We start from the raw sequence: 123,057 nt of genomic DNA on the forward strand, positions 1-123,057 counted from the left end.
GCAGGCACATGGACATCTTCCTGGGCATCCTCCTGTTCCTGCTCTGCTGCCCGCTCATGGTGCTTCCCTGCCTGGCCCTCATCCTGCACGTGGAGTGCCGGGCCCGACGGCGCCAGCGCTCTGCCAAGCTCAACCACGTCATCCTGGCCATGGTCTCCGTCTTCCTGGTGTCCTCCATCTACTTAGGGATCGATTGGTTCCTCTTCTGGGTCTTCCAGATCCCGGCCCCCTTCCCCGAGTACGTCACTGACCTGTGCATCTGCATCAACAGCAGCGCCAAGCCCATCGTCTACTTCCTGGCCGGGAGGGACAAGTCGCAGCGGCTGTGGGAGCCGCTCAGGGTGGTCTTCCAGCGGGCCCTGCGGGACGGCGCTGAGCTGGGGGAGGCCGGGGGCAGCACGCCCAACACAGTCACCATGGAGATGCAGTGTCCCCCCGGGAACGCCTCCTGAGACTCCAGCGCCTGGAGGAGGCAGGGGCAGGAAGCGGCCTCCAAGACCCTTCGCCTTGGGACAGGAATGGGCACCTGCTTCTGAGTCCATACAGGAGAAGAAAGATCTGTTTCCTCTCCTCGGGCCTCCTTCTCCCTGGGCTGGGGGCTGCAGGGGTGGCTGGGAGACTGGGCAGCCACCTGCAAATAGACCCTGTGGCCCCTGCCCGGCTCCCCCACCCATTCTGCTCCCCTAGAGACCTCTTGTACAGAAGTTGCCCCCAAGTGGTGCGGCCCCTCCTTGCCCCAGGCTGGTCGGTAAAAGAGAGGAGGTCGTCACCCAGCCCAGCCACCTCTGCCTCTTGTGCCAGCCCTCCTTGACCGTGTCCCAGCCAGCACCAGGCCAGCAGCCTCATTCCTGCCATTCAGGGCTGTTCTGGAGATTCGATCCTCTCAAGGCATTATCAGTGAGCAAATTTGAAGGAAATGGTGTCTGGAAAAAGGTTCTGGTTCACATGCCTTGTAGTTAAGTCTTCCTGCAAACAACTTCCCTTCCCCCCGTCGAGTCATTTGGTGACTTTGATGGGGGGATTTCTGGTTATGTCAAGGCTCTGGAAACAGGAAGGGCCTTTGGCCACCTTGGGTAGTTGACCTGCCTTTTCTGACTCTGGGACGAGCCAGTCCTAGGCTGCCTCCAGGAGCACTCGAGGTATCCCGCAGGCCATGAGGACCTGCTGGGCAGCTCCTGGACAGCCTCTTGGCTCCAGCCCCCACCCGAAAGTGGACACTGGCTCTGCCCTGGCCACCTGGGGACTGGCACTGTGGTGCACAGTGGCCCAATGTAGCCAACGGAAGTTTTATAAAAGACAAAATGTATATCAATAAACATTTTATAGCTTGCAGCCAGGAAGGCTTCATGCCCACAGTCCCACCCTGAGTCTCTGTTTCCCACAATGAGGACGCCCAAGGGCACAGAGTCCTGGGACGGGTGGCACCCCCCGCCAGCTCTCCCGCACACTTTGCTCTTTGCCTCTGCTCTCAGGCCTCCTCCTGGGGCTGGGTCTGCACACACCCGTGTTCCCGCTCCTGTGGCTTGTCCACCCCCTGCCAGAGGGAGCCGTGGTCAGCTGGGCTGTCCTGTGCCGGCGTATCCCAGTGCCCCTTCTCAGCTCAGAGGCCCCCACGGCCTCTGGGAGCCTCAGCTCTCACCTCCTCCATGCCAGGCCCTGGGCCGGCCACCATGGTCCTGCCTGTGTCCACCAGAGGCTCCGTGGAGTGGGTTGCTGCCTCTCCTCCTGTTGCCCCCATTCAGGATGCCCTCTCTGTCTTGAGATCCCTGAGCCAGCCTCCCAGTGCCCAGACATCTCTCTACAACCCAGCGATAGGCTGGGAGCCCTCCCAAGATGACAGCCCAGCCAGGGCCATGCTAGAAGGGTTCCTGCCTGGCCCTTTTGCCTCTGGTCAGCCCCCAGAAGGGCCCCATCCTGGGTTCCTGGTGTGCAGCCTAGGACCCTGGCTCCTCTGAGACAAGCCTTAAGGCAAGCCTGCTCACCCCATGGTCCCACGGAAAGAGATCAGGGCAGAGGTGTTGGTGCCCCCAGTCAGGAAACGTGGCTGACAGAGCTGGGCCCTTCCTCTGCAGAGCAGAGCCAGGAGCAGGCAGGCGGGCAGCACTCCGAGCTCCAGGTGGGAATGGGTAGAGGCATGGGCAGTACCACCAGGTTCACCCACCCAGCCGCCTGGAACCTGGCCTTCTAACTGCAGGCCCTGGAGCCTGCTCGGCCTGCCCCTGGTGAAGTGGTCCCACCCTCGGTGGGCTGACCCCCCAGTTCTGTGTCCCTGATGATCCACTGCCCAGCCAACCTGACCTCCACTGCCCTCCTGCCCACCGAGCCACTGCTCCTCCATCCTCCCCTTTCCAACAATCCTGGTCGGGTCCTCTCAGCAAGGCCACCGCTCTAGGAAAAGAGGGGATCTCATGTGGCCCAGATGTCATGGTTCCAGGACCTCTAGGTGATGAAGGTTGCATGTCCCCACCCGCTCCCTCCCAGTGCCCAGAACGAGCCCTGCTATCCTCCAAGTCCCGCCCTCCCCAGCGCTGGTCAGAGGATCCCAGAAGAGCAGAGCTGGAGACCACCACGTCCAACAGGTCATTTCCAGCGACTCAGAGAAGCCAGGTGGGGCCTTGAGCAGACACACCAGGAGGCAGGGCTGGGACCTCGTCCAGTGGCGAAAGCTCCCACCAGCATGGGCATCCTAGCTACACAAGTGGGCAGAAGCACGTCCCTGTCCTGAAGGCAGCCGGGGGTTCCATCTGGGGTCCTGGCTCCTCCTCAGGGCCCAGAGCATCCCAGTTCCTGGGAATTCATCTCTTCCTTAGGAGTCCCCACCCCAGGACTCCAGCCCTGAACGCTTGTGGGGAGCTGCTGACCTAGAAGGAAGGGGCCTCCCTGCCTGGGTGCAGCTGCAACAGCTCAGAGCCAGGGCTGGTGAGGGGGCGGACAGCCTCACGCAGTAGCAGGGCCTGGAGGTCAGGAATAGGCTGGGTCCGACTCTAGGAGGAGGCATCTGCCCTGATGGATCCTAAGGGGGGAGGGGCAGAGGTGAACCCCAGGAACTAGGCCTCCCCCAACCCGTGGCCCTTCTCAGGTGCAGGTCTTTGCAGTCTTGCTAGGGAACAAGCTTTCTTCCCCTCCATTCCCCCGCAAAGCCCCAGGAGGATTCCCGCGCCTCCCTGGACCACCTCGCTCTCTGTGCTAATGGAGGGAGACTGCACAGATGATAAGATGAGCGGGAACTGCCAGCTCTCCACCACTTTCCTCCTCCTTCCTTTGGTATTTAATTATTAAAGTGGGCTTGGGAGGAGCTGAGGGCTGCGGGGGAGATTTCCATCCCACAGCTCTGGGAAAAGGATCCACAGCAGGTCATAGAATGGAGAGTGGGGCGTGAGACCAGAGCGTCTGGGCTGCCCTGGTTGTTCCAAAGCCGACTTAGTAACAACCATGTGGTATGTGGAAAGGGTGGGGTGAAGGGGCAGGGGTGGGGGCATCAGGCAGGGCAGAACTCTCCACTTTTCCATGCTTACTGCCACCCACTATTTCTATAAAAATAAGCTGCTCTTTTAGATTATGCAAGGGATAAGCAAGGCCAAATTTGGAAAGTCAAGAGCAAGCCTCAGGGAGGCAGAGGGCTGCCACCTATAAGCCATGGGACCTCAGTCTTGCTGTGCCTCAGTTTCCTTGGATAAGTCAGCTATAGCACTGACCTCCTGGAGTTGGTGCAGTGGCCTGGGGTGGCGGCCAGTGTGCCTGATTGCCCTGGTCAGGCGTTCGGGGCAGGGAGCAGAGTGGCCACTGCAGAAGGGATGTGCCTGTGAGTGGTTTGTCCCCAGCACCGATCCGCTGTTCGCAGACATACTATGGGCAGTGGGTGCTGGCCAAGAGCTGCACATAGGTTTTCTGTTGACTGTCCATGCAGGGCTACACGGCCCACACTGTCAGCCCCAGCTGTGGAAGTGGAGGTTCATGAATGGAGTTTCTCATCCAAGGTCAGTCGCACTGGTGGACGGCCCTGGCTGGAGGCCTACATCGCCATCCAGGGACTCCCCACAGTGGCCTTCCTGTTGCCCTGGAGGCTCAGGTCTCTGACCTTCCATCTGGCATCTGCAAAGCACTGGAAGCTGGGATTCCAGGGAGATGCATGGAGTGGCCTGGACATGCCCATCACAGCCCTAGGATAACCCAGATGGGCCATCGAGACCTGTCCACACTCTGTGGAGACCAATGGAGGAAACAGCTCAGTTTCAGGCTGTGGGCGTCTGATTCAAAGTGGGGACTGGGAACAAGGTGCTCAGCGGACAGTCAAGAAATGGCCTGAACGCTGACGCCTCTCCAGTCTCTGTCTCCCGTCTTCACAAAAGGAAATGGAACGCCTCTCTGGCATCCACCCAGCTTTCCCGGATCCCCTGCCAGTTGTCGTTTTCAGATAATTTGAATTTTATATTTTATGCCAGGATTTTTAAGCCCCCAGGATCTTTTCACATCTGCACAGCTTGGCTCGGAATCCTCAGCCAGGACCATGCTTCCTCCCCAAGAACCAGGGCCTCATCTAGAAGGTAGGGAAGGGAAATGAGGGTCCACTTATGGTCTGGCCCCTCGGCATACAGGGAGATGACCAGGCCTGGGAAATGTGCCCTTCAACGGGCTGGTGACAAGGCCAAAAAGCTGGGCAAACACATTGCAGAGATCCTCCCAAACCAAAACCACTGAGAGTACAAGTGCAAAACATTCCCTTTTAAGCCAGTAGGGGCTTGACAGCTGGAGAACTTGAAAACAACAGGGCACAGTTCACAAAACCAAAACTCATGGAAAACTCTGCGCGGGTGAGTCAGAGTGCCAGCGCCAAGTTTCCTGGCATGCAAGAGGAGGCTCCCCCGCTCAGGCAGATTTTTTTAAACATCTTTTTAATTAATTGAATTGAGGCCTACTTTACATAAAATAAAACTGACCCATTTAATATACAGTTTAATTATCTTGGACAAATGTTTATGTGCCCATGTCATCAGAATGTTTCCATCCCTGCAGAAGAAACGCTTCCATCATCCCCCCGAAGTTCCCTGGCACCACTGGGCAGTCAGTCCAGCCTCGGGCACAGCCCTGCCCCCACCTGGGTGGACCATCCATCTCTGCTTTTATGCCGCTGTAGATGAGTGTCCCAGGCAGACTTTTACACCGTTATCAGACAGGGTGCTGGGTGGCAAGTAACAGAAACCCCAAGTTAATCTAGCTTTAGCATGTGGGGTAGGTGGGAGGTATGTGTGTATTTAAGGGAGTTTACTGACTCACATACCCAGAAAGTTCCAGAAGTGATTCTGGCCTCAGACACAGCTGGATCCAGGGCCACAGATGATGTTCGCTAGGCCACTTCTCTTTTCCCTGTTTTCATCCCGCTTTGGTCTGTGTTCCATTTATTCTCAATGGAAAAACTAAATGGCAGGTAAGCAGCAGTTCTCGGTTTAACTTCTACAAATTCTGCAATCCCAGCAGAAAGAGCACGCCCTTCCTGGGATTCCAGCTGAAGTCCTCATATCAAGCCCACTGGCCAGGCCAGGGGCACGTATCCTCCCAGGAGTTGGAGGCAGGGACGGGGGACAGGGGGTGACAGTCGCCCCACCTAACCCCAGTGGACTGAAAACAGGGAAGAGGTGCGCCCAAGGTAAAACGCAGGCATGGCCAGGCATGGTGGCTCACGTCTGTAATCCCAGTATTCTGGGAGGCCAAGGTGGGTGGATCACTTAAGGTCAGGAGTTCGAGACCAGCCTGGCCAATATGGCGAAACCCTGTCTCTACTAAAAATACAAAAATTAGCCAGGCGTGGTGGCAGGTGCCTGTAATCCCCACTACTCGGGAGGCTGAGGCAGGAGAATCACTTGAACCCGGGAGATGGAGGTTACACTGAGCTGAGATCACGCCACTGCACTCCAGCCTGGGCGACAGAGTGAGACTCTGTCTCAGTGAATAAATAAATAAATAAATAAATAAATAAATAAACAAACAAACAAACTGGCAGGCAAACAGCAGGTGTTGGCCACGTTCCTCCCCTCAGTCCACCTTCTATGTGCCCACTTCTTTCCTACGTATGATTTTTAAATGCTCCCACCCAAAATCTGTAGCTGTGTAATTTACAACATAAAATGCCTTCCTTCCCCACAGAAGAGAGATGACCAAAGTCAACCGCAGGGCCTGCCTCCCCAGCTCCGAGCCCACGCCCTGGGTGTTATTCACGCCACCCTCTGTCAGAGCCACAAGCATCTCCTCTTTGAAAGGTACTTGTAGTACTTTCTGGGGATGCTATCACCCATTCACCAATACCACAGACTGGCGGGAGCACTTAAACAACAGAAATTTACTTCCTCTCAGTCCTGGAGTCCAGAAATCCAAAATCAAGGTGTGGCAGGGCCAGTTCCTCCTGAGGCCTCTCTCCTTGGCTTGCAGACAGCCGCCTTCTCCCTGTGTCCTCACAGGGTGGTCCCTCTGTGCCTGTCTGTGTCCTCACCTCCTCTTATCAGGACTCCAATCAGATTGGATTCGGGGCCCATCCTAGTGACGTCATCTTAACTTCATTAACCCTTTAAAGACCCTTTCTCCAAATATGGTTACATTCTAAGGTACAAGGGGTTTGGGGGTTCAACATACAAATTTTGAGGAGACCCCGTTCAGGCCACAATAGTGCCCTTTGGCCAAATGATGGTCACTCTCCAGACACACAACACACAATGGAAAAGAAAAAGGAAATAACAATAATTTTTTTTAGAATTCCCACTTGGAAAGGAAAAGGAAAGAACAAAAACACACGATGGTTGTTGGTCTGCGGCATATTCTGTGCTAGGCAGGAAACCAGCAGCGCAAGGGGGTCTTGGTCAGCCCACCGGTGTGGCGGCCAGAATCCAAGACAGCCCCCAGCGATGCCGTCTCATCCTCGTGTCATCCCCTCCCTGTGCGTATGGGCTGTACCAAGTGGCTTGCTTCTAACCGATGGAACACAGCAAAGCTGATTAGGTTGCATGGCACTTTGACTTCCATCTTGCTAGCAGACTTTCTCCCTTGCTGGCTTCAATGAAGCCAGCTGCCATGTTGTGAGCTGCCATATTAGAGAGGCCCCTGTGGCAAGCCATTGAAGGCAGCTTTTGGCCAACAGCCAGCAATAAACAGAGGTTCCCAGCCTGGCAGCCGGCAAGGAACCGAGCCCTGTCAACAACCTCATGAGCTTGAAAACAGATTCTTCCCAGAGGGAGCCTTCAGATGATAAGACATCTGCAGGGACCACTCCTGATGCCACATGTTCTTTAAAGGCCTGGGGAAGCAGAGCTGAGCTGCCTCCTGACACGCGTGGCCCAACGCAGAAAGTGGGGCTTTACCAACCTCACGGTGTCATCCCAGCAGGACCCAGCCAATTGCACATGTAAAGGCAGGTATTTGCAACAAGCCTCTTTTGCCTCTTTCAGGTATTAGTTTCTCCACTGGTCAGGAATCTTTGTTGCAAATGACAAAAACCCCACTGAAACACACACGCGTGTATGCGCGTGCACACACACACACACACACACACAGAATGCACTGGCTCCTATTACTAAAAAGTCCAGGCAAAGATGGGTTTCAAGAACAGCTGGATCCAGGTGCCTGGATCTGGGGACTCTGTCAATCAACTAGCAATTAGTCAAGGAATGTGAGCATCTCTACATGCCAGGCAATGTTTTAGGCACAGAAGGTACAAAAATGTGAGAACTGCCACCTTCTGGAAGCTTATGTCTTTCTGAGCAGCCTGTCTCTCAGGCAGGATCTCCCCTCCTGGGGAAGAGACAGGCACCATAGCTCCAGCACAGCAAACACAGAATAAAGAGGCCAGGGAAGTCCTCACTGTCACTGCAGAGTCAGCACAGCCCACGCCCCTAAGACTGTCCCCAAGTCAGTTGCCTAGAGTCACTTCTGTGATCAGCCTCAACATCTGGAGTCCCCGCTTTTTCTTTCCTCATGCACATTTTTTCAAAGCAGATGCCCAGCATCTCCCATGCCTATACCTCCTTCCGCTGCAGGGCGGGGCAGTGAGAATGAACACCATGCCAGCTTGGGGACCCTCCTAGAGACTCAGCCATCCGCTGCACCATCCATACGGCCCACCCAGCACCTGCTCCAGGCCAGCACCCTCACAGGCCAGGTGACATGGGTAAGATGCCGGCCTCCATCCTGCCCTTGAGGGGCCTGACACATCAGAACTCTTCACTCGCCAGGCAGGAAAGGGTCCTCGGCCGGTGTGGGGAAAGGCCTGCTCTACCATCTGCCTGTGTGGCATGTGTGTGAGCTCTCCTTCTTTCTAGGAATTGAGGGAGGCCCTGAGGGACTACAGGCATTTTGGTGAGGACTTTGAGACTCAGGTCACCTGAATGGTGTGGTTCCCCAACTCACAAACAGTGGAACTCAGACTGGAAATAAGATCCTGGGCTCCGGGCCCAGCTCTCCTTCCTCCCCATCCCTCCGTAGGCAGCATCCTTAGTGAGTCCATTAGCCAGAGCATCTCCCCAGGCAGGCAGTTGGGGGTGGCTGTAATAGCCTTTCCCAGCCCACAAGAACCCCCATTTCCTCCACGGCTTCACCTGAACCCCCCATGGTGGGTCTCACTAATGCTGTGAGGTCTCCTCGGCCATCCCTGGTGGCGTTCAGGAAGGGAGGTATCACCTTTCCTTGAAGGCCCCAGCCTCATCCTCCATTTCACTGCCGTCAAGCTGTCTCCTGCGGGAGCCAAGGCGGGGCGTGCTTAGGTCCATTAGACTTGAGCTGGCTCTTCTGGGCCAGCACCGTGGCACCCACGTGCAGAGGCCCTGGCAGGCGGGGCGGGCACCCATCCTGCATTTATACCTCAGGCCCGGCTTCCCACTGCTCAGAGGGAACCTAGCGAAGATCATCAGGGGATCCCGGGGACAGGCTCCTCCAAGCCTGGGGGCAGCCCTGCCCAGTGGGAGAGAAGCAGACAGCTCAGGCCAGAGCCAGAACAGGGCGAGCAGCTCAGGGGCCTGGGCCTAGGTGGCTGCTGAGGCCTCCAGCACTGGAGTGGGCAGGCACCAGCCGCCTTCACCGAGGGACCACACACTGCGTCCAGGACAGGTGAGAGGCCTGTTTTTTGCAATCTGGGTGAAGGCAGGAGAGCGTGGGGGACAGAAGCAATGCTTTGCACCCCGTGGGACCTGGGGGGAGTTCCTGCTTGGCCAGGGTAGCCGGGTAGCCCAGCAAGCGTCTCAGCTTCTCTGAGCCCAAATAAAGCAGAGATTATGAAACCCACCTCAAAAACATTCAAAGCGTGGATGAGCTCATGTCACCAACCCTGGGACCTGCCACCTCAGTGTGACAGCAGAGCGCGGAGAAGCGTCGGACAAGCTCAATTCAAGAAGACATAGTTTGTTGTTGAGAAAACAAGCTTATGAGACAACCAGGCCCTATGTTTTCATTTACGTAAAAAACATATATTGATAGGTAAATGCACAGAGAAAAAATCTTCAAGGATTTATAGTGATACCCGGGGGTGAAGACAAGGGTAGACCTTTCTTCTTTAGCATTGGAACCTTTCAAAATAAGAATCTTTGCATCTTATCTGTGTCATTTTTAAAGATGTTTAAGGCACAGGGAGAAAGGGACAACATCATAGTAGCCGTGGGAAAGAACACATTTCTGTGTCTTCAGTGGCATGGACAAAAAGGTCAAGCGAGGCCTTTGAGGACAGGAATCCTAAAAGTTAACATGAGAGATTCTCTGTTGGAAAACTTACTTGACATTGAATATGAGAGGACAGTTTCCAACCTAGTGCCTTCCCCAACACACACACACACACACACACACTCCTCAACACATTCTAAAAACCAGGCTCCATTATTGGCCATAAGGCAGTGGAAATAGAAAATACTTTTAAAGGCCGGGCATGGGGGCTCACGCCTGTAATCCCAGCACTTTGGGAAGCTGAGGTGGGCGGATCACCTGAGGTCAGGAGTTTGAGACCAGCCTGGCCAACATGGTGAAACTCCGTCTCTACTAAAAATACAAAAATTAGCCAGGTGGTGGCGGACGCCTGTAATCCCAGCTACTCGGGAGGCTGAGGCATGAGGATCACTTGAACCCAGGAGGCGGAGGCTGCAGTGAGCCGAGATCACCCCACTGCACTCTGGCCTGGGCAACAGGGCAAGACTCCATCTCAAAAAAGAAACAAGAAAATACTTTAAAAATCTGAAATATTGGCCGGGCACGGTGGCTCATGCCTGTAATCCCAGCACTTTGGGAGGCGGAGGCGGGCGGATCACGAAGTCAGGAGATCGAGACCATCCTGGCTAACACGGTGAAACCCCGTCTCTACTAAAAATACAAAAAAATTAGCCGGATGTGGTGGCGTGCGCCTGTAGTCCCAGCTACTTGGGAGGCTGAGGCAGGAGAATGGCATGAACCCGGGAGGCAGAGCTTGCAGTGAGCCAAGATCAAGCCACTGCACTCCAGCCTGGGCAACAGAGACAGACTCCATCACAAAAAAAAAAAAAAAAAAAAATCTGAAATATTTTAAACCCAACAACTAGGGAATCAAAGCATACCACGAACATACCCCAAAGTGTGAAAGCTTACACACAGGAAACGCTTGGAAGGACCCATTCCCAAAGGAATTATCTCTGGTAGTGAGAATATGAGCAATTTTTCTTTTTCAGTATTTTGAGTATCTATCCAGCGTCTCCAGTGTGCTCTATAGTAAACACAAATAACCTTGGTAATAAGAACAAGACCCCTAAATTTCAGGAGGTGCTCCGTCTCAGGGCGGTGCACGTTCACCTCCATGGGTCCTGACCCGGGGCGGTCGCTGCTATTAACGCCACTCCTCCCAGGGGTCTCCACGGTCTCTGATGTGTCCAGTGGCCAAGCAAAGCAGCGCTGAGCACACTAGAACATTGTAAACACCCCTTGACGCCGTGTGGCCGTCCCCGGCCTGAGCGATGATCACCTCCCCGCACTGCGGTACCTCCTTGAGGCCTCATTCAGCATTGATTAGTGCTGTGGGCAGGAGTTGGCATAAATCGGGGCTTCTCTTGGCTCTGATGGGGATCAGGAGCAAGCCTCAAGCTCAGAACCTCTAACAGAGCCCCAGAGCCACTCAGGGGAACCGTGGGACCCTGAGGAGGGTTGAGCAGTCTGGGGTCCCACTAGGGGTCCATCTGTCCATCAGTCCATCAGGCACTCAGCCAATAAACTCTGAGTGCTCATGATGTGCTGGGCACGGGGCCCCCTGGCTGGCCCTGGATACCCCCGCACCCTTCCTAGGAAGAGAAGGCTGAGAGCAGAGCCACCTGGGGCCGGGTCCCCGCTGTTCCTGCTGTGTCGGGCTCAGCTGGGAAGGCGTCTTGTGGGTGGGCTTCTACTTGCCCTCTCCCAAGTCCAGGATCAACCCCCCAATGAGCAGTGTGTGGCGATGGCACTCTGCTCTCTACGGTGGGCACACCCTCGCCAGGGGGCATAGGAGTTTCCTGTGGCTGCACAGACCAGGCAGCTTAAAGCACAAAGCTCCTCTCTCATAGTTGGGAGGCCAGAAGCCCAGAATCAGGGTCAGCGGGGCCGTGCGCCCCCTGAGGCTCTAGGGAGCCCCTCCTTGCTCTTCTGGCTTCTAGTGGCTCTAGGCGTTCCTGGGATGTGGCCGCATAAACCCAGTCCCTGCCTGTGTCTTCATGAGGCCCCCTCTCCTCCCTAGGCAACTCCTCTGCGTGTCTCTTATAAGAACTGGGATTAGGGGCCAACTGCATCATCCAGGATGGTCTCATCTCAAGATCCTTAACTCTATTATATCTGCAAAGACCTTACCTCCAAATAAGTCACATTCACGGGTTCTGGAACAGGGACCTATCTTTAGGGGCCACCATTCAGCCCCCTACAGGAAACAGCCAGTGTATAACCTGCTGGTCTGCACACTCATTCATCCATCAGCAAGTCTTTGTTGAACATTTACTACCTGCAGACATGGTACTACGTGTTAGGTTTTGTTTTGTTTTGTTTGTTTGTTTGAGACAGAGTCTCGGTCTGTTGCCCAGGCTGGAGTGCAATGGCGTGATCTGGGCTCACGGCAACCTCTGCCTCCTGGATTCAAATGGTTCTCCTGCCTCAGTCTCCCGAGTAGCTGGGATTACAGGCACCCACCACCACGCCTGGCTAATTTTTGTATTTTTTAGTAGAGACGGGGTTTCACCATATTGGCCAGGCTAGTCTCGAACTCCTGACCTCGTGATCCACCTGCCTCGGCCTCCCAAAGTGCTGGGATTACAGGTGTAAGCCACTGTGCCTGGCCTAGTGTTAAGTTTTTTAAAGGGAAGGTGAGGGTTAAGGAAAGACACACACACACACACAGAGAGTGGCGGTTCTACAGGAAACGCAGGTATATTGTAAAAACCTGCGGAGGTGGGGGACCAGCTTGATGCCAGAGCCCACCACCGCTTACAGGCTGGGGTACTTATAGGTATGGGCGGGAGGGCTCTGGGCAGTATGGCTTGCTGCCTGGCAGGATGTTGATAAGATCATGGGGGTGTTGCTTGCACTTTCTCCCAGCAGAATATGATAAGAGGCAGGCTGTTTCTCACGGCCCGAATCCCCGTGGAATGTTTCACTTTCACCAGGGTCTGCGCAGTGGCGGGGGGCTTACGAAACGGTGCAGTTGGACTCACACTAGGGACCGGGTGGACAGACAGAGGGATCAAGTCAGACGCGGTGCCAACCCATCCAGCCGACATGCTGGCTGAACTCACTCCATCTGCAGAGACGAGGGAAGAAGGGCCGGGAGTTCAGGAGTTCATTAAGCGCTGCGGAGCGCTTAATCCAGGGGCCAAGCCACAAACATTTATTGAGCACCACTGTATGCCAGCCCCTGATTCAGGGGTGGCAGAGACATGTACTCTCCCCCACCCTCCACCTCTCCACTCACCCCTGCGTCCTGAAGCTCACATCACTGCAGAGAAGCCAGACATCTCCACTGATGTGGGCAGTTTTCACGTATGTGTTGGCTTTTACTAGAAAATAGCCACAGCTCATTATTCTGCTTTGGCTGGGATAAGGGCTCCTGTCTCTCAACCCCTCCACCCCAAGTCCCTCTTCCTTTCTTCAGCCCCAATACTTGACACCCTCCTGCTATCAAGGAGCAAGAGGATGCCAGGAAGTGTCACCTTCCCCACTCAAGTCCCTGGCTGACCCATGCCTGGTTCTGCACCTCCTCCTGATGATGTCGATGTCTCAGCTCCTAGCTGGCCAAGCCCCCGACTGTGGGCTGGGTCCCCTCTCCTCTCGCCCCCTCCCCAGGAAATCATTCCTGCAGCTGCAGCCTCTCCCACACATCAGGAGTCCCCTCTCCACTGAATCACTATCCTCGAATACAGCACACAATCACATCGTTCCAGCAAATGGAGAGATCAGCCTCCCTGTCATTTCTCTGTTCCCCTACCCGACCCATGACCACACATTCCTTCGAATGTCACCTGCACTCTCTCAGGGGTCCCTGCAGCTGAGCATCTCCCCCGGGAGGGGTCCTCTGGGGCCATCTCCCTAATACACGCCCCACCCGCCAACCCTTATCCCTTTGTGATCCATCAGGGTTCTGCATAAAGGCCCCCATCAAGGCCGGGCGCGGTGGCTGACGCCTGTAATCCCAGCACTTTGGGAGGCCGAGGTGGGCGGATCACCTGAGGTCAGGAGTTCAAGACCAGCCGGGCCAACATACTGAAACCGTCTCTACTAAAAATACAAAAATTAGCTGGCTGTGGTGGCACGTACCTGTAATCCCAGCTACTCAGGAGGCTGAGGCAGGAGAATCACTTGAACCCAGGAGACGGAGGTTGCAGGGAGCTGAGATTGCACCACTGCACTCCAGCCTGGTGACGGAGCAAGACTCCGTCTCACAAAAAGAAAAAAGGCCTCCATCACAGCTCTCGCCAGCACCCTCACAGGTGCCGGGCTGAAGCCACCTTGCTATCCCTGCTCAGGGACCGTCTCTCCTGCAGAACGGCATCCACAGGTGCAAAGAGGGACCTGTCTCTTTCTCTCCAGCACCCCGGTACCTGGAATAGCCCCTGACACACTGCGGGCCCTTGGGAAATGTCTGCAAGGGGCTCCCTGGTGACCCCCAAGAGGAAGCCAGGCACCCTGAGGGCCTCTGAGCCCCACTGGACATCACCACCCTGTCCAGGCACCCAGAGCAGAGTGGGGGATGGGGAAGGTGGCAGGTGGGGGACAATGGCCTGGGAAGACCCATCAGAAGTATAAGTACAAGGACCGTGGGACAGCAGCATGCATCTGCACCCTCCCCTCTCAGAGCTGCGGAGCCTCTGGTCTCCCTTCCTGACAGAGCACTGCCCAAACACCCCTGAACCCGCATGGAGTAGACCCGCGTCATCCTGCAGCGGCCATGTGGGTGCACAGGCGACCCAGAGGCAGAGGCCAGGCTCCGTGGCATTAGAGGGAGGTTCCCCAACAAGCTGGAGAGGAATCAGGCAGCCGGTGCCCAAGCCCACCTGGGAAGGGCTTGACCCTGGGACCCAGCCACGTGCACGCACACTTCTCCTGCAGCCAGCACCCCGCTCCCTCACCTGGCTCCCCCCAGCTCCCCTTCCCACCTGAGTCCCTCACCTTGTTAGTTACACCCTGAGCTGTAGGGTGGGACTGCCTTTAACTGTGTGTTTCCTACCCACAACTGTGAGTTCATGGCCATTGTGATCATCGTTATGTATGTGCTCTGTGTGTCTGTGTACGTGGGTATACATATATGTAGGTGTTTACTGTGTATATGTGTATGTGCTGTGTATAGAGCTATGTGTTCTATGTGTATATATGTGCTACATATGTATATATGAATATATGCTATGTGTGATATGTATATATGTCTATGTGCATATGTGTGTGTGCACTATTATATATGTATATGTGTTTTTATATATATGGAATGTATGTATCTGGCACATAGTATGAGTTTGGTAAATGTTTAAATCTGTTTTGAACCTAAGGGGACATTTCCAATTATAGTGACCTATGGAGATTGGTAACTCTGGGACATGGTGCCGTGCTCCCACTGTGGAGACCAAAAAATGTTCGAGAAAACATAATTCCCCTCCCGCCCCACCCAAATAAAATACCGAGTAGAAAGATGACAGGAAGAGAAATCTTCAGGTGCCACAAATGAATCAGCAACCAGAGCTGACGCCGGGGGCCCAGGGTACACCAGATGAGACACAGGCTCCAGGGGGTAGGGGTGGCAGGGCTAGGGGTTAGGAGGTGGTCTTGGAGTGGCATAAAGTGGGGGAGGGAGTTTGAACGGAGGAACCTGCATGAGGCCAGGGCCCAGGGAGCTGCCCAGAGAAAGCAGCGTTCTGCCCAGGGTGCTGTTAGGAGCTCCACCCCACCTGTAACTGGGTGTGTGGATGTGTGGGTGTGTGGGTAGAGCTGTGCACCAATTTGAGTAGCTAGAGCCCCAGATTTGCGCCATTCACAGGTGTAGAATCTGAATTTACCACTGCTTGTATGATGCAAAATCTCCCAGCCAAGAAATCCATCAAAAACCTGGTCCCGGACCTGTGAAATCCTTTGAATATCCACAGAGGCCAATGCCAAATGCCTGGGTAGCAAAACCCTATGACAACGTGGGGCTCTCACAAGAAAAAGTAATGATATCCCTGTAGAAGGAAACCAGTAATTGCAAACTTAAAAATAAAAAAATAAAAAATAAAGAGCCAGTCACGATGGCTCACGCCTATAATCCAGCACTTTGGGAGGCTGAGGTGGGCAGATCACTTGAGGTCAGGAGTTCAAGACCAGCCTGGCCAACATGGCAAAACCCCATCTCTACTAAAAATACAAAGATTAGCCGAGCATGGTGGCACATGCTTGTAATCCCAGCTACTTGGGAGGCTGAGGCAGGAGAATCGCTTGAACCCAGGAGGCGAAGTTTGCAGTGAGCCAAGATCGTGGCCACTGCACTGGAGCCTGGGCAACACAGTGAGACTCTGTCTCAAAAAAAAAAAAAAAAATTAGTAAGGCTGAAGAGGACCACTACATAAAGGACACAATTCCCCAGTGTTATCAAATAATCTTGGATTTGTAGTCACTTAACAAAGTTTCAAAATAGGTGGAAGACAAAATGACAAGACCTCAGTCATAATGGGTTGATGTTTATAGAATACAAATTAATAAAGCTACAGATAATGTAAATAACATAATTTTTAAAACATAGTCAAATGGATATAGAAAGAAAATAGAAATTAACCATCCATTAGGCTTCAAAATGCATCTCAACAAATATCAAAAAACTGACCACATTATCTGACCTTCTTGCAAAATTAATAACAAAAGGATAGCTAGAATCATGCGTTATAAAATATATTTCTAAATAACTTATAGATATTTAAATTTCATATTTGCAATAGTTTTGAATTATAAGCTATTTAGACAATAATAACACTTGATATCAAAACTTATGAAACATCTAAAGAAATACTTAGTGGTCCATTTATAGCCCTAAATACCTGTTACCAAAGGGAGGTTTAAAAATTAATTACCTAAGCATTCAACAAAGGAAGCTGAAAAAGAATCACAGGGTAAATCCAAAGAAAATGGAAAAAAAATAAAAGCATAAATTAAGGAAACATGAAGCAAAGAAACAGTAGAGATGCTTTTATTTTTAAATAGTTCTCAAAAAACAACCCTCTGGCAAACTGATTAAGGAAAAACAGGAGTGAAGTCACAAATAAAGACTGGCAGATAGAAGTGAAGTTGTAAAAATTCTAAATGAATATAAGAAGCTACTCTAAGTGTTGTACTGATAAATGTGAAACCAAAAAGCAAGAACAATTTTCTAGAAAAACAATATTGCCTACTGTAACTCAGTAAGAAATTAAATGCCTGAGTAGACTTAAAACATTAAATAAATTGGATTTGTAGTTCTTTTTAAAGCCATGCACATCCACTCACACTTACATAAAAATTACCAGAACAGATGGTTTTACCTTCTGCCAAACCTTCAAAGAAAGATAATCCTAACATGACACAAATTGTTCTAGAAGACAGAGGAAAAGGGTAATCTCTCCAACTCATTTTATAAAGCCAGTATCACCTTTTAGCTTTGAAATAAAAAACAGGCAAGGACAGTACCAGAAAGGAAAATTATGGGCCAATTTCAGTTATAAACATGGATGAAAATGTTCTAAATAAAATCAGAGCAAAAACCCCTCAGAACTAACTAAATGGTTTATCTTAGAAATAGAAGGTTGAATAAATGCCAGAAAATCTATCAATGTATATTCACCACATACGTAGACAGGGGGAGAAAAAAAGAAAATTATTATCTTGGTAGATGCAGAAAAAAAGTTTACGACAAATTTCACCATGCATTTATGATAAAAACTCTCAGAAAACTAGGAAGGAAATCTTCTTACTTTGATAAAAGATAATATCAAAAACTGACAGTAAACATCATATCTAATGGAGAAACTTTAGACACATGCTCTTTAAAATTAGGCAGAAGATGGCTGGGCACGGTGGCTCACACCTGGAATCCCAGCACTTTGGGAGGCCGAGGCGGGCGGATCACAAAGTCAGGAGTTCGAGACCAGCCTGGCCAATGTGGTGAAACCCCGTCTCTACTAAAAATACAAAAATTAGCCAGGCGTGGTGGTGCATGCCTGTAATCCCAGCTAGTTGGGAGGCTGAGGCAGGAGAATCCCTTGAACCTAGGAGGCAGAGGTTGCAGTGACCCGAGATCACGCCAGTGCACTCCAGCCTGGGTGACAGAGTGAGACTCTGTCTCAAAAAAACATATAAATAAATAAAATAAAAAATAAAAAATTAGGCAGAAGATAAGCATACCTGATTCCAGGCATTGTTCAGTATAGTACTAGATGATCTGGACCATGCTCTAAGACATAAAAAAAAGTAAAGGTATAGGGATAGTTGCACAGAAAATAAAAATATTCAACAGATAAACTGATAGACATGGTAAAATAAATCATAACATTTACCTGATTGGTAAAAACTACAGAAATCAACAGTGCTCCTATACATCAGCAAAAATCAACAGGAAACATAACAGAGACACTTTTTTCTCTGGCCATGATGGACTAACTGGTATTGGACCAGCCCTACCACTGTAAACAACTAGAAAACTGGAGAAAACATATGAAACAACTGTTGGCATTATTGGACAAGAGGCAGCCCAGGACTAAGATCTTGAGAGAAGAGAAATGTAAGAGGCAAGTCCTATGATTACCCTGGCTTTCTGCCTACAGATACTTTCTGGACAGTGGCACAGCAGTGAGGGAAGCCAAGCAGACCATGGTGCTCTCTCTGAGTCAGAGCTCAGGAGAATTAAGTGGTTCGAATTTGTGAGATGGAGCACCAGAGAGAAAGAAGGGAACTACTCAAGGAAACAACTCCAAAATCCTGCATAGACCCTTTGAGTCTTTGGGTGAAAACTAAGTTGTGCATAAGATGAAACTAACTCTTTGAAACTGGGCAAAGAACAACTACTGATTATCTGTCCGCTGAACAATTCTCAGACTTCACACAGGGCTGAGAGGGGTTCAAGTTCTGATAAGCTAAAGTAGAATGACTTCGCTGGAAACTTGGGACGTTCAGTAGAAAGCCCAAAAAGGTCACTCCTATAGCTACTCTAGACCTGCTCTAACAAAGTTCAAAACAAGTCTTGAAAGGATCAAATTTATCTGTAAATTAAATGTCTGCCAGAAGAAGGCCTACCACTGTTTAACAAAAAATTAAAAATTCAGACATTCAACAATGTAAAACTTACAATGTCCAGCATCTAAAGAAGTATTACTAGACATGTGACAAAGCAGAAAAATGGGACCCCTAACCAGGAGTAAAATTAGTAAATTGAAAGAGACCAAGAAATGACAGAGATAAAATTAGCAGGCAAGGAATTTTAAACACCTGTCAGAAATGCTCAAAGATTTCAAGGAAAACATGAACACAATGAAAAGAAAAATGTGAGGTATAGATAAGAACCAAATGCAACTTCTAAAGCTGAAAATACAGTGTGTGGAACAAAAAAAATTTACTGAATGGGATTAAGAACAAGATTACACACTGCAGAAGAAAAAATCAGACAACTTGAAAGCAAGGCAATAGAAACTATTTAAAATTAAGCACAGAGAAAAAAAAAAACTCAGAGCTTTAGTAATCTGTGAGACAATATCAAGCAATATAACATGTGTCTAATTCGAATTCCAAGAAAGGGGGCAAAAAATATTTAAATAAAATGGCCAAAATTTTCCAGACTCATAATAAAATTATAAAATAAAAATTATAGGCCGGGCGCAGTGGCTCATTTCTGTAATCCCAGCACTTTGGGAGGCCGAGGCAAGCAGATCACGAGGTCAGGAGATTGAGACCATCCTGGCTAACACAGTGAAACACCAGGTTACTAAAAATACAAAAAATTAGCTGGGCATGGGGGTGCGAACTTATAGTCCCAGCTACTCGGGAGGCTGAGGCAGGAGAATTGCTTGAACCTGGGAGTCAGAGGTTGCAGTGAGCTGAGATGGTGCCACTGCACTCCAGCCTGGGCAGCAGAGCAAGACTCCATCTCATAAAATAAATAAATAAATAAATAAAAATTATAAACCCATAGATCCAAGAACCTCAATGAATATAATGAACACCAAAATAAACTATACCAAAGAATATCATATCTACACTTTTGAAAACCAATGATAAAGAGAAGACCTTAAAAACAGCCAGAGATGGCCAGGTGCAGTGGCTCACGCCTGTAATCCCAGCACTTTGGGAGGCTGTGGTAGGTGGATCGCTTGAGCTCATGAGTTTGAGACCAGCCTGGGCAACATGGTGAAATCCCATCTCTACAAAAAATACAAAAATTAGCCAGGCATGGTGGCATGCACCTGTAGTCCCAGCTACGTGGGAGGCTGAGGTGGGAGGATGATTTGAGCCCAGGAGATGAAGATTGCAGTGAGTCGAAATCATGCCATTGCATTCCAGCCTGGGTGACAGAGCCAGACCCTGTATCAAAAAAAAAAAAAAAAAAAAAAAGAGAGAGAGAAAAGGATGAGAATTATTACAGACCTCTTTTCAGAAGTTATGCAAGACAAAAGACCACAGAATGACATCTTTAAAATTTTAAAAGATAAATTTTAAAACTCTCAACCTAGAATTCTTTGTCCAGAGAAAATATCATTCAAAAATGAAGGTGACACATTACCCACAAAAATTAACTTAAAATGAATCAATGACTTAAATATAAGAGCTAAAGCCACCAAATCCTTAGAAAAGAACACAGAGGTAAATCTCCAATCTCCATGAACTTGGATTTGGCAGTGGATTCTTAGATATGACACCAGACACAAGCAACAAAAGAAAAAAATAGATAAACTGGACTTCATCAAAGTAAAAACTTTTGTGTCTCAAAGGACACTGTCAAGAGAGTGAAAAGGCAACCTACAGAGTGGGAGAAAATATTTGCAAATCATATCTCATAAGAGTCTAATATATACAATTTTTATTTTTAAAAAACTTTGGCTAGGCACAGTGGCTCACACCTGTAATCCCAGCACTTTGGGAGGCCAAGGCGGGCGGATCACCTGAGGTCAGGAGTTCGAGAGCAGCCTGGCCAACACAGTGAAACCCTGTCTCTACAAAAGTACAAAAATTAGCCAGGCATGATGGCAGGTGCCTATAATACCAGCTACTTGCGAGGCTGAGGCAGAAGAATCACTTGAATCTAGGAGGCAGAGATTGCAGTGAGCCAAGATTGTGCCATTGCACTACAGCCTGGGCAAGAGAGCGAGACTTCGTCTCAAAAAAAAAAAAAAAAACACCAACTTTAACAGTTCAACAGTAAAAAGACAAATAATCCACTTTTAAAGGAGAAAGAATCTGAATAGATATTTCCTCAAAGATATACAAATGACCAATAAGCATGTGAAAAAATGTAAAAATGTTCTACATCATTAGTCATTAGGGAAATGCAAATCAAAATCATAATGAGATGCCAATTCACACACCCACTAGGATGGCTACAGTAAAAAAGACAGCTAATAACAAATTTTGGTGAGGGTGTAGAGAAGTCAGAATCCTCATACGTTGTAGGTACCTACTTTATTCACGGAAAGGGCCTGGACAAAGGTAAGAACTCACTGGGTTACACTGAATGAATGAACTACTGAATTAATGATTGAATGCATAAACTAATGGAATCCCCCCAGTGTCCAATTCATCAGCAAGGCTTGTGAGCTCTACTTTTACATTTTATTCCAAACCCAGCTGTTTCTCATGACCTATACTCCACAGCCACCACGCCAGTTCAGCTCCCACTAGCACCTGCATCAGACTCCTTACTTGTCTCCCAGCCTCTCCTCTTATCCTTATCAGTCTATTCTCCATACAGCAGCTAAACAAACTGAAAAATTAAATAAGTTATTGTCAAAATCATGGTTTTCATGTTGGATGGTGGGTACCTACATTAATATGAACACAAACATATATACACTAAAAAATAAAAGAGGGCAACCAATGTTAACAGGATGTCATGAAACAAGAAGTATTATTATTAATCCAATTCCATTCATCAGCTGTCCAATAAAAATGTAAGTAGGCCAGGAGCGGTGGCTCAAGCCTGTAATCCCAGCACTTTGGGAGGCTGAGGTGGGTGGATCACGAGGTTAGGAGATAAAGACTAGCCTGGCCAACATGGTGAAACCCTGTCTCTATTGAAAATGCAAAAATTAACTGGACATGGTGGCGTGTGCCTATAATCCTAGCTACTTGGGAGGCTGAAGTAGGAGAATCGCTTGAACTAGGGAGTCGGAGGTTGCAGTGAGCCAAGATCCCAACACTGCACTCCAGCCTGGCAAGAGAGGGAGACTCCATCTCAAAAAAAAAAAAAGTAAGTAAAATTTTTTAGATGTAATAAAATACCATTTACAATGCCAGCAAAACCACTAAAACAATATCTAGAAATTAACACAATAAAGTGTACAGAACTTTTATGAGTAAAATTTCAATGTTATGGCCTGGTGCAGTGGCTCACACCTATAATCCCAGCCCTTTGGGAGGCCGAGGCAGGCTGGATCACCTGAGGTCAGGAGTTCGAGACCAGCCTGGCCAACATGGCAAAACCCCATCTCTACTAAAAATACAAAAATTAGCCAGGTGTGGTGGCGGGTGCTGGTAATCCCAGCTACTCTACTCAGGAAGCTGAGGCAGGAGTATCACTTAAAACCAGGAGTTGGAGGTTGCAGTGAGCCGAGATCATGCCACTGCACTCCAGCGTGGGCAAAAAGAGTGAGACTCCATCTCAAAAAAAAAAAAAAATTCAATGTTATTATTAATTATTTTACAGGATGTAAGAAAGGATTTGAGAACAGAGAGACATTTCAGGCTATGGACATAATGACTTAACATTGTGAATGTGACAATTCTCTAATACAATAATCTGCAAGTTCTATGAACTTCTACTGAAAACTTGAGAGTTTTTTTCTTTTATGAATTCCAAAAATTTGCTCTAAAATCTTAAGGAAGAATAAAGATTCACAAATAGCTAATTCAATTTTGGCAAACAAAGTTAAAGAAGGGAGATGCATCTTATAAAATAAAATGACATAGCAGAAAGACATATTTAAAAAAACAAAACACCGTGTCAATGTTGTAGGAACTGAGAGACAAACCAATGACACAGAATGAAGAATGAAATTAATAACCCAGTCCCATGTTTAAATGGGAACTTAATAAGTCAATAGGGAAAGGACAGACTGTTTAGGAGACAGTGTTAGGAAAGCTGATCCATACTGTGGAGGAAAAATCAAGCTCATAAAAAATAGATTCTCGTTGGATCCAAGAACCAAAATCTGAATGGGAAAAACTATAAAAGTAATAGAAGAAAATATAAAAGACTACATTTTTTATCCAGGGAGACAGAGTACTTTCAGATTTAGAAGGCACAAAATTTCAGAGGAAAAAATTCTGAAGAGTTGGTTATACCAAAATTTAGGATGTCTTCCAACAGAAATTCATAATAGATAAAGTTGCCATAAAAAACAGAGAGTTCTCAGAGAAAAGTATCTGCAATGTCTAAATCCAGGAAGGCATTAATACCTAGAAATACAAGCAACTCTTGCAAATCAGGAAGGAAAAGAAAAGAAACCCAGTTGAAAAATGGACAACAGGTGTGAACAGGCAATTTGAAGAAGGGGAACTCCAAATGGCTAACAGATATATGAATTGATGCTCAAACTCACTGTAATCACAGAAATGCAAGTTAAAACATCTACAGTATATCACTTTGCAACCATCAGGTTGGCAAAAGTTAGAAAAACAAATAGCACCAAGTGTTGATGAGAGAATGGGAAAACGTGAACATTCCTATTCTGCTGGTACAGGTGAAACCTGAAGCAGCCACTCAGAAAAAGAATTACCAGGCAATATTTAGTGAAACTACATGTGCATATGTTCTATAACCAAGCAATCCTCCTCCAAGAATGTATCCCGGAAAAATCCTAAGTCAAGTCCAATGGACACATGCATGAGGATGTTCAACACAGTGTTTTGGTGATAATGGGAATTTTGAAGCAAGCTGAGGATCCACAGTAAGGAATAGATAACAGATCAATGGGCATTATGACATTTTAAACCACAACTTTTGCATACAGCCACCTGGATATATCCTACAAACATATTGTCAAGTGAAAAATAAAAAACCCATCATTAATTCTAAATCACAACATTTATGTAAATTTAAAACACAAGGGGCAACCACTCCATCTCGAAAGATATTGAGGTGTCCAAGGACTTGTGTGAAACAGGTTGGATGGATGCAAGTGGCAGGGGGAAAAAGGCAGCTAAGATGGGATGGGGAAGGAAACTTGAATAAATGGAGGGTTTTTAATGGGCTGATGCTCATGGTGTGTCTTAAACTGAGTGTAGTTAATTCTGCTCTTTGCCCTGAGGTCTAATTTTTTTTTTTTTTAAGAGACAAGGTCTCGCTCTGTCTTCCAGGCTGGGGTGCAGTGGTGGGACCATGGCTCACTACAACCTCAATGTGCCAGGCTCAAGCGATCCTCCTGCCTCGGCCTTTCAAGTAGCTGGGACCACAGGTGTGTGCCACCATGCCCGGCTATTTAAAAAAAAAAAAATGTAGAGATGGGATCTTGCTATGTTGCCCAGGCTGGTCTCAAACTCCTGGCCTCAAGCAAGCCTCCCAAAGTGCTGGGGTTACAGGCATGCACCACCACGCCCAGCCCTAAGGTCTATTGTTTTTTAAATTAACTCACAGGGTTTGACAATTACAGGAGGAAAAAAAATGATTTCAAATGCTTCTATCAAATACTTTTTCTACATCTATTGATAATAATGATTTTTCTATAATAGACGTAGAAAAAGCATTTGATGAAAGTCAATACCTCTCCACGATTTAAAAAATAATTCAAAGCAAGATAGAAGAGAATTTTTTAACCCGATAAAGGGCATCTATAACAGCTTTGTAGCTATAAAGGTGACCCTGGAGGCAGATCTGGGCTGAGTGAATCACAGGAGCGGAGGAAGGTTAAGCCTCCCCGTCATGGTCTGTTGCATAAAGAACCTGGAGGGGAGAGCTCTGAAGCTGGAAATTCGAGGGGCACCCAGGGGTCCCCCGTGGTCCCAGCAACACAGAATTTCACACTGGTGCATCTTCCTCTCGTAGGGATGAACCAGACTTTGAATAGCAGTGGGACCGTGGAGTCGGCCCCAAACCATTCCAGAGGGAGCACAGTGCACACGGCCTACCTGGTGCTGAGCTGCCTGGCCATGTTCACCTGCCTGTGCGGGATGGCAGGCAACAGCATGGTGATCTGGCTGCTGGGCTTTCGAATGCGCAGGACCCCCTTCTGCATCTACATCCTCAACCTGGCAGCAGCCGACCTCCTCTTCCTCTTCAGCATGGCTTCCATGCTCAGCCTGGAAACCCAGCCCCTGGTCAACACCACTGACAAGGTCCACGAGCTGATGAAGAGACTGAAGTACTTTGCCTACACAGTGGGCCTGAGCCTGCTGACGGCCATCAGCACCCAGCGCTGTCTCTCCGTCCTCTTCCCTATCTGGTTCAAGTGTCACCGGCCCAGGCACCTGTCAGCCCGGGTGTGTGCCCTGCTCTGGACGCTGTGTCTCCTGATGAATGGGTTGACCTCCTCCTTCTGCAGCAAGTTCTTGAAATTCAATGAAGATCGGTGCTTCAGGGTGGACATGGTCCAGGCCGCCCTCATCATGGGGGTCTTAACCCCAGTGATGACTCTGTCCAGCCTGACCCTCTTTGTCCGGGTGCGGAGGAGCTCCCAGCAGTGGCGGCGGCAGCCCACTCAGCTGTTCGTGGTGGTCCTGGCCTCTGTCCTGGTGTTCCTCATCTTTTCCCTGCCTCTGAGCATCTACTGGTTTGTGCTGTACTGGTTGAGCCTGCCGCCCAAGATGCAGGTCCTGTGCTTCAGCTTGTCACGCCTCTCCTCGTCCATAAGCAGCAGCGCCAACCCCGTCATCTACTTCCTGGTGGGCAGCCAGAGGAGCCACAGGCTGCCCACCAGGTCCCTGGGGACTGTGCTCCAACGGGCGCTTCGCGAGGAGCCCGAGCTGGAAGGTGGGGAGACGCCCACCATGGGCACCAATGAGGTGGGGGCTTGAGAGCCGCCCACAGGTGCTTCCCATCTGTGCGAGCCCATGCCCTGGAGATTCCCGAGCCGTGAGCTGCCTCCCACCTCGTCCCTGCCAAGTGTCTGGCCGGCCTTCTTGGGGGAGCCCCAAGGACTTTGCAGCTGCATGTGGGGGTCACTTCCCTGCATGTTGAAGCTCCCCACACCACCTGTGTCCTGGATCTCACAATGCAACCCCGCTGGAAGATGCAATTTATTTGTTTATAGCAGATCATCTGGTTGGGGGAAAATATTAGCTTTTAGCCCTACCCTGCTTTAAGCTGGTTATCTATGGGTGGATAACAGGAATCTCATTTGAATATGAAAGCTTTCTCCCAACCACCTTCTCTGCCTAAGATGGCATCTTTGTGGAGGAGGCAGGTGACCTCGGGTGATCTTTGGCCCTATGCTGGTCCTTGGGTGGCACCAACTGGCCACCAAGGTGGTGCCCCCGTGCACCTTTCCCCAGGTGTGCCTGCAGTCTGCAAGTAAACGGTGTCGCCATCGCTGACCCAGATCTCGCTGGCTGTGGACCATGAGACTCTGCCCCACCATCCCTCTGACCCCTGGCCAGCCCTGGACCCCTGGCATTTGCTATGAGGTCGCCTTACCCTGTCACCCCTCACACCCAGGGCAGGCCTGTTCGCTTTCCTCCAGGCTGCACTGGGAAAGGAAGAGCCTCTGCCTGGCTTCACTGGCAGTCACTCCAGCAGACGCTGATAGGACAGTGCCCCAGGCAATGGAGGGCAGCCTTCCAGGCAGTGTCCCCCAGAGCCAGAGTCTCGTACCTCACTGACTGTCCCTCCCAGGGCCCCCTCACTTTGCCCAAAAGCCCAAAGACGGAACATCTGGGACACACATCAGCTGGCTCCACTCTCCTCCCTCCCCCTTTCCTTCCCACAGTCCCCTGGGGCCAGAACAAGGCAGATGTTCCCTGCACTTTCCATAAATCACAGCCCTTTCCTACCACCCAGCATCCAGCCTCGAGGCTCTCGGCTTGCATGGAGGGGGTGCAAGACAGGAGGTCCCTGCAGAGTCAGTCCCGGACTTAAAGAGGTGAGGGAGGAGGAAAGACAGAAGTGGAAAGATACCATCTCCAGACCACAGCCTGGCCTGCAAGCCTGGCACCTGGCTGCATCATCCTGTTTTTCAGGTCAGAAGGTGAAAATGATCTTGTTCTTTCTCTTGGCATCTTTCTGAAGCAATTCTCAGTCTCCTCCCAAAAGATGGAGCCTTTGAGCCAGCCAGGGCACAGGTCAGATCCTGAGACAGGAGAGGACAGCTCATCAGTAAGCTATAAAATACACCCCTGGAATCAACTCTCACAGCCTGCGGTTCTGTGCCGTGGCAGGTGATGGTGTCCTGGGGACTCGAAGACTGTGCACCTGGACAGGACTCCCCTTCCTGGGCTCCCCCTGGGTGTTCATTGCCCTGGGCTAGGGGCTGTGCAGCCCTCCCAGAAGGAGAAATTACCTCTGAGTGATTTCATTTCCTGAGTCACGTGCTTTCCCATCTAGGGCTCAGGCCCCCAGGTCTGTGTGTCCCGGGGGGGCACGTGAGGCAGAGTGGCGGCTCTTTATCAGTCATTCCAGCATTTAGCGGAGCGCTTGGTACCAGCACTGGCCTCAAATGCCAGATGCACTTAGCAAGTGCTCATTTGGCCAGTAAGAGTAACTGATGCCTGTACAGTGCTTTACAGCTCATGTTTTGTCCAGGATCCAACCCATGTCTTCTGACTACAAACTCCATATTTCATGACTTCTCCAACCTGGGCAGCCACAAGGTGGCCCAGTCTAAAGCCGACGGTTGGTAGGAGGACCTTCTCGTTTCTTAGCAGTCAGTGGCTACCACAGGGCCCCTCATTTGCAAGGGGAGGAGCCCTAGAAATTGTTCACATGATGATGTTATGTTTCGATAAAACTTATAAAATGATATATCCCTTAGACCTTCTACTCCGGTACCTCCATCACACTCCACTTTAGGTCAGGTGGCACTGGTGTGCCCACAGGTATTTGGGGGGTGGAGCTGAGTGGAAGAGGAGTTAGGGTGTTCCTGCAGTTTGGGCTTAGTGAGGTGCGTTTATGTGGTTTCCGATCACTTCTGTGTGTGGTTAGGCAATTGCTAGCGCCCCAGGGTAGGAACGGCTCCCAGGAACGTTCCCACTGCCTGCTGTGCCAGCTCCCCGGGCATCGTGGAAAGAGCTGCCTGAAAAAATGAACAGACGAAGGAACTATGTGGGGGAGTGGGTAACAGAGAAGAAATAAGATTTGAAATGTACCGAATCAGAAGCTAGCTTATAGAAGAATCCTTCGATCCCCAGATGTACAATTCTAAGTGGGGGGTTCTGTTCTCACGGGTGCCTGCTCAGAGCGGGTCTCACCTGTTAGCAAGATCTTTGCTAATGCAGCATGTGTAATCAGAACACATACCATAACTCTTTTCTCCCGGGAAATGTGAAAGTAACATTCATCAGACACCCTGTTTTTGTATCCAAAATGCTGGAGCAGGAATACACATGGCAAAAACGTCTCTGTGTGAAGTTGCACGTTTTATGTATCCAGCTATCAATCACTTAAAATAAATCCAATCAATGAGGAAAAACACAATTATCTTTCTCTTTTCTCCATAGAAAGTGTACAAAATTGATCTATGAAGAGGCAAGCAACAGTATGCAGCCAAAAATGTAGAACATATATTAGAAAGGTTAAGCAGCTAATTATGAAAAATATTATAAGGCTTTTAATATTTTATGAAGTTTGCGTTACCCGCTCTTGCTTAAAAAACAATGTTTGATTTACTTTCTCATTCTAAATAACTATTCATTTTCATATCTAATTTTGTATTTGTAACTTTCCTTCCTTCTTTTCTTCCCCCTTAAAAAGGGCCCCAAATCCTGTAGAAATTTTAGGTCCCATAAACCCTGGATCCAACCAGGAGCAGCGAGCCCTCTGGCCACACTAGAGCGCTGGAGATTTCCGTGTAAATAACCATAAAATTCCAGTAGCATAGTCCACACTGTCTGATAGTTCAATCCTTTGCTGAAACAAGTTTTCTTGTTGAGCCCCGATTTCCCCAATTCCACCCCAAGGTTCAGCCCTGTGGGGTCCCAGGTGGGAACCAGATATGGAGGGAGGATGAGGGTCCTCCCACCACTCACTGATGGGGACAGGGCCTGGCTCTGGGAGTGAGGAGACAGGGGTTCCCCTCTGCCTTCTGGGTTCCCTCAGGCCAGGTATTCCCCTCTGGCCTCTTCTTCCCCAGCTGTGTAATGGGAACAATCAACCTCACCCTGCACTCCTCCTGAAGCCCCTGTGGGCTGCCTCAGGGAACTGGATCAAGAACACATGTTCTAAACAATCAAAAGTGATTCCAGAAAGGAATTCCTGACAAGAACAGCTTGATCAGGCCAACAAACACAGCTTGGTTTGGTTTGGAAATAGGTGGCTTCCAGATTGCTTGTTTAATAGAGATGAACCAAACATACATAAATTCTGCAGACCACAGTGTCAGGAGGCAAACAGTACCAAGTTCTTTATTTTCTGTCATGGTACTTTCCTTTCTCTGGAGCCCCCAGTAGGACTCTCGGCAGAGACTTGGGTGCAGTCAGTTCAGGAAGGGCCCAGTCAACTCCAGGCTCCCCACTCCTCATCCCAGGAGTTGCCTCTCAGTCGTGGCCTCCCACGGACTGGACACTATCTCCTCCGTCCTTGTGGTTATCTACTTCCTGTGGCAGCCATTGTCAGGTCACCTGATTTTTGCTCCCAGAGTCCCAAATTTATCTGCAACTTCCATCACGTCCACTGGCTAATTGCTGTAATAAAGCATTCTCAAATCTCATGGCGCAGCATAATGAAAGTTTTCTTGCTTATGCCATTGACCAATGCAGGTGGATGGGAGGCTCTGCTCCACTCTGTCACTCAGAGACCCAGGCTCCTGATGATGTAGGACAGGTGAGCCCCCAAACTGGGGCTTAGCCAGGAGAGTTCTTGGCTTTGCCCAGGAAAGAATTCAAGGTGAGCCAGTGGTGCTGGGTGCAGTGGCTCACACCTGTAATCCCAGCACTTTGGGAGGCCGAGATGGGCGGATCACCCGAGGTCAGGAGTTCGAGACCAGCCTGACCAACATGGTGAAACCCTGTCTGTACTAAAAATGCAAAATTAGCCAGGCATGATGGTGCACGCTTGTAATCCCAGCTACTTGGGAGGCTGAGGCAGGAGAATCGCTTGAACCTGGGAGGCAGAGGTTGCGGTGAGCCAAGATCAGGCCATTGCACTCCAGCCTGGGCAAAACGAGCGAAACTCCGTCTCAAAAAAAAAAAAAAGGTGAGCCAGTGGTGTTAGACAGCAACTTTCATTGAAGTGGCAGAGGTACTGCTCCTTGCAGAGCACGCTACCCATAGGCAATGTGTCCAGAGCAGCAGCTCAGAGGTTGTGCTGCACTCATATTTACACCCACTTTAAAAAAAAAATTTTTTTTTGAGACAGATCTTGCTCTGTTGCCCAGGCTGGAGTGCAGTGGCGCAATCTCAATTCACTGCAACTTCTGCCTCCCAAGGTCAGGTATCCTCCCCACTAAGTCTCCATAGTAGCTGGGACTACAGGCGCACACCATCACGCCCAGCTAATTTTTGTATTTTTTATAGAAAGGAGGTCTCACTATGTTGCCCAGGCTGATCTTGAACTCCTAGGCTTAAGCAATCCACCTGTCTCAGCCTTCCAAAGTGCTGAGATTACAAGTGTGAGCCACCACACCTGGCCTATACCCACTTTTAATTATATGCAAGTTAAGGGGTAGATTATGCAGCAATTTCTAGAAATAAGGTGGTAACTTCTAGGTTATCAGATCCTGGTCATGGAAAAGGGGCGGTAACTTCCAGGTGTTGCCATGGCAATGGCAAACTGACGTGGCACTGGTGGGTGTGTCTTAAGGTCAGGTGCTTTCCCCTCTTCCCTGTCTTCAATCTGGCCAAAAGTTCAAACCCTGCCTCTGGAGTCGTGGTCCACCTCCTACCTCACTTCTACCTTATGGCTCCGCCCTCTGCCAGGTCCTCATGGCCTCTCATTCAGCCAAAGGATGGAAGGAAAGAGGAAAGATCAAACATGGCACGCCTCTACCATGAAGCATTCCACTGGCTGGAGTTCAGTCATGTGACCAATGCCACAAAGGAGTCTGGGAAATGTAGTCCAGCTGAGAGGTGACAGCGTGCTGGCAGTCCTCACAGCCCTCGCTCACTCTCCGCGCCTCCTGTGCCTGGGCTCCCACTTTGGCGGCACTTGAGGAGCCCTTCAGCCCACCGCTGCACTGTGGGAGCCCCTTTCTGGGCTGGCCAAGGCTGGAGCCAGCTCCCTCAGCTTGCAGGGAGGCGTGGAGGGAAAGGCGCGAGCAGGAACCGGGGCTGCCTGCGGTGCCTGCGGGCCAGCTGGAGTTCCGGGTGGGCGTGGGCTTGGCTGGCCCCACACTCGGAGCAGCGGGCCGGCCCGCCCTGCCAGCCCCGGGCAATGAGGGGCTTAGCACCCGGGCCAGCGGCTGCGGAGGGTGTACTGGGTACCCCAGCAGTGCCAGCCCACCGGCACTGCGCTCGATTTCCTGCCGGGCCTTAACTGCCTTCCCGTGGGGCAGGGCTCCGGACCTGCAGCCGGCCATGCCTGAGCCTCCCACGCCCTCCGTGGGCTCCTGTGGGGCTGGAGCCTCCTCGACCCAGCGCCACCTCCTGCTCCACTGCGCCCAGTCCCATCGGCCACCCAAGGGCTGAGGAGTGTGGGCGCACGGTGTGGGACTGGCAGGCAGCTCCATCTGCAGCCCCAGTGTGGGATCCACTGGGTGAAGCCAGCTGGGCTCCTGAGTCTGGTCGGGAGGTGGAGAACCTTTATGTCTAGCTCAGGGATTGTAAATACACCAGTCGGCACTCTGTATCTAGCTCAAGGTTTGTAAACATACCGATCAGCACCCTGTGTCTAGCACAGGGTTTGTGAATGCACCAATCCACACTCTGTATCTAGCTACTCTGGTGGGGCCTTAGAGAACCTTTATGTCTAGCTCAGGGATTGTAAATACACCAATCGACACTCTGTATCTAGCTCAAGGTTTGTAAACACACCAATCAGCACTCTGTCTAACTCAGGGTTTGTGAATGCACCAATCCACACTCTGTATCTAGCTACTCTGGTGGGGAGTTGGAGAACCTTTGTGTCCACACTCTGTATCTAGCTAATCTGGTGGGGACTGGAGAACCTTTGTGTCCAGCCCAGGGACTGTAAATGCACCAATCAGCGCCCTGTCAAAACAGACCACTTGGCTCTACCAATCAGCAGGATGTGGGTGGGGCCAGATAAGAGAATAAAAGCAGGCTGCCCGAGCCAGCAGTGGCAACCTGCTCCGGTCCCCTTCCACATTGGAAGCTTTGTTCTTTCGCTCTTTGCAATAAATCTTGCTACTGCTCCCTCTTTGGGTCCACACTGCCTTTATGAGCTGTAACACTCACTGTGAAGGTCTGCAGCTTCATTCCTGAAGCCAGCGAGACCATGAACTCACCGAGAGGAATGAACAACTCCAGACGTGCTGCCTTAAGAGCTGTAACACTCACCGCAAAGGTCTGCAGCTTCACTCCTGAGCCAGTGAGACCACGGACCCATCAGAAGGAAGAAACTCCGAACACATCCGAACATCAGAAGGAACAAACTCCAGACGCACCACCTTAAGAGCTGTAACACTCACTGCGAGAGTCCGCGGCTTCATTCTTGGAGTCAGTGAGACCAAGAACCCACCAATTCCGGACACACAGCCATGCACTATGGTGGACCAGGAGAGGTGGTATAGGCAAGTTCTCACTGTCTCAACCAGAGCAGCTCCTGCCTTGTTTGCAAGAAGGAAAGAAAGGGGCAGAAAAGGACTGCAGGAAAAGCAAGGCACAATCAATACGTCAAAGCATTGTCCCACGATGCAAATTCATGCTGTTTTCTTTTTCCCTAACTCTTCATGTTTGCCATTTGTGATACTGTCTAGGAACTGATGCTCTGAAATTAACAGGATGTTAACGTAACTTATTCATGTACTGAATAAACGTTTCTCAGACCCCTATTATGTGCCTGTCTCTGTTGTGGACCCCAGGTGAATGTCTGAGCTTTTACTTTCTGCCCAGTCTTTGGGGCACACTGGCCGGTTGTCACGACCTCAGGCCTCCTCTCCCTCATCCGTGCACATAAGACAGAACATTATGGTCTGATTTAACCTTCAGGTCACTCCCTGAGGTAGGTGGGAACATTGTCTCCCTTAAGATAGTGACAGCTGCCAAGTGGCAGAACCAGCCCTGGAATCAAATTCCTCTGGCCGCTCCTCGACTGTTGGCTCCACCTCCTTCTGATTGAAGCTGCCTTTGCAAAAATTATAACTGAGGAAATTATGACAGTGAAAGAAATCAGACCTAACCAACTCTGTCTTGCTTCGAACCTTTAAGCTGTTCATTGCTGGACATAGGCCCAACTAACTTTGAGAAGGAATTCAGTTCATGGTTTGACTCTGAAACAAAATTGATAACAGCCCTTTCCCAAAAAGACCCCCTTCTTGCCTGGGGACCAGTCTGCCTTTGCAGGACTAACAAATTAGCTACAAGATTAGAAATTACAGTTTAGGGGTCATGCAGTCTCTGGCTCCAAGAGTCTGAACCTCCCCAAATTGCTCCTGAGGATGACATCACTATTGTAACACCTAAGATCAGTGCTTGAGATATTTTGCAGACCCTACACTCAGTGGACCAGTTGATACCACTCAGACCGGTAATCTTGATCAACCAGTTCTGCCATCCCACCCAGGAACAAAAGACGGCAAGAAAAACTTACTTTGACCCCCTGTGATTCCATCTCCAGCCTGACCAATCAGCACTCCCCACTTCCCAAGCCCCTACCCACCAAATGATCTTTAAAAACTCTGATCCCCGAATGCTCAGAGAGACTGACTTGAGTAATAATAAAACTCCAGTCTCCTGCACAGCCAGCTCTGCATGAATTACTCTTTCTCCATTGCAATTCCCCTGTCTTGATAAATAGGCTCTGTCTAAATGGGCTCTGTCTAAATGGGCAAGGTGAACCCATTGGGCAGTTAGACTTCTACCATCTCAGGCTGAGAGGGTCAATAATAGGTGTCCACTATGTGCTTGGCGCATGGCACAGCACAAGTGTGTCTCAGAGGAGGCATTAAAATAAAGCCATCCAGCACATTCAACAGGTCATTGCTTCTTCTTTTTTTTTTTTTTAATTTTTTTTTATTTTTGAGATGGAGTGTTGCTCTGTCGCCCAGGCTGGAGTGCAGTGGAACAATCTCGGCTCACTGCAGCCTCCACCTCCTGGGTTAAAGTGATTCTCCTGCCTCAGCCTCCCCAGTAGCTGGGATTACAGGCACCCACCATCATGCCCGGGTAATTTTTGTAGTTTTAGTGGAGATGAGTTTTGCCATATTGGCCAGGCTGGTCTCGAACTCCTGACCTTAAGTGATCCGCCCATCTCGACCTCCCAGAGTGCTGGGATTACAGATGTGAGCCACCATGCCCAGCCATGCCTTCCAGTTTTAACTTGAGCGTGCCTCTTCCCTGTTTTCAGTCCACTGGGCTTAGGTGGGGTGGCTGTCACCCCTTGTTCCCTGTCCCTGCCTCCAGCTCTTACATTAAAAATATTTTTAATATGGGATTTTTAATGGAGATGTATTCTTAATGGAGATGTATTTTTAATGGAGATGGGGTTTCGCCATGTTGGCCAGGCTGGTTTCAAACTCCTGACCTCAAGTGATCTACCTGCCTCGGCCTCCCAAAGTGTTGGGATTACAGGCATGAGCTACCGCACCTGGCCAGGTCATTGCTTATTAAAGATGCACTGCATTTGCAGCAAAGGTGAAAAACAGAAACAGAAACCATGGTCCTAGTTGTCAAAGAACTCACTGACTAGTTGGGCAGACAAAACCAATCCACTTAAAAAGACAGAACAGAGCTGGGTGTGTCGGTGCAAGACTGTAGTTCCAGCTACCCTGAAGGCTGAGTCAGGAGGATCACTTGAGCCCGGGAGTTCAAGGCTCCAGTGAGCTATGAGTGTGCCAATGCACTCCAGCCTGGGTGACAGAGGTGGACTCCATTTCTTAAAAATTAAAAAAGAACAGTAAGGGCTGTAGATGTGATAAGGGGAATGGAAAGTCTCAGGAGAAGGAAGTGAGGGCTTGAAAGTATGGGGGACTTCCCGGAGAAGGCAGGCACTGCCTACGCCTTGAAGGATAATAAGGATACATTGGACAAAGAGGAAGGAGAAGGCATCCAGATCAGGGAATCAGATGTACCCCAAATGCCCCTCTCTCAGGGGTGGTCTGACTGCCACTCTTCCTCCAACAGAGTCAGCCTCCACCCTCCTGATCATGCTGTGGGTCCCTCTCCGGCCATCATCAAAGACCTGTATCTGATCTGGCCTACGAGACTGGGCACCAGGGCTCAGGGAGCTTGCCGATGAAATCAGGGAGCCCCAGGGCAGGTTGGCCACTGGGTCTCCCTCTGGAAGGCACCAGAACCTTCCAGAAATGGCAAAGGCTCAGGAACTCAGGACCGCTCTGCCCCCTGCTCTCACCACTTGCCTCTCTGTACATCGGCTCCATCCTTCTGTCTTGCACACGGGCCACCTCTGCCCCTGCATCCTGGAGGAGTAGCCGGTTCCAAAGCCTAAGTTCTTCTGCCTTGGGTCCAGTCCCACAGAAGCTGCATTTGCCCCTCAGGTCCAATTCTGGATTTCAAGGAGAGAGAATTAGAGTGACAAGTTTAGAAATGAAGAGGACCTTATTTTGTTATCTTTGAATTTATTGATTTCTTAAAGAACTGAGAGAAAGTTCAGGTAAAAATTAATGGGATATGAAACAGATGGGATAAAAGATGAATACTGAAATCAACAGAAATCAGTTTGAAACTGAGAACTGAATTGTAACCAAAAGCAATTCATTAAGAAGAAAAGATCAATTTGGAATAGAAGAAATCAGTAGGCTCCTGGATTTTTGATCGTCCAATTAATGATGAGGAGTACATTTTATGAACATATTGGGAAATATTTAAATGTCTTGCTGGCTTGACATCAAGGAAGACAACTTAAAATCTTGAAAAACCACTGCAGCACGGACACTGACAACAAATGAATTAACGAGTGTCATCGGTTCAAAGACTATTTCAGATTAATCACTGCACAAGAAAAGTTGAAATACCCTGAAATCTCACCAATCATGTATGAAAAAAAACTTGACGGGGTCTTCACAAATTTGACAACAATCCTAAACATGTACAGGACATTATCAATAATAAGTTGTGAAGTTAAGAAACCTAAAAACAATACAAACACATTTTGATCAACCATGCTAAAACAAGATTGAATTAGCTTTTGATTCTCACTGTGGAAAATATTCAATACCATTGACATCTGAAAAGGATATCAAAGAGTGCCAGCCAAAAAAGGTAAAAAAATTATCACGACTGTTTTTCTGTATTATGTATTACTTGTGATATTTGTCAGCTTTTTAAAATCTGTAATTTGCCGTGATTTCTTTTCTCATTTTAAGTAAGTGTTCCATGTTGTCCCTAATTTTGTATTTATAATTTCACATTCTTTTTTTTTTTTTTTTTTTTTTTTGAAATGGGGTCTCACTCTGTCACCCAGGCTGGAGTACAGTGACACGATTACGGCTCTCACTGCAGCCTTGACCTCCTGGGTTCTAGTGTTCCTTCCACCTCAAGCCTCCTGAGTAGCTGGGACTACCGACGTGTGCCAGCATGCCAGGCTAATTTTTGTATTTTTTGTAGAGATAGGGTTTTGCCATGTTGCCCAGGCTGGTCTTGAACTCCTGGACTCAAGCAATCCTCCCGCCTCAGACTCCCAAAGTACTGGGATTACAGGCGTGAGTCACTATGCCCAGCCTGTATTCTTTTTCTTAATAAGCGCCACTCTTTGGATGGATAAGCTTTGGGCCCCACAAAATAATGTGCCCCCTGGATGGAAGGCGGAGGAGTTCCCTTCCAATGCCAGATGGTCAGGGGTTAACCGGGGACAGCTTGAGGGTCGACACTGGGCTTGCAGCTGCTGCCATACACGTTCATGAAAAGCAGGAGAATCCCCAGGCCCTGGTGGCGGCTTCTGACAGCCCTGCATACCTTACTCAACATAGTGACAAGTCAGCCTCTACCTTCTTATTTTGAGATTTAGACTGAAACTGAAGACTCTTTTTTTTTTTTTTTTTTGAGAGAAAGAGAGAGAGTCTCGTTCTGTTGCCCAGGCTGGAGTGCAATGGTGTGATCTCGGCTCACTGCAACCTCCGCCTCCCAGGTTCAAGCAATTCTCTGCCTCAGCCTCCCGAGTAGCTGGGATTACAGGCATGTGCCACCACGCCCGGCTATTTTTTTTTTTATTTTTAGTAGAGACGGGGTTTCACCATTTTGGCCAGGCTGGTTCTTAAACTCCTGACTTCTTGATCCACCCGCCTCGGCCTCCTGAAGTGCTAGGATTACAGGCGTGAGCCACCACGCCCGGCCGAAACTGAAGACTTTCTATGCAATGCTGGAAGAACCACCTCCTCTGCCTGTTTTTGTAGCCTGGGCGCTGATTGATTTAGGAAAAGCAACTCTGATGATGCGCTTCTGCAGTTTGCTAGATCAGACGCCCATGGAATTCACAGCTTCATGGGTCTGTTATTCATTCCACAAACATTTCTGAACGCCCACCATGAGCCAGGCATTCCTTGTAAGAGGCTGCACATCCATCCATGGAAAAGGAGATATTCTGAAATTCCCGGAAGACACAGGACAGATCCTGACCCCAACCAGCCAAACCGTGAAGAACCACCCAGGGGCTTCTTCTGCCTGAAGGAGGTCTCCTCCCCGATCTGAGGAGGCGGTCCCAGCCTTCCTAGAAGAGTTGCTGCCCTCTCTAGGGAGCTGCATTACAGGAAACAAGATTCCCCCCGCCCCATCCTCACAGTCATCCTTACCTTGGATCAGATCCCTGCCTGACCCAGGGTGGCTGGAGAGGAACGCAGGAATTTCATACTCTGTTGTTCAACATCTGGGTGATTTCTGTGGGAATGACATTTTGGGAGTGCTTAACAGAGGAGGGAGTCCGTTATTGAAGATCGAATGGAATGCGTCGATACGCATGCACTTACAGAGCCCCTGCGTCCCACGGCCAGGCCCGCAGGGTTGGATGTGGCCTAAGAATCTGGTTAGCATGGATCTGAAACTTACCCAGGCCAGGGAAGCCAGATGACGGAAAGCCCGCTGCATAGAATGTAGAGGGAAGAACTCAGATACGTCAGAAAAAAACAGGTGAATCTCCCACGGCAGCCACTCTGCCACTCACCACACCCCACAGAGGACCCAGAGGATGCTGTCCCCCAGGGACTGGGGACATACGTGGCGAAGGATGTGCCAGGACATTCTCAGATGCTCTGGCCATGGCGAGAGGGATATTTTAGAAATGCATGCACTAGACAAAGGACGTGTACAGATAGGTGGCCCTGTTGCCTGCGGTGGGTCCAACGTCCAATCCCCTTTCTAAGGCATCCAGAACACCCTTGGTAGGAACAGCCACCCTGACTTGATGAGAGGGTAAATCCAGTACCTTGTGCCCTGGAAGCGTAAGGAACCCCTCGCTGAAAATCCTCCTCATCGTCTCATACAACCAGGGGATAGGCGTGGCCTGTACTGGGTGAAAGGGTGTATCCCAAAATGCCGCACTCACCAGAATCTCAGAATGTGGCCTGACTTTGAAATGAGGTCTTTGCAGATGTACTTAGCTAGGATGAGGTCATATGGAGTAGTGAGGGCCCCAATCCAATATGACAGGTGTCCTTATCAGAAAGCCATGTGAACAGACAGAGAGGGAAAGGAGAACACTGCCTGATGAAGGGGGCAGAGGCTGGAGTGAGGCAGTTACAAGGCAAGGAACGCCAGGGTTGTAGGAGCCACCAGAAGCTGGGAGAGGGGCAAAGAGTGGATCCTCCCCTAGAGCATCCAGAGGGAGCCAACCTGACCCTGCTTTCATCTCAGACTTCTGGCCTCCAACACTGTGAGAGAATGAATTCCAGTTGTGTTAAGCCACCAAGTTTCTGGTATTTGTTACGGCAGCACGGGAAACCAATACATGGCCTAGGGCTGCCCACTGACACCTACACTCCCAGAGAACTGAAGCTTGACACAAGTAAGCCAACGAGAGAAGGCGCCCTGGCCACGTCTGGCCCTTGAGTAGCTCCTGTACTTCTCCAGCCTGTTCTCTAGGCACCAGTCAATTCAGCAGGCTTCCAATGAATGTCTATCTTTCTTTTTATTTTTTCCTTAAGTCAGACAGGGCTGATGATAGCTGTCTCAACCAAGGAACCCAGACACACATTATTGTCATTTGGGCAACTGCATAAGTGGAGATGTTTTGGGCAGCAAGAGAATGAAACTGAGGTCAAACTGGATCAAAGGGAAAGGAATGTATTTGCTTTAGTAACTAAAAGCTCCAAAATATCACGGCTTCAGGCATGGGTCGATCCAGATGATCTAACAGTGTCATCAGGAACCTGTTTCTCTCTCTCCATCAGCTCTGCTCTCTGTGACCTTTTTCTCAGGCAGGCGCTCCCCCTTAGTTGGCATAATGGGTTCCCACTGTGCAGACTTCCTTCTATCCCACCAGCTCTGTGGCTCCAGAAGGAGGAGAGTTCCTTTTCCACAGTATTTCCCAGAAAACTCTTGGGACTGACTCTTGTTGGATAAATTGCAATTGAGTCTTCTTGGACTAGAGACTGATGTACTTTTCCAAAAACGAATTATGGAGCCTATGGGGTGGAATAGGCTGATTGTCCAAGTCTGGAGCATGTTAAACTCATGTGAAGCCAGAAGTGAGGTCACAATCCCCCACTGAACAACATCGGGGCCATGGACGTCATGGCCATTGGCTGGCCAGGTTTGGGATTTGGCTAGCCTCCAACTCTCTTAAAAGCATGGTTGTCTTGTGGAATATGTGCGTCCCATCAACTCCCATAATCAAAGCCAAGGACTTGCAGAGTCATGGTCCTTCAATTGGCACCAGGGCCAAGACGTTCCTCCGATTTTCTCCAGCTCTTCCTGGTCTGCAACCTGGCTCTGTCAGTCGTGCAATATTTGCGGGGATGGGGGGACACTGCAGGGAACTGAACTGAATTTAATCCTCCTGAAGAATGTCAAAAACTGTGACTATAGGGGCACTGCTGGGACAACCACAGGAGGAACTGATAAAAGAGGTAGGAAAATCAGGACATCACCCCGTGTCAATGTAACTACCGACGCAAGCTGGAATAACAGCCAACTGTAGCTTTCATTCCATAGAAACAGAGTGCAAGATCCACTCTAGCTTTGTAGCCATGTGGGGCCACCTCCCCACATCCTGGGCTGGGCTGTTGTTTGCTGTTGCTGCTCACTGATAAAATCTGCTACTTTTGTGTTTATGAGTCTGTGTGTTCCTTTAGGTCTTGATTTCTATTTCCCCAACAGGGCTCATCTGCTCTGCCCCCATCCCCAGGTCACAGCTGAGGGGACAGATGGCTCTCACAGTTGGGATGACATCCAGCTTCTCAGGCAGGAAGTGTGCCCTGGAGGGACTTTCTCAGGTTGGCTGGCAGGACCCCTGCCTTTGCTGGGACTTCAGTGTGGAGTGGGGCATTCATCGCTGCCTACAAGTTTAGCTCACTTGACTCTTGCTATAGTTTGAGTGTATGTGTCTTTTCAAAATTCATATGTTGAAATTTAATCACCAGTGTGATAGTATGAAGAGATGAGGAGTTTAGGAGGTGACTGGTGCCCTTATGAGAGGGATTGGGGAAACTAGCCAGCCCCCTTTACCCTTAAGCCATGTGAGGACATAGGAGAAGGTGCCACTATGAAGGCAAGACTGGGCCTTCACCAGATACCAAGCCTGCTGGCACCTTGATCTTGGACTTCCCAGCCTCCAGAACTGAGATAAATTTCTTTTTTCTTTCTTTTTATTTTATTTTATTTTTTGAGACAGGGTCTCACTATGTTGCCCAAGCTGGAGTGCAGTGGCACACTCATAGCTCACTGCAGACTTGAACTCCTGGGCTCAAATGATCCTCCTGCCTCAGCCTCCTGAGTAGCTGGGACTACAGGTGCAAGCCGCCACACCTAGCTATTTTTTTATTTTTTGTAGAGATGGGGTCTTGGTATGTTGCCCAGGCTGATCTTAAAGCCCTGGGCTCAAGCAATCCTCTTGCCTAGAAAGAAATTTCTATTCATCATAAGTATAAGTACCAGGTATAAGGTATTTTATTACAGCAGCAGGAACTAACTAGGACAACTCTCAACCTCCTTGAATTGCTAATCCCTGTTGGAAGGGACCTCTCTGCACAGATCAGTTATTCCCATTTTCGGGTAATTCAGCTCCCAGAATACTGATTTTGTTGGATAGGACCCCCTACATTCTTTAGGGGGGTGATTAAGTTAACATGAGGTCATTAGGGTAGACCCTAATCCCACATGACTGGTGTATTAGTCTGTTTTCATGTTGCTATGAATACATACCCCAGGTTGGGTAATTTATAAAGAAAAGAGGTTTAATTGACTCACAGTTCTGCATGGCTAGGGAGGCCCCAGGAAACTTACAGGCATGGAAGGCAAAACAGGCACGTCTTACATGGTGGCAGGCAAGAGAAGTGTGTGCCAAGCAAAGGGGGAAGCCCCTTATAAAACCATCAGATCACATGAGTACCCATGCACTATCATGAGAACAGCATGAGTGTAACCACCCCCATGATTCAATGACCTCCTACCGGGTTCCTCCTTATGGGAACTACAATTCAAGATGAATTGTACACAGCCAAACGATATCAACTGGTGCCCTTTTAAGAAGTGGAGATGAGGACACAGACACACACAGAAGGACAACCTTGTGACATGGGGAGAAGGTAGCAGAGTCTGCCAGCCAAGGAGAGGGGCCTCAGGAGGAACCAGCCCTGCTGACATCTTGATCTCAGACCTCCACCCTCCAGGACTGTGGGAGAATCAATGTCTGTTGTGTAAGCCGCCTGGCCTGCGGCTTTGTAATAGCAGTCCCAGCAAATGCACGTCAGGCCTTCCTCAGTAGACACACACAGTCTGAGCACAACATCAGAGTTTACACAAAGTAGAACTTGCATAACAGCTCGCCACCTTCCCGCCAGCATCACAAATTGCACAGCTGGGCATTGAGAAGAAGCTCACTGTCCCCCTCCACACCCCACGCAGACCCCACCAATCCCACACATTAGTTTGCCATATGCAACACCCCACTCCCAGGTTGCAGTTTCCCCATCAGCTAGGAATCTTGCAGTTTTGAGAGATGGAAACCGTGTAACCTACATTAAGCATGCTCCTTCTCAGAGGTTAGGGCACCCACAATTAGAACATCCATGGCACGATCTTGTGTCAGGCATGGCTGGATCCTGGTGTGATGCTGCGTCAGACATAGCTGGATCCTGGTGTGATCCTGCCTCAGGCATGGCTGGATCCTGGTGTGATCATGCCTCAGGTATGGCTGGATCCTGCCTCAGGCATAGCTGCATCCTGGTGTGATGATCCTGCCTCAGGCATACTTGGATCCTGGTGCGATCCCTCCTAAGACATAGCTGGATCCTGATGTGATCTCACCTCAGGCATGGCCGGATCCTGGTGTGATCCCGCCTCAGGCATGGCCGGATCCTGGTGTGATCCCGCCTCAGGCATGGCCGGATCCTGGTGTGATCCCGCCTCAGGCATGGCCGGATCCTGGTGTGATCCCACCTCAGGCATGGCTGGATCCTGGTGTGATCCTTCCTCAGGCATAGCTGGATCCTGGTGTGATCCTTCATGAGGCATGGCTGGATCCTGGTGTTATCCTGCATCAGGAATACCTGGATCATGGTGTGATCAGCAGCCTGGCTCTCCCCAGCTCCCAGCTTTGGCTTCCTTTGTTAAGTCCTTTCCAGGCCGGCTCCAGCCTGTGAGGGCAAGCGTGCCACCAGCAAGATCTGGTGGTCCTCTCCTCTCCAGCTGAGAGCCCAACATTTCTCCAAAACCCCAGAGGAAGGTGGGCCAGGAGTGACGACAATTAGACCAGCTGGAGCCCCGTGCCCATTCCTGAAACAATGACCTTGGTTAGGAGGTAGACTATGCTGTGGCTGGCCTGGGCCAAATGTCAACCCACAGAACCCCACCTGGAACCCAGAGATAGGGGAAACCCAAGAGGTCTCCACAGAGGAAGAGCAAATTTGTTCTGTGCAGGAAAAATAACCATATTTCCCTACAGTGTCTGGGGTTGACTGAAGCACGTCAGTCACTGTATTAGTTCATCCTCACACTGCTATAAAGGAATACCCAGTGGGGCACAGTGGCTCACACCTGTAATCCCAGCACCTTGGGAGGCCGAGGCAGGTGGACCGCTGGAGCTCAGGAGTTCAACCCAAGCCTGGACAACATGGTAAAACCCCATCTCTCCAAAAATCAAAAAATGTGTTTTAAATTCGCCAAGTGTGGTGGCGTGTGCCTGTAGCCCCAGCTACTCAGGAGGCTGAGGTGGAAGGATGGCTTGAGCCTGGAAGGTGGAGGTTGCAGTGAACTGTGATCATGGCACCACACTCTACCTTGGGTAACAAGAGAGCCCAGGCACTGTCTCAAAAAAAAAAAGAAAAAGCAACACCTGGGACTAGGTAATTGATAAAGAAAAAGGTTGCATTGTCTCACAGTTCTACAGGCTGCACAGGAAGCACGGCGGCGTCTGCTCAGCTTCCGGGGGGGCCTCCAGAAACAGTTACGGTGGAAGGCGAAGGGGGAGCAGGTACATCTCATCTGGTGGGAGCAGGAGGAAGAGAGAGAGAGGGGCGGTGCCTCACACTGTCAACCCGATTCTGTGAGAACTCTATCACGAGGACAGCACCACGGGGGAAATCCACCCCCAAGATCCAATCACCTTCCACCAGGCCGCACGTCCTACAATGGGGATTACAATTCAACATGAGATTTAGGCAGGGACACAGATCCAAATCATATCGGTCTCCAAGCACCTGGACTACCGGTATCTCGGTATCTGGCGTCCTGGCTCTTCCCTTTTCTGCCACCTGGTGCCAGCATGCTCCCTGCTCTCCCGTGCCTGCCCTTCTCCAGCTGCGGGCCAGAACCGTGAGAACTCACATCCACAGCCTTCAAGATTCTCCATCACCAGCCAGCCCACGACATCAGGACTTTGAGCCTTTTATTCATTTCCTGTGGCTGCTGGAACAAATTGATGACATGCTTAGTGGCTAAGAAAAACACAATTTCTTTTCTTTTTTTTTTTTTTTTTGAGACGGAGTCTCTCTCTGTCACCCAGGCTGGAGTGCAGTGGAGCGATCTCGGCTCACTGCAACCTCCGCCTCCCGGGTTCAAGCGATTCTCCTGTCTCAGCCTCCTGAGTAGCTGGGATTACAGGCACCTGCCACCACGCCCGTCTAATTTTTGTATTTTTAGTAGAGACAGGGTTTCACCGTGTTGGTCAGGTTGGTCTCGAACTCCTAACCTCAAGTGATCCACCCACCTCAGCCTCCCAAAGTGCTGGGATTATAGGTGTGAGCCACCGCACCTGGCCCACACAATTTTTCATCTTACAGTTCTGGAGGTCAGAGGTCTCAAGCGAGTCTTTGGGGCTACAATCAAAGGCCATGCTCCTTCCAGAGGCTGTAGGAGGGAATCCACTTCCCTGTCCTTCCCAGCTTCTAGAGGCAGCCCCTGTTCCGTAGCTCAGGGCCCTGCGTCCTTCCAACCTCCACTCTATTACCACTTTGACGCTGACCCTCCTGCTTCCCCTTATAAGGACGCTATGATTACATGCAGGGCCCACCCAGATCACCTCCCAGCTCAGGATCCTTTCCTCAATCACATCCCAAGAGAACCTTTTGCCACTTAAGGAATTAGAAATCAGGGCACTGTATTCGTTGCCTGGGGCTGCCATAACAAAGTCCTACAATCTCCTTGGCTTAAAGAAGCAGACATTTCGGCAGGGTGTGGCGGCTCACGCCTGTAATCCCAGCACTTTGGGAGGCAGAGGTGGATGGATCACCTGAGGTCAGAAGTTCAAGACCAGCCTGGCCAACATAGTGAAACCCCATATCTACTAAAAATACAAAAATTAGCTGGGTGTGGTGGCACATGCCTGTAATCCCAGCTACTCAGGAGGCTGAGACAGGAGAATCACTTGAACCTGGGAAGCAGAGGTTGCAGTGAGCCAAGATTGTGCCACTGCACTCCAGCCTGGGTGACACAGCAAGACTCCACCTCAAACCAAAAAAAAAAAAAGAGTGGGCTCCAACTGGGGACAGCAATCCGGGGAGCCTCGCCCACCTGGCACTTGGCCACCCCTGTTGCCAGGAAGGGAAAAGGGCCTGGCCTGCCCCAAAGGCCTGGGAGTGAATGGAATGGCCGGGGGTGGCCAGTGACAGCCCCAAGGAGAGATGGGGAGTAGAACCTGATGGCATGGGGTGACGTCAGGGAGTGGTCTGGGCAAGGAGCAAGGAGCCCCCGACCTCGCACCTGGGCTAGGAGGACTGTGGTCAGAAAACTAAGCAACGTTCCAGAAGGGTCCTCAGCAGAGGGACCGGCTTAGTTAGGGCAAGAAGGGGTAGGGGCCCCTCAGAGCAGAGGACAGGGTGAGAGGTTTTGCTGTTTGTCATCACCTCGGGATCAAAAGGATCCAGCCTGACTCGGGTGGAGGAGGAGGCAAATCTGCACACAGCAGTTACATAGAGGCGTCTTCACTCTCTCACCACACAAGGCTGTGCCTGAGCCCCTCCATCCTGGTGTCATCACGCTGTGAGCCTTGAGCGTACAGGATGCGGGAGACAGAGGCCGATGCTCCTCGTAGGTGCCCTGACCCTCGGCGTCTCCAGGTTTGTTCTCTGTTGGGTGGACCTTCGCCAGCAGATGCAGACCCAGTTCAGCAACACTGGGCACCTCACCTGGCCAGCCAGCAGCAGCGCCAGCCAGTCACCTGCTTCCCTGTGGGCAGTCAGAGCAAGCAAAGGCTGCCCCACAGCCCCTGGGGGCCGGGATCCGCCAGGCGGGACAGGAGGAGTCCAAGCTGGAGGGGGGAGAAACACCCCCCACAGGCATCAAGAAGATGGGGGTCTGCGAGCGGCGCCTCCGAAACCCCAGCCCTGAGCCACCCACCCCTACCTCCTGCCCAGGCCTGAGGCCGTGGCCAGCCATGCACAGCCCTGCCCCTGGCTCCCTGCTTTTCCTGACCCCAGCGTCCAGCGGTCACTCAACTGGCAGGTAGTGTGGGCCAGGCACAGAGGTGGATGAGAGCAAGACCTAGTGAGGAGAATGAGCTATGCAGACCTGGCCATATGAAAATTCTAACCACCAGCAAGGCACAGGGACTGAGCAGCCGGCACAGACACCCACCGCCTCCGGCAGCTGCTGGGGCCCTGCTGTGCCAGGTGCCCACCCTTTAGTTCCCGAGTCACTGAAAGAGAGGTCCCAGGGGTCCTGGGGAAGAGGCTGGGGCAACCAGGGCCATGGGAAGGGGGATTCAGGGAGCTCAGGAAAGGGTTAGTTATCACCCAGTACAGAGATGGTCCCTATTCTAATGGTCTGCAGGGCCTTCCTGTACATGTAGCCAGTGAATAGCAGTGTGGGTGAAGAGTCCAGAGCTGGCAGCCTGTGCTCAGCCATCTGAGCAGCACAGATGGCCCTGGACAGGGGGCATGTTGAAGGGGTCTGTGGGGGGCCGCAGGCAACAAGCAAAGCTGTACCAGCTGCCTCTTCCGGCCTTGAATGGCAGCCGGGGAGACAGGTCGAGATCTAGGAGACCTGGCCAGGAGGTGGGGGAGGTTGATAGCGGAGGGGCATTCGGGGGCCATGGGCTCCATCGGGACCACAGGTCTCTGCCCGCCCTGTTTACCCAGAGGCCTGCAGACCAGGAACAGGGCAGCTGGGGTGGGCACACACCACCCCCCCAGGTTACTGTCAGCCCACTGGCTCAGTGCCCCCCCAGGAGACACGCCCTAACCCCAGTGGGCCCCTAGCACCCTGCACAGAGCATGCGTACAGCAGGCCTTTAGCACATGCTTGATGGAGTAAGAACGGCGCTCCCTCGTGTGGGGTCCGACGGCTCTCCGCACACTTGCACACGCAGCGGGCTGTCAGGTCACCCTTGCCTTTGCGCCCTTTGCCTCCTGCATGGATCTGGGACAGCAGCGGTCGAGCCATGTGATCAGCGCCTCCTGCCTGCCAGCCCTCATCTCCTAACCACTCCACACCCTCACTCCAGGCCGCCAGCCCTCATCTCCTAACCACTCCACACCCTCACACCAGGCCACCGGCCCTCATCTCCTAACCACTCCGCACCCTCACTCCAGGCCACCGGCCCTTATCTCCCAACCACTCCGCACCCTCACTCCAGGCCACCGGCCCTCATCTCCCAACCACTCCGCACCCTCACTCCAGGCCGCCGGCCCTCATCTCCCAACCACTCCGCACCCTCACTCCAGGCCGCCGGCCCTCATCTCCTAACCACTCCACACCCTCACACCAGGCCGCCGGCCCTCATCTCCCAACCACCGCGCACCCTCACTCCAGGCCACCGGCCCTTATCTCCCAACCACTCCGCACCCTCACTCCAGGCCACCGGCCCTCATCTCCCAACCACTCCGCACCCTCACTTCAGGCCACCGGCCCTCATCTCCTAACCACTCCGCACCCTCACTCCAGGCCACCGAGACTCAGGGCCTCCACACTTGCTCTTCCCTTTGCCTAGAGCACCCTGCTCCCGCTGTGTGCGGGGCTCTACCCCTCACTTTCTTTTTTTTCCCCAAAGCAGAGACTCACTCTGTCTCCCCAGGATGGAGGGCAGTGGTCTGATCTCAGCTCACAGCAACCTCCACCTCCCATGCTCAAGTGATTCTCCTGCCTCAGCCTCCCTAGTAGCTGGGACTACAGATGCCTGCCACCACGCCCAGCTAATTTTTGCATTTTTAGTTTAGACGGGGTTTCACCATGTTGGCCACGATAGTCTCAAACTCCTGACCTCAGGTGATCCACCTGCCTCAGCCTCCCAAAGTGCTGGGATTACAGGTGTGAGCCAACGTGCCCGGCCTCTACCCCTTCTTTTCTTCAGGTCACTGCTCAATGCCACCTCTTCAGAGAGGCCTTTGCCAAGTACCTTTTATGAAATAATACAGCACGGCCAGGTGCAGTGGCCCATGCCTGTAATCTCAGCACTTTGGGAGGCCAAGGCAGGTGGATCACAAGGTCAGGAGATCAAGACCATCCTGGCTAACACAGTGAAACCCTGTCTCTACTAAAGGTACAAAAAATTAGCCAGGCATGGTGGTGGGCACCTGTAGTCCCAGCTACTTGGGAGGCTGAGGCAGGAGAATGGTGTGAACCCAGGAGGCGGAGCTTGCAGTGAACCGAGACTGCGCCACTGCACTCCAGCCTGGGCAACAGAGCGAGACTCCATCTCAAAAAAAGAAAAAGAAAAAAAGAAAGAACACAGCACACACCCCCTCCCTCAATCCCCCCACCTCACTTCATTTCTCCCCGGTGCAGTTATCACTGTCTGATATGTGACATGCGTACACGTCCACCAGGAGGACAGGGACCATGTCTGCTTTGGTCACTGCTGTGCCCCAGGCCTGGGGCCTTGCCTGGCACAGAGACATTTGCAGAAGGATACGTTTGGGGAAGCCTCCCACTTGGCAGGCCAGCTCTGGGCATCCGGGCAAAGATGGGGGTGGCAGCCTCAAGGGTGGAGTAGGGGTGGTAACCCAGGCAGCTGAAGCTCACACTCATCTCCAAGAGGGTCCCCTTTGAAAAACATAACCCCATGGTGACTCTCCCCCCAACCCGGGTGGGAGCACTGGTGTTTGTGTGGACACGCGTGTGTGTGACTGTATGAATGAAGGCGGGTGATAGGTGCCTGCCTGCCAGTGTGAGCATCTACAATACCTGACCCACACCCTCTTTGGCTGGTGCTGGCCACTGGTCCCCACTAGCTGTTTCCCGCATCCGTGGTTTTCTCTCCCCACTGCAGGGAAAACTCCCTGAGAGGAAGGCCTGACTCTCTGACTTTGCCCAAGGCTGATGGCAAAGCTGACAGTCCGTCAACAAAATCTGACTTCGGAATTAAAAAACCAGGTTATGCAGGAGCTGCTGCTTTGCTTTATTTATTTTGAGGCTATGTTATTAGGAGCATACAAACACACGAGTGTTATATCTTCCCGGGAACTGGACCTTTCTTGATAACTTATGATGTTATCTTCCTTAATCCTAGTCACGTTATTTTCTTAACAGTCTGTTTTTGTTTGTTTGTTTTTGAGATGGAGTCTCGCTCTGTCACTCAGATTGGAGTGCAGTGGTGCGATCTCAGCTCATTGCAACCTCCGTGTTCCAGGTTCAAGTGATTCTCCTGCCTCAGCCTCCTGAGCAGCTAGGATTACAGGCACCCGCCACCATGCCCGGCTAGTTTTTGTATTTTTAGTAGAGACTGGGTTTCACCATCTCGGCCAGGCTGGTCTTGAACTCCTGACCTTGTGATCCACCCACTTTGGCCTCCCAAAGTGCTGGGATTACAGGCGTGAGCCACCGCGCCCGGCCAACAGTCTGTTTTGTCTGGTATTCGCAGAGCTCACCAGCTTTCAGCTGGCTGGCGCTTGCACGGTTTATCTCTTCACCTCCTTTGACTTTGCTCTTTCTGTATCCTTATCTGTTAGACACGTCACTTGTACACAATTTGGAACTGGGTTGAGCTGTGACTTTAAAAATTAAACCCACCTTGGCAGTAAGCAGGTCTTTGCTGACTCCCCCGTTGCACCCTGGAGTCTGCCCTCTGGTTGCGCAGGTGGACAGGGGGAGGGTCGGCCCTCCCTGAGGGGCCACAGTGATTGAGGGAAAGGACCAGCTCAGGACTGGCTCCAGCTCCACCACTGCCTCCCATCAGGTGCCCTCCTTGAGCCTCTGTTTTCTCATCTGTGCAACAGTGACAATTACATCCCCCTCCCACCTCTAGCTGCTGTGAGGAAGGGATGTGCAGGTCCTGGGTCCATCTGTCACTGTCACTGGGCAGTGTTATCCCTAAGGTGGAACCCTGGGCCCTTTCAGTGAGAGGGCTTGCAGTAGGTGAGAGCTATCTGAGCACACACTGCGGGTCAGCATGTGGCCACAGCCACCCTTTCGGGACCCAGTCCAGCCCAGCCTAAGCAGGCCCCCTCTGTCTTGTCCCTGGGCCCACCGAGGGTCAGTTGAAAGATGTCAACCCCACGAGGTACTACAGGCTCTCAGAGGATGAGCCTTCCTCCCAAATAAAGCCATGGTGTACTTTGCTCTCGAACCTAACTACATTTCATTTTCCATAGCAGGACTACTCCTGGAGTCCACATCAAACTTGGATTGTCCGGGTCACCACATGCCAGAGACAACCAGGCACAGGAGCCAAGGGAGGTCTGGGTGACTGGGGGAGGCTGGGGTGATGGAGGAGGCTAGGGTGACAATGGCCCTGGCCTGGCAGCCTCCCCTGCTGTGCTGCAAGACCGCCCACCTCCACCCCCACCCCAGCAGCCCCTCTTGGCCCCTCTGCCCAGGGGAGTGCTATGGCCTTTTCCAGACCCGCTCGCTGCAGTCTGACCTGGGGAGCCAGGAGCACACGGGAAAGGGAAGCACAGAGAGAAAACAGAAGTGGCTGTCACCTCACCGAGGCTTCCTCCACCCCGAAATTCTTCTTCAAGCAGACATACAGGAGGGGAAGGTGGGGGGCCACTAAGAGCCCAAGAGACACCACCATCGGGATGGATAAGCTGGCTGCGCCTCCCGCTCACGGAGCAGGTGCACGGGCCACCCTGACACTCCCCACCACAGCGGCCCCCAGTGGCGTGCCAGGGGCTCTTAGAGTGACTCGAGGCTGGCCCTCCACCGGGCAGGCAGCTCCTCCAGCTCGTAAACAAAATGGGCCATCCGGAAGAGGCAGCAAAGCAGGACCTCGGGACACACCACCCCCACCCTGCCCCCACCCCACCCCAGGCCCCCACCCTGCCCCCCCAGCCCCCAGCCCCCCACCCTGCCCCACCCTGCCCCAACCCCCCACCCTGCCCCCAGCACCCCCACCCTACCTCCTCCCCAGCCTCCCCATCCTGCCCCCACCCTGCCCCAACCCCCCCATCGTGCCCCCACCCTGCCCGAGCCCCCCATCCTGCCCCCAGCACTCCCACCCTACCCCCTCCCCAGCCCCCCCACCCTGCCCCCGTCGCACCCCAGCCCCCCCACCCTGCCCCCGTCGCACCCCAGCCCCCCCACCCTGCCCCCGTCGCACCCCAGCCCCCCCACCCTACCCCCTCCCCAGCGCCCTCAACCCTACCCCCACCCCACCCCAACCCCCCATCCTGCCCCCACCCCGCCCCGCCCCCAGACCCCCACTCTGCCCCCACTCTGCCCCAGCACCCCCATCCTTCCCCCACCCCACCCCAGCCCCCCAACCCTACCCCTGCCCCGCCCCCACCCTGCCTCCGCCCCACCCCCATCCTCACCAATTCCCAAAGAATTGCTCCCCAGCGAGGCCCTGTACAGAAGGGCTGTGCGTGGCTGGGGAGGAGGGGGCCATGTACTGAGGGCCCCGGACCTCAAAAGCCTCCCACGAGACCCCCTGCTCCAATCTCAGGTCCCCCTCATGCAAATCGCTTCCAGCCATCATGTCCCCACCCAACCGGCTCCCGCAGCCGCAGAGTGGCCTGAGACCGGGGGCCTCCACCATCCAGCCTGGACAGGGAGGCCCCTGCTGGGTGAGGACCCCACTGCAGTAAGCAACTGGGGACCGCGGGCCATTGAAAGCTGCGGAAGTGAGCTGGCACTCCCTGTTCCCAGGAATTTCTCCCAAAGAAAAGATTTCACTGAAACAACCCCATAGAGCTGCCACGAAGATGAAAGGACACAGTGCAGGTGCGGGACTCGGCGTAATGCCCGGCACGCAACACAAACTCGAACGTGACTTCGCTAATAACGACTTTCGTGCCGCCCCTCCCTCAGGCCAGGGCGGTTCCTGGCGTCATAAGGAAGTTAATCATTCAGGCCCCCACAGCGCCGGATACTACTGTTCCTAGCACTATCCTCGTTTTACAGGCGAGGCCACCGAGGTCTAGAGGGGTTGAGTGGCTTGTCACAAAGCCAGGAGGCAGCAGAAGTGGATTCCGCAGCCAGATGTTGGGGCTCCAGAGCAGTGAGTGAGCGTAACCAACATGCTCTTCTCGCTCTCTGGGGTGGGTACTCGGGGGAAAGTGCGTCTCCTCCCCCGGCTCACGCTCTCCAGCCAACCCCGAGCCCAGCATGGAGCCTGCATCCAAAAACACGGGCGCATGCTTAGTATCCTACATCTCCAACAAAGCTCAGGCCTGCACCCGGGGCACCAGGTGGGACCAGGACAGGGATGAGGCGCCATTCTGAACACTGGAGGAAAAATCAAAGTGCACACTCGTCGGGGCAGACCCCAGCTCCCCGGGCAGAACGTTAGAGGATTCTTTACTGGGTGCATTAGTTACCTGGAGAGTAACGATGGCTGCTGGAACAAATGACTGCCAATTTCACGGCTTAAAACAACACAAATGCGTTATCTTACAGTTCTGGAGGCCAAGAGTCTAACACAGGTTGGCAGGGCTGCATTCCTTCTGTAGTCTGTAGGAGAGAATCTGTATCTGTTCCTTGCCTTTTCTTTCTTTCTTTTTTTTTTTTTTTTTTTTTTGAGACAGAGTCTCACTCTGATGCCCAGGCTGGAGTGCAATGGCGCGACCTCGGCTCACTGTAACCTCCGCTTCCCGGGTTCAAGTGATTCTCCTGCCTCAGCCTCCCGAGTAGCTGGGATTACAAGCACACGCCACCACGCCTGGATAATTTTTGTATTTTAAGTAGAGTTGGTGTTTCACCATGTTGGCCAGGCTGGTCTGTAACTCCTGACCTCAGGTGATCCGCCTGCCTTGGCCTCCCAAAGTGCTCGGATTATAGGCGTGAGCCACCATGCCCCGCCTGTTCCTTGCCTTTTCTAGCTTCTAGAGGCCACCTGTCGTCCTTGGTTGGTGCCCCCGCCCCCCATCTTCAAAGCCAGCAGGGTAGCATCTCCAATCTCTCTCTTCCATCACCACATCGCTGTGTCTGTCTCTCTCATTCATGCCTCTCTCTTTTCAGGACTCGTGATTATGCTGGGCCCACCACGATAATTCAGAACAATTTCTTTTCTTTCTTTTCTGTTTTTTGAGACAGGGTCTTGTTCTGTCACCCAGGCTGGAGTGCAGTGGTGCAAAGCACGGCTCACTGCGGCCTCCACCTCCTGGGCTCAAGCCATCCTCCCACCTCATCCTCCCAAGTAGCTGAGACTACAGGCATGCACCACCACACTCAGATTTTTTATTTTTTGTAGAGACAGGGGTCTCACTGTGTTGCCCTGGTTGTTCTCAATTCTCCTGCTGCAGCTTCAGTGCTGGGATTACAGGCGTCAGCCACCACATCTGGCCTCATAAGAGTTTCTGAGTCTCAAGATTCTTAATCATACCTGCAAAGTCTCCTTTGCCATTTAAGGTAACATATTCACAGATCCTAGGGATTATGACATGGACAGACAACGCTGGGGAGCTATTATTCTACTACACTGGGGAAAACGGCCTGCCCAAGAGGCAAGAACTCCAGACAGTGATATGAAAGGTTTACCCCTACCTCCTTGTACGCTGACAATGAAACCACTAATCAACTCACCCTTCCCCCATCCACACACCTAGAACTTTCTGTGAGCTATTAGTGCTGTGCTCTTAAATAAAAAGAGAGTCGGTTGGGCGCAGTGGCTCACGCCTGTAATCCCAGCACTTTGGGAGGCCAAAGTGGGTGGATCACGAGGTCAGGAGTTCGAGACCAGCCTGGCCGAGATGGTGAAACCCAGTCTCTACTAAAAATACAAAAACTAGCTGGGCATGGTGGCGGGTGCCTGTAGTCCCAGCTACTCAGGAGGCTGAGGCAGGAAAATCGCTTGAACCTGGGAAGCGGAGGTTGCAGTGAGCCGAGATCACGCCACCGCACTGTAGCCTGGAGACAGAGTAAGACTCCGCCTCAAAAAAAAAAAAAAAAAAAAAAAGAGAGTCTGGCCGGATGCAGTAGCTCACGCCTATAATCCCAGCACTTTGGTAGGCTGAGGCGGGCAGATCACCTGAAGTCAGGGTTCGAGACCAGCCTGGCAACATGGTGAAACCCCGTCTCTACTAAAAATACAGAAATTAGCCAGGCGTGGTGGCTCATGCCTATAATCCCAACACTTTGGGAGGCCGAGGCAGGCAGATCACCTGAGGTCAGGGTTCAAGACCAGCCTGGCCAACATGGTGAAACCCCGTCTCTACTAAAAATACAGAAATTAGCCAGGCGTGGTGGCTCATGCCTATAATCCCAGCACTTTGGGAGGCCGAGGCAGGCAGATCACCTGAGGTCAGGGTTCAAGACCAGCCTGGCCAACATGGTGAAACCTCGTCTCTACTAAAAATACAAAAATTAGCCAGGAATGGTGGCTCATGCCTATAATCCCAACTATTCAGGAGGCTGAGACAGGAGAATCACTTGAACCCAGGAGGTGGAGGTTGCAGTGAGGGCCGGCAAGTCTCCCCGCTGCCCTGCACCTCTGTTTCCTCACCTGAAAAAACAGACAGAACGTCCATACCTCCCTCCCAGGGGGAGAGTGAGGGCCAAAGGAGACAGTTATAAAGAGTCTGGTTCAGAGGCTGGCTGCAAAGACCTAAACCACTGCTGGCTTTTCAAGACATCCAGAGGACAGACTACCATGAAACCCCACATTTGCACTCCTAAGTAAGTAACCAGGAGAAGGAAAAAGATGTCCACATTAAAACTTGAACACAAATGTTCATGACAGCATTATTCACAATAGCCAGAAAGTGGAAAAATCAAAATGCCCATCCTGATGAATGGATCAGCAAAACGTGGTGTGCCCACACAGCGGAATGTTATTCTGTTTTAAAAAGAAATGGTGAGGCCGGGCGCAGTGGCTCATGCCTGTGATCCCAGCACTTTGGGAGGCCAAGGTGGGCGGATCACCAGAGTTCAGGAGTTCAAGAGCAGCCCGGCCAACATGGTGAAACCCCGTCTCTACTAAAAATACAAAACAATTAGCTGGGCGTGGTGGTGCACACCTGTAGTCCTAGCTACTTGGGAGGCTGAGGCAGAAGAATCGCTTGAACCTGGGAGGCAGAGGTTGCAGTGAGCTGAGGTCACACCACTGCACTCCAGCCTGGGCGATAGACCGAGACTCTATCAAAAAAAAAAAAAAAAAAAGAAAGAAAGAAATGGTGAGCTGACACGCTGCAGCACCAATGAAGCCGAAAGACACGCTCAGTGAAGGAAGCCAGTCACAAAAGGCTGCATGTTGTACAACTCTGTGACAGGAAATGTCCAGAAGTGGCAAATCCACTGAGATAAAGTAAATCAGGCCAGGCATGGTGGCTCATGCCTGTAATCCCAGCACTTTGGGAGACCAAGGCAGGTGGGTTGCTTGAGCTCAGGAGTTTGAGACCGGCCTGGGCAACACAGCGAAACCCCATCTCTACAACAAATACAAAAATTAGCCGGGCGTATTTTTTAGCCGGGTGGCGCATGCCTGCAGTCCCAGCTACTCAGGAGGGTGAGGCGGGAGGATCACTTCAAGCCAAGAGGCGGAGGCTGCATGCAGTCAGCTGTGATTGTGCCACCGCACTCCAGCCTGGGTGACAGAGTGAAACCTTAAAAACAGAGCCGGCACGGTGGCTCACACCTGTAATCCCAGCACTTCAGGAGGCCAAGGCAGGTGAATTGCTTCAGCCCAGGAGTTTGAGCAGCCTGGGCAACATGGTGAAACCCCATTTCTACAAAAAATACAAAAATTAGCTAGATGTTGGTGGCGTATGCCTGTAGTCTCAGCTACAGGGGAGGATGAGGTAGGAAGATCACTTGAGCCCGGAAGTTTGAAGCTGCAGTGAGCCGTGATTGCACCACTGTACTCCAGCCTGGGCAACAGAGCGAGACCCTGCCTTAAAAAAGAAAGAAAATGTAAATCAGATCTTTCCCAGAGGCCCCCAGCCTGTGGGGGCCTCTCTCCTCTGTCCTCCTCTCCTCTGTTCATTAAACAGAACCAGGTTCCCAGGTCCCCCTGGAATCAGGCTCCCAGGTCCACCTAGAATAGGCACAGGTCAAGGGGACAGGCTTGCCATGACTGGCTGAGACCCCCAAAACCCATCCCCTGGAGCCACACACCACACCTGGAACCACAGCTGGGTTCTCCTGGCCGGGCTGATGTCAGATGTCTCCCCCAGCAACCAAGGTGCAGAATGTACCAAGGTGTCATGACCTCTGTCAGAGAATCACACAGTTCTCCCAGCAGACAAGCAGGTACTGACACCTGTCATGAGACAGAGCGGGCCTGTGAGAGGAGAAGCTCGGCCCCTGTCCAGCTGACCCAAGTGACAGGAGGAGCTCGGACCCTATCCGGCTGACTTGAAAAGGGCTAGGCCGAGAGCTACATCCACCGCTGCTACAATGAGGACAAAGAGCTCCTACCCCGGGGGGGCTGCAGCCTTCCCTGCTTCTACTCACGGCGAGGGGCCCCAGGGCTCAGTAGAACTGTCTGGCAGATGCCAATCAGCCTGACATCACTAAAAAACCCGGAATTCTGCATACACATGCATTTCCAGGAGTGTGGGACTTCTGGGTAGCATATGTGCATTAAACAAGAAATAAGTACAATTATTATTATTAAGAACATTTGGACAGTGCTTCCTGAGCCATTAAGTCACTTGTCCCCCAAGCCAGAAACGCGGGGATCTTCCCAGCCCCTCACCCCTGCAGGAGGCCAGTCTGCAAATTCTGATGACTGAGCCCATGCATAGTCAGCAGATGCGCCTCTCTGTACCCCACCTGACCTTGACCTCTCCAGACTATAGCTGCTGGCAGGTTTTACACCTCAGACACCTCCTCAAGGCAGCCACCAGAAGGATTTTTCTAAGACACAAACTGGGCCAGTTTCCCTCTCCTCACTGTGTACCTCTGGCGCACCCCAGCCCACAGCCACCGAGACCACACAGGCCTGGGATGGAGAAAGAACGTGGAGGACCCCAGACCCACTGGAAATCTGGCCTTTCCTTGGCACTTGCTGAAAAATGGGAGCAGCTGTGACCCCATCGGCTGCCTAACTGGAAAACCAGCAGGAATTGTCCTGTTCTGATTATAGAACCAACATTCATCATTGGAGAAACTTTTTTTTTTTTTAAGTACAAACAAGAGACCAAGAATCACACCAAATCCCAAAGATCAGAGGTGTTTACAATGGCCATACGCCTTCGTATCTTTTCTTTTTCTTTTTTTAATTTTAGAGCCGCAGTCTCACTGTTGCCCAGGCTGGCCTGGGACTCCTGGGCTCAAGCGATCCTCCCGCCTTGGCTTCCTGAGTAGCTGGGACTACAGGTGCGTGCCACCACACCCGGCTCCATCTTTTCTATGCATATATGTGTGTTTTGTGTAAGTTTGAGCATGCTGATTATATACTTTCATATCCAACTTTTGTCATTAAGCACTAACATTAAATGATTATGTAATATAATGTGATTATAACATGATTCTACTGGTTGTTTACAAAATATCTGCAAAGGGCCAGGCGTAGTGACTCACGCCTGTAACCCCAACACTTTGGGAGCCTGAGGCGAGAAAATCACTTAGCCCAGCAGACCAGCCTGGGCAACAAAGCAAGACCCTATCTCTACTAAAAATTTTTTTAAAAAATTAGCTGGGCCTGGTGGCATGTATCTGTAATCCCAGCTACTCAGGAAGCTGAGGTGGGAGGATCTCTGGAGCCCAGGAGGTCGAGGCTACAATGAACTGTGACTGCGCCACTGCACTCCAGCCTGGCCAAGAGAGCGAGACCCTGTCTCAAAAAACAAAGTCTCTGCAAAAGATAACTTAAATATTATAGAGCAACAGTCTCCAGCCTTTTTGGCATCAGGGACCAGTTTCGTGGAAGACAATTTCTCCATGGACCAGGCCGTGGGGTGGCAGGGGGAATGATTTCAGGATGACCCAAGCGCATGACATTTATTGCACACTTTATTTCCATTATTGTGACATTGTAATATATAATAAAATAATTCTACAATTCACCATGATGTAGAATCAGTGAGAGCCCTAGGCTTGTTTCCCTGCAACTAGATGGTCCCATCTTAGGGTGATGGCAGACGGTGACAGATCATCAGGCATCAGAGTCTCATAAAGGAGCGTGCAGCCTAGATCCCTCACATGCGCAGTTCACAATAGGGTTCACGCTCCTGTGAGAATCTAACGCTGCCGCTGATCTGACAGGAGGCGGAGCTCGGGCGGTGATGCGGGCAGTGAGGAGTGGCTGTAAATACAAATGAAGCTTCACTGGCTCACCCACCACTCGCCTCCTGCTGTGTGGCCCAGTTCCTAACAGGTCATGGACCGGTACCCCTGGGGCCCCCTGATCTAGAGAAACACCCATGTAAAGTCGGCGGATTGAACACACACATCTACATAAGGCCACTAAATAAACTGATGCCACAGAATCACCTAAAGGCTCAGGCACCGGGGGCCTTGGGAGCCCAAGAAGTGGGGTGGGAAGGAGCTAAAATAAGGCGGGTGGATGAAAGTCTTTAAAAGAAGCAGTCAGTCATGGAGACAGAAAATGAATAGAGATTCCAGGGGCTGGGGGCCGGGCTAGGGGGCTGGTATTTGATGGGGACGGAGTTTCCATGTGGGAAGAGGAGAAAGTTCTGGAGACAGATGGTGGTGATGGTTGCACAATGCTGGGAATGTAAGGGATGCCACTGAGTTGTACGCTTGGTTACACAATGGTTAAAATGTTAAATTTCATGTTATAGATATTTTATAATTTTTATAAAAGCAGCAGCAATTAGATCTTCTAATCCCATCTGCTACTCAGAGAAGCCTCCTCCTCTACTCTGAGAAAAAACCAAATACTCGACTAGGCTCTGCAGTGGGTAAAACAGAATGAGTCTGCTTGAGGGTCCCAAGGCAGAGCTGGGCAGGGGGACCCCGTACTGAGTGGAGGGCGATTAAGCGGGTGTATGAACAGAGACTGTGATTGCAACCTGGCACATCCCGGGGGAAAGACTTCTGGTCCCTGGCTCAACGGCTGGGCAGCTGATGCCTCAGCGAAGCCCACGGTCAGCGAGCCCTCCACACGGTCTTGGAGAGTCAGTCTGGCTGATAGTAGGGGACAACTACCAGAATCTGCAGAAAGCCATGATGCGAAAGGCAGACGGAAGCCGTTTGGAATCAAAACGCTGCAGGAAAAAGAAAGCAGCAAACAATACAAACCCACACCCGCAGAGAGAAAAGAGAATACGCAGCCCCGCAGGGAGAGCACTGCAAAAAGGGACACGAGGGAAGGACTCTTGGATGCTGAAAGGAAAATGGTGTGAATTTTTAAAACCTAAACAAAAATAAAATGGTTGGAAAATAAGGCTGAGGAACACTCATTGTTTAAAAAAGAAAGAGATGGAGAGATAGAAAACAGGAGAAAAGATGTAAGAAGGCCAGAGGCGGTGGCGCATGCCTGTAATCCCAGCCCTTTGGAAGGCTGAGACAGGAGGATCACTTGAACCCAGGAGGCTGAAGCTTCAGTGAGCTATAATCACACCAGTGCACTCCAGCCTGGGCCACACACTGAGACCCTGACTCAAAAGCAGCGACGGCCAGGTGCGGTGGCTCACACCTGTAATCCTAGCAGTTTGGGAGGCCGAGGCGGGTGGATCACTTGAGGTCAGGGAGTTAGAAACTAGCCTGGCCAACATGATGAAAACCCGTCTCTACTAAAAATATAAAAAAATTAGCTGGGCGTAGTGGCGGGCACCTGTAATTCCAGGTGTAATTCCAGCTACTCGGGAGGCTGAGGCAGGAGAATCGCTTGAACCCGGGAGGCAGAGGTTGCAGTGAGCCCAGATTGCACCACCGCACTCCAGCCTGGGCAACAAGAGCGAAACTCCATCTCAAAAAACAGCAACAGCAACAACAACAACAACAAACCCAGAAACTGATTCTCTCTCTTCAAGATAAAATCTCGAGGGGCGGCCCTGTCCTGCCACTTCCAGCTTCTGGGGGCTCCGCGCTCCTTGGCCTGTGCCTGCACCACGCCAGCCTCTGCCTGTGTTTGCAGGCAGCCTCCTGTTCTTCTCACGTGTCTCTTAGAAAGACATCTGTCATTGGATTTAGGGCCCATCCAGGTAACCCAGGATGATCTCTCAAGAACCTTTACTTAATTACATCTGCAAAGACTCTTTTCCCAGATAAGGTCACATTCGCAGGTTCAGGGATTAGGATATGGACTTACCTTTGGGGAGGAAAGCATTCAGTCCACTCCCTGGGGCAGACCAGGCACTGGATTCTGGAGGCACTGCACTCACCTGCCTACTAAACATCCCAGGGAGAATGTGAGTGGTATTTGGAGTGTGGGGAGGGATCAAAGCTGGAGATAATCAGCACATGACTGGCACCTAGGGCTGCGAGGCTGGGGACTGACGCTCAAGTTCGGTGCCCAGAAGACAGCCTGAGCCGGGGGCATGCGACTCACTGGGCGACTCTCAGGGTGGGTGCTGGGGAGCTAAGCAAACATGGGGTCTCAGCAGGGGACAAGGTCGGCCTGACCCTACCGCAGCCCCAGGGCCAAATTTCACCTCAGGGTCGGTGCCACCTTGAGACAAGCACCGGCCTCTCGAATCTCCGTGTTCACTGTGGTCTGTCCAAATTCTTGAGCCACGGAACCCATGAATATGATAAATGGCTGTTTTGGGCAGATGTGTTATGCAGCCATCATAACTGGAACAGCTTTTTTTTTTTTTTTTTTTTTTTTTTCCTCTGATGAATCAGAAAGCCCTGCCTTACCATCTAGTTTCATAGTGAGAGCCTGGCTCAGATCCCACTTCGTAACTGGACGTTTTTGTTCCTTTTGCCCACAGGAAAAAAGGCTCCAGGCCACCCCTGCTCCTGACCAGACGAGGACCCTAGCAGGTCCACAGCGTCCCCTCCTCAGCCAGCTCTGTTTCTTTTTCTTTTTTTGTTTGTTTTTGTTTTTGTTTTTTTGAGACAGAGTCTTGCTCTGTCGCCCAGGTTGGAGTGCAGTGGCACGATCTGGGCTCACTGCAACATCCGCCTCCCGGGTTCAAGCAATTCTCCTGCCTCAGCCTCCCGAGTAGCTGGGATTACAGGCATGTGCCACCACACCCAGCTAATTTTGTATTTTTAGTAGAGACGGGGTTTCACCATGTTGGGCCAGGCTGGTCTCAAATTCCTGACCTCAGATGATCCGCCCGTCTCGGCCTCCCAAAGTGCTGGGATTACAGACGTGAACCATCGCACCCGGCCAGCCCTGTTTCTCTCTGTGGTCTGGAATACGGGGGTATTTATCTTGAATGTGGCTATATGTTTTCGAAACTCTTTCCATTTTCGCTGAGTCAGAGACGGGTTGGGGGGCTGTGCCTCTAAGTGTAAACTTGCAATGTTGCCATGACCAGAAGGCCGCCCTCATGATGGGGACGGGAGGAGCCTGTGGTATTGGCATAAGGATGGACAGATGAATGGCACAGAACTGAGAACCCAGAAATGAACGCCTCCATTTATGCTCAAACAATATTTAACACGATGCCAAGGCAATTCCATGAAGAAACAGGAGTATTTCAACAATTGCTGGGACAAATGGAGATCCGCATGCAACAACCAACCAAACAAACCAACCAACATTAGGCCCTTGCCTTATACCAATACCATACACGAAAATGAACTCAAGACAGATCACAGACCTGAACAGAAGAACTAAATCTGTACAATGTCTAGAAGAAAACATAGGAAAAACCTCTGTGATCTTAATTTAGGTAAAGAGATGTTAGACATGACACCGAAAGCACAGCCATAAAAGAAAAAAAATCGATAAACTGGACTTTAAAAAATTAAAACTTTTGCACTTCCAAAGACAATATTAAGGAAATGAAAACAGAATCCAAAGACTGGGAGATAATATTTGCATATCATACATCTGATAAAAGACTTCTATCCAGGCTAAAGTTTTTTTGTTTTTTTTTGTTTTGTTTTTTTTGAGACAGGGTCTCCCTCTGTCGCCCAGGCTGGAGTGCAGTGGCATGATCTTGGCTCACTACAACCTCTGCCTCCCAGGTTCAAGCGATTCTCCTGCCTCAGCCTCCTGAGTAGCTGGGATTACAGGTGCACACCACCACGCCCTGCTAATTTTTGTATATTTAGTAGAGATGGGCTTTCACCATGTTGGCCAAGATGGTCTTGATCTCTTGACCTCGTGATCCGCCTGCCTTGGCCTCCCAAAGTGCTGGGATTACAGGCATGAGCCACCATGCCCGGCCTAAAGATATCTTATATCTCAATAATAGGACACTTCAATTATCTTAAAAATGAGCAAAAGATTTGAATAGAAATTTCACCAAAGAGCCAGGCACAGTAACTCACATCTATAATCCCAGTATTTTGGGAGGCTGAGGCAGGAGGACGGCTTAAGCCCAGGAGTTCAAGACCAACCCAGGCAAAAAAGCAAGACCCTCTCTCTATGAAAATAATAATAATAAAAGAGGCCAGGTGTGGTGGCTCACACCTGTAATCCCAGCACTTTGGGAGGCCAAAGTAGGCAAATCACTTGAGCCCAGGAGTTTGAGATCAGCCTGGGCAACATGGCGAAACCCCATCTTTACAAAAAAAAAAAATAGCCAGGTGTGGTGGCACGCGCCTGTAGTCCCAGTTACTTGGGGAGGCTGAGGTTGGAGGATCCCTTGAGCCTGGAGATCCCTTGAGCCCAGGAGGTCGAGATTGTAGTGAGCCCTGTTTGTGCCACTGCACTCCAGCCTGAGCTACAAAAATTAAGACCTGTCTCAAAAAAAAAAAAGAAAAATTTACCAAAGGAGATATCTAAATGTCCCATAAGCACATGAAAAGGGTGCTCAGCATCCTTAGTCTTTAAGAAAATGCAAATTAAAACTACAATGAGACCACAGTATATACCCATTAACACGGCGGTAATAGTAATAATAATCAGACAATACCAAATGTTGGCAAGAACAGAGAAACTAGAACCTGCATACATAGCTGGTAGGAATGTAAAATGGTATAACCTCTCTGGAAAAGCTTGGTAGTTTCTTAAATAAATAAACTAACTTATGACCCAGCAATTCCACTTCTAAGAATCTACCCAAGAAAAATGAAAATGCATGTTTTCACAGAAGGACTTGAACGATGAATATTCATAGCAGCCTCATGGGTCAAAACAGCCAAAAAGCGGAAGCAATCTGACTATCCGATAGATGAGTGGATACACTAAATGGGTGTATCCATACAATGGGACATTGTTTGACAATAAAAAGAAATGAAACACTGATACACATCACCACGAGTGAACCTCAAAAATATCAGGTGAAATAAAAGAACGCAGATGGACGGGGCTGGATACGGATGTTCCTCGACTTATGATGGGAATACGTTCCCCACAAATCCATGGAGAATTGAAAACACTGCAGATTGAAAATGCTTTCAATACACCTGACCTCCTGAGCATCGTAGCTTAGCCTAGCCTACCCTACACATGCTCAGAATGCTTACTGAGCACACTCATCTAACACAGAACCTATTTGATAATATAAAGTGTTGAATTTCTCATGTCATTTACTGAATACTGTACTGAACGTGAACAAAGAATGGTGGTTTCTACTGAATGCATACAAGCCTTTGCACCATTATAAAGTCAAAAAATCGTTACGTCAAAACCACGGGGAGTTGGGGACAGTCTATATTAATATGAAGTTTCCAGAAAAGGCAAATTTATAGGGACAGAAAGCTGACTGGTGACTGCCTGGGGCTGAGGGCAGGAGCAGAGATTAACTGCAGACCAGCACCCAGCAGTAGGGACGGGTGGGGGTGGGTGGCCCAGCCCCATGTTTACTAACATCATCGAATCTGAATCGTATACTTACGAGTGCATTCTATGGCATGACAATTACACCTCAATAAAGCTGCACAACAGAACAGCTCATCGGCAGCTCCGGGCCAGGGGAGATCGTGAGCTGCAGCTTCAGTGGAGAAGGCCAGAAGCCAAAACCAGAGCCAAGCGAGGCAGCAAAGTAATTCACATCCCGGGGTAATGAAGAACTGGCCCCAATCTGCCCACCCACACGAGAGGCTGCTTCCCCACTCCGCTTTTCCTGCAAGCAAAGAAGTTTCCAGACCAAATAAGGCTGCAGCTTTTGCTATGCTCCCAGCAGTGACCACAATTCCTTTTAAGTGCCAGGGCTATAACGTGGGCCTAAAACCTCCCAAAGCAGCGTGGTGCCCATCAGCCCACTCTGGGATCCCTCTGGGCAGCTCCAAACAAACCAAGGTAAACAGAGCAGGCCTGCCCTAGGCCCGCCCTTGGCCTGCTCGGCACAGGGCGGGGGAGAGCTGTGCTGGGTGCAAGGAAGCCAGGCAGACTCACACTGGGGGACCCGCGACTTCCACCAGCAGCTGACCGGCGGGCCCTTGGGACCTGGGCACTCTCGCCTCTGTCTCTGGTAGGAAAGGCCATTTGCTGAACCCCTTCTATGAGCGGCATGTGCCGTCTCGTTCCTCTCCACTGCTGCTTTGCCAGAGGAGGAGGGCAGCACATTTATCAGGCGCCAGGTGCCGTGCTCAAGGCCTTGTGTGTTTGATCATTTCATCTTCACAGCTACCCTGAGACAGGTCTTGTTACTTCCCCACGTTACAGAGGAGGAAACTGAGGCCCCAAGGCATGCAGCACATCCCAAGTAAACTCAGGAGCGAAGCCCAGGGCTGGCAGGCGCTCCCGCCTGTGCCCACTGCCCTGCCCGGCACCCCCAGAAAGGAGCACATGGCAGGGCTGTCTCAGGGGAGCCGCACAGGTGGAGGTGGGCAGTTCTCCTTGGAAGGGAGTCCTCTACTCCGGGCGGTTCCGGCCCGGCTGGGCTACAGCCTGCAGCTACTGTCAGCAAGACCACACTCCGGCTGGCCAGGGAGACGTTTGGCTTGGGATATTTTTTTCCTTTTTTTGGGTTACCCTATCCAGGCCAAACTGGAGGGTACTTTTCCAACAACCAGCTACAAACATTCTCCTAACAAGGCCTCTCTGGGATGAGAAATGCAACCTTGGGTTCTGTCATTTTAACAGTGCATCACCAAGGGGCGCGGTGGTCAGCGGTGAAGGGGAGAAGGCTCCATGCAGGAGGCTGGGGGGCACAGCCAGGGAGACGACGAACCCGGAGCCAGGTCCCGCAAGGACACGATGCTGCACTTCATTTCTTCCACTTGGCATAGCTGGCGCGGCAGCAACTGTTCCCGTCCCGCTTCACAGATGACAAACAGGCTCAGAGAGGACAGGTGACCTGCTGAGGCCACACCTCAGTGGATGGTGGTGCTGGCTGGCGTTCACTCAGGCCCCTCCGATTCCAGAAGCTTCCACCCTCCACCCGGCCTGCCCGCTGCTGGCGCTGGCTGCCTTCCTCTACTTCAAGCTCCTCCTGGTGGGACGGCCCACAGAAGAACACCTGGATAAAGGTACAGGGCTTGGATTCCAATCGTGCCTTCTCTAATGAGTGGGGCGACACTAATTCCGTACTGACTCCATGCTGGGAGGGGTATGCCCAATAAGATAAACAGATGTGGGCATGACTGGGTCAGCAAAGATTCTTTGGCAGCAAGTGACAAAAACCCAAGGCAGATTTCTTCAGCTGAAAAAGGGGATTTACTAGCTCAGGATACCAGGAAGAATGGGGTGGAGGTCAGGCATGGCTACATCCAGGTGCTCAAACAGTGTCATCAGGTCACTCTCCCACCCCCATTTTTGGGTCTGTTTCTCTTTGGCCTCCTCTCCTGCAGACAGGCTACCCAGGAGGTAGGGAGTGTGGCTGTCGGCTGTCTCCCACACAAGAGCCAACATCTTTCAGCATCCGTGTCAACCCCGGGGCAGGATTCTTATCAGCTGGGAATTCTTATCAGTTGGATTCTGGGAAGTTAGGGAGCTTAAGCAGGCACCCCCATCCCCGCCCCTGCAGGAAGAACACCTGTCCCTGTGTGCTGTGTCAACCAGGAGACGCTTCCAATGGTGCCCTCATCCCCCATGAGCATCATTACACAAACGCCTCCCACAGCCACGGGTCCTCAAGGAGCATGAGAACTGCAGCCTTCTGTGCACGGTGCTCAGTGCTTATGGAAGCAACCGGATTAACTCTGCCACACTTGACACAAAATGCAGTAGAGTTCTGGTCCCCTTCCCAAACAATTCAGTCCAAAAGCCACTTGACGGGAACAGACAAGGAAGGCGTCCAGGACAGGGGGAGGAGGAGGGGCCCTAGTGGCCCAGGGTGGGGCATCAGCCCGGGTAGGAGGGGAGAGTGGCCCAGGACCAGCAAGAACAGGGCAGTCAAAGCGTGCAGGCCTGGCCTGAGGACACACTAGCCGAACGCGCTGCATAAGTGGCCTCTGGGGGACAGCCACCCTAGGTGCAGGTCAGGGAAGCTCAACCTTACTCAGAACCATCGGGGACATAAAAGGACATGAATGGGATTTAAGGAGAGAGGAGCCTGCACTGGGAGAGTCTGCCGCAGGGAGGTCAGAGGGAGAGGGGGCTTGAGAGACACGGCGGGGAGGGCACAGCAGCTGAGCAGAACAGGCAAAGGGCGCGCCCCTTAGACCCGCAGCAGACACACTGGGGCAGTGTGCAACGTTTTCATTTAATTTTTAAATAATTTATATCCCTCTGAAACAAAACCCTGAGGCTCAGGTACATCATCTGAGGTTCTCTTAAATAGAAGAGTTGGTACAGGGCACCAGAGAAGGCCGGGAGGCTCTGGATCGGTAAGTGCTGATGATGCTGAGGCTGTGGGGCAGCTTTCCCAGGACAGCCACATGGGACAGCCGGCTCACCTGGTCCCCACGGCGAGGCGCAGCAAGGAGGGGCTGGCACAGGCCAGGCGCCTTTGTAAGCCAGAAAGAGGTGCACAGGCCAGAAAGAGGTGCCCCCCAGACTCACAGGAGACCTGTGGCGAGGGGGAGGGGAAACACTGCAGTCACCAGCAAACAGCAGACAGAAGGAACGCGGCCCCAGCATCTGGCCGCATGGGAACGTTCAAGTCAAACGCCACTCCCCGCTCCCCGCCTAAGCACCATTCGCAGAGTCTTGTTTCCTGTTGCCTCTCAGCACCCTCATCCTAATGGGCTGAGCTGGCAAGTCCCAGACATTGGAGGAGTGACTTCAATAGTTTGAGGCCCTGGATATTCTCCAGGGACTGGAACCTTCCCCAGGATCCAGAGGCTGGGATGTGGGTTTTGGTGGGGAGTGAGGGGAAGGGACGTGCATTTCCCGAGCCCCACTTGCACCAGCACTGTTGTCCCCCAGGTGCTTTCCTCCACATTGTGACATCGGAAAAGCTCATCCCTGGGGTCCAAAAACCCAACCTTCCCCCACAGGCCCCTCCGCTCCTCTGTCACCCTGGTGGAGGCGGTGCATGGTCTGGTGGCGCCCTGGGCTGGCATGGAGAGAGCTCTGCGGAGCGTGCGAGGATGCGGCCGGTCACGTCCCCCTCTCCTTCCTCCGGCTGGTCCTCTGGTTGCTGAGCTCGCTCAGCTTCTTATCCAGCCTCCTCTGCAGCTGGGCCCTCTTGGCTGGGTCCAGGGATCTGTCTTTGGTCCCGCTGCCGGCATAGAGGACCCCTTCCCGGCTGATTCTCTGCCGGGCATGGGCGCGAGCCCTCTCACCGCAGCCATGGATCTGGGGAGGACACAAGAATCACTGCTGGGCTCACAGGGGCAAGGAGGCAGACCCTGTAGCTCTGCCCATCAAAGAGCTGGGGGGCCACAGGCGCCCCAACAGAGAAGGCCACTCCTCCCGCCATGTCAGTCCTTCACCCTGTAGACTGCCTGGCGAGAGGACGGCGGGGTAGTCTGCACCCTGGTGTGGCGGGAGCCCCCGAGTGTGCACACAGGAAATGGCACCACCCTGACTGACCACAGTCCCTGCAGCCACTTCCCACTGCCTCCCAGCCTCCGCCTACCTAATCCACACTGCAGCCAAGACCGCTGACATCACAGCCCTGCTGACACCCTAGAGGGTGCCCCACTGCCTTCAGATCAGGCCTGACTCCTCCAGGCAGCTCGCCAGGCCATGCCCAGCCTCGACTCTAGCCATCCTGCTCACACTCTACTCCCAGCTCCCTGACTGGGCTCAGGGCTTCATGCATGTTCTAAGGGTGGATAGCCTGCCTGCCCACCCGCCATCGGCCCTGTCCTCCCTAGCCCAGCTCCCACCTTCTGTCCCACAGGTCTCAGCCCCAGTGTTACTTCCTCCAGGAAGCCCACCCTGACTGCTGCATCTGGGTGGGTGTCCCTGCTGCCACCTTGGCCCTGGGTTTTCTTCCTCGGAGCACTCAACACCTGGTACCGTATGCTGGTCTCTTACTCAGATCCCCCTCCAGGCCCAGCATCCTCCAGGGAAGAGACAAGGCTGGTTCAGACCTCAGCTTCCCACAGGCGCCCACACCTGGCCCAGGGGGTTCTCATCGACCCCGGCTCAAGGAATGAATGACACAGCAGTCAGGCCACAGCCAGCTCAGACGATGGGCTGGAGGCTCTGCCACCCACCTCCCCTATGCCAAACAGACCAGATTAGGCCACTGACAGAACCCAAGGACACTGGGACAAAACTCCCTCTGCCCAGAATTCCCACTAACGTGGCCGCGGCTCAGAAAATAAGGCATTTTGTTTGCTTACGCCCTGATGTGCTCAAAACAGATCATGAGTCAGTGTCTGATTTCTGTTTCTTAAGGTATCTGGAGCTCGTAACGAGCTAACCGTTCCGACTGGAACAAGTCTGCCCAGGGTCTGCTTCCTGGAGACGGAACCCACCACCCCTCCCCACTGTCTGATCCCAGGAGGGGAGGCCGACATACCTCGGGCAGGTGGTGGCTGAGGCAGTAGCGGCGGCTGCAGAGCTGGCAGAACTGGCCCAGGGTCGTGACGCTGGCTGTGCACTTGGCAAAGCCACAGGTGTTATCAGCCTTAATGGCAGCAGAAACCAGGGCCTCAAAGTCCTCCTCCGTGGGCAGATCTATGGCCGGATGTCCTGGAGAAGACCGGCGTCACTCAGGCAAACGGAAAGACAACTATGCCACACCTGGCCCCTCATTTAAGGTTTTAAAAGCAATTCATGGCTGAGCGTGGTGGCTCACACCTATAATCCCAGCATTTTAGAAGGCCGAGGTAGGAGGACTGCTTGAGGCCAGGAGTTCAAAACTAGCCTGGGCAACACAGTGACATAGTCAGACCCCGTCTCTATTAATTCTAAAAAAAATTAAAAAGCAGCTCATGTGTCTTCCCTCGGCTACCCTGTCGGTGCCTGGGGGCAGGGGTGGCACTAGTCCTGTCCTCTAGCACAAAGCGTGGCATACAATAGCTGCTCAACAAAGGTTTGGGGAGTGAATTCCTCTGGAGCCCCAGCTTCTGAGAGGCCCCTTTCAAAGCCACACATGTGTTGGTGTAGCTTCGCTTCAGGAATTCAATGAATCAATGCAAGCTGGAACTCCTGCATGGTCTTACAAGGAAAATGGCAGTAGCGGGAGTTCCCCAAGACCGACCAGGTCTACAGGCTCTGCCAGCGTATGCCTGCCCAACTCCCAGTGCACGCCTGGCCAGCTCCTGCGGGGTGGGCACAATGCACGATGTGGCAAATGGAGCAGAGCCCACCCAGGGACTCCGTATGGCCCACGGGCAAGAATGATTTTGCGCTCAGCCAGCCCCTGTGGTTCTGAGCATTTTGCCCAGGACGACTTCCAGGCAGAGTGCACCCTTTCACTGTGCAAGACCTCCACCCTCCAGGGCCACATGTGGCATGGGACCCTGTGATCGCTCCATTCCTGAGGGGCTCCAGGGAGCCGTCCATGTTTGCTCTTCCAGGCCCCTCCCGCTGCTGCAGACATGCTCTGAGCGCTGCCTACTTGCCGAGTCCCACACAGGCTCTGGGAGAAGAAGGTGCCCGTGACCTGATCGCCGACCTAGGGGAGCCCAGACGGAGCTGGGAGTGGCATGACTGAAAATAAAGCTAAAATGACACAGGCGTGGCACCACCAGGAGGAAGCCCTTCCTTCTGTTGATGGTGGCAGGTGAGCTCCAAGTGGGGCCAGCACCCCAGTGAGGGGACACTGCCCCATGTTCTTATTAGTTGACTTACCTTTGGCTTCTTTTTTCTTTTTCTTTTCTGGAAGTTTCTGCTGCCCTGAGGCCTGCTGCTCCTTGCTGGCGGGCTGCCCCTGCGCGCTCTTGACCCTCTGCAGTCTCTCCAGGTGCAGCGTCCTCAGATCAGGCCGGTCCGGGCCACGCTGCTCCCTGGGAGGCTGCTCCGTCTGCGCAGAGCTAGGGGGCACTGGCGGGAGAGGGGCTGGGCCACCGGTCCCTGCTGGGGGTCCCGGGGCTGCCGGGGGTTGCGGGGCCGGCGGGGCCCTCTTGCTCACGGTGATGAACCTCCTCTTCCCTTCCCCGGAACTGTCGTGCCTCAGCCCGTGCTCCTCGGCTATTTGGTGGACCCGCAGCCTGTCGTGGGAATTGAGGGAAGGAGGAAACTCCAACTGCATCTTCTTGCTGGCCATGAACTCCACTATCATGGCACGGAAGTGGTCCACGCCGTCTTGGCTCTCCACTCCCTCCGGGCTGCCTCTGTTGAGGCTGGGCTGAGATGAGGCTTCAGAGGCCAGAGACTTCCCGGCCGGCTTCTTCCGGCCCTGTCTGGCAGGTGCTGCGGCCTCCTGGCCTCCCTCCTGCCGCTGGCTTCCGGTCCTGGTGGACACAGCAGGGCCCTGGGGCTTGGTGGCAGCATGGCTGAAACCCTGGGAGCTCTCATGGGAATAGTTTTCTGGGACAATATCGTCAAGATATTCAAAGGCCGTGCGTACTTCCCCATGCTGTGTGAAATACTCCACCAGGGTCTTCAAAAATGCATGGTTGTTGACAGTACGGGAGTCACAGATGACCGCCACGTGGCGCCGGGCGCGGGTGACAGCCACGTTGATCCTCCGGTCCTCAGCAAGAAAACCAACTTCACCTACAAAAGGCCAGAGGGGAGTGAGAAGCAGGTTTCAGACTAAGAAACAGAGTCAGGCTCCTATGCCCTTATCAGTAACCACCACCAAAAGTGTGGTCCCCTGCACGTGGCCCACCATCCACACGGCTGCCCGGCCACGCATGGCACCGTGATGCCACACCTGCCCTGGCATCTGGCTGCCACAGCTGACTAAGTGGGGCTCTGGGGAACCCGACTGGGTTCTGTCGCTCCTTTCCTTCTGTCTAAGCCCAGCCTCAGGGGCCGCCTGGGGTGTGGCTGCAGCTGGCACCTGGGAGAAAGCACAAGAAACCTTCCAGGACCTTCCCTTCTTTCCCCCATAGCTTCTAGCCAGGCCTCATCTGCTTTCTGCCTTCTGAGAATGTCTCACAAAGCACGTTCACTAAACCTGCTTCTGGGAACAACTCTCATCCCGAATGGAAGGCCCACAAACCACAGCAGCACAGAAACCACGGCCACAACCACCACACTCCACAGCTCCGTGCATGGAGGCTAAAGGCCAGCTCTGGGCTGCAGGGGGCTCCACCTCCTCGGCAGGGTGTCCTGATCATTCCCAGCCCACCCTGCGCCCCCAGCTGCCACCCCAGCCACCTGCTCCCTGACAGCACACTCACGCCTGTGAGCCTCCGCAGACTCTCTTGCCTGTGCTTTGCCTGATGTGAACTTACCGAGGACAGAGACTGCACCATGAGCACGCTACCAGAAACCAGTGTGGCACCCAGCAGACATCCAATATGCCCCTCAATCAATAAATTCACTTCTGTGCTATCCCCAAAGGACTCTGGCGAGGGCTCTGTACCTTTCCTGTTGGACCTGACGAAGGACAGTATCACGGCCTCCTTCTCTCGGCCTTGGAAGCCATCGACGGACTTGATTTCAAGCTCGGGGTGCCTGTGCACGAGGCTCTGTCTGAGCAGGTCCACCTGAAACACCAGCCAGGCTGTGGTTTCCTCCCCCCTCATGCCAGCGCAGCAAGACCCTGCCCTTCAGCTCAGCAGAGGGCCTCACGCTGCGAAACAGCCAGGACCTGGGAAGCGGAGCCTGCAGGAGCCCCATGGGGAAAGGCTTCCCGTCCGCCCTCCTCACGGGCACGCATGCACGCCAACACCACACCCTGTCCCTGGCATTTGCTCATTTCTTTTGGCTTATGACAGCCGCCAGCCTCAGACAGCCCTATGCATGATGCCCGCACACCAGGATGGGATGATGGCCACTTCCACAGACCCTCCCCATACTCCAGAAGGTACATTTTTCCTACTAAATGAGATACGCATGGGAACACGACCTGAGCCAGACCAACAAGGTTCAAGGCTGAGGCTCCTGTGGGAAATGCCAGAAAAGGACAGCTGTTCCGCCAGGGCTGCCTGTAGAAGGACTGTGTCAGCCTGAGGCTGCCGGGGTCACCTGGCAAATCTGGCCAGAACACAAGCCAGTGCAGAAGGCTGAGGCACCGGGCAGGGCAGGCGGGGCAGGGCAGGGCAGGGCAGGCGGGGCAGGGCAGGGCAGGGTGGGGCGGGCAGACGAACACAAAGAGGGGCCCCTGACGACATCATTTGGGCCCTGGATCCAGTCACAATAAGGTCAGCCCTACCCCTGAACTTTTCGGTCACCACAGCCAACAGATCACCCTTTTTCTGTCACCCTCTAGGTTGTGTGAGCCCCAGCTGCTCTGTAGAGGGACAAAAGGAAACCCTCGTACCTGGAGGTTGTATGGTGAGACCACGGCAATGTCACGGGCTGGAACACCAGCATCTACCAGAGCCTGGATGTGCAAACTGACAAGGCGGACTTCGCCTGGAGGGAAAGAAAGAACGGGTGAGCAGCACAAGGTCGCCCCGAGCAGGCATCCACAACCAACACGTGTTTCGGGCACGTTTCTGTCTATCATGGCCAGCTGATCCTCCACTATGCCCCAGGTGGCTTCCTGGGAGCTAATCATCTGTGTCCCAGGGCCCCAGGACCAGCCATGCCCAGCTAACTTGAATTTCACATCAGCAATGAAGGCCTTTTGACTCCTATGGCCGTGCATCCTGTTCAACGTGGAACTGGGGAGATGGTGGTGTCAGCTGAGCAATGACAGTTCCCATCACCAGACCAGCCAGGCAGAGCTGGGCCACCATTCAGGAGAAGACCATAAAACGCTGCCAGGCCCATCTCACCCAGGAGCGGGCTGCTCACCCTGGAGAACACGATGCTGCTCAGCCTCTTGGAGAGTGGGGCTCCGTTTTTTCACGGCCATCAACAACTGCTCTCAGCTCCTCCCGGAATCAGGCAATTAAAGTGCCTTTTATTTTTAAAGAGCTGGAGGTATGTTTAAACAAAAAAGCTGGCCATCTGCAAGCAAGCTCACCAGGGTTCCCTTTCGACTGTTCGTCCTCCTCCTCCAGCTCAAACAGCCCGCAGCCAGCGGTGTCCACCAGGAGCAGAGGCACACCCGTCTCTTCTGTGGCAGCCACACCTGGGAGGTCCCTGGCACACAGGCAGAGAGGGAGCACGTCAGGGGGGCCACAGTGCAGCGCTGAGGCCCCTCCCAACACAACCGACCCCTCCCACAAGGAAAAGGCTTAGGTGGGGGAGGACAATGAGCACATCCGGACATCAGATGGGAGGGAGCGGGCCTGACCCAGCTCTCCAGGGCAAGGCCACCCTCTCTTCCAAAAAGCTAGCCTCAGAGTCGACTTTCACGCAGAAAGCTTCACTTTAGCTTGCTGCGTAGAATCAGGTGACTCAGAGGATTAGCCAAGGCAGAAGGATGGGGCGGGGAGTGGGGCCGAGCTACTCACCTCAGGAGGTGCCCCGCCACGGAAGGGTGGGCCGTGAGCTGCCCGAGGTACATGGTGTCCGAGGCCCAGCGCATGATAGCCTGGTGCATGCGGTACTGCACCGTCAGTGTCCGCACCACCCTCGCGCCGTACTCCTCGGCCAGGCGTTCCATCAGGCTGAGTGACAGCCCTGCCAGCGCAGCCCTGCGCCCAGGAGGGAGAAAGGGGGAAGGCAGGCCTGAGCCCCAGAGTCTAGGTGTGAACCACGGCAAGTGAGGAGGACAGGCCCCAAACCTCAGGACCCAACTATCCCCTGGGTTCTGACCCAGAAGTCACCAAGGGGCGGGGTTGGCTGAATCACAGCCCCAAAGGCACCTACATCCAATTGCCAAGGCCTGTGAATGTTCCCTTACAGGACAACAGGGACGCTGCAGCTGAGATGAAGTTAAGGATCCTGGGATGGGGAGGTGACCCGGGATGACCCAGGTGACAACCCAAGGGTCTTATAAGAGGGGCATAGGAGGGTCAGAGTCAGAGAAGGCCACCGAGGGGAGAGATTTGAAGATGCAACACTGCTGGCTTCATAGACAGAGGAAAGGGCGACAAGTCAAGCAATAGCCTCTAGGAGCCGGAAAAGACCAGGAGATGGGTTTTCCCCTGGGCCCTCCAGAAGAAGCAACCCCACCCACACCTTGATTTTAAGCCGATGAGTCTGATTTTGGACATCTGACCCCCAGATTGTCGTTTCTGGAGGTCAGAAAATCTGTGGTCAGCCACTATGCTTGTGGTCATTTGTCACAGCCACAACAGGGAACGCGCACACTCCAACATGCTCCAGCTGTGAGCAGTCAAGTCCACTCCCACCAAGAACGGCTGCAGCGGCTGAGCACTGCCCAGGCGCCAGGCACTGCTGGGTGCGCCAGATATGGACTAACTCCCTTCATCCTTATAACAACCTCATGAGGTGGCTACTGTTATGACTCCCATGTTACATGTAAGAAGAGTGAGACAGAGGAGGCTGCCAGCCCACAGCTGCCCGGGTGAGCTGTAGAGCCAGGACCTGCCCAGGCCACCTGGTGCCAGAGCCCACCCTCTGCACCACTACGGCTCACCAACCCCACCAAAACCCTGGGGCAGTACCCAGCTCCACTTCAGAGACCTTCCCTCTGGAAACTTACCAGACCTCTGTGATTAACCTATTTTTAATTCCAACAAAGTGAAGACAGGACGCGATGATCAGTACCAATTGCAAACCCAAAACACCCAGCACAACATCACCTAATGTCCTCCCCCAAAACCATCCTACTCTCTGCAGGGAACGCCGCCCAACGACCCAACGTCTTCCCCCGAAACCATCCTACTGTCTGCAGGGAACGCCACCCAGTGTCTTCCCCCGAAACCATCCTACTCTCTGCAGGGAATGCTACCCAACGACCCAACGTCCTCCCCCAAAACCATCCTACTCTCTGCAGGGAACGCTACCCAACGTCCTCCCCCAAAACCATCCTACTCTCTCCAGGGAACGCCACCCAACATCTTCCCCCGAAACCATCCTACTCTCTGCAGGGAACGCCACCCAGTGTTTTCCCTGAAACCATCCTACTCTCTGCAGTAGCTGCTACCATCATGCCGGCTGCAGCAGGGAACCCTGGCTGTGGCTGCACACTCCATGAAGCCAGTGGAAGCCCCACCCCTTCTGAGGTGGAGTGGCCACTGCAGCCCAGACGCAGGGTCACAGCTACAGACCCAGGCTTCCTGCTCCAGGAGGGAGGGGCTACAGCCGTCAAAACTGCAGCTGTGGATCTGCGTCTCCCTGTGCTCTTAGGGGAGCCGAGAACAGGCAGGATCTGCCTTTCCGCGTGCCACTGCAGCGGCCAGACCCGTGGCTGCAAACCTGGGCTTCCCGCTCCACAAAGCAGGCAGGAGCAGGGAACAAGCAGGAGCCTGGCCTCTTCTGAGGTGGCGGGGCGGGAGCTCCTGGGTGCAGCTGTAGCTGCCCACCCACTCTGCAGCCTGCACCCTCAGGCGCCCCAGGAAGGACAACCCCCCACCGTCCCTGCAGGGTCATGGGTGTCTGCTTCCACTGCCTGGCCTCTCTCGGCTCCCAACACCCACTCGGATCTCAGAGTGAGACTGGGGCCAAGCCCCGGGGCCACAAATGGCAGCAGGAGGCAGACAGAGTCCTGGGTGGAACGGGACGGTGGAAGGCCAGGGAGGGCCTGAAGGCTGGGGGCTGGGCTGCCAGTCCTGTGGACCAGAGTGAGGACTCATGGTACCTCTTCCAGGCCCACCCATGGCCACCCATGGACCAATCGGCACATACTTCCTTCCCTCTGAGGTCCCTCTGAAGCCCTGGGCTCAGCCAGAGAAGGCGAGAGGATGGCCAGAGGACAGAGAGGACAGAGAGGCAACAACAGGGCAAAGAGGAGCTACGCTCTCGCTGAGAGCTTCAGAGACCTGCAGAGATGTCTGAGTGACTTGCCTGCAGAGAGCAGCCACCCTCTCCAGGGCCTCCTCTGCTGACAGCTGAACACTCGACAGATGACCTGACTACAGAGAGGAGCTACCCACTACTCTGAGCTGTTCTAACACTAAATAAAACTGTTCTTCATCCTTCACTAATCTGCGTACCTCATTCTTCCTGGATGCAGAACAAGAACTGGGGCAAAGGTGCTGCGGCCGCAGAGGTTTCCAGCCGGAAAAATCGACACCCCAGAGATCCCGTAACATTTCCACTCTAGATCCCCATGTGTCTCCCACCAGGACAATCTTGCAGAGCACCTTTCCCCAGCACTCCCCTTTCTTCCACCATCTTTATTTCCAACATCTTCCTCCCAAAGCTCACTCTCAATTACTATTTTTGACACCTCTCTCTACATATCCCCCAACTCCTGGGCTGCCCACTCCCCTTTGATGAGATTCTACTCAACAGGATTTCTTGCACATCTTCTTCTGGTCCTCAGACAACAACGAAAGTTCCGAGTTCATAGCTTCTACGCACCCACAGTGAAATAGAGAAGCGTTTCAAAAGGCAACAGAAATCAGAAGAAATCAATCTTCCCCCGGTGGAAGTGAGGACCAGGATGTAGGAGTCTCAGAAGCATTTCATTCCTCAGGGACAATTTTCTGAACAGGGACTTGTCCAAAGACAGCCCATGTGCCAGGCCCTATTCACAGGCCTTGTGTAAGGGCAGTCAAGGGAAACCATGCAGAGGGTTCATCTGGAGGGAGGGCACACCCGCCACACCCAGGCAGGAGTGGTCCAGGCAGAGGAGCCAGCGAGGCCTGTGTGGCTGGAGCAGTGAGTGCTGGGTAGCATGGGGACAGGTGAAAGGGGGGCCAGGGGTGGGCAGCACTTTCTCCACCAGGACAGCCTGGGCCAGGCCACTGCATCAGGGCTCTGGTGTCTCTGCACGGCAGAACCATGGTTTGCTGCGTCTCTGCCCAGTGCCCTCCATCCAGGCATGTGTCTACAGATTGAAGACTAAAGAACCCACATCCACCCAGAGGCCAGTTAGCCCAGCCCACAGCTCTCACGGCACTCTACCATCAAACCTGCCTGGTTCATGAGGGGATATTCAACTCAACAAGCAGGGACGGAGCACCAGAAACATGCCAGGCCCTGTGTCCAGTTCTGAGGCTACAAAGATGAAGGTGATGCGACTCCACCCTCGGGGAGTACATGATCTCACAGATCCAACGTCGAGATGAATGACTGCTATAAGACGGGGTAGGAGCCGTGCCGAGAAACACGCCGAGGAGGCACTGCAGGGGCTCCTGGTGGGCCTGGGGCTTCTGGCTGAGCGTGGAAGGACCGCATCAAGGGGTGGCAGGCGGGAGCACAGAAAGGCATGTGCGGCAAAGGGGTCTTACTTGTGAGAGACTGTGGTGGGGGGCAGCTGCTTGTGATCGCCCGCCAGGATGCACTTTCTCGCCTTCAGCAGGGGGATCCAGCAGCTCGCCTCGAGGGCCTGGGCACACTCGTCAATGACCACCACGTCGAAGTGGCTCTCGGGCAGCAACTTCAGCGGGCCATCGGCAGACGCACCTGGTGGAAACAGGGAGCCGGGAGTCTCCAGGGGCACAGCTGCTTCCCAACAGCCACAGCCACACCGGAGGAGACCCCACCAAGCCGGGGTTTCATCAAGGCTTGCATTACAACTGTGTGGGATAAATCTGTATCTTGTAATAAAAACTTGGCCAAAACATTTTAAAACTCATGGTTCCAGCTCACCTGTGTTTTAAGCAGTGGGTACTCTGGCCACAGGCCCCTCTGACCTTCAATCGGCAAAATTAATCACCCCTTCGGGGCGGTGACCCCAAGCCCAAGGGATGCTGTCTAAGTTCTAAATATTGTAACTCAATTATTTTCTAAATTTAGAACCTAATTCTCCTCTAAGGTGACTTTCTTGGACATACAGAACAATCAACTGCTGGGCACTCACCCAGAAAAAAGCCTCCATGTATTTGGCAACACAAACCCACTGCAGCAGCTTTTCCTTCCTGGGACACGGAGCAGCAGAGTGCAGCGTTCAGGCTGTGAGCAAGACTCGGGCCCCACGCCATCTCCAGCAAACAGCGTGGGGCCTCAGGCGAGCCTCCCACCCCCGAGCCTGTTTCCTCACCCACAAACATGGACAACGCCTGCATGTCATGCGATTGCACCACAAAGGGAGATAACATATATCAAGTGCCCGGCACGAGAAGGCAGGTTTCCACAAATGTGATCAATGTTAGTTCCCACCCTTTCTGCCTTCCATCTGAGTGAATTATGCTAATGATATGTACATAATGCCATGATGAAGACATACTGAGAAATTTCTCAAGATTGACTCTCCAGAGATGGCTAGAAAAAGCACCTACAGAGAAGCCAGAACTTGGCTGAGCTTTGGATAATTAAGAGACATGTTTAGGTCACAGATGTGACTTCACAGTACAGAGAGAAACCAGACTTCATGATGGAGAAGCACTTCCAGGAACTCACTCTAGTTCCCCAACAACCAGGAGGGAACAGAAAGTCCACGAAGGCCACAAGCTGACCTTGTGGGGCTCGGGGGGTGCCTCCTGATTTCCAGCAAGTGCTGTCCTTGAAGCCAGAGAAGGATGTCAGCAAAGAGACTCTCACAAGCTCTGAGAATTCTCTCCTCCACAAAAGCAACAAGACATCGGCAAATGGTCAGAATCAACTTTCTCAGAACTCTAGAAACTCGCTAAAGGCTTACAGCAATCAGGGAAGTATTCATTCCAGAAAAGCATCTGAATCCCCATCAGCACGGGAGCTTGGTGGCACTGAAACCTGCCCTTTTCCCATCCCTATGGCAGCCTTGAAACCCTCAGCCTGAAGTCAGGGTGAAAACCAGCACCTGGCAGCCCCGGGGGGTGCAGAACAGGGTTGGCATTCCTGAAAAGCCCCACTCCAGAAACTGTGCTCATCTCATCTGTCTGGGAATCCTCTGGTAGACCACACTCAAAAGACTTTATCTGAGCTCATGCAATGCAAACAGCCTTTTCCCTGGTGGTGTTTGTCAAAAACAATCAGAGGTAATTGTTGAACATCACAGTTTTCTAAGACAGAGAATAATGGCTGGAGCATATGATAGGATAACCAAAGTTTTAAGCTGGGGAATGAGATATCTTCAGGGAGCTTTGAAAAGCTCCAATATATTCCTGGGAATCTACAAGGCCACACACATGTACAGGGCTCAGGAAAGACCTCAGGAGGCCCTCAGCTCTCACCTGTGGCTCAGCTCAAGGAACTGCACAAACGGGAAGTGAAAGCTGAGAGTCACAAACAGCCTGGCTCTGTGTTGGACGTGTGCCCAAGCACACACACAGAGCCACTCAGCAAAGACTGGGGCATTTATGGCTCCAGGAGTTCAGGGGGATTTCTGTCTAATCACTAGCTGGCCACTAAGTTGTATTAGACTTTAGTGGCCACACAAGACAAAAAATACAGATTTTACAGAATTAGTCCAGAAAAGTCACTAAACAAACAACAAGTGGCAACAACAACAAACCCCAGAGTGGGAAGAGAACCTGACTTCCAGAGTTGCCACATTCTATTATTTAAAATCATCCATTTTCAACAAAAACTACAAGGCACGTAGAGAGTCATGAAAATATGGCTAATATTCAGGGGAAAAAAGCAATCAACAGATACTTGAGGCCAGGAGCGGTGGCTTACACCTGTAATCCCAACACTTTGGGAGGCCAAGGTTGGTAGATCACCTGAGTCAGGAGTTCGAGACCTGCCTGGCCAACGTGGTGACCCCATCTCTACTAAAAATACAAAAATTAGCCAGGCGTGGTGGTGGATGCCTGTAATCCCAGCTACTTGGGAGGCTAAGGCAGGAGAATCACTTGAACCTAGGAGACGGAGGTTGCAGCAGGCCGAGATCATACTATGGCACTCCAGCCTGAGCAACAGAGCGAGACTCCATCTCCAAAAAATTAAATAAATAAATAAATAAACTGGATACTAGAGAAAGCCCAGATGCTGATCTTACTAGACAAAGACTTGAAATATCAGCGATCCTACATATGTTCAAACAGCAAAATAGAAACAAGTCTAAAGAAATAAAGTATGAGAATAATGTCTCACCAAATAAGAGAATATCAATAAAGAGACAGGAATAATTTTTTAAAAAGTACCACACAGAGGCCGGCATGGTGGTTCACACCTGTAATCCCAGCACTTTGGGAGGCTAAGGCAGGCAGATCATGAGGTCAAGAGATAGAGACCATCCTGGCCAACATGGTAAAACCCCGTCTCTACTAAAAATACAAAAATTAGCTGGGCGCGGTGGCACACGCCTGTAGACCCAGCTACTCGGGAGGCTGAGGCAGGAGAACTGCTTGAACCTGGGCGGCAGAGGTTGCAGTGGACCGAGATCACACCACTGCACTCCAGTCTGGTGACAGAGCGAGACTCCGTCTAAAAAAACAAAAAAAAAAAAAAGAGAAAAAAGCACCACACAGAAATTCTGGAGTTGAAAAGTACAATAACTGAAATTCACTAGAAGGATTCAACAGGAGAGAATGATCAGCAAACTTGAAGAGAGGTCCATTGAGAAGATCCAGCCTAACGATCAGAAAGAAAAAAATGGAGGAAAACGAACAGAGCTTCAGAGATCTGTGGGGCATTATCAAGTGAATCAACTGATTCATAATGGGAGTTGTAGACAGAGAGGAGAGTAGAATAAGGGCAGAAAGAATACCTGAAAAAATAATGGCTGAAAACGCCCCAAATTTGATGAAAAATGTGAATCTAAACATCCAAGAAGCTCCACAAACTCCATGTAATTTACTCACAGAGATCCACACCTAACACATGATAATCACACACTCAAAAGACAAAAGACGACACTTGAAAGCAGCAATAGAGTAGCAATTTGTCACATATAAGGAGCCCTCAATGAGATCAATAGCTGCTTTCCCATCAGAAACTATGCAGGCAGTGGAATGACACGTTCAAAGGGCTGAAAGACTGTCAACCAAGAATTCTATACCCAGCAAGACTATCCTTCAAAAATGAAGGAGAAACTAAGACATGTCCAGATAAAGATGAGCTTAGAGAATCTGTTACAGCAAACCTGCCCTTCAAGAAATACCAAAGGGAGTCCTTTGGAGAGAGTAACTCAAATCTACATGAAGAAATAAAGGCAACTACATGGGTAGATATAAAAGACCCCATAAATGTATTTTCTGCTTGTGACTCTTTTTTCTCCTGTCTGATTTAAAACACAACTGGATAAAGCAATAACTATAAAGCCAATTAGAATCTAGCCAGGTGTGGTGGCTCACTCCTGTAATCCTAGCACTTTGGGAGGCCAAGGTGGGCAGACCATTTGAGGTCAGAAGTTCGAGAGCAGCCTGGCCAACATGGTGAAATCCAGTCTCTACAAAAAATACAAAAAAAATTAGCTGGGCATGGTGGCATGCGCCTGCAATCCCAGCTACTCAGGAGGCTGAGGCACAAGAATCACTTGAACCCGGGAGGAGGAGGCTGCAGTGAACCAAGATTGTGCCACTGCACTCCAGCCTGGGCAACAGAGCGAGACGCTGTCTCAAAAAAAAAAAAAAAAAAAAGAACCTGGACTCGGTTCCTTAGAGCAGCCCACCAGCTGAGAGGTTGTGGCAAACAGACTCTAAGGCAGGGATGTGCAATCTTTTGGCTTCCCAGGGCCATATTAAAAGAAGAATTGTCTTGGGCCACACATAAAATATGCTAACATTAACAATAGCTGATGAGCTTAAAAAAAAAATCACACAGACAAAAATCTCATAATGTTTTAAGGAAGTTTATAAATTTGCGTTGGGCCACATTCAAAGTATCCTGGGCTGCATGCGGCCTGCAGGCCTTCGGTTAGACAAGCTTGCTTTAAGGTATGCCCCAGGATCCTGGCCACTGGTATTCACATCTTGCATAATCCCTTCCCCTCAAGTGTGGGTGGGGCCTGAGACTTGCTTCTAATCCACAGAACAGGGCAAAGGTGATGAGATGTGACACCCTTGATAACATTACATAAGACGATAACCCATTGTGCTAGGAGACTGTGTCTCTTGCTGGCTTTTAGGAAGCAAGCAGCCATGTTGGCAAGGCCTACGGGGCAGGCAGCTAAAAGCGGCCTCCAGCCAACACCCAGCAAGAACCCACAGGGAACTGAATGCTGCCAACAACCACGTGAGCCTGAAGGCAGATCCTTTCCAGGCAAGTTTCAGATGAGACTGCAGCCCCCACTGACACCTCAGTCACAGCCTTGTGAGATCCTGAGCACAGCACCTTGTTCAGCCGGGCCTGGGCTCTCTGCCCAGATAAACTGTAGAATAATAAACATGGGTTGTTTTCAGCTGCTACCTTTGTGGTACTATTATCACACAGGAACAACCCAGAGGTCTCACAAACACATTCCTAAACCCCAAAAGGGTGGCTGACAAGATTCCCACGACAGTCACAAGGTACACAGCTCTGTAACGGGAGTGCTCTCTCCTGGCTACAAGAGAGAATGTGTGTCCTCCACCTCTGCCCAAGATGGAATAGCAGGGCTGCATTTGCTCTCCCATCTCAAATAACAACCCCCCCGGCCAGTTATTTAAATTTTTTTTAAATAACTGAAACCACACTCTTCAAGACACTAGTCAACAGGTAACAAAGAAGAGTAACCCCTGAATAACGAGAGACAAAGGAGGTGAGCCCTGGGGTTACCCCAGCTTTCTGCCTTGGGAGTTTCCAGGAGAGAGTACAGAGAAGGGGCAGCCAGGTAGAACCTAGAAGGCTCCCTGAGTTGAGGAGACAAGGCTGAGAATCTGTGGCAACCAATGCAGGCAGAGTTTCCAGGACAAAATGCCAAAGAGACTGCTACACAGAGAGAGAAAAAACCCCAGGGATCTGCTGCGAGAGTCCCTTGGGTATCGTGATTAGCACATGCTTACAAGAAAACTACTCCAGGCCTGGGAAAAATACCACCCAAAACAATGAGAGAAAAGTGCCCATTGCTCACACAAGGCCGGGAACAGCACCCAATCCCACCAGTCAAACTCAAAAATCTCATGATGCAGGGTGCATTGGGTAGAAAGCTCAAAGGGTCTTACCTCAGTACAGGGGAATATTAACCCTGGACTAAGCACTGATCCAGACCCTAACACATCTCAAAAGTAAGACTCAAAAGGATTAAACTGTTTACAAGTAACTTTACTGCTTCCCAAAATCAAGCACAAGAATATTATAGGAGACTATGCATGGTGGCTCACACCAATCCCAGCACTTTGGGAGGCCGAGGCAGGCAGATCGCTTGAGGTCAGGAGTTTGAGACCAGCCTGGCCAACATGGTGAAACCTCACCTCTGCTAAAAATACAAAAATTAGCCAGGCATGGTAGCACATGCCTGTAGTCCCAGCTACTCGGGAGACTGAGTCAAGAGAATCACTTGAATCCAGGAGGCAGAGGTTGCAGTGAGCCAAGATCGCACCACTGCACTCCAGCATGGGTGACAGAGTAAGACGCTGTCTCAAAAAACAAAACAAAAAAACAAAAAAAAAAGATTATAGGAATACAAAAATATTCAATATTCAGCATGCAACAACGTAAAATCCTCAATGTCCGGTATCCAAACAAAAACATTAGCAGTCCCGCAAAAAGGTAGGAAAACACAGCCACTTAAGGGGAACAGTTCATCAAAAGAGACCAAAAATGACACAGGTGATAGAAATAATAGTCTAGAACATTCAAAATAGTTACTATAGTTGTATTCCAAATGTTAAAAAAATTAAGAACATCCAAGATATAAAAAGACTCTTATTTCTGGATGTCAGATGAAAGTTACACTGGATGGGACAGATGTTACATTAGGCGTGAAAGAAGGAAATTAGTGAACTCAGCAACAAGCAAGTATAAAGGTTCAGCTGTGCAAGATAAATTCTATAGATCCGCTGCACAACACGATGCCTATAGTTCACAGTATTATATAGTACACTTAAACATTTAAGAGGGTAGCTCTCATGTTGTGTTCTCACCATAATGTTAAAAAACATGAGGCTGGGTGCGGTGGCTCACACCTGTAATCCCACCACTCTGGGAGGCTGAGGCAGGCGGATCACGAGGTCAGGAGTTCGAAAGCAGCCTGGCCAATATGGCGAAACCCCGTCGCTACTAAAAATACAAAAATTAGCCAGGCGTGGTGGCATGCATCTGTACTCCCAGCTATTCTGGAGGCTGAGGCAGAAGAATCGCTTGAACCCAGGAGGCGGAGGTTGCAGTGAGCCAAGATGGCACCACTGCACTCCAGTCTGGGCGACAGAGTGAGACTCTGTCTCAAAAAAAAAAAAAAAAAAAAAAAAACATGAAGCAAACAGCACCAGGGTAAATCATAGTCAAATTGCTTAAAACCAGTGATAAAGAAAGCATCATTTTCTTTCTCTTTTTTTTGAGACGGAGTCTGGCTCTGTCGTCCAGGCTGGAGTACAGTGGTGCAATCTCGGCTCACTGCATTCTCCGCCTCTGGGTTCAAGCGAGTCTCCTGCCTCAGCCACCTGAGCATCTGGGATTACAGGCGCCCACCACCACACCTGGCTAATTTTTTTGTATTTTTAGTACATGTGGGACAGGCTGGTCTCGGACTCCTGACCTCAGGTGATCCACCCACCTTAGCCTCCCAAAGTGCTGAGATTACAGGCATGAGCCACCGCACCCGGCCGAAAAAATCTTAAATGCAGACAGAAGAAAAAAGACACGTTACATACAAAGGAACAAGGATAAGGATGACTGATTTCTCTTCAGAAATACTCAGGCAGATGACAGTGGACAACATCTTTAAAATATTGCAAGGAAAAGTGTTAATCTAGAATTCTCAAGCAGCAAAAATATCTTTCAAAACTGCAGGTGAAACAAGATATTTTCAGACATACAAAAGCTATTGGACTCATCACCGGCTGACCCACACTACAAGAAATGATCACGGATGCCTTTCAGGTGGAAGGAAAATGATGCCACATGGAAATACACGACCTAAACCAAAAGAAAACAAAGCGCCAAAAGTGGTAACTACACGGGCAAATACGAAGACATTTTTCTTATTATTTAAATCTCTTTAAAGATAACTCACCATTAAAACAAGAACAAGTATTGTAAGGCTTAGAATATACGTATAAGAAAAATATATGACAAAAGCATAAATGCTAAGAGGAGAGAAATATCAGCTTGCAATCATAAAGCCCTTATGCTATATGTGAGGTGGCGTATGAACAGACTATGATGAGTTAAAGACTCATACTGTAAGGCCTAAAGTAACCACTAAAAGAATGAAATACAGGTATATAGCTAACAAGCCAACAAAAACAAAAATAGGCCAGGCATGATGGTTCATGCCTATAATCCCAGCACTAAGGCAGCCAAGGTGGGAGGATCCCCTGAGTCCGGGAGTTCGAGAGCAGCCTGGGCAAAACGGCAAGACCTTGTCTCTATAAATCATCTTTTAAAAATAAATAAATAAATGAAAATAAAATCCTAAGAAATCTTCAATCACGGGGCATAGTGAGAACTTATGTAAAAAAAAAAAAATGTTCAATTAATTAATTAAAAGAAAACAGAAGAGGAGGAAAATATAACAAAGAACAAATGGTAGAAACTGTCAAACTGGATAATAAAGCAAGGCCCAGCTATATGCTACCTACAAAAAAATTCACTTTAGGCCAAAGTGGGAGGATCACTTGAGGCCAAGAGTTTGAGACCAGCCTGGGCAACATTGCAAGACCCCATCTCTAAAAGGAAAAAAGAAAAGAACATTTTTAAAATTAGCCAGGTGTAGTGGCTCATGCCTACAGTACTAGCTACTCGGGAGGCTGGGTGGGAGGATTACTTGAGCCAAAGAGTGCAAGGCTACAGCAAGTTATGATCACACCTCTGCAGTCCGGTCTGAGCAACAGAGCAAGACTCTCTCTTTAAAAAGAAATAAACAGGCCAGGCACAGTGGCTTACACTTGTAATCCTAGCACTTTGGGAGGCAGACGTGGAAGGAATGCTTGAGTCCAGGAGCTCCAGACCAGCCTGGGCAACACAGTGAGATCTTGTCTCTATTAAAAATCAAAAAAATGAGCAGGGTGTGATAGCACGTGTCTGTCGTCCCAGCTACGCGGGAGGCTAAGGTGGGAGAATCACTTCAGCCCAGGAGGTTGAGGCTGCAGGGAGCCGTGATTGCACCACTGCACTCCAGTTAGGGTGACACAGTGAGGCCGTGTCTCAAATATTTTTTAAAAGATCACTTTAAACATAAAGACACAAATAGGTTCTAAGAAAAAGGATAGAAAAAGATAGATCACACTAACACTAGTTGAAAGAAAGCTGGGGGCTGGGTGCAATGGCTCACGCCTGTAATCCCAGCAACTCAGGAGGTCAACGTGGGAGGATTGCTTGAGGCCCCACGTTCACGGTTAAGGCTGGAGTACAGCTTCGACCGTACCACTGTACTCCGGCCGAGGTGACAGATTGGGACTCTGTCTCTTAAAAATAAAAAGAAAGCTGAACAACATGGATGAACCTTGAGGGCATTACACTAAATAAAACAAGCCAGTCACAAGAAGACAAATCCTGCATGGTTCCACTTACTTGAGGTATCTAAAATAATAAAACTCTTAGAAACAGACAGTAGAACGGTGACTGCCAGAACCTGGGGACAGGGAAAAAGGGAATTGCTGTTCAACAGATCCAGAGCTTCAGGTCTGCAAGATGAAAATGTTCTAGAGATCTGCTGTACAACAACATGCACACAATTAATGCTACTGTACTACAGACTTAAAAAGGGTTACGATGGTAAATTTTACATGTTTTTGACCATAATGAAAAGAAAAGCAGCTGAAATGCTGAAATGATTATTTTAATATCAGACAAAGTAGATTTCAAAAAAAGAATATCACCAGGGATAAAGAAGGTCATTTCATAATGATAAATTTGTTAATTAATCAAGAAAACATAGCCCCAAATTTATGACCCCAATAAAAGAGTTTCCAAAGATATGAAGCAAAAACCAATAGAACTGCAGGGAAAAACAGACATGTCCAGTTATATTCAGAGATTTCAACATCCCTCTCTCAATACAGCAGACTTGAACCACATCATCAACCATCATGATCTGACTACTTACAGAACACTCAATAAAATCAGAACACACATTCTACCAAGTGTGCACAGAACACTCACAAAGACAGAGACCAGATTCTGGACCATAAAGTAAGTCTCGATGAACTATCCAAGTCATGAGAGTATGTCCTCTGACCACATGGAACTAAATTAGAAATCAACAACAGAAAGTAAGCCAGGTGCAGTGGCACATGCCAGGAGCCCGAGCTCCTCAGGAGGCTGAGCTGGGAGAATCACTTGAGCCCAGGAGTTTGAGTCCAGCCTGGGCAACATAGTGAGATCCCATATGGGGATGGGGACGGGGACAGGGACGAGGAGAGGAGAGAAGAGAGGAGAGGAGAGGAGCAACACAGTGAGATCCCACACGGGACGGGGATGGGGAGGGGAGGGGAGGGGAGAGGAGAGATCAACAACAGAAAGATATCTGGACATTTCCCAAGTATTTGGAAACTATATAACACTTCTAAAAAACCAAAAGGCAAACGAGATAGCATTTTGATATAAATGAAATATAACATATCAGAATTTGTGGGATGCCACAAAAGCAGTACTTCGGGAGACATTTATGGAGCTAAATGCTCGTATCAGAAAAAAAGAAAGGTCTCAAATCAATGATCTCAGCTTCTACATTAAGAAGCAAGAAAAAGAACAAGACCAAGAAAACAGAAAATGATAAAGACCAATGTGGAGATACATGAAACAGAAAAACAATAGAGAAAAAGCAAAAGCTGGTTCTTTGGGAAGATCAACTGAAACCTCCAGCCAGGCCAGGTGCGGTGGGTCACACCTATAATCCCAGCACTTTAGGAGGCTGAGGCAGGGGGATCCCTCGAGCCCAGGAGTTTGAGACCAGCCTGGGCAACATAGTGAGACCCTGTCTCTTTCTTTGTTTTGCTTTGTTTTTTTGGTTTTGGGGTTTTTATTTTTTTGAGGTGGAGTCTTGCTCTGTCGCCCAGGCTGGAGTGCAGTGGCACGATCTTGGTTTACTGCAACCTTGAAGCCTCCAGGATTCAAGCAATTCTCCCACCTCAGCCTCCCGAGTAGCTGGAATTACAGGTGCATACCACAACTCCTGGCTAATTTTTGTATTTTTAGTAGAGACGGGGTTTCACCATGTTGGCTAGGCAGGTCTCAAACTCCTGACCTCAGGTGATCCACCTGCGTTGGCATCCCAAAGTGCTGGGATTACAGGTGTGAGCCACTGCGCCTGGCAGAGACCCTGTCTCTTAAAAAAAAAAAAATATATATATATATATGTATATATAAAATCTAAATTAAAAAATAAAAAACCTCCAGTCAGAAGAGCAGGAAAAAAAAGAACACACAAACAAATATCAGGAATAATACAGGTTATATCATGACAGATTCTGCAGATAGTAAAAGAAGAATAAGGACATATTAGGAACCACTTCATGCCTCTAAATTCAACAACTTAGATGAAGTGGACAAACTTCTTGAAAGCTACAAGCTCATGAAAGAAGAGACAATCTGAATAGCCCTTTATCTATTGAAGAAGTTGAATTTGTAGTTCAAAACTTCTCTATGAAGAAAATTGCAGGTACAGAGGGCTTCCCTAGTGAACTCTACCCAACTTTTAAGAAAGAAATACCAATTCTAAACAAACTCTTCCAGAAAACAGAAGAGGGAACACACCCCAACTCCTTCTTCCAGGCCACACAGGCAGGATGGAGATGCCCCCTCACCTGTGTTTGTTGCAAGGACCACGTTTGCCGAAGTGAGGCTCTCGAGCATAGCTGCTTCTTCCCTCTCCTTCAGTTCTTTTCTTAACAGCTTAATTTCATTTCGAAAATTACTTTTCTCTCTCTTACCCTGGGTCTTTTTGTTTTTCACCTATAAAGAAAAACAAAGGAGATACACTTACTTCAGTCCAACTTTGTACTTCTTCAACTCTATTTATGAAGTGCTTCTATTTATATCATTTGGTCCAGTTCAATAAGCTCCTTAAAAAACTCTCAGAAATCTTCCTTGAAAGAGACACAGATACACACACGCAACTAAGCACCTTACATCCTCACTTGCCTTGAAGTCACAGGAAAGGACATTTTAAGTCCTAGAAAGAGACCACGTTTTTAACTCAGAGGAGACCAGAAATTGGACCAGCCCTGCCCTGCACACAGGCATTTGATCTTGGGGAAGAAAAAGCGCTTGCCTGCCTCAGGATTTGGGTTGTAGGAGCTTACGAATGGAGAGACTGAGCTTCACATATTATTCTACATTTTTCATGAGATTAAAAAAAAATTTTTCAACCCATAATCAAAACCTCAACTTACTTTAATATCTCAAAAAGATGGAACTGGCCAGGCACGGTGGCTCATGCCTGTAATCCCAGCACTTTGGGAGGCCAAGGCAGGCAGATCACGAGGTCAGGCGACCGAGACCATCCTGGCTAACAGAGTGAAACGCTGTCTCTACTAAAAATACAAAAAATTAGCTGGGCATGGTGTGTGCCTGTAATCCCAGCCACTCGGGAGGCTGAGGCAGGAAAATTGCTTGAACCCAGGAGGCGGAGGTTGCAGTGAGCCGAGATTGTGCCACTGCACTCCAGCCTGGGCGACAGAGCAAGATTCTTTAAAAAAAAAAAAAAAACCAAAAAGATGTAACCTTTCCTTATTTGTGATTTCTGCTTTGGGGGATGGAGTTTTAGCAGGGGTGACAGGAGGTGTTTTACTGCGCATAATTTACAGAGAAAGAAAATCCCCAAAAGCACCAATTTCAACAGGAAATGAAATCACCCACATTTGTGATGAGCAAACATCACGCATATTCCTCCGCCACCTCAGACCTGCGTGACATGCATCTATCCTTCCTCCACCTCCCAGCAGGCGGCCTATCTCCACACTGCCACGAAAGCAGTCTCGACGCCACGGGCCCATAGCAAAGACTGGCTCCCAGCCCCCTCTCTGCTGCCGCCACTCCTCCAAGGTTAGGACACCGAGGGTGCAGGTGCCTACAGTGAGCACACAGGACAAGATGTGAGCACAGACATTAGAGCAAAGACTGGCTCCCAGCACCCTCCCTGCTGCCACCGCTCCTCCGAGGATAGGACACCGAGGGGTGCAAGTGCCGACCGTGAGCACACAGGACAAGATGTTGGCACAGACATTAGAGCAAAGACTGGCTCCCAGCACCAGACCTGCTGCCATCAATCCTCCGGGGCTAAGACACCGAGGGGTGTAGGTGCCGACAGTGAGCACACAGGACAAGAAGTGAGCACAGACATTAGAGCAAAGACTGGCTCCAGCACCCTCCCTGCTGCCATCACTCCTCTGAGGCTAAGACACCGAGGAGTACCAGTGCCGACAGTGAGCAGACAGGACGGGACGTGAGCACAGACACTACAACGAAGTGTACACGGGAGAACCAAAGAGCTCAAAAGTGTCGGAGTGTCGGGCTGGGGAGAAAAGGCCCTCTCAAATGCAATGAACCTACCACCGCCCTACTTCTCCAGCTGACTGGTGTCCTCTTTCACAAGGAGAAGGTGGAATAGACAGAAAGCTCTAGGAGGATGCCAGTTTTTTCAATGTTTATTTTCAGGCTACTTTTCTCCCATTGCCACTACTAGCAAGACAACAGGACCAGACAGAAAGACACCCAGGAAAATGTTTGGTTTTTTTTTGAGACGGAGTCTTGCTCTGTCACCGAGGCTGGAGTGCAGTGGAGTGACCATGGCTCACTGCAACCTCCACCTCCCGGGTTCAAGAGATTCTCCTGACTCAGCCTCCCAAGTAGCTGGGATTACAGGTGCCTGCCACCATGCTCAGCTAATTTTTGTATTTTTAGTAGAGACAGGGTTTCACCATGTGGGCCAGGCTGGTCTCGAACTCCTGACCTCAACTGATCTGCCTACCTCGGCCTCCCAAAGTGCTGGGATTGCAGGTGTGAGCCACTGCATCTGGCCAGAAAATGTTTTCTTTACAATTCCTCACACCTACTAACCAAGTGCTCTGAAGACAGTTGAGACTCTGTTAAATGCTAAGTATATTTCTCTATCAAAAATGGGCAGCCCTGGCTGGGTGCGGCGGCTCACACCTGTAATCCAGCACTTTGGGAGGCTGAGGCGGGCGGATCACTCGAGGTCAGGAGTTCGAGACCAGCCTGGCCCATATGGCAAAACCCCGTCTCTACTAAAAATAAAAAAATTAGCTGGGTGTGGTGACACATGCTGTAGTCCCAGCTACTTGGGAGGGTGAGGCACAAGAATCACTTGAACCCGGGAGGCGGAGGCTGCAGTGAGCCAAGACAGCCCCACTGCACTCCAGCCTGGGTGACAGAGCGAGACTCCATCTCAAAAAAAAAAAAAAAAAACAAAGGCTGGGCATGGTGGCTCATGCCTGTAATCTCAGCACTTTGAGAGGCCAAGGCGGGCAGAGCACCTGAGGTCAGGAGTTCAAGACCAGCGTGACCAATATGATGAAACCCCGTCTCAACTAAAAATAGAAAAATTAGCCAGGCGTGGTGACACGCACCTGTAGTCCCAGCTACTAGGGAGGCTGAGGCAGGAGAATCGCTTGAACCCGGGAGGCGGAGGTTGCAGTGAGCCGAGATTGCGCCATTGCACTCCAGCCTGGGCAATGAGAGCAAAACTCCGTCACAAAAAAAAAAAAAAAAAAAAAAAAAAAAGGGCAGCCCAATTTTTAAAATTATTAAAGGAATCAACAGAAGCAAGAGAAGATCAAGAGGAATGCAGACAGATAAATTTGCTCCTTAAAAAGACTGCAGAAGCCCACACCCCACATGGACACTGGCCATGACACCTACAAAGACCTGGTCGATGTCCTTCCTGATATCTGCAACAATCTGGGCGCTGTCACTCCGCGCTAAAACTGCATCCAGGGAGTGCTGCTGAATGGACTCCAGGAGGCGGGCGGGGTGCCCCAGGCGCAGAATCCGCTGCTTACACAGAGCCAGGCGCTCCACCAGATTGTCCACAGCGATGTTGGAGGGGGCGCAGCACAGAACCTGGGAACCGCAAGTTAGGATCTGGTCATTTACTTTGTAATCAAACCACTGAAGTTGACACTAAAACAACAAAAAGCCTTAAAGGTAGAGAGAAGGACAAGGCATGTGCACACGTGCTCTCAATCAAACCTTGCACTCATTTTCCAAGCCCACGTGTGATCCGATTCTTCCGGTACCCCAAGGCAAGAACCCGGGATACAGAAAGCCCTCTGTCCTTGTGATAAGGAAGGGGATCTAACTGAGCTGGTTAACATAAGCCGCCTATAGACAGCAAACTAAGAGAGCACCCTGTAACACACAGAGCTGTAAACATCCACCCTTAGACACTGCCATGAGGTCGGAGCCCACAGCCTGCCCATCTGTGTGCTCCCCCGCAGGTTTGAGCAGCGGCGCACTGAAGAAGCGAGCCACTCCCCCATCACATGCCCTGCGAGGGGGACAAGGGAACTTCCCATTTCAAATGGACTCAGAGTTGTCTCCCGAACACTGTGGCTCCACTATATTTTTCCTTCTTTTTTTTTTTTTGAGACAAGGTCTTGCTCTATGGCCCAGGCTGGAGTGCAGTGGCAGGAACATGGAGAAACCGGCTCAATAGTCCCACGGACGGTTGTTTTTGGATACAGAGAAATTGACCATCTGCTGTTAAAGGGTCAAACTTCTTTATGTGAGTTCCTTCCTCAGAAAAGGACATTTAGGCCTCTCAGAAAAGTATCAAAGATCTGAAAATCACCAGACCACTACAGGGGCCTCCTTGCCCTCCCTAGTTCCTGTTTTTTACACATTGCTACATTTCTTCCCTGCTATATAAACCCCTAGTTTTAGTCAGGGAGATGGGTTTGAGGATGAGCTCCCATCTCCTCGGCTGCACCATCGGATTATAAAGCCTCTTCCTTAGCAATACTTGTCCTCAGTAACTGGCTTTCTGTGTGGCGAGCAGCAAGACCTAGACCACACTCCTGGTGTTTCGTGACTTCCTGGGCTCAAGCTATCTTCCTGGTTCGGCCTCCCGAGTAGCTGAGACTGCAGGCATGCATCGCCATGCCCAGCTGATTTCTTCCATTTTTTGTAGAGACTGGGTCTTGCTATGTTGCCCAGACTGACCTCAAACTCCTGGTTTCAAGTGATCCTCCCGCCTTGGCCTCCCAAAGTGCTAGGATAACAGACATGAGCCACCGCACCCAGCCACAGCTCCACTATTAAAAGTGAGACGCTGGCCAGGTACAGTGGCTCATGCCTGTAATTCCAGCACTTTGGGAAGCCAAGGTGTGAGGTCAGGAGTTCAAGACCACCCTGGACAACATAGTGAGACCCCATCTCTGGGGGAAAAAAAAAAAAGAGGAGGTGGCAACCAGTAGAGGAGGCAGAGTCTCTACAGGCCCTTAAGCTCAAAACAAACAGCAACTCAGGAAGGAGGCTCAGCCACCCACTCTCTATGCCTGGCATCGCCTCCAACCCCACTGACATGTCCCAAGACACATCTCCACCAAAGTGTGCACACAGGTGTGTCTTGGCTCACTTTTAGTGAATAGTCGGCACCCAATTAAAACCACCAATCTGCTCCCTTCCAATAAGTCATCTTTTCTTACCAGTTTTCAAACATATGCAAAGACACTCACGCATAGGAAAACCGCTGGACGTAATCTTTTAACCAAGTGACAGGCTTCCCCGCAGCTCTGCCCGAGTTCCATTGCTGGCTCTGCCACTCTGAGTGCTGGGCACTTGACTTTGTTTCTCAGTTTCCTCGTCTTTTTTTTTTTGGAGATAGAGTTTTGCTCTTATTGCCCAGGCTGGAGTGCAATGGTGCAATCTCGGTTCACTGCAACCTCCACCTCCCAGGTTCAAGCAATTCTCCTGCCTCAGCCTCCCAAGTAGCTGGGATTACGGTGTGTGCCACCACACCCGGCTAATTGTTTTGTATTTTTAGTAGAGACGGGGTTTCACCACGTTAGCCAGGCTGGTCTCAAACTCCTGACCTCAGGTGACCCACCCGCCTCGGCCTCCCAAAGTACTGAGAATACAGGTGTGAGCCACCACACCCGGCCTCCTCATCTACAAACTGGGGCCGCTAACCACCTGCCTTGGCACAGGGTTTCAGTGAGGATTAAATGAGTGCTCAGAACGATGCCTGGTGGTAGGCAGCACCCAGTAAACATCAACCTACAAAACTGGCCATTATTCCAATTCTCATCGTTACCCAACATTTTTATAAACCAGAAAGGTTGTTCAAAAAGCTCTCAAACTTGAAGTATACTTAAAAATAAATTAATTAATTAAAAAAAAAAAACTCTCCATGTGCCAAGATCCGCAATGACTCAAGCTGATGCAGATGATGATAAAAGATCCTTTTTCAGCCATTAAAAATGTAACTGGGCCGGGCACAGTGGCTCATGCCTGTAATCGTAGCACTCTGGAGGCCGAGGCAGGCGGATCAACTAAAGTCAGGAGTTTGAGACCAGACCAGTCAATGTGGTGAAACTCCATCTCTACTAAAAATACCAAAATTAGCCAGGCATGGTGGCGCACGACTATAATCTCAGCTATTCGGGAGGCTGAGGTAGGAGAATCACTTGAACCCGGGAGGCGGAGGTTGCAGGGAGCCAAGATCCCGCCCCTGCACTCCACACTCTAGCCTGGGTGACAGAGTGAGGCTCTGTCTCAAAAAAATAAAAATTAAAAAAAATTAAAAATGTAAGTGAATAATAATGTACAATGTTATATTCCACATCTCAGAAAATCAGTCATCTGTGTGCTGGACAAGTGCATCGTATCCATTAACCAGACTATCTGATTAGCCGTTAACACCTCAACCAGACGCTGAGCTCCTGACAGGCACAGACCGGGCCCGGGCCAACTCTAGGCCCCTGCATGGGTGTGCACACGGAGGAGCACGAGCACAGCAAGCGTGGTGAGCAAATAAACCCTGACCCAGGGCCTGGCCAACACGAAGTCTGCCACACCTCAGAGGGCTCCAGGAGCCTTTCTCAACAATCCAGGCTATGGTTCCTGCGCGTGCTCCCCAAGACTCATGGGGATGCTGGAAATCAAACAGGGGCAGTCCAAAGCTCAATCAATAAATGCTCAGTAATGCTCCTGCCTATCCCACCAGAACTGAGGCTGGAAGGCCACTGAGCACCCACTGAACACAACAGACCAGGAGCTGACGGGCTCTGACAGGGAAGTGGCATGTACTGCCCACCTTTAAGCCTTGTTTCACAGCTTGAAGAATTATCTCAACCACAGTCGTGGTTTTCCCAGTGCCAGGAGGTCCATGGATGATGGCAAGTTCTTTCTGCGACAGCGCAAATGAAACCGCTTCTTTCTGGGAGGTGTCCAGGCAGGTGTTGAAGAATGTCAGCGGGTCTGTGGAAGAAGCAGCAGCGTGAGACTCAGGTGCTCTGGGGAGCTCTGTGGGTGGGTGTTCCTCCCCAAAGAGTGTATACCCCCGGGAATGAGTGATGCCTGTCAGGAACACGCCGGACCTCCCCAGGGGCAACCCAATCAACACAAAATTAAGTCTGCTTTATTTTCACAAGGTTTCTCCTTGAACAGGAATCGGCAAACTGTGGGCCACATCCAGTCGGCTGCCGGTTTTGGTGAGATTCACTGGAGCACAGCCACGCCCATTCATTTACATACCATCTACGGCTGCCTGCTGTAGACGGTATGCATGATATGGCCCACAAAGTCAAAACATTCACAATCCATCCCTTTACGGAAAAACTCCTGCTCTAGAGTAACAGGAATGAAGGAAATGTTTCCTAGAGCATATTCGTTTCTAACATATTGTCCCTCTTTTAAGTACCCATAAAATGATAAAGACAAATGACAAAAAAAATGATTAACAAATTCTAGGATCGTGTTCTATTTTGAATTTTATGACCAAGACTAAAGACCTGCTTCTTTTTTTTTTTTTTTTTTTTTGAGACAGAGTCTCGCTGTGTCGCCCAGGCTGGAGTGTAGTGGCACGATCTCGGCTCACTGCAACATCCACCTCCCGGGTTCAAGCGATTCTCCTGCCTCAGCCTCCAGAGTAGCTGGAACTACAGTGCCTGCCACCACGCCCAGCTAATTTTTTGTATTGTTAGTAGAGATGGGGTTTCACCGTGTTGGCCAGGATGGTCTTGATCTCCTGACCTCATGATCTGCCAGCCTCAGCCTCCCAAAGTGCTGGGACTAAAGGTGTGAGCCACTGCACCTGGCCAAGACCTGCTTCTTATGCTGTGCTCTTGAGAGCAGGTGGTGGTGTGCTCAGCCCCGCAGCCATGGCATTCGCTACATGGTGCCCACTACGCAGAGACGCCTATCGGATAAGGAGCAACTCATAAGCAAAGGATGTTTGCTGACCCTGACTTGTGAGACTGAAGCCAACATGGAAGACGGCAGGGTGTGCAGCTAGTAACAGGCCATCGAACCCCACATTCTCGTGCTATAGCCAAGCCATTCCAGAGTCCCTAAGACACAGTAAATACATTTCTAATTCAGTTTCTGACGCATTGGAGCCCTTCAGTAAATATTTCATAGAAATAAAGCATTACTGAAATGTGAGTGCATTTAGAATTTCCAAAGGAAAATGCAGAAAGAAAATGAGTATTTAAAAATAACACATCTTGAGGGACTGCACACTGAAAGAGTGCTACAAAGTCATCCTGTGTGTTTGAAGCTAACACAACACTGGCTTGCCTAGCACAGTATGATAGAAAATAGCTGTGGGGTAACCCTTGCATGAGGCTTGGCCAAAGCCACTGCTTTACAAATGGGCCAAGTCCAATACTCACAGGGCTGTTAAATCATGGGCAGTGACTGGATGAGACAACAAACTCCTTCCAAAAATGACGTTCTCCAAGAACAGCGAAGGACATAAAAAGCGCACAGACCAGGCATGGTGGCTCATGCCTGTAATCCCAGTACTTTGGGAGGCTGAGGCAGGTAGATCACCTGAGGTCAGGAGTTCAAGACCGGCCTCACCAACATGGTGAAACCCCGTCTCTACTAAAAAATACAAAAATTAGCCGAGCATGGTGGCGGGCACCTGTAATCCCAACTACTTGGGAGGCTGAGGCAGGAGAGTCGCATGAACCCGGGAGGCGGACGTTGCGGTGAGCCGAGATAGCACCACTGCACTCCATTCTGGGTGACAGAGCAAGCCTCCATCTCAAAAAAAAAAAAAAAAAAAAAAAATTAAGATTTTTCCAACCTAAAATTGCTATCAAGCATAAAGTATGATCAGCTTTCTTCTATTTTCACAAAGTACTAAGCTAAAAGAAATATCCTTACATTTCAAAATAAAAGATTTATATATACTAAAAAGAACATTATTTTAAAACTCAATGGAGGCTGGGCATGGTAGCTCATGCCTGTAATCCCAACACTTGGGGAGGCTGAGATGAGTAGATCACTTGAGATCAGGAGTTTGAGAACAGCCTGGCCAACATGGCAAAACCCTGTCTCCACTAAAAATACAAAAATTAGCCAGGCGTGGTGGCGTGTGCCTGTAATCCCAGCTATTCAGGAGGCTGAGGCATGAGAATCACTTGAGCCTGGGAGGCGGAGGTTGCAGTGAGCCAAGATCATGCCACTATACTCCAATCTGGGTGACAGAGCGAGACTCCATCCGCCCCCACCGCCAAAAAAAAAAAATTTTAACTAAAAACTCAATGGGGCCAGGCGCGCGGTGGCTCAGGCCTGTAATCCCAGCACTTTGGGAGGTCAAGGCGGGTGGATCATGAGGTCAGGAGTTCGAGACCAGCCTGGTCAATATGGTGAAACCCCGTCTCTACTAAAAGTACAGAAATTAGCCAGGCGTGGTGGTGCGTGCCTGTAGTCCCAGCTACTTGGGAGGCTGAGGCAGAAGAATCACTTGAACCTGGGAGGCGGAGGTTGCAATGAGCCGAGATCATGCCACTGTACTCCAGCCTGGGCAACAGAGCAAGACTCTGTCTCAAAAAAAAAAAAAAAACCTCAATGGAGTGAGCCAGTTTATTAGGACTGAGTACAAGGAGGACGGTCCAGTTCATGCAAGGCCTTCCCAGACATTCCTACAAAGATATTCAGGGAGATTTCTTCTAGTCGTACTTTCTCAAACTCTTATTAAAATGGCCCAAGGTCACACTGTTCTCTATACTTTCAGTAGCGATTTCAACCAAAAAAGAAAACTCAGAAGTTCTTACGTATTTCACTGGCAGGACTGGGAGCAGATCTGCCAAAGAGCACTTCTATGAGTGAGGAGGCTGGGCCAGAATGATACTTCTTTAGAGCAATCAGGGCTCTGCCAAGGGAGAAAACTAAAATTAGAACACCAGCAATTCAGTGCCCGAGCCTCTGCCCCAAGGCTGCCACCAGCTCCCGTGAGGGCCACGCCCACACCACGACTTGTTGCCTCTTGTTGTCTCTTGTGCAACAGGCATGGTAGGAACGGCTTAGCCGTGTTGAAGGAAGACGGTACTTAGGATTTCCAGTCCCATGCACTTACTTTTTCAGTCGCCTGTAAGTGACATCATTGGCAAGTTTTAACAGTCTGTAGGAATTCTCTCGGTCCAAGCTCAACTGGAAATCGTGGGACTCATCAAAGGCCACCGTGACTGATTTCGGGGTGACCCGGGTCAGGATCCCGGTGGCCAGCTGACTGCCCTCATTAGCAGCATCGTACAGGCCCACGATATCACCTACAAAAAACAAAGACTCAGTTATGCAAGACACTGGGGAAAGCTTCAATATCACTTTATGTAATAAAATCCACTATACTTCAAATATTTTATCTTCGTTACTTTCTTTAGTAAATGCAATCAGTAACAGTTAAAAAAAAAAAAAAAAAGTTAGGCCGGGCACGGTGGCTCACGCCTATAATCCTAGTACTTTGGGAGGCAGAGGCAGGCAGATCATGAGGTCAGGAGATCGAGACCATCCTGGCTAACACAGTGAAAGTCCGTCTCTACTAAAAATACAAAAAATTAGACGGGCGTGGTGGCGGGTGCCTGTAGTCCCAGCTACTCGGGAGGCTGAGGCTGCAGTGAGCCAAGATTGCACCACTGAACTCCGGCCTGGGCGACAGAGTGAGACTCCATCTCAGAAAAAAAAAAATCTCAAACTCTGCTCAGGTCTGACTCCAACCTACAGGTTCCCCTCCTGGCCCTCTCCTCTCTCAATACCCTCATCTCATCTTCTCCAAATCCAGCTGGTATTCCAGTAATTGTTGGGCAAAAGTCTACGAAATCAAAATATGAAATTTAAAACTCCATCACCACCAAAACAAGGCAGAGACACTTTCATAGTAAAAAGTACAGCCCTGGCAACGCTGCTTCCTCCAGGCTTCCAGGGCTGTGGTTGTCTAACACAAGCGTCCCAGGCATGTGGTTAAGAAGCTTCTTCTAACTGCCCCTCCTTTCCAACCAGGCTGGCACAAGTTTAGCCAAAGCATGCTTGGCACAAGAAAGGGTTGGGAATACAGAAGTACACATACTGCATGTTTACCAGCTGGACCAAGGCTGCCCATTACATAGAAACAAAACGAGAGTCACGTGTAGTTTTTCTTTTGTTTTTGTTTGTTTTGAGACAGGGTCTCACTTTGCCCCCAAGCTAGAGTGCAGTGGCGTGACTTCAGCTCACTGCAGTCTCAACCTCCCAGGTTCAAGTGATCCTCCTGCCTCAGCCCATCAAGTAGCAGGAACTACAAGCGCACACGACCACGTCTGGCTAATTTTTCTATTTTTTTGCAGAGATGGGGTTTTGCCATGTTGCCCAGGCTGGTCTCGAACTCCTGAGATCAAGCGATCCACCCACCTTGGCCTCCCAAAGTGCTAGGATTACAGACACCCAGTCACGTGTAGTTTTTTAAGTTTTCTAGTAGCCATATTAAAAAATTTAAAAGACGCTGGGTGCACTGGCTCACGCCTTAATCCCAGCACTTTGGGAGGCCAAAGCAGGCGGATCACCTGAGGTTGGGAGTTCGAGACCAGCCTGACCAACATGGAGAAACCCCGTCTCTACTAAAAATACAAACTTAGCCAGGCATGGTGGCGCATGCCTCTAATCCCAGCTACTCAGGAGGCTGAGGCAGCAGAATCACTTGAACCCGGGAGGCGGAGGTTGCGGTGAGCCGAGATCACGCCATTGCACTCCAGACTGGGCAACAAGAGTGAAACTCTGTCTCAAAAAAAAAAAGAAATGGGTAAATTATTTTAATAAGATATTTTTTATTTAACCCAATATATGAAAAATATTATTTCAACATGTAATCAGTATTCAGAAAAATTACTCAAGATATTCCCAATTGTTTTTTAACATAATCTTCCAAATCTGGTGTGTATTCTGTATCTGCGGAAATTACGAGCCACACTTCAAACATTTGATGACCACGCATGGCTTATGGCTACCATTTTGGACAATGCTGATCTAGAGAACTAAAACCCACATCAATTGTTGGACTTCTGATTAACAGCTCTTCATTGCAATGCTTTATTCTCCAACTGGTCATTGTAATCCAGTCTTTACGAGGGTACACGGCGTGGTACCGTAAATTTCAATGTCTGTCTAGGTCAATACGCACACACCAGAAGTAAAGCTGTTACTGGGAAGAGCTGCTGCGGACCCGCATCGCCTGGGCTCAAAGGTGACCAGCAGCCGTCCGTACAGCCCAGTGCGCTGGCTGGATACCTGCAGCTTCAGCAAACACACGCCTCGGCTCTGGAGCTCTTTCGGAGAGATGTTCTCCTGCCAGGACCTGGAAGACACCCGGTATTGATGCTTCAGGATTTTTACCAGTTTCTACTTCCACCCACCCAGGAAAAGTAAAAGAGAAAGAAACATAGATAAAGATCTACTCACAGGCACCAAATATGTCCCAATGGAACTCTGAACCGGCTCCACTCCCAATCCCACTCCTCCTACATCCCCCTAGGGCAGTTAATGCCACAACCCTTCTCTCAGTTACCTGAGACAGATCTTTCAAACAGCATTCCCCTCTCTCCTCCCATCTGTCACTAAGTCCTATCAGGCCCTTCCCATTTCTCCCTGGACTTCTCTGCCTCTCATCCTGGCTGCCACAGCCCCGGTTCAAATCCACATCACTGCTCACCTGGATTAAACAGAGCCTCTCAACTACCTTACCTCTGGCCTCTCCACGTCCAATCAAAAGCAGGAGACCCAAGAGATCCTCCTAAAATGCAAATCTATTCGCCTCCCTCACCCGCTTAACCCCGCTGATGGCCCATCCTTCACACACAGAACAGAAGGCTAGCTCCTTAGCCAGGCCCTTCCCAGGCTCGCCCTGCCAGTCTGCTCAGCATCCTCAGAAAGAGCCACTGCCATGGGGGAGGACTCTGTCCTTGGCACTGTGCCGAGCACCTGACTGACAGGGGATCGTTTCATTCTCAGAGCAAGCCTGTGAGGTGGGAATCATCCCAGTTTTACAGATAAAGTAAGGCTCAGAGACAGAACCTGCAAAGTCACACAGCCATAAATGAAGCAGCTGGGATTCTAACAAACTCAACATAACTGCAAAAGCTCTCCATTGCCATGATCAAAAGCATCTCAGACAAATCCTACTGACATATGGCTGACTGCAAACTCTGGAAGCAGACTGCCTGACAGCAAATCGGGCTATAGTGTGTCACCCCGGGGCAAGCTACTTAACCCCTCTCTGTCTCCATCTCCTTAGACGGAAAATGACAGTAACAGAAACCTACACTGTGGCCAGGCACGGTGGCTCACGCCTGTAATCCCAACACTTTGGGAGTCCGAGGAGGGCAGACCACGAGGTCAGGAGATTGAGACCATCCTGGCCAACATGGTGAAAGCCCATCTCTACTAAAAATACAAAAACATTAGCCGGGCGTGGTGGTGTGCGCCTGTACTCCCAGCTACTCAGGGGGCTGAGGCAGGAGAATCGCTTGAACCAGGGAGATGGAAGCTGCAGTGAGCCGAGATCATGCCACTGCAATCCAGCCTGGGTGACAGAGAGAGACTCTGTCTGAAAAAAAAAAAAAAAGAAAGAAAGAAAGAAAAAGAAAAAAAAAAAAGAAACCTACATTGTAGGGTTGGCATGGGATGAGGTGTAAAAGAATTAACGCATGGAAAGTACGTGTTAGCTCTGATTGTTTTGGACAAGTAAATAGTCCCATTCGGAAACAAGCCCGGCTCTCACATGGCTCCCCACACCTCTCAGGACGGCTCCCCACCCCACCCCGCACCCACCAGCTTAACTCCAATTTTCCTTCAGGCACCACTCCCTCCTTGAAGCCACCACGAGCCTCCCCAGGGAAGGGCGTTCCTCCTCCAGGCTCTTTCCCCGCGACACGCACGTAGCCGGTCCTGGACGCGCTGGAGGGGAAGGGACTCTCTGCTCATGCCCAGCCCACCGTTGGCCGGATCGGGGGCAGCCAGTGCACCTGACTCATGCTGCCGGGGCCTGGCACAGAATGGGCGCAAACCACGTTTACTGCATGAATAAGGGAAAGGACTGCTAACCCGCTGCGTGTGGAACTGGGGTCGGGGCCAGGGCTCAGGAGTGCAAGCTTAGGGGGGTCTCGGGTCGGGAAATCAAAGTGCTTCTTAAGGGTCCCCAAACGGAACGCGGTATCCAGGAAGTAATGAGACTGACAACTCGGGAGGTGGCCCAGCAGGGGATGGACCGTCCCTGGTCCGGATTCGAAGGGTCGGAGATGAAATCCCCGGCCCAGGCTATGAGGCCGAGCCCCTCAGAGACTCTGCCCGGGGCACTGCGGGACCGACCGCGAGGGAGCGGCGCCGGCGGCCGCCCGTACCTGCGCTCCTCCACCTCCGCGTCTCTCTCGAGCTCCAGCAGGTCCAGCTGCTTGGTCACGAAGCTCTCCACAGCCGCCGAGGCCATCGCCGCCGCCGGCCTGGGCCCCGAGCCGCCGACGTCCCGCTTCTGCGCCGGGCCGGTGTTACAGCGGGACCGGTGTTCCCCGCCGGGCCCGTGCGTTACGCACGCGGTTCGCGTCGCTTCCGTTTCCGGCCGAGGCTGCGGGAAGATGGCGGCGGCCATGGCAGCATCTCCTCTGACGGTCACCTTAAGGCGACTGGCGTCCGCGTGCAGCCTCAGCATCCTGCGACCTTCGCGGCCCGGAGCAGGTGAGACCCGGGATATGGGAGGAGGGGAGGACGCAGAGCGAGCGCTACTACCTGCCGTCTCGCCACGTATGTGCCTGGGTCCGACCTGGTGCCTTGTGGGTTGATCGCATTTGTGGTGAATATAGCACGGGTTTTGGAGTCGGGGGAACACGGGTTCAGATTTTGATTCCTTCAGTTAGTAGCCTGAATACTGACAATAGCCCTTGAACTTTGGTATAGGCCCTATGTTACGGGGGAGCAGAGTGAGGCTCAGAGGAACTAGGTAACGTGCCCAGGGTCACACAACGGGGAGGTGGAAGAAGAGTGCTTCAGGCGCAGTCATTTCGGCTCCAAAGCCTGTGCTTCAATCACTGCCCCCAGGCTGCGAGCCGGTCTGAAAAATGATGATGGATTATCCTCGCCTAATCTGAACTTATTCAGCAAAAGAAACAGCCGTATTTAAGGCGCTGGGCTGATACGAGGCTCCAAAAAGGTTATGTTCGTTAAAAACTCTATAAATCTCTGCCTGAAAATGGTTGGAGTGTGTATTTGTGTGCACGAGTGTTTATGTACATTTTAAACCTAGGTCTCATGTCTCACCATGACCCCAAAAAATGGAAAACTGGATCTAACTCTATATTGGACGGTATTAAAAGAATTGTACCATAATTCCCAAAAGTTGGAAGCAACCCAGATGTCCTTCAGGAGATGAATGGTTACATAAACTGTAGCACATCCATACAGTAGAATATTATTCAGCAATAAAAAGAAATGAGTCATGAAGAGACATGGAGGAAACTTACATACGTATTACTAAGTAAAAGAAGCCAACCTGAAAAGGCTTGTATGTTTCCCACTATGACATTCTGGAAAAGGCAAATCTAAGGAGACAGTAAAAAAGATAGATGGGGAGTAAGAGGATTGGGGGAGAAAAGGATGAATAGGTGGAGTTCAGAGGATTTTTAGGGCAGTGAAACTATTCTGTATGATATAATGGTAGATACATGTCATTATAAGTTTGTCCAAATCCATAGAATGTACACTACCAAGGGTGAACCTCTAATGTAAACTATGGACTTTGGATAACGATGATGTGTCAATGTAGGTTCATGAGTTGTAAGGATTGTACCTCTCTGGTGAGGGATGTTGATAGGAAGCTGTGGGCACGTGGACAGGGGACATATGAGAACTCTCTGTACCTTCCACTCAATTTTGGTGTGAAACTAAAACTGCACTAAAAAATAAAGTCTATTAAGAAATTAATAATAATCACAGAGTTGGGCCAGAGGCAATGTAGATGCCAAAATTGGCCAGGAGTTGGTAACTGTTGAACCTGGAAAGGGATAATTGAGAGACAGTTCACTATTCTGTTCTCTTTACTTTTGTATGCTTGACATTTTCCATAATAAAACTTAGGTTTAAGTAGTCAGGAGAGTTTTTACAAAAGCAGTGGGACTTAATCCATTCTACCTACCTACATGAAACCACCCCTCCAATGCCATGTTCAAGTACAGACTCACGCATTAGGAGAGAAAGACACACAGTGAAGCGAGTAGAGACAAGGTGACCAAAATAGTGAGCAGCTGGGGCCTTGAAGAGTGAGCAAAGGAGACATGATGGAAGTACACAGTCACAGTCTCCAGGACGATCTAAAGGAAATCCTGCAGGAGAGGAAGGAGACTGTTTGTTCCCTGTGGACCAAAAGACAAAGCTAGAAGCAAATTAGGTACAGAAGCCTGCTAAGTTTTTAATAGTGGGATGGATTTGCCGATGGGTTGGCTGAGTAGTGTGCAAGAGAAGGGTCAAAACTGATGGAGGTTTGGGGCCTGAGCAACCGGGAGGATGAAGTTGCCCTCATGTGAGAGAGAGGAGTGTGGGAGAAGCAGGCATGGGAAGAAATGAGGAGCCTCTGGAGGTATGAGGTACTCGTCAGACACGAGTGGCTAAGGCAGATAGATAGGTGGGTATGCAAATCCAGGAGAGAAGCCCTGGCTGGAGGTGTAAACTTGGGAGTCACCAGCACATTGGGGGCGTTTAAATCCATCGGACTGCCGGCTGGATGCAGTCACCAGAGGAATGGCCATGGGCAGAGAAGAGGTCAAGGCCAAGGGTTGAGCCCCAGGCGCCCAAATGGGAGAGGAGAGGAGAAAGCAGCCGAGGAGATGCAAATGGGGAGCCAGTGCTAATGGGTGAACTTTAAAAAGGTGGTTTTTATGGTGTGTAAATTATAGCTGAGTTTCTTTAGAAGTGATTATTGAGAAACTATTCTCTGCTTTTTACACCTAAGCACTTATTTTGATCCCCTGTCTTCTCAGTAGATTGAAGGTCTTTGTTTCCTGGTGTATTCGTTATCTATGGTTACATCAGAAATTACCCCAAAACTTAGCAGCTTAAAACATTTATTAACTCACACCAGTTCTGAGAGTCAAGAACACAGAAGCAGCTTAAGTGGCTGGTTCTGGCTCAGGGTCTTAGCTTGCAGCAAGCAAGTCTGCAGGGGCTGTGGTTATCTCAAGACTCCGCTGTGCCAGCGGCTGGAGAATCTACCTGCAAGGTCGTTCCCGTGGGTGTTGGCGATAGGCCCAGTTCCCCGCCAAGTGGACCTCTAGGTAGGGCTGTTCACAGCAGGGCAGCCCTAAGGCCAGAGATCAGAGAGGGTGAGCAGAGGCATCCAAGATGGAAGTCCTAGTTGGTTATCACCTAATCCCAGAAGCCACATGCTAGCATGTCTGTCACTAGCTGTTGGACACACAGACCACTCCCAGGGGGCTGAGGGGTAAAAATAGCAGGAGGCGGGGCCCAGCAGGGCCATCTTGGAGGCTGCTCCCACACTTGGGCACAGATCAGCGTCTGAACCTACCGGGCACTTAGTCAAGGCATGAGTTAGTGGGCGGGTGGTTCTGGTCTCAGGCGCTTGTAGATGGTGTGGCAAACTGATCTCAACACATATAACCAGTAGCTGTAAGTGACGTTTTTGTAGTTTTGCTCACCTAGGTGTTTCTGTGGGCACGCTGTCATGCAGTGGTTCATACCACGTACCAGGAGCAGCAGCTGTGCATTTAGCATCATAAAGGGCAGTTTGCATTTGTAGTATTAATAGTAATGATCTGTGTTTCTCTTCTTCCCTCAGCCTCCCTTTGGTCTGCTTCTCGAAGGTTCAATTCACAGAGCACTTCATATCTACCAGGGTAATATCAAAATGTGGGTTTTGGTGCCTCTTTTCCTTCCATTTGTAGAACCGTCTTTCTAAAGTCAAAACTTCCTACCTTTTGGTTCTCAATAATATTTAAATTGCCTCTTTTGTTTTTAAGAGACAGAGTTTCACTATGTTTCCCAGACTAGTTTTGAACTCCTGGCCTAAAGTGGTCCTCCCGCCTCAGCCTCCTGAGTAGCTGGGATTACAGGCATGCACCACCACTTTTGGCTTTAACTTTTTTGACGGTATTTTTCTCAGACCCTTAAAAGAAGACGTAACTGCAAGAGACCAAAGAGAAATTCCGTATGTGTTTGCTCTCTTTTATTATGGAGGAGCTTGAAGTCTTAACTCAAGATTTCTGATGAGGAAGGTTGTATCAGAGTCTCTAAGAGAAACTCATTATTTGAAAAAGCACATGCAGTGTTAAAATTTTATACTTGAGAAAACATTTTTAGGTATCATAAACTGCGGAAAACATTCGACAAAGTTCCACTCACTGGTGGGAGACACAGGAGCAGTGCAGGGATAGCAGTTACTGTAGGGACCCCCCAGGGTGCAGTTCCGGCTGCCCCTCACAGCCTGGGATGCCAGGCTTCTGCAGGATGGAAGTAGTGTTCATTTCTATCTGCATGGGTGTTGGAGAGGATTAAGTAAATGTATACATTTAAAGTGCTTAGAACAGTGCTTGGCATACAGTCAGCACTCACAAAACACTGGCTGCTGTAACTGCTGCTGGGACTCCAGGGATCCTCCGCAGTGGGGAGATATGGGAGTCTTTTTTGCTTCTCAAAGAAGTGGCAAAACATTCTGAGCGTAGGAAGAAGTTGTAAGTGAGCATGTGGGTAGGTTGTGCTTACCAGGGTCTGTGTCCTGTGTGAGAGGTTATAGCACCTTCCTGCCAGCGTGTTCTTCTCACACTGGGCACAGCTGGACCCATATGGGGAGACTAGACATCAAACAGGTCAAAGACATTTTGTAGAGAGCAGCACCTTCCTTGTCCTCCTTGTCTCTCAAGGTTATTGACCAACCACAGACCACGGAGTTCATGTCTCTAGGAGCTCCAAGCCCTACCCCACTGGGAAAGCTTTCGTTCCTCTCCCAGATTCGTGTGGAGCCCCTCCTGCGCACCAGCCAGCAGGATAGGTGGACCTGGTCCTTGGTGTGGAGGCCGGCACGTTTTGCATATGGAGCAAGCTGTTTTCTTCCTCCTAATGCAACCCTGGAGTAGAAAGACTGAAATTTTACTTTGCAGTGGCAGCAGCAATAAAAGCTTAAAAACAGTTCTGAATAATTCGGTTTGGGATCTACCTACCCTCCCTCTTTATAGACTACAGAAAGAAAGACCCCACCTCCTTTTGAATCTAGGCCCCCCTTTCTTTCCTCCCTTCTCCCCCCCACCTACCTGAGGCTGAGAGTTAGGAAATGAAGAACATCTTGGGCTGGGCATGTTGGCTCATGCCTGTAATCCCAGAACTTTGGGAGGCCAAGGTGGGCGGATCACTTGAGGCCAGGAGTTCGAGACCAGCCTGGCCAATGGGGCAAAACCCCATCTCTACTAAAAATACAAAAATTAGCCAGGTGTGGTGGCATGTGCCTGTAACCCTAGCTACTAAGGAGACTGAGGCAGGAGAATCGCTGGAACCCTGGAGGCAGAGGTTGCACCGAGCTGAGATCACGCCACCGCACTCTAGCCTGGGTGACAGAGCGAGACTCCATCTCAAAAAAAAAAGGCATTGCCCGCACCAAGCTTGGCATCCTGAGGGTGAGGAGGGGAAGTGGCTGGGGACCGCAGTGCTATAGCTGCTGGGACTGAGCACTCCTAACACCCGACCCTCACTGGCCGTGCTGGGGCCAGCTGTGAACAGTAGCCATCTAACCCTAACACAGCCCTTTCAGGTGGGGGCTTGTTTTCCCATTTGCTCAGTTGCAGACACCAGGACACAGAATTGTCTGGGGTTCCGAGCCAGTTCTGCCTGGCACTCACCTGGGTGTGAAGGAAGAGCAGGCACCTACCTGGGAGGAGGTGGAGGTGGAGCAGGGAACGTCATGGTCCTGTTTGAGCAGGATGTGGTGAAGGGTCATCGGAGCTGCCATTCCAGGGCCACTGGATGCCAACGGAGGCGGGAGAGCTGCTGGCCCTGTGTCCCAGGTTATGGGGAAAGTAGAGGGCTGGGCATTTCAGCCGGTGCCTCCAAGATAAATGTGCCCCAAGACACCACAAGCCCAGCCTTCTTGGATGGGCACCCTTCCAGCACTGAGAAGTACCCAAGTGAGGGCTCTTTCACAGAACGCTGAGAGTTCCTGCTTTGATTATTGAATGATGAGCCATTGTTCCCTGTGGCTCTAAAAGGATACAGGGAGCCTGTCCTCAGGGTTACCCCAGAGGGGTGGGGCCTGTCTTAAAGAGCGAGCCTTTTGTTGCCCAGGATCCCTTCCTAACATTTGTGCATGGCCATTTCTTAGAGGATTTGAGCTGCCTTTTCAGGTGCTTGTGACATTTGTCTACGAAATGTGTTTTACAGATATGTTCCTAAAACATCCCTGAGTTCACCACCTTGGCCAGAAGTTGTTCTGCCAGACCCAGTTGAGGAGACCAGACACCATGCAGGTAAGACCTCCCTGCGAGACAGAAGCTAGAGGGCACCACTCAGACCCTGCTGCAGTCACCCACAGAGGTTGTCACCAGGCCACAGAACGAGGCTTCATGTTTGCAGATGCTCCCAGACACAGCACAGTGCCAGCACTCATGTCCATTTTCACCAGTTAACACCAGAATTTCAGATGTTTTTCATTAACTACTCCTTGAACACCTGCCACACTGCAGGCAGGTGGCATAAGTGAGGGCAGGGGGCCCCTGCTCCATCTCGTTTTCCGCTGTTGGTGGGTGCAGCGACAGCTCTCCCCAGTTAGCACAGTTAAGCACAATTACTGGAAGCCGGTGCCACCCGGGCTGTTGGAGAAACATGCAGGGGTATCAGGACTTATGTCAACCTGGAGCACGTGTCAGAAGGGACAGGATCATTAGCCACTCTTGCCATGATCCTCGCTTTCCAGAACACTGGAAATCAAGATCCTCATGTGGAATCTTCTTATATGTTAAAGACTGTTTGAGATTCCGTGTGAGTGAAACAAGTCCGCCGAGAGTTTCGCCCTCGGTGCTGGTGCTTCTGGTGTTGACAGTGTTTCCAGGGCAGGCACTCTGTCGTCCCTTCTGTGTGTCTCGCCCTCGGTCAGGCCGGGGGATCGGTGCCCATTAAATGCTTGTTCAGAGTAAACGGTGCAGGAGAGAGGGGACTGTGACCTGAGTCAGAGCAGAGATAACACGAACTGAGCGAGGAGCCCCCGTGGGTGGGATATGGGGTTGGGATATGGGGGGCTCCTCATTGCAAAGTCCTCTCCTTTCGCTTCTCAGGGTTTTGCACACTTCTGGTCTGCTGGCTCCTCATTCTCATTCGAATGAACCAGGTGGAGGGTTTTGCCCACCCTAGAGTTGTAGAAACCTAGCCAGGCGTGCGGAGTGCTTAGGCGAGGGAGTTGCATGAGGCAGTTTGGGTGTTCTCTGCAGTCTTGGGGAGCTTCCGTCTGTGAAAGCTCCACGTGCCACGGTGCTGGTGCTCCTAAAGCAGCAGATTGACCCTGTGCCTGCCCTTGTGCCTGCAGAGGGTGGAGCAGGGGCTGGGCCGCCAGCAGTGAGGTGCTCACAAGGGGTGCTGGGTGTCAGGTCCACCCTAGGGCCCCACCACCAGGAGCTGCACATCACACTGCAGTGCGTTGGGGAGCAGGTGAGGGTGACTGCCCACCCACCCGCCTTCCCCTGCAGAGGTTGTGAAGAAGGTGAATGAGCTGATCGCCATGGGGCAGTATGGCAGGCTCTTTGCCGTGGTGCATTTTGCCAGCCGCCAGTGGAAGGTGACCTCTGAAGACCTGATCTTAATTGGAAATGAACTAGACCTTGCGTGTGGAGAGAGAATTCGACTGGAGAAGGTGAGACCACCGAGCTTCCCTGGATATTCAGGGGCTCAGCCACCAAGTATGTAATCCCCACACCCCAGCTCACACGGAGGAGGGACCCCCGCCGACCCCGTCTCAGGTGGAGGCCAACAAAGCTGAGGCTCAGAAGGGAGTTTAGGGGGCGCCCATAGTGGGGCTGGGGTCCAAGGGCAGGGCAGGCTTCCGCTACTCTGAGGGCAGCACCTGGCCCAGCAGGTCTGCTTCCTGGAGAAAGGGAGACGGCACATTAAACAGTGCTGAGGGCAGAAACGTGTCTTTATGGTGTTCCAGTCTTATTAATGTATTCCCATAGAACAATGCTTGATTGCAGAGATACTAAAAATCCCGGCTAAGGATGTAGTGCACTTCCTAGCCCCTGTCTGTGAGGAAAAAACTGTTAAGTTTCTGCTAACACACTACTCTGCCATTAGCTTTGACAGCTGCTGCTGTTTTTAAATAGTAAACATTGGTTGACAGGCATTTCCCTGGGTGCTAATTTACCTCAGCGACCATTCAGAACTGCATGGTCTAGGCCCGGCATGGTGGCTCACACTGGTGACCCACCACATTGGGAGGCCAAGGTGGGGGATTGCTTGAACTCAGGAGTTCAAGACTAGCCTGGGCAACATAGTGAGACCTCAGAGACCTCATCTCTACTAAAATTCCAAACAATTTGCCGGGCATGGTGGCACACACATGTAGTCCCAGCTATTTGTGGGGCTGAAGTAGGAGGATCATTTGAGCCTGGGAAGTTGAGGCTGCAGTGAGCCGTGACTGGCCACTGCACTCAAGCCTGGGCAACACAGCGAGACCCTGTCTCAAAAAAAACTGCATGGTTTGTCTGTTTATTATTATTTTTCAGACTCAGTCTCGCTCTGTTACCTAGGCTGGAGTGCATTGGCGCAGTCTTGGCTCACTGCATCCCCCACCTCCTGGGTTCAAGCGATTCTCCTGCCTCAGCCTCCCGAGTAGCTAGGATTACAGGCACATGTCACCACGCCCTGCTAATTTTTATATTTTTAGTTGAGATGGGGTTTCACCATATTGGTCAGGCTGGTCTCGAACTCCTGACCTCAGGTGATCCACCCGCCTCGGCCTCCCAAAGCACTGGGATTATAGGCATGAGCCAACGTGCCTGGCCAGTCTGTTTATTTAGCTAGGCATTTCTAACCTTCAGCTATGATTCTATTTACTGGGGGCGTCTATTTGATTTTTGCCTACTCTTTTTTTTTTTTTTTTTTTTTGAGAAGGAGTTTTGCTCTCGTTGTCCAGGCTGGAGTACAGTGGCACGATCTCGGCTCACCGCAACCTCTGCTTCCCGGTTTCAAGTGATTCTCCTGCCTCAGCCTCCTGAGTAGCTGGGATTACAGGCATGTGCCACCACACCTGGCTAATTTTGTATTTTTAGTAGAGATGGGGTTTCTCCATGTTGGTCAGGCTGGTCTTGAACTCCCGACCTCAGGCAGTCTGCCTGCCTCAGCCTCCCACAGTGTTGGGATTACAGGCGTGAGCCACCACGCCCGGCCTGCCCACTCTTTTTGTAAAATTATAATTACCTCTGCAACAGGTAATTTTTCTGGGATGCTTAATTATCAATATAAGTTACATGGTTTTCTTTATGAATTAAAGCTCCTCCTCTGAAGGGCAGACCTTTGCATATTTGAAACATTTCACATTAACAAAAAATTCTAGAAAGCCCCTCCTAAGCAGATTGCTTTTTATAACAGGAAACCCAGTGGGAGTGCGCATGTCATGCTGAAACAAACTCTAAAAGTACTTATTATTTGTCACTATCTAATATGCGTGTCTGCTGAGTTTGTTATATGATATACTTTGTCTCTAGACATTTAAGTTGAGTATGATTGGATTTTTTCTTATCAGTAAAATTTAAGATGATCTCCAACATCTAATAAAAACACTGTGGGCCGCGCGTGGTGGCTCACGCCTGTAATCCCAGAGCTTTGGGAAACCGAGGCGGGCAGATCACCTGAGGTCAGTTTGAGACCAGCCTAGCCAACATGGTGAAACCCCGTCTCTAATAAAAATACCAAAAAAAATTAGCCGGGGTTGGTGGCAGGCGCCTGTAGTCCCAGCTACTCAGGGGGCTGAGGCAGGAGAATCGCTTGAACCTGGGAGGCAGAGGTTGCAGTGAGCCGAGATCATGCCACTGCACTCCAGCCTGGGCGACAGAGCGAGACTCCGGCGCTCAAAAAGAAGAAAGAACACTGTTGCATTTGGAAGGCAAAGATGTCTTCATCTGCAGCCACACTTGGTGTCGTGATTTCCCAGCATTGAGAATGGTTGCCTGGCTCTTGAGAATTTTGCAATCATTAAAAGAATACAGGAGAGCCTCAATCATTGCAATATTAGCAGAACTGTAAACTGCGCCAAGAGACACGATGGTATGATTTGTGCTTTTTCTCTCTATGTTATGTTTTGATAGAAAGGGTTTTCCTTTTTTCTTTGAGACGGAGTCTCACTCTGTCGCCCAGGCTGGAGTGCAGTGGCGCAATCTTGGCTCACAGTGAGCTCCGCCTCCCGGGTTCATGCTGTTCTCCTGCCTCAGCCTCCTGAGTAGCTGGGACTACAGGTGCACGCCGCCATGCCCGGCTAATTTTTTGTATTTTTTTAGTAGAGACGGAATTTCACCGTGTTAGCCAGGACGGTCTCCATCTCCTGACCTTGTGATCCACCCGCCTTGGCCTCCCAAAGTGCTGGGATTACAGGCGTGAGCCACCGCGCCCGGCCGGAGATAGAAAGGGTTTTTGAAGTCACCGTTGGTATGAGGATTACAGCAGCTATCTGGATGCATATCCATGGTATCTAATAATCAAATTGTGTGTCTCCTGCCTCTGAGGGTTGGAGCGTTTCCCTCAGGCAGCCCCACGGCTGTGCAGTGCTGCCACTTGTCAGCTTACAGCCCCGGTTGTAGATATTAAAGAGATCATTAGACAGCAAATGAAATTCATGTCACAATGTTTTCAGTCTTTCTCATTTTGTGTGGTGTTCACATCACTACCTGTTATTAGCGACTGTTCTCTTACTCATCGTAATGAGCCACTGATTAAACACGCCTGTTGAATTTTTTCAGGTCCTGCTGGTTGGGGCAGACAACTTCACACTGCTTGGCAAGCCACTCCTCAGGTAATGGTTGTGAAGTGCTGGGCTTTGTCTGGGGCTCCAGGGCTGGACATGCAGACAGTGGTCACAGTGCAATTAGGCCAGGTGGGGGGTTGCATTCATATTCTTTGTTGACACCAAACACAACATGTATACTTAATAATAGTGGACATTGAGGGCCCATGAGAACATCCAGACCAAATTATTGGTCTCTTGCTGTTTCCTGACAGTGTGGTCCTCTTAAGATTTGTTCAGACTCCCTGGAACTGTTCTTCGTGGTTCTTTTTCATGGTTTTCAAAATGTTTCCATTGAGGGCGTATTACTTTTATAATCAACAAAAGAGAAAGTATAACTTCATTTTAGAAATTCTCACCTAAGGCATTTGAAAAATAATCCAAAAGGTACATGATTGTTGATTTTTCGTCCTTCTAGAAAGGATCTTGTGCGAGTGGAGGCCACAGTCATTGAAAAGACAGAATCATGGCCAAGAATCATTATGAGATTCAGGAAAAGGAGAAACTTCAAGAAGAAAAGAAGTAAGTAGAGAAAGTACCACTGGGCCCGGTTGCACGGTGCTGGTTGTCCAGGCGCATGCAGACACAGGGTGTGGGGCACGTGGGTCTCAGGACAGGAAGCCCAGGCAGGTCTCAATCTGGCTTCCACTGCCCACTTGCCACCCTCATCCTAGAGGGAGCACCCAGAGGGTCCAGCCTCACTCCCCTTCTCCACGCTCCACGCGTGACCCCACCTCACTCCCCTTCTCCTCCACCCTCCGCGCGTGAACTCACCTCACTCCCCTTCTCCACCCTCCGCGCGTGAACTCACCTCACTTCCCTTCTCCTCCACCCTCCACACGTGACCCCACTTTGTTCCAACCCATGACGCCTAGCACTGCCCCCAAAGCAGCAGTGAATCCGCGAGCAGGCCTAGGGCTGTCCTAGCAGATCTGCACTGAGGACAGCCCCCACAGTGGGCATCCTGAGGGATGGCACCCACGGGGCATGGGCCACACAGCTGAGCGGCTGCAGAATTCTGTCCCTCACAGCTCTTGTTATAACTGCACTTGCCGGCCTAAACCACCAACAGTGGGCATAGTTAAATATACCCAGAATACTGGTATTGGCGGTCACCTTAGAGTCAGTTGGGTGCAGGAGCCTCTCGTGTACCTTATGACACTTCCAGGTGGCCTCGAGGTCACTCAGGTGGGGCCATCCTCCCACGCATTCCAGAAGTCATGGCATAGACAGTGTGGGAGGAGAGGTGAGGTGCCAGCGCAGGGCACTCCTGGCCACGAGGCGTCTGGTGTCCCAGCCTCTGCACCTGCCGACAGAGTGAACGGACAAGCTAGCGAGGCAGTCAGTGCACACCTGGCGATAAACACGGCCATGTGCAGCAGGGGACGTTGCCGGGGTCGCGCTGGCTGGGGAGGGCTGTGTGCAGAGCCCCTGCTGTAACTGATGACAACAGTCAGAGTCTGTGGTCAAGCCTGTGACATCCTTTCTTTCAGTTGTCACGACCCCGCAGACTGTCCTCCGGATAAACAGCATTGAGATTGCTCCGTGTTTGTTGTGATTACCGAGTTAATACTTACAAAAGGATAAAAATAAACTCCTGCTTCCCAAGGAGCCCAGGTTTCTGTGTTGTGGTTTAAAGCCGTGCATGCCTGTTGTAGATAGTTTAGCTGGAGCAGCATGTCTGTAAGCACCAGCCCCCAAGCCAGAGAAAACAGGAACTCGGGGAGAATGACAAGCATGGCCCTCCCAGGGCTGGATAAATAGTATTCTTGGCAGCCCTCCACCCCATGCGGCGGCGGCAGGGCCCAGGGGAGCGGGGCGGGGACGCAGCTGGGACTTGGAGCTGACATCAAGAGAGGCGCAACCTAGATTCCACGAGATGGACAAGAACAGCAAATTCCATCTGAGTAATCGAAACAGATCTGTCGCCAGCGGGGCTTTTGTAAGGCTGGGGTTCAGAGCAGGTGGCCTCAGGTCCCTGCTCCTGGCCCTTCTGCCTCACACAGTCAAGCAGGGGCAGGGATCACAGTGCAGGGGGAGTGACACAGCACAGCAGGGACCCAGGAGGGCTGGGCAGGACAGGAGGAGGGACAGCTGGGGAGTGGGCACAGCACATTCTGGGAACTGACAACAGCAGGGACAGAGCAGAGGCCCAGGCTGTGCTGAACTCAGTCTTGGAAGTAGCAGGCAGTCCCAGGGGGCTGGGGCTGCTGGAATCAATAGGGGTGGCTGAGGCAGGCAGCAGGGCCTGCTGGGAGCTACCCAGGTGAGAAGGCACAGGGTCCTGGAGCCAGAGTGGCGTAGGAACCAGCAAAGGGAAGGGCCTGGGCGTGGAGATGAGGGGCTCTCAGATGACGCCAGGCCCCTGGTTTGGTTCATTCAGAGACAGAGCCATCCTCCAAAAGAAGAGTTAGGGCTTCAAGTGACAGATACAAACCTGTAATCCGACCGGGCTAAGTATTTTCCCCAGGAGTCCCATGGGGAGTCGCTCTGAGATCTGGAGATGAGAAAACCCCTCAGGTGCCCAGCGCCCTGGTGGGTGCTGTCCCAGCTCCCGCATCGTGTCTTCCGCGTGCAGCAGGGGGCGCCAGCCCAGCGGGCTGAGTGCTCCCGGTCCTGCCCATCCAGGGCAGCCTGAATTTGGAGACATGAGAACCCAGAGAGTCAGGCCTCCAGGGCTCCTCGTGGGTTGCAGTGAAGCTGGGGGTGGTGGGAGGGACCTGGGGCTGCGGTGTGCTTGCGTCTTTAATGCAGCCACATCTGGAAGTAATAAATTTCTAAATGTGGTAGCTCATGCTATCTCCATCTGAAAGTGATGTCTCTAGAATCATAAGGCCTCGCATCCTTTCCCCTTACCCACCCCTTCTCTGGGTTCTCTCCCAACCAGCCCAGCAGCATCTCGTGTGGTCTTTGTTCTATGTGCAGGATATAGGATGTTTAAGATGGGAATCATTGGCCTATTCCATATTCTTTGACATAAACACATCTCCGTTTCTTACTACGCTTGAAATAAAAAACAGGTTCTGGAGACACCTGCTGCAGTCAGGCAGTTCAGCTTGGTGGTGGAGTGGGGTGTATGTATGGGTTCTGCAGCTAGAGAGCTGAGTGTGAATCCCACACCCACTGCAGTGAGCTGGGTGTGATCTTGAGCAAGTTACCCAGCCCCTGTCTCATCTGTCAAATGGGGGTCATCCTAGCACCAAACGTAATGCGTTGCTGTGAGGAATCCAGCAGTTAGCAAGCCACCTACAGCAAGTGCTCAGTCAGTGTTCACTATTTGTATTACCTACAGCCACTGCCATCTGGGGAACTGGTGACATGCCTATAAAATATTACCAATATTGGCCGGGTGTGGTGGTTCACGCCTGTAATCCCAGCACTTTGGGAGGCTGAGGTGGGCAGATCACTTGAAGTCAGGAGTTCGAGACCAGCCTGGCCAACATGGTGAGATCCTGTCGCTACTAAAAATACAAAAATTAGCCAGGTATGGTGGCAGGCACCTGAAATCCCAGCTACTGAGGAGGCTGAGGCAAGAGAATCGCTTGAACCCCAGAGGCAGAGGCTGCAGTGAGCAGAGATTACGCCACTGCACTCCAGCCTAGGTGACAGAGTGAGACTCTGTCTCAAAAATAAATAAATACATACATAAAATATTATCAATATCAAACTGGTGAAAGTTAGCTCCTTTTAAAAACTAGGCAAGTTTCCTCAAATTATCATAGGATCCAGCAGTTCCACTTCTGGGGCTATACCCAAAGGAACTGACAACAGGCTCTTTTTTTTTTTTTTTTTTAAGATGGAATTTCGCTCTTGTTGCCCAGGCTGGAGTGCAGTGGTGCGATCTCGACCCACTGCAACCTCCACCTCCTGGGTTCAAGTGATTGTCGTGCCTCAGCCTCCTGAGTAGCTAGGATTACAGGCATGCACCACCACACCCGGCTAATTTTTTGTATTTTTAGTAGAGACGGGTTTTCACCATGTTGGCCAGGCTGGTCTTGAACTCCTGACTTCAGGTGATCCACCACCTCAGCCTCCCAAAGTGCTGGGATTACAGGCGTGAACCATGACACCCGGCCAACAGCAAGGTCTTGAAGAGACATTTGTAAACCCATGTTCATAGCAGCACTGTTCACAATGGCCAAAAGGTGGAAGCAACCCAAGTGTCTATCCATGGATGGAAGGATCAACAAAATGTGGTCCATCCACACAATGGAATATCATTCAGCCATAGAAACGAAGGAAATTCTGACACGTCACAACACGGATGAACCTTGAAGACATTGTGCTCAGTGAGAGAAGCCAGACACAAAAAGACAAGCATTTGCATTGTTTCTGCTTACATGAGGTCCCTAGAGTAGTCGAATTCCTAGCAACAGAAAGTAGTAGGATGGTGGGTGCCAGGAGCTGGAGGAGGGAGGGGTAGGAGGTGAGTGTTTAATGGGGACAGAACAGGCCGGGTGCTGTGGCTCACGCCTGTAATCCCAGCACTTTGAGAGGCCGAGGTGGGCAGATCACCTGAGGTCGGGAGTTCGAGACCAGCCTGACCAACATGGAGAAACCCCGTCTCTACTAAAAATACAAAATTAGCCAGGCGTGGTGGCACATGCTTGTAATCCCAGCTACTCAGGAGGCTGAAGCAGGAGAATCGCTTGAACCCGGGAGGCAGAGGTTTTGGTGAACTGAGATCACACCATTGCACTCCAGCCTGGGCAACAAGAGCAAAACTCCATCTAAAAAAAAAAAAAAAATGGCTAAAGGGGAAGCCCTGAACTACAACAATTTGCTTCCTTTTTTTTTTTTTTTTTTTTTTTTTTTTTTTGTGAGATGGAGTCTTGCTCTGTCGTCCAGGCTGGAGTGCAATAACGCGATCTTAGCTCACTGCAACCTCCACCTCCCGGGTTCAAGCAATTCTCTTGCCTCAGCCTCCCGAGTAGCTGGGACTGTAGGTGTGCACCACCGTGCCAGGCTAATTTTTTTGTATTTTTAGTAGAGACAGGATTTCACCATGTTGGCCAGGCTGGTCTTGAACTCCTGACCTCATGTGATCCGCCTCCTTGGCCTCCCAAAGTGCTGGGATTACAGGCTTGAGCCACCACATGTTGACATGATTTTTGCTGAGAAAAATGTAGAATTTCATTTACCTTTTAGAAAACTTAAAATTTCCCCAAATTTGCTCTTCTAAGACTCCTTCCTTTTGCCATCTTTGATACCACATGAAGAAATCTAGGGGAGACTTCTAGCAGCCATGAGACCCCTTGAAGAACATAGAAAAAGGTGCCATGCACATCCCCTATTTGGGGTCTTCTGTTTTCCTTGTGGAGCCCCAAGAGTCATGAGCTCCCAAGACCCTCAGGTCTAAAGCGCTGCTGTCTTCTGCATTGAGTTACCAGATCTCTTTGGCTTTTGAAATACCCAGGATTATTTTGTACTGTGAGAGAGCGCTTGACCTCTGTGTGTGCGGCAACTGGCAAGTCACTGGCAAGGGCTACAGTTTGGGAGGTGGCTGATGGTGGTTGCAGTGAATAGTTATTACTGCAGGGGGCTTCTTGTTTCTTTGTGACTTTCTATAAGAAAGGCACGATTTGAGGCCAGGTGCGGTGGCTCATGTCTAATCTCAGCACTTTGGGAGGCTGAGGCAGGCAGATCACCTGAGGTTAGGGGTTTGAGACTAGCCTGGCCAGCATGGTGAAACCCTGTCTGTACCAAAAATACAAAAATCAGCCAGGTGTGGTAGCATGCACCTGTGGTCCCAGCTACTTGAGAGGATGAGGCAGGAGAATTGCATGAACCCAGGAGGCAGAGGTTGCAGTGAGCCAAGATCGCGCCACTGCACTCCAGCCTGGGTGACAGAGCGAGACTCTGTCTCGAAAAGAAAGAAAGAGAGAGAGAGAAGGAAGGAAGGAAGGAGAAAGAGGAAGGGAGGATGAGGAGGAAAGGGAGGGAGGGAAAGAAGAAGGAAGGGAGGGAGGGATGGAGGGGGAGAGAGGAGAGAGAGAGAGACGAAGGAAGGAAAGAAAGAAGAAAGAAAAAAGAAAGAGAAAGAAAAGAAAGAGAAAGACAGAGAAAGAAAGAAAGAGAAGAAAGGTTTGAACACTTGGACGCAATGGAAACACCACAGAGGAATAAGGCTCCCATGGTAGCTGGGCTGATCACAGAAGGGGCTGACTGGCACTGGGCCACACATCAGCCTTGGGGGACGGCCTTTCAGTGTGCTGCTTGTGGAAGCTCTGCGGAGGCCGGTCCTAGAGCATTTCCTTCTTATTGGGGACCCAAGTTTCAGTGTAAAAATGGAATCCTTCATTTCTGGGGGTCTAGATGCTCTGCCCTCCGCCTACACCTGTTTTTTACATATATAAGTATCCGGCCCTGGAAACTGCAAAAGCTTTGTTGGTCCTGTTTGTTAATGGACTCCACCCTGAGCTCATTGGTCCAGTTGGAAAATAGAGATTAAACTAGAAACTATGTATCTATTTACACACACATACATATTGTGTGTGGGCCCATCCCGACTCACTGCAACCTTCACCTCCGGGGCTCAAGGGATCCTCTCGCCTCAGCCTCCCAAGGAGCTGGGACTACAGACACGCACCATCACACTGGCTAATTTTTTATGTTTTTTTGGTAGAGACAGGGTTTTGCCATATTGCCCAGGCTGGTCTCAAACTCCTGGGCTCAACTGATCTGCCCACCTCAGCTTCACAAAGTGCTGGGATTACAGGCATGAGCCACTGCGCCTGGCCACAAGTTAACTATCTAAATGCAATTGCCTCTATAAAATCCCGTAGTGAAATCCTATGATTTTGTGTTATCTTGGCATTCATTTTTAATCTTTCTCTAACACACCGGAGCTCCTTTTAAAACGCTTACATTCTCTCTTTGTGCTTTGAATGAAATATAAATTTGCTGCCCTGTTTTCTCAAAAACTCTGTAAGGGCTTCAGCTATAACTTGTTCCATTTACAGTGGCATAATTTAGTCTAACTGTCCTTTTAAACCAGTGAGTTTTGCCTATCTTGTGGCTAAAATTTAAAAATCAAAGCTATAAGATTTGTATTTCTGTTTGTTTGTATTTGTATTTATACATGTGTATACATGTTTGTTGGTATAGTCTACATGGTACCAAACTGACTTACAAATAAGCAAGTGCTCATTATTAATAAGCCCAAGGCCGGGCGCGGTGGCTCACGCCTGTAATCCCAGCACTTTGGGAGGCCGAGGCAGGTGGATCACCCGAAGTCAGGAGTTGGTGACCAGCCTGACCAACATGGTGAAACCCCGTCTCTACTAAATACAAAAAAATTAGCCAGGCGTGGTGGCACATGCCTGTAATCCCAGCTACTTGGGAGGCTGAGGTAGGAGAATTGCTTGAACCTGAGAGGCGGGGGTTGCAGTGAGCCAAGATCACACCATTATTACACTCCAGCCTGGGTGACAAGCGTGAAACTCCATCTCAAAAAAAAAAAAAAAATTAATAAGCCTAAATGCTTTTCAAGTTCACATGACTTCAGTAATCTTTGATAAATTAAACTAGTTTTAAAACTGTTGGTGCCCAGGCATGGTGGTTCACACCTGTAATCCCAGCACTTTGGGAGGCCGAAGTGGGAGGATCGCTTGAAGCCAGGAGTTTGAGACCAGCCTGGGCAACACAAGACCTGTTTAAAATTTTAAAAACTCACAGAAAGTAGTTAGATGAAAAATAAAAGACTAAAAAATAAAATGAAATAAATTTAAATAACTTTTGGTAAAATAAGATAAAAATGTCTGCAGAATTTCAAACATTTCTGCCTCGGTCTACAGGTCAGAGTAATTTACACAATCTTTGTTAGATGTTTTAAGGTCATAAAACTGTTGCTTCTGTGATTTTTGGTTTTTTTTTTTTTTTCTTTTTGAGACAGAGTCTTGTTCTGTCGCCCAGGCTGGAGTGCAGTGGCATATCTTGGCTCACTGCAACCTCTGCCTCCCGGGTGCAAGCAATTCTCCTGTCTCAGCCTCCCAAGTAGCTGGGATTACAGGTGCGCACCACCAAGCCAGTTAATTTTTTTTTTTTTTTTTTTTTTTATGGTAGAGATGAGGTTTCACCATATTGGTCAGGCTGGTCTCGAACTCCTGATCTCAGGTGATCCACCCACTTCGGCCTCCCAAACTGCTGGGATTACAGGTGTTAGCCACCATGCCCAGCCATTTCTGTGATATTTTTAATACTTGTTTGTCTGTGACCTCATGTCTTTGGTTTTGAGCTTTTAGATTCTAGGCTTTAGGCGGGTGGCCGTGATGAGTCCTGGGGACATATGCATGTCCTCAGTGCCTAGGCCAGCAGCTGCTGAGCAGAGCTAAGCCCAATATCGTCCCATCCTCCCTGGCCCAGCTCTGCCTCCTGACCGTGCTGGGAGGGGTTGGACCCTCCAGCCATGTCCTCACAGCCCTGTCCTCTGTCTTGGGCTATGAACCTGGTACATAACAGTTAAAATTGCTTACCCCCTAGGTTTTTCACTAGAAATTAGAGTTACTAAGAGTTAAAACTATAGTTAATACATGTAATTAAAACTACTCGCAGGGCATAGTGGCTCATGCCTATGATCCTAGCACTTTGGGAGGCTGAGGCAGGTGGATTTCTTGAGCCCAGGAGTTCAAGACCAGCCTGTGCAACATGGCAAAATCCCATCTCTACAAAAAAATACAAAAATTAGATGGGTGTAGTGGTGCATACCTGTAGTCCTAGCTAGTAGGGAGACTGAGGCAAGAGGATGGCTTGAGCCTGAGAGGTTGAGGCTAAGGTGAGCTGTGATTATACCACTGCACTCCAGCCTGGGCAGCAGAGTAAGACCCTGATTAAAAAAAAAAAAAAAAAAAAAAAAAAAAACACAACCAAACAAGAAAAACCAGATAAAAGAAAAATTCTGTATGCAAAGTGTACAGAGAAAGTAGGGTGTGTTTTTGGTAAGGAGGTTTACAAAAAAACATGAGAATGCAATTTTGTTAAAGGAAAAGTAATTTTGTCTAGTTTACAGGTTATTTAAAGGTTGTTTTAAATTGAAAAAATGAAAAATAAAGCAATAGATATAAAAAGTTGGAGAAACAGACTCAAAAACGTTTTTGTAAGAGGTTATAAAAGGTTTGTGGAAATCTTGTGTGGTTAAAGCTGATTAAGATTGGATGGATCTATTTTTGTTTTGTTTTGTTTTGTTTGAGACGGAGTCTCGTTCTGTCGCCCAGGCTGGAATGCAGTGGCACAATCTCAGCTCACTGCAACTTCTGCCTCCTGGGTTCAAGTGATTCTCCTGCCTCAGCCTCCCGGGTAGCTGGGACTACAGGTGTGCACCACCTTGTTCAGCTAATTTTTTGTATTTTTAGGAGAGACAGGGTTTTGCCATGTTGGCCAGGCTGGTCTTGAACTCCCAGCCTCAAGTGATCCGCCAGCCTCAGCCTCCCAAAGTGACGGGATTACAGGCATGAGCCACCATGCCCGGCCTGGACAG

General features: G+C 50.7%; 4 protein-coding genes and 2 long non-coding RNA genes across 8 annotated transcripts in view; 4 read left to right on the top strand and 2 right to left on the bottom strand.

Moving 5' to 3' along the window:
* MRGPRF (MAS related GPR family member F) overlaps nucleotides 1-1,332 on the top strand; it is a 9,121-nt gene extending 7,789 nt beyond the window's left edge. For all 3 annotated transcript variants that reach the window (XM_063728361.1, XM_024255458.3, XM_054524193.2), the window contains one exon: nucleotides 1-1,332. This exon is cut by the window's left edge and continues 532 nt beyond it. In XM_063728361.1, coding sequence (XP_063584431.1) covers nucleotides 1-452 — 452 coding nt within the window. In that variant the 3' untranslated portion in view covers nucleotides 453-1,332.
* An 11,013-nt stretch (nucleotides 1,333-12,345) lies between these two features.
* Nucleotides 12,346-13,568, bottom strand: LOC134762141 (uncharacterized). The gene is made up of 3 exons (XR_010141803.1): nucleotides 13,464-13,568; nucleotides 12,917-13,001; nucleotides 12,346-12,745 (listed from the first exon to the last, which is right to left on the bottom strand). It is a non-coding gene; the product is annotated as an uncharacterized LOC134762141 (long non-coding RNA).
* Nucleotides 13,569-24,682: 11,114 nt separating this feature from the next.
* MRGPRD (MAS related GPR family member D) lies at nucleotides 24,683-28,240 on the top strand. Its single transcript, XM_024255915.3, has one exon. The coding sequence runs from the start codon at nucleotides 24,685-24,687 to the stop codon at nucleotides 25,648-25,650; it is 966 nt and encodes a 321-aa protein (XP_024111683.2). The 5' UTR covers nucleotides 24,683-24,684; the 3' UTR covers nucleotides 25,651-28,240.
* Nucleotides 28,241-66,427: 38,187 nt separating this feature from the next.
* Nucleotides 66,428-103,276, bottom strand: IGHMBP2 (immunoglobulin mu DNA binding protein 2). The gene is made up of 15 exons (XM_024255296.3): nucleotides 102,952-103,276; nucleotides 100,741-100,910; nucleotides 98,664-98,856; nucleotides 98,362-98,459; nucleotides 95,391-95,554; nucleotides 91,994-92,194; nucleotides 88,918-89,065; nucleotides 77,458-77,632; nucleotides 73,606-73,788; nucleotides 73,173-73,291; nucleotides 72,522-72,616; nucleotides 71,622-71,745; nucleotides 69,938-70,804; nucleotides 68,661-68,833; nucleotides 66,428-67,483 (listed from the first exon to the last, which is right to left on the bottom strand). The coding sequence occupies exons 1-15, from the start codon at nucleotides 103,254-103,256 to the stop codon at nucleotides 67,286-67,288; spliced, it is 3,213 nt and encodes a 1,070-aa protein (XP_024111064.3). The 5' UTR covers nucleotides 103,257-103,276; the 3' UTR covers nucleotides 66,428-67,285.
* Nucleotides 72,517-76,200, top strand: LOC129048575 (uncharacterized). The gene is made up of 2 exons (XR_008511008.1): nucleotides 72,517-72,637; nucleotides 75,870-76,200. It is a non-coding gene; the product is annotated as an uncharacterized LOC129048575 (long non-coding RNA).
* Nucleotides 103,277-106,396: 3,120 nt separating the features above from the next.
* On the top strand, nucleotides 106,397-115,193 carry MRPL21 (mitochondrial ribosomal protein L21). Its single transcript, XM_063728362.1, has 6 exons — nucleotides 106,397-106,462; nucleotides 108,980-109,065; nucleotides 110,278-110,441; nucleotides 113,539-113,591; nucleotides 114,001-114,104; nucleotides 115,076-115,193. Exons 3-6 carry the CDS (start codon nucleotides 110,310-110,312, stop codon nucleotides 115,138-115,140), a joined length of 354 nt encoding a protein of 117 aa, XP_063584432.1. The 5' UTR covers nucleotides 106,397-106,462; nucleotides 108,980-109,065; nucleotides 110,278-110,309; the 3' UTR covers nucleotides 115,141-115,193.
* The last annotated feature ends 7,864 nt before the right edge of the window (nucleotides 115,194-123,057 follow it).

Source organism: Pongo abelii, chromosome 9 (assembly GCF_028885655.2).
Source record: "Pongo abelii isolate AG06213 chromosome 9, NHGRI_mPonAbe1-v2.0_pri, whole genome shotgun sequence".
NCBI lineage: Eukaryota > Metazoa > Chordata > Mammalia > Primates > Hominidae > Pongo > Pongo abelii.

What these genes read in the sequence shown, in the direction of transcription:
- MRPL21 (XM_063728362.1), top strand. Translation starts at nt 110,310, where the DNA reads ATGGGGCAGTATGGCAGGCTCTTTGCCGTGGTGCATTTTGCCAGCCGC. An exon ending in AGAGAATTCGACTGGAGAAG is followed by an intron (nt 110,442 to 113,538) that starts GTGAGACCACCG and finishes GAATTTTTTCAG; the next exon opens with GTCCTGCTGGTTGGGGCAGA. An exon ending in CTTGGCAAGCCACTCCTCAG is followed by an intron (nt 113,592 to 114,000) that starts GTAATGGTTGTG and finishes TCGTCCTTCTAG; the next exon opens with AAAGGATCTTGTGCGAGTGG.
- MRGPRD (XM_024255915.3), top strand. Translation starts at nt 24,685, where the DNA reads ATGAACCAGACTTTGAATAGCAGTGGGACCGTGGAGTCGGCCCCAAAC.
- IGHMBP2 (XM_024255296.3), bottom strand. Translation starts at nt 103,256, where the DNA reads ATGCTGAGGCTGCACGCGGACGCCAGTCGCCTTAAGGTGACCGTCAGA. An exon ending in GGTCCTTGCAACAAACACAG is followed by an intron (nt 77,633 to 88,917) that starts GTGAGGGGGCAT and finishes TGTTTCCACCAG; the next exon opens with GTGCGTCTGCCGATGGCCCG. An exon ending in CGTCAGGTCCAACAGGAAAG is followed by an intron (nt 70,805 to 71,621) that starts GTACAGAGCCCT and finishes GGCCTTTTGTAG; the next exon opens with GTGAAGTTGGTTTTCTTGCT.